This window comes from Sitophilus oryzae, unplaced genomic scaffold (genome assembly GCF_002938485.1).
Source record: "Sitophilus oryzae breed Bouriz unplaced genomic scaffold, Soryzae_2.0 scaffold_87_pilon_pilon, whole genome shotgun sequence".
Taxonomy (NCBI): domain Eukaryota; kingdom Metazoa; phylum Arthropoda; class Insecta; order Coleoptera; family Curculionidae; genus Sitophilus; species Sitophilus oryzae.
Window position 1 is genome coordinate 1,108,845 of NW_022147505.1, and position 144,179 is coordinate 1,253,023.

Here is a 144,179-nt window from a genome sequence, read left to right on the forward strand (position 1 = left end):
TGGGGATATTCCTTGTCGCATATATTTAGAACAGTAATATATCTTTATTTACAACCACATATGTAATTCTGACATTACTGACTTTCAAAAAATTTGAAAGTGTCAAATTATCTACATTTCTTCGCTCTTCCATTTCCCTCACCCATTTCCCTCGTCCATTTCCCTCACTCGGTTGTTCTTATTTTTCGCCTCATTTAATTAAGCAAAATATTCTTGTAATATCTTTATTAAATACTTATCTAACATCAACAAAAATAAACAAGAAGATTTCTAGACTTCTTTGGCTTAAAACTTAAATTCTGGCGTTTTAAAAAAGCGACGAGTTTGTGATATTTTGAGCTGTCAGTCTTTTCCCTTAATTCTAGCATTGTAGTCCGTATCATGCTGTACGTAGCCCAAAGAGTAGATGGCTTTTTCTGAGTTGCCATATCGCTAAAATATGCCAACAAGACTGTCTCCGAAGCAATATTCTTAGCATTTCTTTCGGCACACCATTTTTCGTATACTTTCAATGCTATTTCATATCGCCCCTTACTTTTCTCTGGAAATAAACTGACTTCTGCTCTTTTTGCAGGTTCTGTAAGTTCTAGTGGAGTACCAATATTAAACTACTCTTCATTATCAGAACTTTCCGACAACATCCTGGCTTTCTACGTTATATAAATTCGAAAAAGCGAACGAGAAGTTCAAAACTGTCAATTAGTTGTTTGTTTTGCTGGTTTTGCTGTTGAAGGTTTGCGCCATAACAACCACTGGGACCGGTAACTATAGATATGGAAATGCCAAAACGGAAAATGACAAATTTTCGCATATTTATTTTTTTTCAAAATAAAATACTCTCCCTATTTATTAATTAATGATGTGGTTGTAAATAAAATAGTACACAAACCTCGGAGGAAAGTTTTCATTATTGTCACGAGATTTAGTTAATCTCGACTACTTCCCTCCTCTGTATGTAACCCATATAACACAACACAATCCTATAGATATCTTGAGGATATCCACCAAGGATATAGTAAATATCTTAGGGATATCCAAAAACCAGAGGACGATATTTATGGGATATCCAGATGGGACAAAATCATAGCAGGCAAGCCTTTTACGATTATTTGGGATATTTATAGGATAATACAAGAATGATGGGAGCATTATAGAATATTTTTAGGACATTATATGAGGACTGTTATTTGGCAATACTTACTTCATCCTTAGTTTATAGTAAAAACGTTCGCGATTTTAGTTTTATTTGGCCACATTTTGACGTTATTCATTGGATATTTTTATTGACAGCTCTAAAATATACCTACATATTATGTTAATGAATTTTGCGTCAAAATTTAGAAGTTTATTTGTATGTGTTAAGAGCTTTCAATTTATACTGTACCATCGAAAAAAAACGGCGTTCAATTAGCTTGAAAATTACGATCGGTGACATTCCTAAAGAAGAATCAGCCTCTTCTGCTTTTCAACTTGTATAAATTGATTATACTAAATTTGTAGTTAAACAGTTTACATCAAAGAAAATATATATAATATATATAATATTATCCAGAAACTCAATTTAAACACAAAATAGATTTCTGCCTGAATGTCAGAAATGGGTTTAGGATGAAAAGCCAACAAATTGTCTATAATTTGTCACAATTTTCAGACCCCAAGTTGGTCGTTTAGCATTGTTGAGGTTGTAATTCCTTGCTAGAACACCTAGAAACAAGAAGAACCAGTTTGGCCTCCAAACAGAATTGATCAGGTGTCTTTTGCAAGCTAAATTTCACAGTTGCTCAAATATCCATGGAACATACCAATTAGATTTGCCTTGACGAATTAGGTTTACATGAATGATCTATTTTCCAAATATCTAGATTGACATTGTTAGATATTTATTATCAAACATGTCAGAATCTGAATACAATGACAGATCATAGATATTCTATTCCGGTATGAGATTTCAGAGAATGTCTATGATATCCCAGATTAATTTTTGAAGATGACCTATAATATCTCATATTCTAACATTCCCTGGGTGATATTGTGTGTGCTGTGTGAACATACCACACCTGCTTTTAATCATTCTGTCTAGATAATTACTTAAATCATACACTAAACACAAACTGAACTTACTAAAAAGCCACGAACAACGAAAATATTTAAACAATGTTCAATTGTATTACCAGTAATTTCTTACCTTTCCTGATATTGGAAAAACTGAGCACAGTATTAAAAAAGAGAAATAATATTTAGTTTCTTTAAATAAACACCAACAAAGAAATATATCTAAATATATTTAGCTATAAACTACCTAAAAATGTTACATATCCCTATATAGAATTTAAAGTCCAAGTTTTCAAATATTAGAAAATTCAAACATAGCTAAGATCAAAACACAGTGGTGCCAAAAAGATAAACAAGACATGCCTGATGGTCTCAAAACAGGAAGTTCCACTATGATTAGAAGAACGATGAGATTCTTTAAACTGTAAGCCTGTTCGACTGATAGCACTCAGTATGAAGAACCCAAGTAGTTTATTTTAAACCAATCAACTCCTTTGTACATTATTTATGATTTTATTTACTGATTAAACAAAGGTTTCATTATGTTTATACTTATCGTTTTGAAATACTACCTTAGAATAGTACCATGGTTCTGATTTTCCAAGTATCGTTTTTGACACATTGTCGAGCTTGACGACTGTTGATTGTGTTGCGTAGCTGGCTGTACATGAAAAACTCATTTATATCGAAACGGCAATAACTTTGTTTAATTTTTCCATCGGAACTGTATATTTTTATTTAGAATTTGATTTTATTTAATTGTCTAAATATTCATTTTTACCTGGCTTTTTGTTTCAGAAAACTACTTTCTGTAATTTGTAGTCCACATGGACCAAATATTTGATTATTTTAAAGATGTAAACAAATTTTAAAGAGTACATAATTAATATTATTGATATAATCGTTTATTCATTAAAATAAAAAAACTAAGAAGATTTGCTGTGAGGATCAACAATAAGATTCCAAAACGATAAGAACTGGACTGTTGTGTTAATATATGACTGTTCAGTGTAAAGAATTTTGTGTATTAGACAGTGTGATGCGCAACACCTTAAAAAATGAACGAACACACTGGCATGTAATTAATTAGTATATGGGCGGAAATAATGGTATTATATTTATTAATGGTATACTCTCTTTATAAAGATTTAAATAGTTTTCTTTTGCATGTTAATGGCTAGTAATATCATCGTTTTGCTAAAACGATAATATTACTAGTCTGTACATTTTGTACATTTGTTGCTTTAAAAACAATCTCAAATGTCAATATTCCATGGATATATTGATAAATGAGGTCTAAATTAAAAGAAAATGCATTTTCTACGATAACTTGAAGGGATAGGTAAAAAATGGTATAATACAATTTGATAGACAATTTAATTGGGCATCTGATTCTCCTAAAATATACAGGGCATTCCATTTAAATTAAAGAAGTTATTGCCGTTTGAAGCTAATAATTATTTTAAATAAATTTTTAGACACTCTGTATAAGGTAGTATTATTTTTATTATTGCAACACAATAACTGATCAATAAATAAACTTCATTAAATATTAGTATTAAAAAACATTGATACCCTTTGGAGAAATGAAGCTTTTAAAATTTTTACTGCAATTTCACAAAAATTGAAAATATTTCTTTAAAAACGGTAGGTTTACATAATAAACTTAATCAAATTTACCTTATTTTAATCGTAGAAACTAAAATGTAATAATATACAGGGTAAGTTCCATTTAAAAAAATACAACTTTGATATTTTTTATTTATTTGGGACACTCTGTATCTTGTAAAAATATTTTTAAATTGTAGCTCTAATAGTCCTTCAACGAACCCCAAACTTATAATTTGTAAAAATCTCATCGTTTAGCTACAATACTCCGTGTCGTATGTGGTGAACAACCCTGTATACCTTGCCCTTTTTATATAAGCATAATACATTTTTCTTGCTACACTATTTTTGACAATAAGTCGTAAACTTTCTTGTACCTATCTAAGAAAAATATTATTTTATGATGGATATTTAATCATTAGAATTTGTGAAACTAATCTATTTGCTATCTGTATATGTTAGTTCTTTAGAAACAAATCTTGTCTTCTTATTCAGTATTTAAAAAAAAAAACATAAATCTACTGCCCTGATACTGTATGATCGAAAAAAAAACGGCGTCAGCGATGGCTATGCAGGCTATGAAATGAAGATCGCCGTAATTTTATACGTAAGATTATACAGGGTGGCCCATCGAAAACGTTCCGCAAGATATAACGGCCAGGAAATTTTTTTTTTCAAAAAATCCAAAAACACGTCAATTTTGTTTGTGAGGGGGACAACTTTTGCCCCAAAAATGATTGCAAAATTTTCAACCCTCTAAGCGGGGGTGTCATCCCCCAACTTTTTCAAATGGGAAGGGGGGTCAAGTGACGCCGCAATGAAAAGAGCTTTCTATTCTCTATATTTCCCCACTTTGTTTTTGAAAATCGGTCGAGTCATTGAGAAAATATGAAGAATTGAAATATGAAAAGTTGATTTAAACATTTATCAGAGTAAATGATAAAGATAAATTCCTTCGACCAATTTGCTGTTTTTTCTTATTATTTCTAGATGTTTACGCATTTTTTCACTTGCCACAAGGTTGAACGATTAGTTGCGGTCTCAATATCGTTAAACTGACCTACAATCGAATTTCCAAAAATACCAGCCCGCGACGATCAAAATCGTCTTCGTTGAGTTCTTGTACCAACTGAATTTTGTACGGATGGAACTTGTGTTTTTTTAATATCGTTTGGACACTTGTACGATTCACGCCGGTCGCGGTCTCATTGGCTAATTTTCTTGTACTCAGGGTACTACCCAAGTAGAGGTAGATGGCCGATTCACCATCAGGAGCAGGAGCAGAGCGCACAGCGCATGCGCGTAAATCAGCTAGGAACATGTAAAATAGGCTAATAAACAAGAATAAACGGGTTTGAACCGCTTTTGAACAGCTTTGAACAGGTTTGAACAAAAACTGAACAGGTCTGTTGTTTTACGCTAAAAAGCCGTTCAAAGCTGTTCAAAAGCGGTTCAAAGCGGTTCAAACCCGTTTATTCTTGTTTATTAGCCTATTTTACATGTTCCTAGCTGATTTACGCGCATGCGCTGTGCGCTCTGCTCCTGCTCCTGATGGTGAATCGGCCATCTACCTCTACTTACCCATGGTAACTTGGCCCAATACGAATACCTCCATAGCTTCATTTCCATAGCACAAGTCACAGAACAGCTATCTAGCAACTACCGCACCTGATCGTTCAACCTGTATAGGGAATGTGATCGATTGTAATTTCCAAGCAGACTAGACGCCGGTTTTTTTTCGATCATATGGTATTACGAAAATATATTTTCTCAAACTTTTTAGCTTCATTTCCATACAGTTGTGTGTACCTTCTCTGGTACAAAATGCGTCCAAATGTCCTAAAATATTCTAAAGTAACCGCGACAAACGGGATTACTTTAGGACAACTTTAAAGTGCAATAACTAAAATACTGAAAAATATTTATATAAACTTTTTTTCATATTTTCACAATATTGAAGTTCCCGCGCAATAGGCTACCCTGTATATTTTAAAATACACACAACAAAACTTATATGGAATCACTCTTATATTCTGACTAAATTTCTGGCAAGGATAAAAATTGGTATACAACTTTTTGTATACCAATTTGTTTTAAATAAACATGATAATAAAGAATAAACGACTGCTGCGATTTATTTTCTTTTAAATTTTGTGTTTAGCAGTCACACAAATCACAATTGTCCGGTAATTTTCATTCGATCCAAAAAAATTAAAAAATGCCTTATGTTGGATTAACAGTTGTATAGAGGGAAAGAATTATTGCTCTCACCGAAGAAGGCATGCATGCTCCAAAGAGACGTAGCATAGATAGTAGGCGTTACCCAGCGTGTTGTATCGAAAACATATGCAAGGTACTTGGAATTAGGAACACCCAAAGATAGGCCCAGACAAAGTCGTCAAAGAGTCACAACAGAACAATATTGTGTGCCAAATTGCTAGAATAAATCGCAATGTTTCTCATCCAGAGCTGCAAAGACAACTTCTGGCAGCTACAAGTTTGAACGTTTCAGTTGAAACCATAAGCAAAAGGCTTCGTGCTCGAGGGTTTTACAGTAAAAGAGAGTTACGGATCCGACAGTTATCTCGGCAAAATAAAATTGACCGGTTAAATTGATGCCTTCAACATCAAAACTTGACAACTGAGAATTGGCAAAATGTTCATATTCCGGATGAAACCAGAATTAACCTTAGATCAGATAACTATCGAATTCGGGTTCTCAGAGCTCCAGGAAGACGAGCAAGACTTCAGGCTGCCAGATCTGTACCAAAATATAAAGGAGGAACTGTAATGTTCTGGGGAGGTATAATACTGGGAGCAAAAACTCCATTGTTACCACTTCAAAAAACTTTGACGGGTCGGAGACATGTTGATTTGGTGATGGCAGGAATTGTTAGTCTTGGAAGAGCTGTAATTGGAGATAATTTTAACTTCTTGTACGATAGTGCACCTCCCTATACCAGCAGAGTGACTAGAGAATGTCTTGAAACGGAAGATGTCATAGTTTTGGACTGGCCTGCATGTTCACCAGATCTAAACCCTATCGAACACTTGTGGGACTAGCTCAAAAGAAGGGTTAGAGCTCGTCGAAACAATCCAAGAAATCTTGCACAGCTTATTGATGCAGCATTGGCAGAATGGGAAAACATATACCCCAAGACAACGTTGATAATTTAATAAAAAGCATGCCAGTGCGGATAGAAGCTTGCATAAGGGCTAGAGGTGGCAACAAGGAATATTAAAATTATCAATTGTCTTTTTGTTTTACTTTTTGGTCATTAAAAATTTAAATCTTAATTTCGTTTCAGAAACCAAAAAAATACCATTTTGTTTATTTTCCGAACTGATTTTTTTGAAACGGAGTTTTATTCATAAACACAAAATTTTCGTATATGTATATATATATATATATTGCGGATTTTTACGACATTCGTCGTCTCCCGCTTCTCAACGTCCACAGATTTCTGTCTGTCCAGTCTTCTTCCTGGAGGCCTCTAGAATTCATAGCGTCAACTACGCCCTGCTTCCATCTTCGAGGTGGTCTTCCACGTTTCCGCCTTTCGCTTGGTGTCCATGAATGAATTCTTTTCGGCCATCGGTTATCATCCATTCGTTGGATGTGTCCGTACCAACTTAGTATTTTGCCGTCAATGGCGTCGAGAATAGTTTCTTTTTCTCCTATAATTTCTCGTATTCTTTGATTTGAGATGTGTTCCAATCTTGAAATGCGACAACTTCTTCGCCAAAAATCCATTTCAAGAGACAGCAACTTATTTTTCTCTAATTTGTTTAGCTCCCACGTTTCAGCGCCATAAGTGGTAATGCTCTCTACAATGGCTTTATAAAGTAGAATTTTTGTTTTTTGGGAAATTTTGTCACTCCACAACAACCGATAACTCTTTTTCCTTGACCAACTTTATTTGCAATATCTTGAGTGCTTTTTCCATTTGTTGTAAAAGTGACGCCCAAGTATTTAAATGTACAGACATTTTTGATTGTGCCGATTCCTACATCCAAATCCTCACGTTCGTCATCACCCACTACCATATACTCCGTCTTCTTTGTGTTTATTGTTAGGCCCCATTTCGAATATTCCTCATGCAGTTTTCTAAACGTATAACTGGAGTCGTCTCTGTCTCCCGCTATCAAGACCTGGTCGTCGCCAAAGAGTAAGGTATATAAAGTGTCTTTTCCTACTGGGATTCCCATTCCACGGCATTTCATCTTCCAACACTTCAGTATTTCCTCCAAATATACTTTAAATAAAGTTGGTGCTAATGAACACCCTTGTCTTAAGCCCTTATTCACAAGAAATTCTTGGGAAAATTGTTTCCAAGTTTAACTGTGCTACTGCAACCCTCGTATAATTTTCTTGTTGCTTGGACATACCAACTACTGATACCAAAATTTTGCATTGACACCCACAACTTACTCAGTGAGACTGTATCGTATGCCTTCTGTAGATCAATAAATGTCAAGTGGACCGTCCTTCCCCTTTCTAGCCTTTTTTCGATTAGATGCTTAAGAGTGAAAATGCCATCAGTACATGAGCGTCCGGGTCTAAAATCATTTTGCTCTTCCGATTCCGTTATTTGTGCTTCTATCTTATGTTTTAGTACTTTGCCATAGAGTCGAGCAACAGTACAAATGACACTAATTCTTCTATAATTTTCACAGTCGCGTCGGCTCCCTTTCTTAAATATGGACGTAATAATCGCTTTTTTCCATTCTTTGGGCGGGTCTTCTCCATTTAAACATCTACTAAAAATATCTGCCAGAATTTCCAAAACTGCTGAGGGGGCAGCCTTTAAAAGTTCTACTGAAACATTTCCCAAACCTGGGGCTTTGCCATTTTTCATTGTTTGTTCAACAAAATTTTCATACATCTGAAAAATTATGAAAAATAAATAGATGATTCCATATAAGTTTGGTTGTGTGTACACTAAAAAGTTTATGATTAAATACAATATTAGATTAATGTACTAGTCACAAGAAAACCATAAGCTATGGGGTGGAAGGTTTGCTGGTAAAACCGATCCACAGCTGGAAAAGCTGAATTGTTCTTTGGACCTGGACAAGAGAATGTACGCAGAAGATATAGAAGGAAGCAAAGCGTACGCACAAAGTTTGAAACATATCAATCTATTAACTGAGAGCGAAGCTAATAGCATTTGCGAAGGTCTGGATAAAATTAAAATTGAATGGGGCACAAATGAATTTGTTATTAAACCAGGTGAAGAAGATATACATACTACAAATGAAAGAAGATTGAAAGTAGGTACAAAATAAATTGCAATCAGTTTTTAGGGTTCCGTACCCAAAGGGTAAAAACGGGAAACCTATTACTAAGACTTCGTATGGACTTCGTTGCCCGTCCGTCCGTCTGTCACAAAGGTCTATCTTATGAACCGTTATAGCTAGACAGTTGAAATTTTTACAGATAATGTATCTATATTGCCGCTGTAAGAACAAATACTAAAAACAGAATTAAATAAATGTTTATAAATAAAAAAGTTGAATAAATGTTTTAAAATAGTAACAGAATAGTAAGTTTTTTAGTTTAAAAATTAGTTTTTTTATTTACTCCATTATCTTCCTTATTACACGATAAACAACATTTTATAGGATGACATGATTTAACATTGGTTTTAATTAACATTTTTCCATTTTACTCACTAAAGTAAGTAGCAGGCTATGGAAAAACACGGATTACCAGTAAATGTCAAATAGAGATGCTTGTTGTCAGTGTCAGTCGTTTTCGTCAGAATTAAATAAATTATTTTAATAGTAGTAAATAGTAACAGAATTAAATAAATGTTTATAAATAAATAATGTTTATAAATAAAAAAGTACTTTCACTAAACATTATCTTTTAAGTAAGAATTTTACATAGAATCTTTCAAGTCCTCGGTGGCCGCGTGGTTTAAAGCGTTAGGACTTTACGCTGCTATGACGTTGGAGCCGTAGTAAGGCAGGTTCGAATCCTAGTCAAGGCGACTTTTTTTAATCCTTTTTTTTATTTTTACATATTTTTACATATTTATTTTTACTTTTTACATATTTTTTATTGATTAATACAATTTTTAGTAATGTGTTTCTTCATTTTTTTTTAAATTACTTATACGTGCATTCAAAATTTCAGCTAAATCGGAAAAAAGTTTATAAAAATATAGTGTCTAACGTTGTATAGATAATGAATGGTACGGAACCCTTCGTGTGCGAGTCCGACTCGCACTTGACCAGTTTTTTAATTAATTATTTAATTTTATTAGGAAATTATTGGGGAACCAGCAACGAAGCTTCATGTCGGTAGGAGTCGAAATGATCAAGTTACAACTGACATGAAACTGTGGCTAAAGAGCAACTTAAAAAATCTACAGGAAAAGGTTTGTGAATTGATAGAGGTGATTGTTAAAAGATCACTAAAGGAGATTGATGTGATAATGCCTGGATACACGCATCTTCAACGTGCTCAGCCAGTTAGGTGGAGCCATTATTTGTTAAGGTAGGCAATAATAGTTACACACGCACACATACAGTTATACAGGGCGGCGCACCTCATTCGCCTCGGTTGATTATACGAAAACGGAAAGATGCACAATATGAGACAATATGCACAATTTAAAATTATCTTGAAATATACTGGGTGTTTCAGAACTAAGATCCATCCAAAGTTATATTTTTTCTTATGGAACACCCGGTATTTTATTTCATTTTTGGATTATTGGACATAAAATAAAGCATTTATTATAAGGGTCTATTAATATGCCTAAAATCTTTAGTTTTTGTGATATTTTAAGGTATTTAAATTTGCATGCTACTATAAATTAGATTATTAACAGCCTGTACATTAATTTTCAGAATTAATTCTTGTGCTGATTTTGAAGCCAGAGAAATAAACTTTACTGAAAAACGGTATTGCTTTCTTAAATGTATACAGGGCTACCAAAAGTTGCTGATCTATTTTAAGGATATATTTTATATAAAAACTTCATTATTTCAAATGCAACACCCTGTATTTTTCAAAATAAATCGGAACCAGATTCAAATGCTCTTTCAAACTGTATTAAGGTTTCCTATACCTATCTAGCTCAGATTTTGAATAAAAAGCGATTTTTAAATAAAATTGCATTCAAGATGGCTTGTGTCGCCATGGTAATTTTCTAGTGACAGTTAGTAACTATTTTCAAAGTCGACATTAGGTTATGGACATTATTATTTATAATTTATAACAATTTACTTAAATGTACCTACAATAGTTTAATAAGTAAGTATTCATTATTTTATCAAGAAAAATAAAGCAGTATCTGCTGGCGGAACGAATAGATATATTTACTAGTGATTTTATTTTGTGGGAAAAATTGCTTCTTGGCCTCAAGGGCTTATGCTCAAAGATATCCAAATAGGAATCTTCCTGATAAGCGTTCCTTTGAAAAACTACTAGTCCTATTTCGCAGAGCTGGTAGTGTGGTTTATAAAAAACCTATTAGGCAGAAACCTGTGAAGTGAAGAAAATGAATTTGCCGTAATTGGCTCTTTTACAGAAAATCCATTTCAAAATGCATATCACAAGTCATCGAAAAATAAATTAAAGAACCACTTTTTCGTTTTTCTTGATAGAATAATAAATATTATTTATTTAACTAATGTAGGTAAATTTAATAAAAGTAAACCGGTATAAAATAAGCCCATAAACTAATTTCGGTTTTGAAAATAGCTACTAACTGACGACACGCCCTGACGACACTAGCCCTCTTAGTTACCATTTTATTGAAAAATTGCTCTTTCTCAAAATTTGAGCTAGACAGGTATAGGAAACCCTAATATAGTTTGAAAGAGCATTTGAACCTGCTTCGATTTATATAAAAAAATACAGGGTGTTGTGTTTGAAGTAACAAAGTTTTTATGCAAAATAAATTCTTAAAATAGATCAGCAATTTCTGATACCCCTGTATAAATTTAAGGAAGCAATAACATTTTTCTGTAAAGTTTACTTCTCTACCTTTAAAATCAGCACAAGAATTAATTCTGAAAAGTAATGTACAGGGTGTTAATAATCTATTTTATAGTAGCATGCAAATTTAAATATCTTAAAATATCTCAAAAACCAAAGATTTTAAACATATTTAACCCTTATAATAAATGCCTTTTTTGGACCGAAGAATCCAAAAATGAAATAAAATACCGGGTGATCCATAAGAACAAATATAACTTTGGTATGGATCTTAGTTCTGAAACACCCTGTATGTTTCAAAATAATTTTAAATTATGCACATTGCCTCCTCGCATACACCCGTAAAATATTTTGGTTTTTACATCTTTCCGTTTTTGTATAATCAACCGAGGCGAATGAGATGCACCACCATGTACAGGGTACATGGTGGTGCATCTCATAACATGGTATGCCTCTCGTACGCCGCGAAAGCTCCAAGGAGAACGGTAGTTTATATCGAAATGAAATTTTGGCAGCATATGTAGGTTAACTGAAAGCATTTAATAAAAATATATAGAATTATACAGGGTGTCCCCAAAAAAAGTTACACATCAAAGTTTTGTTTTTTCTAATGGAACACCCTATATATTAATTGATTTTCGGATTCTGGAAAAAAATAAAGGTGAGTTTTATTAAAGAAGCATATACCTCAAATCTAAGGATTTTGATATATTTCACATTTTGTGAAAATCAAGAGTAAATTTTAAATTTCGATAACAGCTACCTAAATTTTAGTTGACCTTGTATAGCCTGATATTTAATTACAGTAACCATTGTATGTTAAAACAAATTGAAATTTAACCCGAAAAGTTATACAGGGTGAGACAAAATTAATATGGAACATTAGTACTTTACAAAGCAAGTTACTCCTTTATTTTAAATGGAACACCCAGTATATTTTTCCGGTGTTCAATGGGGAATTTATATATCTTCAAAAAACTATTAAGGTTGCCTACCCCTCAGACAAAGATTTTCCCAGATATTTTAATTTTTATGATTTTGCGTCAGCAAATCTTTATTATTTGAAAAAATCTAGGTGGCTGTGTGATATACCTTTTATTAATTTAACAAAAATTAAAGATTGTGGAGTAAAAAACTCAAGGGTAATAAAAAATACACGTTTAAAACATATTTTAATTATTACAGAATTAAAACTAGATATAAACCTATAATATTGTGCGACAAAAATTAGCTGGATGAAATCAAATGCTCAAAATGCTTCCTTTCCTGTTAACTGCATAAAATGATTGTATTTTCAAAAGGATCTTTTCATTTTAAAAGGCATTATGTGGAGTTCTACCTGATAAAGCAGCTACAATAATTTATCTCATGCTGTCGACACTAGTTGGTCGAGCTTTTTAAACACTGTCTTTAACATATCCCCATAAAAAAACTCAGACTAGATAAAATCAGGAGCATTTAATTATTCTATTAATTGGTAAATGCACACTGCATTCACCAACTAATAGAATTATCAATCAATTCTTTCTGATGGTTCTGAATCATATCAATTCTTTCGCCTGGTAAGTTTGCATTTTCGCAAATTCCTGAGAATATTTTTTTTGTTTTAACTGACAAAAAATTATAACTAGTTATTAAAGTTGAACTAATTAGACAGCTATGTTGAAGACGTCAGACATATCACAGCCACCTAGGTTTTATCAAATAATAAAGATCTACTCAGATCAAATCATGTAAATGAAAATATCTAGGAAAATCTTTGTTTGAGGGGTAGGCAACCTTAATAGTATTTTGAAGACACAGGAATTCTCCTTTAAATGTCGGAATAATATACTGGGTGTTCCATTTAAAATAAGAGAGTAACATGCTTTTAAAGGTGACCAATGTTCAATATTAATTTTGTCTCACCCTGTATAACTTTTTGGGTCAAGTTTTAATTTGATTTAAAGTAGAATAGTTAGTTTAACTACATATTAGGCTACACCAGGTAAATTCCATTTAGGTAGCTTTTATTGTAATTTAAAAATTGTTCTTTATTTCTAGAAAATGTTAAATATGTCAAAAACCTTACATTTTAGTCATATACTTCTCTTATAAAACTCACCTTTATTTTTCTCCTAGAATCCGAAAATCAATTAATATACAGGGTGTTCCATTACAAAAAACACAACTTTGATATGAAACTTTTTTGTTCATACACACCGTTGACACCCTGTAGAACTCTCTATATTTTTAAAAAGTGCCCTGAATTAACCTACATATGCTCACAAAATTTCATTTCAATACAAACTGTCGTTCTCCTTGGAGCCTCCGCGGCGTATGAGAGGCGCCACCCTGTATATTAAGTAAAACAGTGACACGTGTTTCGTTCATACGAGCATCATCAGACAAATACAATAAAACTCAATCCACACACACGTTCACATTTTACATATTAAAACAACAATTGTTGTTAGACAATTATTGTTATATGTTTTTGATCTAAAAATAAAAAAAAACAAATTTTCAAAAAAAATGTTTTTGCAGAAAAAACTCATAGGCGTGTTTCTGGGGTCGAAACATACCAGCCCTAAAAATATTTGCACTTATTTAATACTCACCCGTTGATATTATGACTTTATTCTGAATTTTTATAGGAAATTACTCTATTTTTCTACAAGTAAGTCAAAGAAAAAGTGGAAAAAATGATCATACAATTTTTAGATCGTAATGTATAAGTATCAAATTTTATATGATACTTTTGATTAAACATTGTTAAGTTTAAAATAGTTTTTTGGTATAGAACCTATGTGGTTGATCTAAGTAATCTAATAATATTTATAAACATATGATTAAAAAGACAGCATTTTTTTTCAATTCTAGTCATGCTTGGAGTTTGAAGAATGACTGCGAAAGATTAGAAAACAATTTTGGTCTCCTCGATGTGTTGCCTTTGGGTAGTGGAGCCCTAGCGGGTAATCCGTTAAATATTGACCGTAAAAAATTAGCAGAAAACCTTAATTTCGCCCAGATAACCGAAAATAGTATGCAGGCAGTCAGCGATCGTGATTTTATAGGTAAACATGGAAAGTTTCTTCAAAAAAACATAGATTTAAAGTCTGTCTAACGAGGGGATCCGTAAGAGTAACATTTGTTTCTGTCATTTTAATTGACGGGTAAATTATATTTTTTGTCAAGTTTTGAATGTCATCTGTCGAAATCTTACCTTGCTCGTTGGACAGACTTAAATTGGTTTGAAAGTATTGGTATACTACAATTTTTTAATTACAATAAAAGCTACCTAAATTGGAATTTACCCGGTAAGGCATAATATGTAGTTAAATTAACTATTGTACTTTAAATCAAAATAAAACTTGATGCAAAAAGTTATACAGGGTGAGACAAAGTTAATATTGAACATTGGTCACCTTTAAAAGCATGTTACTCGTTTATTTTAAATGAGACACCCAGTATATTATTCAAATATGCAATGGAGAATTCAAGTCTCTTCAAAATACTATTAAGGTTCCCTACCCCCCAAACAAAGATTTTCCTAGATATTTTAATTTACATGATTTGATCTGAGATGGATTTGAGTAATCTTAATTATCTGAAAAAATCTAGGTGGCTGTTATATGTTTGACGTTACTTCGACATAGCTGTCTAATTAGTCCAACTTTAACAACTAGTTAGCATTTTTTGTCAGTTAAAACAAAAAAAATTCTCAGAAATTTGCCGAAAATGCAAGCATTCTACATCAGAGAGAATTGATATGATTCTATTAATTGGTGAATGCACACTACAAAATACTTAAATGCTCCTTTTGGAGCAAAAGTTTTTAACTGACTGCAGTTAACAGTTTTAACAGTTTTGTAAACACTCTGTAAACACATATGGGGATATGTTAAAGACAGTGTTTACAAAACTCGACCAGCTATTGTCGACAACATGAGAGAAATTATTGCAGCTGCTTTTCGAGGTAGAACTCCACATAATGCCTTTTAAAATAAAGATCTACTGACGCAAAATCATAAAAATTAAAATATCTAGGAAAATATTTGTCTGAGGGGTAGGCAAGCTTAATAATATTTTGAAGATATATAAATTCCCCATTTAACACCGGAAAAATATACTGCGTGTTCCATTTAAAATAAAGAAGTAACTTGGTTTTTAAGGGGACTAATGTACCATATTAATTTTGTCAAATTTCTATTTGATTTAATATACAATGGTTACTGTAATTAAATATCAGGCTATACACGGTCAACTAAAATTTAGGTAGCTGTTATCGAAATTTAAAATTTACTCTTCATTTTCACAAAATGTGAAATATGTCAAAATCCTTAGACTTTAGGTATAGGTATGCTTCTTTAACAAAATTCACCTTTATTTTTTTCCTACAATCCGAAATTCAATTAATATATAGGGTGTTCCATTAGAAAAAACACAACTTTGATGTGTAACTTTTTTGGGGACACCCTGTATAATTCTAAATATTTTTATAAAATGCTTTCAGTTAACCTACATATGCTGCCAAAATTTCATTTCGATATAAACTACCGTTCTCCTTGGATCTTCCGCGGCGTATGAGAGGCTCCACCCTGTATGTACAGGGTGGGTCAAATTCGACGCTTTTAAATGGAAACACCCTTTTCTATAGGAGATAGACAAAAACTAATATCGGTGTCTGTAGCTCAATTTTTGTCAAAAACATGATAGTGAAAGTGTTTTTCAAAAATATGCATTTTTCACAAATCGCTGTAAATTTTTTGCTACGGAAAATTTTGTATTTTTATTAAAACATTTCCAAAGCACAAAGCACCTTTTTACGTAGAATTTAATGGTTTAAATATATTTTTTAAATTAATAATTTAAGAATTATCAACAGAAAATTTGATTTTTATATGGGACACCCTGTATATTTTTAATTCATTGAAAACAATTTAAAATTACCTTTCCAAAAATATAACACACTTGATATTTTGCTCTCGATTCCTCTTCGAGATATAGAGCATATAAAAATTCGCCCGCTTTAAATAAGTAGGCTTTGAACGGCACTGTGTAACGGTTGCTGAATTAAGATGAAAATAATATTTGCTATGAGAGATGCAAAATTTTATAACAATTTAAAATATATTTAACCAACATCAACACATTTAAACTATATCTAATAACAATAAAAATAAATAGCAAACCAACACATGAGATTTTGCTGCTGGTGTTCGGCATATCGACCGTCTTCTGTTATGGACAGACGGGGCAGTTTTTGAACATTTCTCGCGGAATTCATTAACTCAGTGGGGGTGAAAGACACCCTCTCATAACTGCTAAGTATTTCTAATTCTTGTCTAGATTATACGGAAGAATAAGGAACCTTTATTCTTCCGCAAATATATTCATATGATTAGATCCATGGGCACTAAGTCAGGCGGCCTCAACGGCCAACGGCTGGGATCTTGGTTAGCTATCCAATTATTCTTGAAATTGGCTGCAAAAATTTGCTGATAACTTCAGCGTTCAGAGGCGGTGCGTCGTCTTGTTGGAAAAATATGTTTTCGAGTTCCATTAAGGGCATATCATCAATAAGGGGTCCAAAGCCTACTAGTTAAAAGCAGAGAACTTTTAAAAATTCTGTATTTCGAAGGGGATTATAACAAAATATCAAATGTGCTATATTTTTGGAAAGGTAATTTTAAATTATTTTCAGTTAATTAGAAATATAGTACATATTTTTTCGAGAGAAAAATAAAAGATTATTAAATAATCTAAACAAATTTTGTTTTAGCCGATTTTCTATTTTGGGCATCAATGGTAGGAATTCACTTAAGCAGGCTGGCCGAAGATCTCATTATTTTTAGTTCTAAAGAGTTCGAATTTGTGACCATTGCTGAAAGCTACTCGACTGGAAGTAGTTTAATGCCCCAAAAACGAAATCCCGACAGTTTGGAACTGATTAGAGGTATAGGTGGAAGTCTATTCGGACAAGTAAGAACTAAGTAACTAGTATTAGTGAATAGGTAGATAAATCACTTGCTACTGTTTTAGTGTTGCAGTTTTATGATGGTTTTGAAGAGTTTACCGTCGACGTATAATAAGGATCTTCAAAGCGACAAGGAAGCCATGTTTACGACGTTTGACAAACTACAATCAATACTTGAGGTAACTCAAATAAATAGCTGCAGAATTTAACATATTTATATTTAACCAAGCCGGGAGTATTAATACATAGTTAAATTTGTTGAACATTATCTAATTTCCCTTAGATTGTCAGCTATATGAAAGATGATATGATATTATTGACGACAGTCTCAATCAAGCTTTTGGCATAGTATAAGGAAACTAGTAGCTTGACTCCTTGTCAAATCCTTTGTTCTTTTTCTGCCACTTTATATGACCTTGTTCTAACGTCCCGTGACCACTGACGTAGCTCTATAGTCGTGGTCTATAACAAGGCAAAGTATAGTCGTGGCACTCGCCATAGTTTCCCAGAGATGTATTTAGGAAAATATGAGTTCACAATAAAATAAAATTAAAAAAATTGATCATCGAGTAAAAATTTGCTTGAAAACAGAATATTTTCACATTTCGTGTAAGTAACAATTTTTCTGTATCTGAAAATCTTCTGATGGGAAGAAATGCGGAAAAAATATATAATGGCATATTTTTAAATTATTATCTATTTCAAAGATTTTCTACAACTTTTTTTTAATTTAAAACTAGTTTAATTTTAACATTAATGTGTTTGTTTTTTTAGTAATATGGGCTAGGTGATTTTCGTTGGATAGTTGATTGAACAACATATAGTACTAATAATAAAATAACATATTTAAACTTCAATAATTGCTAATAAACGTTACAGAAATTTCAAAAGAGAAAAGAAGCAAGAACAATGAGAAATCTTCACTACTTTCACATGTAATAAAAGCATAATTTTTTAGTTATCGTTACCGAGTCCCGAAGGTACCGAAAGAACCGGGAAATAATAATTTCGAGTTCTGAACCCTAGTTACCATATTATCAAGAAGTTATGTTTTTTAACTAAAAAAATTTCCAGATTTAAAAAAAAATTGCGCAGAAAAATCCTCATATTTCTGGGGCCAAAATATACTAACCCTAAAAATATTTGCACTTATTTAAGACTCACCCTGTATAGGGCGATTCACGGTTATGGTACGTTATAGGGTTTAGGAGCCGGGGCTGTATTTCGGAACCGGTAATTTCGGTACCATGCCTCTAAGGAACCGGGATTTCCAGTTTTTTTTTCGGTACTTGCGGTACAAGCAAATTTTTGTTCAATGATGGTGCAGTTCGTTAAACTGCTAGCAAGGGATGGTTGTCAAAAGTAAAATCGATGAAAATTGAGTTTTAAATGAAAATAATTTCAAATTATTAGGTAGTAGTCGGTCATGAAAAAATTAACCTGAAAACAAACATGATCACAAATGACTCTCAAAAAAGAACTCAAAGCACAATTTTTTGAATTATTAGTACAACCAGTAGCAGCACACAGTAAAGCACTCATTTTTTGTCAATCCGTCTCTGTGCTGCGACGCAACGCTCGAACGTCGCAGGTCGTCGAACGGAACTCAACTGAAACGCTGCAATCTACCGATATTCGACAGATTGTAAAAACTGGCAGAAAATATTTGGGAGAGTGCAACTACTCTTTTCCTTCTACTATGCTTTTGGTGTGATGCATCTTCTAATGAAGTTATGAATTATATACCTATAAGATCTTTTAAATGAAAATAATTTCAAATTATTAGGTAGTAATCGGTCATGAAAAAATTAACCTGAAAACAAACATGATCACAAATGACTCTCAAAAAAGAACTCAAAGCACAATTTTTTTAATTATTAGTACAACCAATAGCAGCACACAGTAAGGAACTCATTTTTTGTCAGTCCGTCTCTCTGCTGCGACGCAACGCTCGAACGTCGCAGGTCGTCGAACGGAACTCAACTGAAACGCTGCAATCTACCGATATTCGACAGATTGTAAAAACTGGCAGAAAATATTTGGGAGAGTGCAACTACTCTTTTCCTTCTACTATGCTTTTGGTGTGATGTATCTTCTAATGAAGTTATGAATTATATACCTATAAGATCTTTCTCTCTGACCACTTTTTCTATTTTGGTGGGATTGCTACTTTCATACATTTTAATAGACATAGCTGCATTTTTTAATACCGTATAGTACTATAGATTTATTATTGGATCAAATGGTTTACGGAAAGCAATGAACAGGAATAATACTGGTCTGTTCTTAATTTACTCGACTATGTTCTCGATTAGAGATGTGTAAATTGTCAATAATAAAAATAAGTAAAAAAAGTTCGTATAAATGTATGTCCTAAAATGCTTAATTTCGGAGATACAGGGTGTAGAAATTTCATTTATATTTCGATTTTTTCCAAATAATTTCTGAAGTAAAGTCAAAACTTGGATGAAAATTGGTGTCTGGAAGTTTTTTGACAGGAGAAATTTGATTTTGGTGTCAATATGACTCCTACTTGTAGAGGGCGCCACGTACATATTTTTTAACTGGTTTGAAGAGCAATAACTTTTCATCCGTACCTGTATAAAACTACTGGGAAAAAAATATACATTTAAGACGTTTTTTTACGTAAAAAAGGTCTCTTGGTAAAAATTTCAATAATAATAACTATCTATTCAAAAACTACCGTATGATCGAAAAAAAAACGGCTTTCAGTTGGCTGGGAAATGACGATCGATAATATTTTCCATATAAATTTACATATAAAATGACAGCTTTTTTGCGTAAAAAATCACGGAAATGTATGTTTTTTCACCCAGTAGTCTTATACAGGTACAGACGAAAAGTGATTCCTCTACACAACTGTTAAACCAAACCAAACACATGTAGGTGGTGCTCACACCTGTAGGAGTCACATGACCCCACACATGTAGGAGCCATATTGACATCAAAATCAAATTTCTCATGTCAAAAAACTCCCAGATACCAAAAACTAAGCATTTTAGGACATACATTTATACGACCTACGATACTTCGGACATACATACCGACCAGAATATGCTGCCGATATTTCGGGAATATAGTTCGGACCACCCTGTATATTTTTACTCAACAGTCTGATCCTTATTAGGATCAGACTAAATTGAGAAACGTTCTAACGTTAAATATTGTTATTAGGTTACAACTGGAACCGTGAGGACATTAAAAGTAAACGACGCAAAATGTAAATCAGCTCTTAGTTTTGAAATGTTAGCTACCGATATCGCCTACTACCTAGTACGAAAATCAGTACCGTTCAGAACAGCGCACCATATCGCTGGAAAAGTGGTAGCTGAAGCGGAAAAGAAGCTAGTGAACATATGTGATTTGACTCTAGAGGAACTAAAAGAAATAAGGTAAAACCTTAAGCCTTAGGGTAAAACCGCAGCCTAATCATTAGACAGCGACAGCCAATCCAATTACAATCATTTACATGGCTCACTGACTATACCTACCTAGATATTCGCTTATCTTTATATTATATCCTTGTCATATGCAGCAAGTCGGATTCTAAGCTCCAAAACTATTGAGACTAAACTATTCAGGTTTTGACTTGCTCTGGTAAAGCGGTATTAATTATACAAAAAAATTAATAATATTATTATATAATAATAATATTACCGGATGCATTATACTCAAAAATGGCTCACCCCTATAACTTTTTTTATTTTGTCAGATAAAAAAACGAGATTTGGTATGTTGGTATATGACATAAATTAGGATTGATTGACTTCATTGATTGATCAATTTTTGTTTTCGGTCACTTCCTGTTTCACCGGAAATTACTACAACTTTTGATTTTTAAATGGCACCCTCGGTATTTTTTTTTACTCTATTCGATTTTTTTCTATTCATTTCAATAGCTTTATTTTCTTCTGAGATATTCGCTTTTGAAGAGGACACTAACAAAAACAATAAACACTATTTTATTAAGGGTGTTGATGAGGACCCAAAAGCAATGCTAAAATTACTGTAAATCTTTACTGTCTTATTCAGAAGCTCATATCTCCTAAAAAAACTAAAGCTATTGAGATGAACTAAATTACAAACTATCGAAAGTGATTCGTAATACATTCCGATACACCTAGATGATAAAATGATTTTTAAATTCATTGCTTTCTTAACATATTCCACAGGATGTTTCAAACTTTCACTAAATACCTACATGTGATATTTTTTTTTGAAAACCCATAGATGACTCATATGTAAGCTAGTAAAAAGTAAAATAGGCATTAGGAAAAACAAAAAACTCGTTTTTTTAAACTACTGAGAATGCTCCCTAATATTATACTGTAATCATAAATATAAACATCTTTATTAAAATACTAGTTGAAGCCTGGCGCATTCGCCACGACGCAGGCGACATCAGGAAAAAAAAACTTTTTATTTTTTTTTAATTAAATGAAATACAAAAAATCCGGCGACAACAGTTTTTATAAGAACCAATTAGCTATCTTTTAGTAAAAAAAGCAACTTTCTAGAGCAAGGCGTTACTTCAGTAGAGACGACACAGATAAACATTAGCATTTTATATATGTAGATATGTAGATTTCACAAAAGCTTTTTAAAACATTCCATATAATTTTGAAATCGACATAGGCAACCAAATATACCATCCAGTTATAAAAAGTTTGCAATTTGGCGAATGCGCCAGGCATCTTAATATTTTCTCTTTCTTAAAACTTAATTTTTATTTCCAGTCCCCAATTTGAAATAGATATTGGAAGAGTTTGGAATTACGAAAACAGCATTGAACAGTATCAAGCTATTGGTGGAACTGCCCGGAGTAGTGTACTGGATCAAATTTACAAATTGGATTCTTGGCTGGAGCAGAAATATCACAGGAACTGCACCAAAGAAAGTTAATTTATTTGGAAATTTAAATAAATTTTTATCAGATGTTTTTAGTTTCTTTATTTCTAACTACCTATCCTTAAATACGTAAAATTTAAATTGAAATAACCGACGTTGTGCGATAAGGACAAAAACAAATCAAAATATATTCATTATTATTCATTCTTTTTCTTTATGAAGCATGGGAATCATGATAAATGAGTCACGATGACGTCATCACATATTTCGCTGACGTAAGCTCTAGGTCAACTTGTTAGCGGGCTTACGTCATCTTGAAGGGTTGCTCGACATCTTTATAAACCCACTTTGTTTATGTAACACACATTTTTCGGCGTATATACCATAACAAAATAATTTAATTTTTTCCTTATTTGCCTGCCTGATTACTAAAAAACTGTTATTAAAATAAAATTAATACGCTTTTAAAACTAATAAGGGAAGCTGTTCTTTATTAAATGATTCGATTTGTTTGTTCAACTTGATTCAACAGATTTTGAAATGTAACATAGGCATATATCATGGGCATAAAACAGTAGCGTATTTTAGGATATAAACCAAATATTACAAATTAAAATAAGATTATAAATTATAAAATAAATGTAAAGAAATGGTTTTAAAATAAATAATAATTTAACCCTGAATGTAATACGCTTCGGTCTACGTCGCATATTTTCGACGAATACTCGGCATATCCAACGCCACTGCTGCTAGCCAAACATAGGCGGCTGCGGGTCTTGCGACGTAAGGAGAGTGGTCGGAATCGCGCTTCCGACCGCCATGATTGTGACGCGCACTCGTGTTTAGTGTTCGTTCAGTGACGACCGCCCAGAAATTTTGACGTGGCTACTACGTATACCCAGTTCACCCACTCCGATTGCAGCAAACTTGTGACGAGGAATACGTAAGTGGTAAGTGCCCAGCTGAAGAATAATAACATTCTGACATAGCCCAGGCAACCCTTCTCGTTCATCCATACGATATGTTTCGAGTTTTAGTGCTTCGATCGACATGTCGTCAAATAGTATTTCGGCTTTACTCGAAAAGGTGATGAATAATGGTGGCATATCGTTAACTCGGTTTTAATTTTAGAGCGAGTAAGGAAATCTCGGTTTCCATCCGTGTAGGACGTTTTGCCGCGACACATGACAAGGAACAGTTTTCGTCACATCGGTTAAATGTGTTGGTTTACTACTGTTCGCCGATTAGGATTGGATATGATTAAACGGTCGTACCGTTGCGGTTAGTGTTGCGAAAAATTATCTCATTCTATTTTAACTATTCGGTTTTTTGTGCGTATTTTACGTGGCGATAATATCATTGTAAACATTTACGTCATCCCGGGTTACTTTTATATATTATTTGTTGATTTTAATTGTCTATAAATCAGAAACATTGCGTTCTTTAAATCATCAACTTTATATCAGAAAATAAAGTGCTACACTACACACAAATATTGTTTTTCTTTTACTAACATGACCTTGTTCTAAAAGCACTATATGTAGTTTGTTATTGTAATTGTACTTTGATATATTTATTGGCTAAACGGGAAGGAGTGTCCATAGATAGCAATAATTATATTTCTATTTTTACAATAAAATAGAGCTTTTCTTCTACCATATTCAGAATTACCTAAAAGGATAATTTAAATATTATTAAAGACAAAAGCATATTTGTATTAATAGAATATGAATGACTTGCACTATTTAAACGATAACATTATGTTTGGATATGTTTATGAAGGAAAAATATTTTAGGTGTGGAGGACCCTAAAGGATGGATGTGATTGAGGAAAATGGTGATCCATTGTCTACGGAACCAGAGAGCCCTATAGCATCTTCGGTAAAGACCACTAATTTGAAATCTTCCCTGGTGACGGCTACTAACATTATTCAGCTTACCATCCCTCAGGGGCAAACGCAGGTAGGGGTCCGATACCCCAACTGCGAGCAATAACTTTTTATCATTATCTAGTTTTTTTTAAATATGTTTGCCCTTGAATTGCTAAGTTGCAAATATGTTTTTTTTCATTTGTTTATATCGCATTTTCTGAAATGTTTGAAGTAAGGAATGACTAAGCATGCATAAATAGTCACTGATAATTTTTCAGCACAATTATCCAAGGTAGATTCCTTAATGCTTAATTATTTTAGCTATGGTAGTGAATTTCTAGTTATGTTTCAAGCATTAAGCTGAAGTTTTGTCAAGCTTTCTGCACTGGCTAATATGTTCAAATGGTTCTTATTAAAATTAAATAAGTAGTAAGTTAAAGCTAGGTCTTTTCCTGAGCCATGCAAATCATTCTCAAATTACTGTTAATTACTAAACACAAAGGATAAAGGATCTTTAGTCAGTGATTTAGATTTTAACAATGATAAGGATACCGTAATTGATATGGATCTGATTTGTTTCATCAATGATGTTTTGCTGGATTACACTTTTCATAGAGAATATAATTTAGGATATTTTTGATAGATCCATGTAGAGGAAAATCATAATAGACTTGTCAGATTGTAACATAGTTTGTAATTGTTATGTTCGTTTAAACCAGGACCGTATTATTTTAAGTTTTCGATTAGTTTATGTATTTGTGTATCTCTAATAACTCAACAAATTTATGTAGACCATTTAAGTGCTTGAACAATTTGCTTTTTTTAAGGAGTACTTTAAAAAGTTTCAAATATAATGGGCAACTTTTATTCTTCATTTTCAAAATTTACATGGTATGTCCTATGTTCAGCGATGGATACTTTAATAGTACCAATTTTACCACACTTAAATAATTCATGACTTTATCATATAAATTATAATATTTTCTAGTTGAGATATTCCTGGATCTAATAGAGAAGATATTAGCATTAAAAATAATTTAAAACAGCCCAAGCAATCATTTTGAATATTATTGCAGCAACATTTAAATTAGACTAATCAATTAATATTAGTCAATCTGCAACAGTTCTAATATTTCATGTAATATTCCCACGCTAACAACAATTCACCAATTCTATTGGTTTGCAAGCTCAATTCAATTTTTATTACCTGCTCATTTATAACCATGCTTACACACTTTAAGAACTGGCAACAGTGCATTTATTTGTCCCATTATTTATTCCTCTGTCCGTCGTTGTAGTTGTAATATAAGTAAAGGATATTTTAATCTTCATTTTCCTCATTGAAATATGTCATATGATTTCCCCATATAATTTTACATATAAAATGACAACAATCTTCATTTCATAGCCATCGCTGACGCCGTTTTTTTTTAAGATTTAGAACAAACCCTGGAAGTTTAAGGACACAGTGCTTTAAATGAAAATATATGATAAATAATTATCAAAAATCTACAGGGTGTTTTCTAAACAGTCTAAAAAATTTCTACCTACGACTAATCAACTACGATACATATATGTATCTATTTAGTTTTTTTAATTGATTCTTAAAAAGTTTAATTTCTATATTTTTCTATACCTAATTGACATTTACAGGCCGGCCCGAAAGAATTTGAATTTATCATCGTTATCGTTACCGTTTTTCAGAAAAACGGAAAATTATTTCAACATTGAATTTTTCTTTATTTCGGCCCTATAAAGTAATAATTTCACTATATTTTCCTTATATTATAGTTTATCTAAAAGCCACACTTGATTGGGGATAGAAAAATGTCCAAAATTTTACTGAAAAACACTTTTCTTAACAAAATAACAAAGAAAATTGAGACCAGATGGAAGTTTGACATTTGATATATCCTTCTTTCTCTCTCCTATGTAATGAGAGAGACAAATATATTCTAGACCTAATCTAGAAATTTGAAAATTTACAACGTTGCCATTCCTTCTATTTTTTCGGGTGATTAGGGATTTTAAATAAATGTAAAGCATTACATGTCAGGACAAAAAACATTTTTAGATTAAGAATCTAGTGATAATAACGATAATAATAATCATCTAGATAATAACGTATTGCAGTAGAGTAATATCAAATAAAATAATATTAGGAACATCCTAAAAAGCAACAGCGGCCGACTAGATTTTTTCCTAAAAAATACAAGAGATAAAAAAGTTTCTAAACAAACTAAACTATCAAATTAATTTTTTTGCATGTGTTTGATAAGAGATTTTTCTTTAAATTTCGTTAACAAGAATGATAGGGGTAGTTTATTTCAACCCCTTCCACTCATTTTAAAAAATTGAAATCGTTACCAGTTAGTGTTTTTCAGAAACACGGAAAATTATTTCAACATTGAATTTTCTATCTATTTCGGCCCTATAGAAAAAATAAAAACATTATTTTCCGCCCTTATATTATAGTTTATCTCCCCTAGCCACACTTGATTGGGGATAGAAAAAATGTCCAAAATTTTACAAAAAACACTTTTTTTAACAAAATAACAAAGAAAATTGAGACCAGATGGAAGTTTGACATTTGAAGCATCCTGTATTTCTCATTCCTATGTAATTTAATTTTTTGACATAGATAGCTAGATGTCTAATTTAGAAATTTGAAAAGTTACAACGTTGCCATTCCTTCTATTTTTTCGGGTGATTACATATTTTGACAATAAATGTTTTTCTCCAAAAATTATAAATATTTTTTTTTCTCAAAACGGTTAACGTTAGGTATAGAGTGTTTAATATAAAAATTCATAAAATTTTACAGAGAATTTAAGTATGTAATAAAAATGGGGCCGCCCATTTAAAATAGAAAGTTGCATGTGAAACTATAAATTCTAGTTTTCTAGAAACTTGTAACGCAGGCTCAGCCTGGGACACCCTGTATAAATACTTGAATTTTGTCAAACATTATACATACGTCATTCAATTTTTACAAAATGTGCATTAGGAGTATATCATTATCTAAACAGACCGGGGGGCCACATTTAGCTTCGCCGCCCCAGGCCCCCGACAGGCTTAGGGCTCAACACACTGACGACCAGGTCGCACCGGCCAGGCCGCAGCTACCTCTAAAACCATTAAATCAAATGATATAGCGCACACTAACGTCCTTTATCGACCGTTGAAGACCAGTTGCGACCAGAGACTGCACGGAAATATTATTATTTTCTGCCGCTTGTTGAGTTTTCTTCCAAATTAATAATTTTCAGATGAAATCCTTCAAATTCAACGCACAATATTTTATTTTTTCTATGAGTTTGATAAGATTTTTCTTTAAATTTCGTTAACAAGTGCATGAAAGGGGTAGTTTATTTCAACCCCTTCCACTCATTTTAAAAAAGTGAAAAAATTACCAGAAAGTGTGTTTTCATAACAGTAATGCTTCCATCTAATCCCTTTTTTTTTATCAAGGGTCGATTCTAGTAAAAACTATAAAACATTTTTTATATGACATACCTACTCTATTTATGGTTATGATACCTGTTATTTGACTTTGAGTTTCGATGTTTAAAAAAAAAAAAAATAATATTTGAAAAGTTTTCTACAACCACTTGTTTTTTTTTATTAAATTAGTTTTTAGTTGTATATGTAGTCATTACGGACAACTGTATTTTTAAATAGATATTTACATTTAACGTTTTTCAAACAGGGTTCATTAGACTATATTTCTAAATTTGTACGTTTAGGCTATATAAAAATTTTGACAGGCAGTTTTTTTTCTCCAAAAATATAAATAATTTTGTTCTAGAAACGGTTAACGTTATATTGTAAACATGTGAAATAACTGGAAGCTAAACTTTTACCTGCTTATATTTAGAGCCAGTGTTTGACGATCTGTTTTTACGATGGCCCTAATATGTTTACTTCTAAAGTCGATAAGGGCGCCATATCAGTAGAAAAAAGAAACAGAATATCTACCTTTTTAATCGATAGATCTTATTGTGAAATTATAAATTATAGTTTTCTAAAAACTTGTAACGCAGGTTCAGCCTGGGACACCCTGTATAAATACTTGAATTTTGTCAACCATTATACATACGTCATTCAATTTTTACAAAATGTGCATTAGGAGTATATCATTATCTAAACAGACCGGGGCCACATTTAGTCCGCCACTGTTTGTACCTACACTGAAAAAACTGTCTGGAGTTTTATTGAAAATCCCTCAAAACGGGCGTTAAATATTTTACACCGATTAAACCAATGTAATCCAAAATCGGTTCACGCAGATATAGACAAACACAATATACAGAGCGACATAGCACGTAGCAACGAGCGTAGCGACGCGACGGTACTTGTATTGTGGGGGGGAGCTGACCAGTTTAATTTACCAACTCTGGGCATTACCTATTGTACAGGGGAGGATTTTTGTGTCTCTTCCACATGAGCAGAAACAACTTTGAAGTGCTTTTTCATTTTCCATTTAGGACTGTAATCCCAACTCTATCCATTGAAAGACCATTGGGTGGGGCGTTTACACCCAAACCCCTCTATACAGGGTGGCGCACCTCATTCACCTCGGTTGATTATACGAAAACGGAAAGATGTAGAAACAAAATATTTTATGGGTATATGTGGAGAGACAATGTGCACAATTTAAAATTATTTTGAAATATACAGGGTGTTTCAGAACTAAGATCCATACCAAAGTTATATTTTTTCTTATGGAACACCCGGTATTTTATTTAATTTTTGGATTCTTGGGCCCAAAAAAAGGCATATATTATAAGAGTTTAATATGTTTAAAACCTTTGGTTTTTGAGATATTTAAAGATATTTAAATATGTATACTACAATAGAATAGATTACTATCACCCTGTACATTACTTTTCAGAATTAGTTCTTGTGCTGAGTTCAAAGATGGGAAAATAAACTTTAGTGAAAAATGTTATTGCTTCTTTAAATGTAGTATACAGGGGTACCAAAAATGGCAAAAATTGCTGATCTATTTGAAGGATTTATTTTATATAAAAACTTCGTTATTTCAAATACAACACCCTGTATTTTTTTAAATAAATCGAAGCAGATTTAAATTCTCTTTCAAACTATACTAGGGTTTCCTATACCTATCTAGCTCAGATTTTGAATAAAAAGCGATTTTTCAATAAAATCGCAATCAAGATGGCTAGTGTCACCATGGCAATTTTCTAGTGACAGTTAGTAACTATTTACAAAATCGACATTAGTTTATGTGACTTTATGGACATTATTATTTAGATTTATAACAGTTTACTTAAATTTACCGACAATAGTGTAATAAGCAAGTATTTATTATTCTATCAAGAAAAATAAAGCAATATCTGCTAGCGGAACGAATGTTACTAGTGATTTTATTTTGTGAGAAAAATTGCTTCTTGGCCTCAAGGGCTTAAGCTCAAAGATATCCATATAGGAATCTTCGTGATAAGCGTTCCTTTGAAAAAATACTTGTCCTATTTCGCAGAACTGGTAGTGCGGTTTATAAAAAACCTAATAGAAACATATAATCGTGTTTCTTGGGTCGAAATATACAACCCCTAAAAATATTTGCACTTAATTAAGACTCACCCTGACTCCTGCAACTCCCAGTGGACGATATGCCAAGAACGTACAACTTTGACAAACATGTCAATGTAGTATTGAGCAATAAGAAGGATTGGAAGAGTGAAACGCTTGCCCAGCAGTTAAAAGACCATACCATAACTTGGTATACTGATGCTTCCAAAACCAATACGGGAACAGGGATCAGGTGTTTGGGCCGAGAGCTAATTACTCCGAACCAATGGGCACTTACCCTAGTATCCTACAGGCGAAATCTACGCTATCGAGAGATGCGTACAACTTATCTTAGATAGGAACTATCGGAAACAAGAAATAACCATCTTATCTGATAGTCAAGCAGCGTTAAAGGCGATCAACTCAGTATCAATCAATTCGAAATTGGTCAAAAGAATGCATAGAGAAGCTGAATAAATTAGGCAAAAGAAAACAAAGTCCTCCTACACTGGGTGCCTGCTCACCAAAGGGATAGAAGGCAATGAAAAAAGCAAATAATCTAGCTAGGAAAGGAGCGAACACTCCACTAACTGGACCAGAACCGTTCTGCTTTCCAAGTGGTAACCAACTCAGGGCGGAACTCAAGAACTTGGAAGATTCCATCCGCAACCTGGAATGGAAATCTTGCAATGGTCTAAGACACTCGAAGAAGTTTCTGAGGGCTTATGATCAGGAAAAATCACAGATCTTCCTGGGGTCTGAGTAAGAACAATCTTCGGATTGTCACGGGGTTTTTAACAGGACACTGTCTCCTCAATGAACACCTCAGTAGATTGAAACTAAGAAGAAACGGCGAATGCAGATTCTGTGGGGAAGATGGTGAAACACCAGTACACCTCATCAGTGAGTGCGCCGAGACGACAACCATTCGTGCCATGAATTTTGGTACGACTGATATTGGAGATGGAGAACTACCCTCTATAAAACCGTCCCAGATACTGGCTTTTGTCAAAGCCCTGGGACTGTATGATGAGTTATGATTCAAGAAAGGGGGACACAATGGATCTGTAAGGTCGAAGTGATTAACCCCCCTCCCACTCATTCTAAATTCTAAAAATTCTAAAATTCTAAGACTCACCCTGTATATAATAGGGAAAAATTGACCAAAACGTAAGGCGAAAAAATACGCAAAAAATCCACATGGGCCCCTCCTTACATTGCCACCCGGACCCCTTTGGCCTAGTGCGACCCTGGATCGACGTACCGTACTAAAGAAACATACGAGTAAATCCGTGTGTTTGCTTTATTAGCGTGATCGTAACGGAAATTACGGAGATAGCAGAATTTCGGTGGCTATTTCAGATCACTGGCAGTTAGCAGATATTATTGAGTTAAAACAGCAAATTTTCTTTAATAGGAAAAAATGTATTTGCTTTCCCTACTTATAGAGTTTTTTTTTTCTTTCTAATGGTATAAAAAACTTATTAACGTAAAAAATGGAGTTAGCAGGTTATCACGTTTCGATATTCTAAGATACCAAATCTCCTGATTTTTGCCTGAAAAGTGAAAAAGGTATAGGGGTGAGCTTCTATTGATAAACACCCGGTATATGAAAGAACGTCATCTGGACATTTTCGAGCGTGGTTATTTTTTGTTTTATTTTGAAGGAAATCATTCAAGAATCACGAAAATAGCATAATCTGCCGATTTCCACAAGACGAAGTAGCTGGAATCATCAATAAAGTGTAGGTAGTGCTGAAAACTATGTATTTCTAAAAAGCTGTCATGAGTTTTGGTCGCGTCCAAATCGACAGTCTTTTTGAATAGGAGCTTTTTTACTGTTCAATTAACATCCCTTTGACGCGCTCAATTTAATCAACATCCCTTTTGGCGCGAATAACTTTTTTCTTTTCTGATTTTCTACCCGTTCGTATGGCCACCCCCACCATGCAGACCAGATTAATATCCCTCCGTTTTCAGAAACACGTGGGGCGCATGCACTATTAATATCTGAAACGCCCAATTATATTTCTTTGTGACTTTTTTTATTTATTACCTTATGAAAACCTGTATACGCTTCCTCCCCAGTAAAAGGCTCATATAGGCCAGATGCATTTCAGTCGAATTTTAAAAGTTCGACAGCAGTGCTCGGTGCGGCGGAAATCAGAACTTTACGGCTCTGTATTTCACGCAGATTTTAATGGTGGAGTTATTGAAACTATAAAATTCTCGAAGTTTCGGTACGAAGTTTATGTGATGTAACGCTGTTTGGGGTAAAAATTAAGTGAAAAAGAACCCAAAATTGGACGACGCGTTATGTTGTGACAATTTCAAATGATAATAATTACCGCAAATATACCAACACGAAAAGGATAGCATAACTGCGTGATTGTTGGTGCTATAACACTGAATAGAACTCTCCCGGAACAACATTTTACAACTTCTCAGCTTTATCAAAAGCAAAAATGGATTCAGACAGTTCGAAACGAGTGAGTAAACAAAGTGCCCATTACATATTCAAAAATTTGGCGCCGGGAGGCACGTATAGCCGCCCATGCTAAAATATGTTAATAAAAAGTTGGTAGGCAGTTCTTTTAATTTCAAAGTAAAGGAATTTTTCCAATTTTTTTTATCTCAAAAACTGCGACTTTGACTGATTTTGATGTTATTACAAATGTTGTTGCAAATATTATTCCTAATCTTAAATTGAAAAACGCGTTTCGCTAGCTACTGTAATTTTGGAGTTACGATTTTTTTAAATTTTTAACCCCCTCCCATATCCCCTTACCAACCCCCCAACCCCACCCATCGTTACAATATTAATAAGCTTTCAAACTTAACGTGACGTGGGGTAAAATATTAGTATTGAAATGCAGTAAAATAATGAAAAATGAAATAATATAAATATAATATAAACAATCAAATCGTTTACCCGGAAGATGGATTGGAAATGGTAGAGCAGTATAATGGCCAGTGAGGTTCTTGGGCCTGTCGCCAAGGGGCGGGGGGCATTACTTGACGTCATTTATAAAAAGTGAAATCAATACATTTCAATATTTACAATAAGAATACAAAATGCATGGAAGTTTAAGAAGATATGTTCAAAGAGTTATAGATTGAACGAAAAAAAAAATTGTGCATTAGGGAGGGTGGTAACGCTTTCGAAATTGTAGAGCATTAGAAACTAGTTTGTAGAAGTTGATTTATTTATAATAACTTCGATTAATATTATGCATATTATTAGATCGTACACTGAGATTTGAAATTCACAATAAAAAAAGTCAAAAATAATATCTATAAGTCGCTGGTCTGGATATTATTTATTTGAATCTTCCAATTGGCTCGATTTTTCTTATTCATTGTTAATTAGCGCTGATCAATATTGTTGCGATGAATATAATCAGATTAAATAGTTTAAAAAACCAGACTAGAAATTATTTTAAATAATAAATAAATAGTTTTGTTATTGTTAAGGTACTCAAAATAAAAAAAAGTATCAAGTGTGGCATATCGTTGTACTCAGGAGACCGAGTTCTTTCAAAACTTGAAATAAAAAATGCGGGTCCGTATTTAAAAAAGCCTCTGTGTCTCACAAACAATCAGCTAATTTGAAAATCTAAAAATACTATCAGATAGTCCTAATAAAGTGGCTATGAGAATATGTAGTTAGTTTTTTGATTTTCCAAAAAGTAACGACAGGAAAAAATAAAACTGATTTTCAAAAAAAATTCGTTTTTTCCAAAAAAACTCAGCAATCCTTGAAATGTTTAATACTTTTTGATGGCATCTTGGTGAACATCCCAAAGAACAATTTTGCCCCAATTTAACCATCTTCGTATCTGTTACGGTTTCCTAGATACCAATGCTCGTACCCCGAATTTGTAGCATCCTGTATAAATAGACAAATATTAATCCTAATAAATAAAGTAACGATTATGGAAAAATCAATTTTAAATTTTAAAAAAAGCAAACGATATTCGGCAAATACTGTATGAACGAAAAAAACGACATCCAATTCTATCTAGGTATTAAGTTTTAGGAACTTGGAACCCTAAAGTAAATTGTTATCCATAGTTGGCACTTTATAAATTAAAAATTATTTTTTTACAAATTTTGGATAGAAAATTAATTCAGATAATTATTTTTCAAAATTGTAAGTATCTTCTTTCAAAAATGTGCTAAAATTGGAGACTGCTTAAACTGCTACTAAAACAATAAAAATCTCTGCACAAATCTCTACACCTCAGGGTGCCTCCACATTATCCTAGAAAAAGCGGATCGGCGTAACGAGCTTGAAACGATTTCCAGTAATTCTATTGGCTGAAATTTTTGACAGATGAATTTTTCAGCCAATAGAATTACTGGAAATCGTTTCAAGGTCGTTGCGCCGATGCGATACGCCGATCCGCTTTTTCTAGGATAATGTGGATGCATCTTCAGTGCAATTATTGCACAAATGCATTAATTGCATTCATAAAAGTTAACCTTATTACATTTTATTTAATTTTTTAGAGGTACAAAATAAGGTATTACGTCACTAACACATATTATGTCATTGTGTTTAGTGAAAATACATTTTATGAAAACAAAGTATTCACTGACAATTCGAAGACTGTAACTGTTTACCAATTGTTTTATGTCTTGTTATTCTATTCTATTAATGTTAACACGAGTAATATAATATACGGGGTTGTTCACCACATACGACACGGAGTATTGTAGCTAAACGATTAGATTTTTGCAAATTGTAAGTTTTGGGTTCGTTAAAGAACTATTAGAGCTACAATTTAAAAATATTTTTGATTAAAAGATACAGAGTGGGACACAATAAATAAAAAATATCAAAGTTAAATGGAACACCCTGTATATTATTACATTTTTAGTTTCTACGATGAAAATAAAGGTAGATTTGATTAAGGTTTACCGCATTTTAATCTTACCGTTTTTGAAATATTAAGGTTTTTGTGAAAAAAACAGTAATAATTTTAAAGCTTCATTTCTCTAGGCTTGTTTAAGTTTCTAAAACCAAATATTGTACTGAAGTATTTCTATTTACTAAATTTTGCGTTGCATAATAAAAATTATACTACCTTATACAGAGTGTTTAAAAATTTATTTTAAATAATTACTGGCTTTAAATGGCAATAACTTGTTTAATTTAAATGAAACACCCTGTATATATATGATAATCAGATGCACAATTTAATTGTCTATCTAATTGTATTATACCATTTTTCACCTATCTCTTCAAGTTTTTGTAGAAAATGCATTTTCTTATAATTTAGACCTCATTTATCAATATACCCATGGAATATTGACATTTTAGATTATTTTTAAAAATGTAACAATTTTTTAAAGAAGTGTAACAATTTTTTTAATGGTGGTATATTTAATTCATGGTATACTCTTTTATAAAGATTTAAATAGTTTTCATTTTGTGTAAAAATTGGCTAGTAATATTATAGTTTTTAGCACCTATACACTTTGTACATTTGTTGCTTTAAAAACAATCTAAAATGTCAATATTCCATGGGTATATTGATAAATGAGATTTTATACGAAAACTTGAAACGGCAGGTAAAAATGCATAGTAAAAATGTTATTATACATTTTTATAGACAATTAAATTGCGCATCTAATTCTCCTAAAATATACAGGGTGTTTTATTTAAGGCTATCCATTTAAATTAAACAAGCTATTGCCGTTTAAAGCTAGAAATTTTTTAAAATAAATTAGTAGTATTATTTTTATTATTAGTAATTAGTAGTATATTTTTATTATTGCAACACAATAACTGATCAATAAATAAAAAAAACCAAACCAAACTTCAGTAAATATTTAGTATTAAAAACTTTGATACCCTTGGAGAAACAAAGCCTTAAAATTTTTACTGCAATTTCACAAAATTGCAAATATTTCAAAAACGGCAAGGTTTAAGTGTGATAAACCTTAATCAAATTAACCTTTATTTTAATCGTAGAAACTAAAAATGTAATAATATACCCGGTGTTCCATTTAAAAAAATACAACTTTGATATTTTTTATTTATTTAGGACACTCTGTATCTTGCAAAAATATTTTTAAATTGTAGCTCTAATAGTCCTTCAACGAACCAAAAACTTATAATTTGTAAAAAAATAATCGTTTAGCTGCAATACTCCGTGTCGTATGTTGTGAACAACCCTGTATATTATGTAATACAGCCATGACATTAGTGATATAATATTACATTCTTATGGATTTTAGTAGTGCTTGTAAGTTGTAGTTGACGTATGTATTTCTTAGAGAATGGTTTGGAGATCTTCCGAAACTTTTTATTGCTATTTTATATTGCTTTTCAATATATTTTTTATATTTTTTGCACTTATCATCATATAGAAAGTATGCTTGATCATTGGACTCTTTGGTTATACTGTAATTTAGACTTTACACTTATGAAAAAAAATAAAACGTGTTTATTTTTAGTACTTTTTTTAATCCTCCTAAAGGCGTTTAATTTTTTAACAAGTTTAGTTATGAATTTCCACCATTTTAAGTATAAATAATAATTGTATTGTTTTTAACTATACTAAACGTAAAATAATTTCCAATGTACGTCATGGGTTTTGACCTGACGTCAGCTGTCGACAATATTCTTTTGCACGTTATCGTTGTTTACATTGTTTGAAAATACTTTGCACAATTGTACAAAAGGTGTTTCTATAATCATGTGGTACAAATAACTACAGAATATAGTAGTAAAGTATAGGAGACCGTTGAGACAACTTCAAATCATTGACAGCAGAGCCGCCAACCTTAAAAGGAATAAAATTAAATCTAAATCGATTGTTGATTGTTAATTTAATAATGAATGCAATGAGTTTATGATCCATCAATGACCACATCGAGTTTAATATTTTGTTGCATAGTTAAATTTAGTTTTTTCATGTTTTTGTAGCAACTGTCAGTTATCAGTATGTCAGTTAAGTGACTGACATAATACAGTGACTGACATATACTGATTAATCACGATCCTGCTCAAACCACTCAACGTAAGATTGGTTTTATTTTTTGTACATCTATACTAATATATAAAATCCTTAAGTGACTGACATACTGATTAATCACGATCCTGCTCAAACCAGAGAAGCTCAATTTTGGCATACAGGTTGATTCTAGGGTATAGAGGTTCGATAAGAAGGGATTTTTCAAAATTCCAGTTCCAAGAGGGTGAAACCACCCCTCAAATATTGCAATATTTTTTATTTAAAAAACGGTCAAGTTTCCGAAAAAAACGCTTAAACACGTATATTTTATTTTGTTTTTTTACATATTTTAAGATTTTTAAAAATGTATACAGGGTGTTAAAGTGGTGTAAAAATGTATACAAATCTGGTCATTGATCACGATCCTGCTTAAAGCGCTTGACGTAAAAAGCTAATTTTTGGAAAACAGATTGACTTTAGGGTGTAGAGGTTCGATAAGAAGGGATTTTTCGAAACTCGAATTCTAAGGGGGTGAAACTATCCCTCAAAATATTAAAATATTTTTTATTTAAAATCCGGTGAGTTTTTCGGAAAAACTCTTAAATACTTATATTTTTTGTTGTTTTACATATTTTAAGATTTTTTATAAATTTATACAGGGTGTTTCATAAAATATGACCATTGAGTAATCACGATTCTGCTTAAACTGCTTGACGTTTAAAGCTGATTTTTGGCAAACGGATTGACTGTAGGGTGTAGAGGTTCTATAAGGAGGGGTTTCTCGAATCTCAAATTCCAAGAGGGTGAAAACGCCCCTCAAATACATATTACAATATTTGTTATTTAAAAAACGCCTTTAGCCTTTCGGGAAAACGCTTGGACAAGCATAATTTATTTGGTTTTTTTACATACTTTCAATTTTTTTAAAAAATCATACAGGGTGTTCCAAAAAGTTGGGTAATTTCTTAACCACGATTCTGCTTAAACTGCTTGAGGTAAAAAGCTTATTTTTGGCAAACGGATTTTTCGAAAGTCAAATTCCAACGAGATGAAACTACCCCTCAAATATTACCAAGTTATATAATAATATCGCCATATTGTTTTTGCTCATGCTGACATAGATGTGAGAAAATTTTATCCAGTTTGTATGTTAATGGAAATTCTTGCTTTGCTTTATCATCACCATTACAAATGATTAATTCGACGCGAACGAAGTCGTTGGTACACGCTAGACAGCTATGTAATGCTACATACATCGAAAATTGTTTCGCCCTTACTTTACCTACTTCATATACGTCACAGTATGGGTCCTTTACTGTATAATTCAAATAATTTGCAATAACCTAACCTAAATTATAGAAATTATTCACACCGGTTAATAATAAATCGACGTTTTTGTCGCAATTAAAAATTTAAATCTTATTTAAAAGATTATAATTTATCAATAATTTTATTGATTGATGAAATTTTTAAATAACATAAATTTTAATAATTTATGCGTAGATATAAAAAAATAATTATATTTGATCATAAAAATACAGAGTGACAATTTAAAGAGAGGCAATCGGTACTATCTCGGTGGCGGCTCGTTAGGGTAGGCAAGGTAGGCGGCGCATACCCTAAAATTTTGGCAGAATTTAAGCGGTTTATTACATTACATTATTTACTATTAATGTTGCCAATACATAAAAATACTGTTAATAACAGGAAAGAGGCATGGCATGAAATTTTTTCAAAAGGACATAATTTTGAAAGAAAAATTATGGCATACATGCATGCCGGTTGGTGGAATATCATATTTATTTATTTTAAAAGCTGTATACAAAAGGGCAAACAAAATCGTGGCTCAGTCAGCGGTAGATAGTTATCAAAAGTGCGATATTGCTCTCTGCAGGGTGAGTCATAGTCAAGTGCAAATATTTTCAGAGCTGGTAGATCTCGATAAAAGAAACATATTTTCTCTTTACCGTCTTCCAAATAAGTCCAAAATAGCCGACTTATTCAAGTTTGAAAATTAAAAAAGAAATTGATTTATTTTTAAATAATTTTGTGAGCCACCTGTTTTTTTCTGTATTTGCATCCATTTTTTTAGTGTCGTAACCATAGAGTATAGTGTCGTAACCATGGTAGGTTAAGAAATAATTGCCCAAATTTACCCACGGCATAACATTGGTAAATTTGCGGTGAACAGGCAGCTCTATAAAGTTTTCAAAAATATACAGAAAAAAATTTAAAAAATGCACGATTTTCGACATCTTTTTTGCGAAAAAACCTCATAGACGTGTTCCTGGAGTCGAAATATAGTATCATCCCTAAAAGTATTTGCACTTATTTAAGACTCACCCTGTATAAGCGTTTTCAGGAAACGCTCGTCGGTTGTCAATTAATTGAAACATCATATGTACATGTAAGTCTACAAAAACTTTACGGTGCAGATATCGACTCAGAGGAAGACTCATTTGAGAGAGAGAGGATTTGTAGTACGATGAGTTAGATACAAATAGTGAGGCAGAATAGTAAATGTATGATAATATCTGTTTTGATAAAAAACAATATTTATAATATAATCGTATACATTATTTATCTATACTTAAATAGATGAGGCGGCGAGCGTTCCCTGAAAGCCCTAGAGTAATATCGCGCTTTTGATAACTGTGTGTCGCTGATTTAGCCACGATCTTTTTGTCTGCCCTTTTGTATACGGCTTTTAAAATAAATAAATATGATATTCTACCAATCGGCATGCATGTATGCCATTTATTTTTTAAATTATGGGCTCCGGAAAAAAATCAGGCCTCTTTCGTGTTGTCTGCCGGCATTTTAGCCACGAGAAAAATGTCTGCAAACAATTTTTCACGTTTCTTAATAATAAACAAAATCTATTTGGCGAGGGGTGTCTCACTCGGGTAAAAAATGTACACGCACTGCCAAAATAATCTTTCACTGTCAAGCGACTGCCAATGACTACGAAGAAGACTGCCTATGACTGCCATGTAATTATTATAGGCGACTGCCATAAGACTGCCAATGACTGCCAGCGACTGTCAAGAAAATGTACATGTAATTCCAATAGTGAGACACCCCTCGCTATTTGGTAATTATAAAGCTTGATTTTCATGCATCCGTTATACGTTGATACGTTCGTCCGACGGTGCTCTGATTGGTCATATCGTTTTCGCGCCACTTTTCATCCGTAAATATTTTACTTCGGCCCGTCAACGGACCCGTTCATACGATAACTGACGTTTTGACAATTTTTTGATAAACTTAATTTAACCCTATGATTTAACCCTTTGAATCAGAAGACTAAAGAAGGAGCATGATGCTATCCATGTATTCATGCATGGTGGGCGGAAAAAGCACTCTAGGGTGGGGATCCTTGACAGTTCTGTTTGACGATTCATTTGACACATTTGAATTTGATTTGAAATTTTATGGATTTGTCAGTCTTTACGGAGCTTATTTTGTGTTATTTATTATTTATTCTACTACTGATAGTTGTATAAAGGTAGTAAATCTAGATGGAAATTGTGTCAGAACTTAAATTAACAGTGACACTATTGCGATTTATCGAAAAAGACTGTAAAATAGTTATTTGTGTAGCATGCGATAGATCTCGGCGAAAATCGAGTGAAATAATGGAACATTTCGCTAGTAAGTGACTATATAATATACATACGTGTAGTAAACCGATCATTTATGAAATTCACTTAAATTAACTTATTATATATTTTTTCTTGCATTTTTGCTTTTATTTACTACTTGTCAAAGATTAGATGTCAAAGAATTTAGATACGTCAATTTGATTTACCAGCTTCAGTAGCGTATCGGATTTTTGTGTTAATAAATAATTATTATAACTTATCTATTTTTATTAGAATTATATATTTTTGTAACAATTTTAATAACTACCAACATTTATTCACAACGTAAAATAAAACAACATATTATTGAGTCTACCCCACGTCTACCCTACATCATAGTTTTACATTTTTTAAATAAAATTAGAACGGCACTGATAAACCGGAATTTAAGTCGGCCATATTTGAGGCCCATCGCGGTGGACCTAAGATTTTTGATATGCTCCTTCCTTAGTCTTCTTATTCAAAATCGTTATGGAAACGAAAATAGAAAATAACACCAACGTATATCCGATAAACGGAGGCATGAAAATGCAATAAATTTAAAAACTGCGTTATTTTCTAACCAATGAAAGTCTTTAAATTCTACCAATAAAATTAATATCGTATCAACGTATCGTCGGACAACGGATGCATGAAAATCAAGCTTAACTCGTGTACCTTATAATATTTTTAGTGTCACAATTTCACCCTTTCGATTGATCGCCCCCGCTTTAAGCCTGGCGAAGATTCGCGCTGGCAGACATCTATTTCATAATGGCAACACAAAAGGATACTTCATAAGAAAAATTAACCGTGTAACGATGATAAGGTTTTTTATGGCTACATAAGGCTCTTAGTGTGCGAACACAGTGCAAGCAGGTTTGCCGCTTACTGGTAGTCAGCGCCAATCTGGGCACCTATTCTTGACATCGTTCGCAACTTTGCGTATACGCATCACGTGTATTGTTATAAACAGGGTATCCCAGAAATAAGTGCAAGTATTTTTGAAGGGTGGTAGATCTCGATAAAAGAAACATATTTTCTCTTTATCGTTTTTCAAATAAGTCCAAAATAACGGAGTTATTTTACTTTGAAAATTTCCAAAAAAAATGATTTTTTGCTCAAATTTTGAGAACCTTCTTCATGTGCCTTCTCCTCATCGGAGGTTGGCGACCATCAATTGGAATTCCTCCCTGTCTTGAGCCAAACGGATAATTGCACTTGCCTCTCCTATATTAAACCATGGCACTGGCGCAAATTCCGCATGCAGGAAAACCGTTTACGCCCGATGCCTCGTCGTCCTTCAATCTTTCCCTCAACGATCAGCTGTAGGAAACTATATTTGTTATTTCGAAAAATATGACCAAAATATGCTGCTTTTCGTCGTTTTATTGTAGTCAATAGTTCTTGGTCCTTACATATTCTTTCCAATACTTCGAGATTTGTTTGAGAACCACTGGATCTTTTCTGGATTTTCTTTCTTATAAATTTAATCTACTACCTATGTTGCCATATTATCAAGAAATTATTTTTTTAAATAAAAACTAAAAAAAATTGCAAAAAAATTCCAAAAATATTTTCAAAAAATTCCGAATTTTCAAAAAAAAATATTTAGAAAAAAACCTCATAGGCGTGTTTCTGGGGTTGAACTATACTACCAGTTAAAATACTTGCACTTATTTCTGGGACACCCTGTATATGGTTACATAGTAGCGCCGCGCCGCGCCGCCTCGCGCTTATAACCTTGAAAAATTAAAGCGTGTTATCAAATCGGCTAGTTCACAGTGAAAGCAGGCAGGCACCGTCAACCAGCGTTCATCGGCGTTCTCGCTTTTACCGGAACGAAAATTTATTTATTTCTGCTTTTGCACGCGCCGACGGCGCACAGGGGGTATTAAGAACTAAAAGTTGGCCAAAATTATGTTTTATGATTTTTTTGCTTTTTTGCTAGTAATATTAATTATTAATTAGAGGAGAGGTTGCTAATATGGAACCCCATTTTGTTTTTCCTACACAATATTTTTTCCTCTACTCTGAAACCCTTTCCACCGATCAAATAGGGCCATTCTGTGCAAAACCAAGCAATTGGATGAGGATGCTAGAACAAGAAAGTAATTTGTATATTATAGACGATATTTGAGCGAGGATGGGTGTTAATAGGGTAAAGACTATTTCCTTTAAGAATCTATTTAAATCAATGTTTTTTTTGGCAGTGGCAAATATTGGCAAGATTTTTGTGCATATTCCAATGCTGGAGACTTTAAGCATTGAACGGATACTAATTTCCATGCGGAATATTGCCGAATAGTCTTACACCTTATAAAAATGCCACTGATTTTTTAAATATAAAACATTATAAAAAAATAGAATAGAAGGAAACGTTTCAAAATAAAAATATGGCATAAAACAGAACAGAGCCAACAAACAAAGCTGGCTCTGTATCCATCATGACAGTTATTATGAACAATTTGCAAAAAAAGCACTACAAACAATTCCACTATTTTTATAATCTTAGAAATATTCAGAATACACTCAAGATAATTCATACTTTTAACTGAAATATATTATTTATTTGATAGTCAACTTACGACTTAAAAAAGCTAATAACTAATAAACGTGCTTACATTTAGTATTTATAGATTTGTGTTCAGTTAAGATAAAAAATGAAAATAAAAAAAATAACACTTTTGGCCAGGTTTATAGACCAAAATACATCTATGTGCGGCCCCGGCAGTGGCCGGGCGCAGCGTTTGAATATGGTTTGGTTAGGTTAGGTAGTTAATCAGGTAAATTTCCTTTTAATTATCTACTTCCGAATCCTTCTCGCATCTCCGAAATAGCCATATACAATACACGTGATGCATATACGCAAAGTTACGCATCTGTGTATTGTTATACGGCTTTTTAGGAGATGCGAGATGCGAGCGATATTTGAAGATGCGAGTTGTCAAGAATAGGCCCCCGGAGACGGCGCTGGTTGCCGGAAAGCAGAAACCTGCCTCCACTATGTTCGTACCCATAGACTATAAAAACAGTCTATTATTACAAAATAAAAGTACGAGTCGTTTTACAAATCTTTTATTCGCCCAGTATAAAGTTTTTTCTTCTTTTTTTTAATCCAAGAATGTTTCACCGAGGCGCTTATTAGCACCGAATTAAATACTCCACACCTAAAATTCAGCACCGCGTAATTATCGGTTAAATATTTGAACGGCTGTTTATCTCAATAAACAAACACCTGTAATTTATTATTGATAAAACGAGAAAGATTGATGATAATACAGTTCGGCCAATAGGCGCATGCCAGAACTAACACGTTTCGTTCTTATCATTCATTCCAAGATATTTTATTTGGTTAGTGCCCGGTTCTGGAGGTGTTCTGTGATGATTTTGGCAGTATGAATGGGATCAATTACAATCACAATTTTGTACGTATACGCACCGTATGTATGATGAGTAAAAAGGGGGAGTTTCCTAAATATGACGTCTGATATAACAACCTGAAATTAATATTTTTGTTTTTTTTTTTAAGTAAAAAGAAAACATAACAGTCATATCGTTATATTTTAAGACTGGATAGCCGTGCAAATTTACGTATATCTATTTTTATATGCTGGCAATGATCAAGGTCGTGACACGTTTTTTCTTTATTTTTCCCGCCATTATTTAAAATCTGTGACGTACACAACTGCCATAAAAGCACTACTTTATTACGAACAATTTGCATCAATATTTATTCTATATGCGTCTAAATAATATTCGCAGACGTAAAATTCTATTTTTAGTTATCACTTTCTTTGGTATTACATGAAGATATATACATAAATTTAATCGTAATAAAATTATTTATCTGATTATTTCTATTTGTATATTATTTAATTTTAATTTTACTTTTGTAGGTTCAGAGTGTTATTCAACCCAATCAGCAGTCGGTCATACAGACGGCGGCCAATATCCAGCCTATGCTCAGCAAAGGGAACGTCATCCTAGTCACTAGCAAACCAAATTCTGTCATACAGACGACGCAAGGAAGCCTACAAACTCTAAGGGTAAGGTAATATGATGGTAATATGATCCTGCAATCAATGAATTCCGTAAAGAATACACGTGTAGGTATACAGGGTGGTCCCAATTGAATTCGGGAAACTTCGGTAGCATATTGTGCAGGTAAAAATAAGTGAAAAAGTTCGTGTACATTTATGTCCTTAAATGCTTGGTTTCGGAGATACAGGGCGTAGAAATTTCATTTATTTTTCCAAATATTTGAACTAACGTCGATATTTGGATGGAAATTTGTATCTGGGTGGTTTTTGACATGGGTTATTCTATTTCTATGCCAGTATGACTCCTACTTGTAGGGAGCGCCACCTACATGGTATTCAACTGATTTGAAGAGTAGTAACTTTTCGCCCGTACCTGTATTACACTACTGAGTGAAAAAAAAACTTTTCCGTCATGTTTTACGTAAAAAAAGCCTCTTGGTAAAAATCGCTACTATAGTCTATAAAATGAATAACTTTGAATTTTGACCGTTATTTTTTACCAACATTGCAAATATAAAATCCCCCTGTCAAAAAAGTTACTGATATTCTTTAAATTGAGTGCCTGAACGAATCAGATAGGTAACTCTTTTTACTTTTGTGAAATAGAAAAGGAAAATAATAAAACAAGTGACAGTTCTTCATTTTCTTGCAAAAATCAACACAAAATGTAATAATTGTCAAAAGTAAAACGTCATCAGCTTTCGACATTTCTAAATATCAGACGTATGTCGTCTCTAACAGAACAGCCTCGGAGCGAGATTTATGACGTCACGCTAGTTAGATACTACGGATTAATAAATATGTTGTAGAATACATGGAAAATATAATTATTCTTCGTATTTTTGGTTTGTATTTTAAAAATGATATAGTTTATATGAAATATACATAATATACAGTTAATAAATACAATATATATATACGATCTAATTTAACAAAAAACATTCAATATCTACTAATAGTGATGTATTATTATTTGCATTCACAAAATTTATATGTATATTTTGCAAGTATTAATGTTCGAAAAATTATATTTTCAAATAATACAATATCATAAAAAAAAGCGTCAGCGATGGCTATGAAATAAAGATCGCTGTCATTTTATACGTAAAATTATTCCAAAATTTTTGATTTTTTTGGGATTTATGTTAGGGAAAAACGCTAATTAAGTTTTCATTATTTTTTTGGTTTAAAAAAAACGTTTCGGCTAACATTATAGCCTTCATCAGTGTTAGAATCCAAAAATCATATGAAATATTCACAACCTTGTGTCGACATAATGTTTACTGAATTAATAAATTAATATAAACTTGTCAAAAGATGACCACATATTTTTTAAAATTATTATTCTTAACACTAAAACTATCTACATTGACTATGGAGTACGATTTCAGCCATAATCAATGTAATCAAAAATACAAGGAAGAATTATATTTTCCATGTATTCTCAACATATTTATTAATCCGTAGTATCTAACTAGCGTGACGTCATAAATCTCGCTCCGAGGCTGTTCTATTAGAGACGGCATTGCGTCAGCATGGCCGCAAGTTGCTAACCTAACAAAATTAACACTAGAAAAGTCCGCGGGAACTGTCAAATTCAAAGTTATTCGTTTCACAGACTATAGTAATGGTTCTCCAGATATTTGGAATCCAAATAGTCAATGCATGACATCATTGACAAATACAAAAGACAAAGGAAAAAGATTCAGTCTCTTTCAGAGACTTTGAGTCTTTTTGTTTTGTGTTTTGTATTTATAAACCAGGTGTCTTTGAGATTGATGGACGCCTTTTTAGGGTTCCGTACCCAAAGGGTAAAAACGGGAACCCTATGTCCGTCCGTCTGTCACAAATGTCTATCTTATGAACCGTTATAGCTAGACAGTTGAAATTTTTACAGATAATGTATCTATGTTGCCGCTATAAGAACAAATACTAAAAACAGAATTAAATAAATGTTTATAAATAAAAAAAAGTACTTTCACTAAACATTATCTTTTAAGTAAGAATTTTACATAGAACCTTTCAAGTCCTCGGTGGCCGCGTGGTTTAAAGCGTTAGGACTTTACGCTGCTATGACGTTGGAGCCGTAGTAAGGCAGGTTCGAATCCTAGTCAAGGCGACTTTTTTTAATCGTTTTTTTTAAATTTTTACATATTTTTACATATTTATTTTTACTTTTTACATATTTATTATTGATTAATACAATTTTTAGTAATGTGTTTCTTTATTTGTTTTTAAATTACTTATACGCGCATTCAAAATTTCAGCTAAATCGGAAAAAAAGTTGTCTTTCGACAAAATGAATATAATAGTACGGAACCCTTCGTGACCAATTTTTTACTTATTTTTACCTGTAGAATATGCTGCCGAACTTTCCCATAAGACCATTCGAACCACCCTGTATAATAATTTCGACGAAAAATAAAACAAAAGTTAGGATGACTAGCAGGATTACAAGGCCGAAAAAAAGACTTTTTTTATAAAAATATCCAGCGCGAATTGATGCATTCATTCGTACGTAAATTTATTTGAACACAAACCACATACTTACTCTGACGTCAGGCTTTTTTTTAAATACTTATTAAGCGATTATAAAACTTATATATGTATTTTTTATGTTATTAAAGCGACAGTTGTAAATTATTAGTTAGCCAAATAGGTGACGTCGTTACTGGGGGATTCGCCATTTTTTTTCTCGATGTAATTAAGTCAATGTTAATTATTTTGCCGGCTTGGGACTAACTACTAGTGTTAGCGCCTAAAACAGATAACATTTTTGAATTTAATTGATTGTGGTGATTTATCAGTGATTGTGTAAATTTCTGAACGATGCTTTATTTGATGGTTTATTGTTGTTGAGTTAAGAAAGTGATGTGTTTTGCAGTGGGAAAATTTGATTTTAAGAAGTTTTTTAGTGATTATTTTTAGTTACGATAGAAAAAAGGTAAGCGTTTATTACTGTACCTCTTTTAAATTACTGTAGCCAGTCAGAACTAACGGGCAAATTTTAAAATTTTGATAACCTTCGATTAAGCGCCAACTTTTTTTATGTAATAAATTTGAAATTTTGGCTATATATCTCAATTCTTGATTCCAAAAAAACCAAATTATTAGTATATAAATAACGATCTCAATAAAGTTTTCTTATGAAATACTTCTAATGAAATTTTCTTATTTAATGTTTGGCTTTATTGTTATTGGATTTTAAAATTAATTCAGTATTATACAGGGTTGTTCACTACATACCACACACACATTGTAGCTAAACGATTAGATTTTTACTAATTGTAAGTTTTGGGTTCGTTGAAGGACTATTAGAGCTACAATTTAAAAATATTTTTACAAGATACAGAGTGTCCCAAATAAGTAAAAAATATAGTTGTATTTTTTTAAATGGGACACCCTGTATATTGTATTTTTGGATTCTACGATTGAAATAAAGGTAAATTTGATTAAGGTTTATCATACTTAAACCTTACTGTTTTTGAAATATTTTCAATTTTATGAAATTGCAGTAAAATTTTTAAGGCTTCATTTTTCCAAGGGTATCAAAGTTTTTAATACTGAAGATTATTTATTGATCAGATATCGTGTTGCAATAATAAAAATTTTACTACCTTATATAGAGTGTCCAAAAATTCATATTAAATAATTACTACCTCTAAACGGCAATAACTTGTTTAATTTAAATGGAACACCCTATATATTTTACGTGAATCAGATGCACAATGTAATTGTCTATCAAATTGTATTATACCATTTTTTACCCATCTCTTCAAGTTTTCGTAGAAAATGCATTTTCTTATAATTTATACCTCATTTATCACTATACCCATGGAATATTGACATTTTAGATTATTTTTAAAGATGTAACAAATTTTCAAAGAGTACAGATATTAATATTGTCGATATAGTTCGCTTATTTCATTAAAAAATAAAAAAAACTGTTTAAATATTTTTTGTTAAAGAGGACCAATTAATATGATCCCAGTATTCAAACTACATTAATTGACTGTTTAAGTTGATTAATAATAATTGCCCCAAATAGTAAAAAATTGAATTTTGTGTGTATTAGACACTGTGCTAAAGAGTAACACTTTATAAATTTTATTTCATTTTTTGACGAATGCTTATTTATAAAAACAGAGACGTTCGTTTTCATATCTTATTATTATATTGATTTCTGAGCCAAATCTACATATATTTAGAACACTTTATTAATTAAAACTATTTAAAAGTATGTAATTAACTAACTTTTGGTCGGAAATAATGGTGGTATATTTTTTAATTGGTATACTCTTTTACAAAGATTTAAATAGTTTTTTTTTGTATACCAATGGGCTTGCAATATTTACCACCTGTACATTTTGTATGTTGCTTTAAAAAAAATCTGAAATGTCAATATTCCATGGGTATAGTAATAAATGAGGTCTAAATTATCCAGAAAATGCATTTTTTCGAAGATTTGAAGAGATGGGTAAAAATGGTATAATACAATTTGATGAACAATTACATTGTGCATATGTTCACGTAAAATACAGGTGTTCCATTTAAATTAAACATATTATTGCCGATTTAAAGCTAGCAATTATTTAATATAGAACTAGGACACTCTGTGGCTAAGGTAGTAATTTTTTTTTAATATTGCAACACAATGTCTGATCAATAAATAATCATTAATAAATATTTAGTATTAAAACTTTTGATACCACATGGAACAATGAGCAAAACACCCCCACTGCAATTTCATAAAATTGAAAAGAAGCTATTTCAAAAACGGCTGAGTTTAAGATGTGATAAACCGCAATCAGAACAGTGGCTATTTCAATCGTAGAATTGAAAAATATAATAATATACAGGGGGTTCCATTTTAAAAAATAAAACTAATGTGCGGGTTATTTGGGACACTCTGTATCTTGTAAATTACAGTTAGGTGCGCTCTATCAAGAAGCAAAACCTTAACAAAATCTGATCGTTAGCTAATACTCGTATGTGGTGAACAATCCTGTATTATGAAAAAAATACTAATTCTAATAAATTTAATTATCGTTAAGTGTCTTAAACTTTATAAACATAGAAAATATGAATTATTACAGGAAGTTATAATAAACAAATACAATCTATCCGGTGAAAGAATATACAGGGTCGCCGATTAGTGGGAGAAAGTCCAATATCGTCGTTGTTGTGGAAAATATGAAAAAAATTGTTGCAACCAATTGTTATTTTTCTGTGCAGAATTGGATTCAACATAAAATTCTACATATAGTACACTATTTTCATTTGAAGCACTATGGGTTGTTGCCATTTTATTTTATTAAAATTTTGTATAGAAACCCTATACCGGGTGCGTCTCAAAAGTGGCTCAACCCCTATAACTTTTATTTTTTCACATAAAAAACGAGATTTGGTATGTTAGTATATGACATAAATTAGGATTGATTGACGTATTCAATTGTTTTCGGTCACTTACATAAGTAGTGCAGTAGTGCGGCAGGCAGAAACATTAGAAGATCAAATCTTGATTATAAATTAGTGTTTTTACCACTCTAGATTGAAATTTAAAATACATTTTTTTAAAGCGAGAATGTCAAAAGTTGACATATGATATGTATTTCTATTCAAAGTGTCATTTTCTATCGAATAAAATAAAAAAATACGGAGGGTGCCATTTAAAAATCAAAAGCTGTAGCCATTTCTGGTGAAAGAGGAAGTGAACGATAACAATTGAATATGTCAATCAATCCTAATTTATGTCATATACTAACATACCAAATATCGTTTTTTTAAAAGCACTTAAGGTTTGTTATATGTGTAGTTAGAATATGAAACACCAAACCAAACCAAAAATTATGTTTGATCTTACTGGTTTCCCTCACATTTGAAAGGAAAGTCATTTCATAAATAAGCAGAAGGACATCGTATAGTACACACTATATTAATAATTCTTTTTTATCCTATACTTTGTTATATGTTAGTTGACGCATCACTAGGTATAAAATTTAGTACTGATTCCAAACCTATAGTTGTGGTTGTGACATATTCTGATGTGTTTCTGGCAATTTAAAATAAGATAATATTTAAACAAACATTTCTGGCTTTCCTGACAGGAGTGTGAACACAAATTTAATACAGGTATAATGTGGAGAATGTTCTGATTATTACAGTTTGCATGGATGATTTTTAATAAAGTATATTTAATGAGTTTTTGAGTATTTCTTTTTCCCTCAGAGGATTGTGTTCTAATCTTTATATATAAATTTTCATAAATTATATCTGCAAAATTTATTACCTTATAACTTTTTGCTAAAGACTTTGTAGTTGATACAGTTTAACAGTATATAAAAGAACTATTTAAATAAGATGTTTGAAAATATTATAGCTGTTTTTGCACACATCAATCCAATTTGTGATTAACTGTACTGAAATAAAACACAAACTTAAGAGAAATGGGGTGATCTATCAAATATAACATGAAACGCATCATCCTATTTCCAACTCTTCTATTAATTTCGCTTATAATACAACTATAATATTCAATAAATCTTGATAATTCTGAGTGAGACTCTCAGATATCCTCAAAACATAAAAACAAAATTCACTTCCTGTAGTTCTTACGTCCCTTTATCTGAAATATAAGAAATCATGGGGAGTTAATATTGTGGATTCTGTGAGAAAGTTTTAAATACCTTTAAGTAAAAATCTCTTCGGTAGTCTGCGGTTTAAAAATACCTCTTTATTCTCCCATTTAATATAATTTCATTAATCTTGTTTTTTTTATGAATTTATGACCCACCTAATAACCTAACTTTAATTCGTCAACTTGACAATCCTCAGCAATCCTGAAAATGTTATTCTTTACAATAGAAGTAAATTCATATTTCTGCCAGATTCGCTAACGCCATTATCTTATTTTCTCATTTTATAAAAAAGATTACCATATTCGTAACTATGTCGGCCATATTGAGGAACTTTTAAAAGAATGTGTGACTATAGTGTACGGTTAAATTTTTACGTTATGTTATTCATTTTAATTGTTATAGTTTTATATTTTTTTATTTTAGCTAAGAGGTGTCTCATCGTGATTTTTCTATTTCTCATTTAAATAGTACGGGAAATTTTTTTTCTTTTCCTTCCCCAATAAACCGAAGGGACCTGCTGACGCGGAGGCCATCTTACAGGAAGATACTCAACGATCTTGGCGGGGGTGAGATAGCTGGTATGTTATTTTATGCATGATTTGGGCGCTCTCCTTCTTTTCTCACGATCCTTAATCATAGTAGTTTGTTCTATAGTGGTAATATTATTTGATGGAAAACAAGTTGTTGCATATCGATGCGCATTGTTCGGTTTTTTAGAGGATATTTATATGAAAATGTACTTTTATAAAGTTATTTAAGGGAATTTTTTAGAGCTAAATGAGAGATAAGTTGTTTAATTTTTATAACAATTTTATGATTGATATGTCTGAGCCTTTCGCACGTAACAAAAAATATTTTTTTAATTATTATTACCGAGTCCCGAAAAAACCGGGAATTTCGAGTCCTCGATGCCTCAAAAGAACCGGGAATTCCCGGTACTTTCGTTACCGGGATTTCCCGGTTCTAAACCCCAACTGCAGCACTTGGTTTGGTATACTCTCGTCAGCCATTCGTTGTACATGGCCGTACCACTACAGTTGTTTTTCTTGTATTTCTTGTAGAATATTACCCTCTATCTTCATTTTTTCATGTATTCTCTCGTTCCTAGTTCTGTCTAAACAGGAGATTCGAGCTGATCTTCGCCAGAAGTCCATTTAGGCCGACAACTTCTTTTTATGACCGCATTTTCAAGCTTCAGAAGAGAGTTGTTCGATATTTACTGGGACTAAACAGCAGAACTCATTCCCAGGACTTTTTTAAAAAATTAAAAATATTAACTCTTCCTTCCATATTTATATTTGAATCCGTTTGTCTAATACATAAGATGATAATCAGCTTCTCAAGATAGGCCATCACACTTATCCACTCAGGAATCTGCGGAGCAAATTTTTATTCTACCTACCCTCCCACGCTCAGAGTAGTTTAAAAGAATTTAATAGTTATACAACTTCGAAAAAAATTGCGACAATACCGCCATTTGAAATCAAGATCCAGGTAACATATATTTTGTCTTCAAAATCTCGGCATATAGCTGAATTGCCGCAAATGCTTATGTTATCTGAGCAAGGTCTTTTTCTACGCTGTTATGATTGACTTATATTTTTGATAATCGAATTTGTAACACAATCTTGTAAACACTGGTCTAATATTTGCTATTACTACAGGGTGAGTTTATCCTTACGTGACTGCTTGCTCTGTGGTATTCGGGTAAACTACTGGAGGTATGTGAGTCGGTTAACGTGGGAGCCCACCGTAATTTTCGGTTTGTGTAATGTGGTCAGAAATATGCGCCAATATTGACATTTTAGATTGTTTTTTAATAGCAACAATTGTATTAAAATGTACAGGCTTAGTAATATTTTGTTTTAATATTTTTGTTCAAATAACACCATGTATGGTAATGTCAGTATGAAAAAATACTATGTAAATCTTTATAAAAGAAGTATACATTAATTAAATCATACCACCATTATTTCCGGCCCAAAATTACTAATTAATTAAAGTACTTCTTTGTGGTTTGTAATAAATTATTCTAAAAGAATGTGATTTGTATCAGAAATCAACATAATAATTAAAGTTATTTATAAGTTATAACAATGAACCCGTCCTCTGTTGTTGATAATCCGCATTTGTCAAAAATGAAATATCATTTTAAGGTGTATTTAACCACGACTGTCTTCATTTACACATACAAAATTTCAGTTTTTTTAGTATTTGGGGCAATTATCCTTATTGATCAACGCAGTCAATTAATGTAGTTTGAATACTGGAATTCATATTAATTGCATCCCCTTCCGCAACCATATTCAATAACAGTTTTTTAATAATTATGACATTACCCGATCTATATCGACAATATTCCCCGTATCTAAGTCACTCTTTAAAAATTTGGAATACATCTTTAAATAACTTCTAAATGTATAGTATTACACGTGCTCTCTTGATAATGAGGTTCTTAAATTACAAGAAAAGTGCATTTTCTACTAGAAAACTTTAAGAGATAGCTTTAATAAATGATATAATACAATTTGAAAGAAAATTAAAAAAAAAAAAAAAAAAAAAAAAAAAAAAAAAAAATACAGGATGTTCCATTTAAATTAAACTCCCAAATTATGCCAGGTAATAGTGGGTAGTAATTATTAACTGAGGAATTTTTTTGGACACTCTAAATAAGGTAGTATAATTCTTATAATTTTCAAACAATAAAAAAAAAAAAAAAAAAAAAAAAAAAAAAAAAAAAAATTAGTTAAAATTTTTATTACCCTCGAAGAAATGAAGCCTTTAAAATTTCTTACTCCAAATTTTTACAAAATTGAAAATATTCGAAAACGGCAAGTTTAAGTGTAAAAACTTAAGCAAAATTTACCTTTATTCCTTTCCTAGACACTAAAATGTATAATACTACAGGATGTTCCATTAAAAAAAATACAACTTGATATTTATTTATTTGGGACACCCTGTATCTTATAAAAATATTTTTAAATTGTAGCTGTAATAGTCCTTCAACGACCCCAAAACTTACAGTTTGTAAAAATCTAATCGTTTAGCTACAATACTCCGTGTCGTATGTGTTGAACAACCCTGTATAACCAGTATGCAAAATATTCAGATTTTGACTAATGTTTGTTTTTAATGTAACAAATAATTATTATATCTTTTCAATTCAAAACTCTTTGTAGATTTATTAATTACTTCAATTGAGGCTTTACTTTAATTTTAAAGTTTAACAGATTTATAAATTCTATAAGTGACTCTTACTAGACATTTTTATGTAAATATACCTTTATATTCGCTTAGTACTACCACTTATAGATACAATGTGCTATTTAGAACAGTTTTTTTAGTTCAAAAAAAAGTGATGTTCGTTCATCATCCGGCAGTTAAAAAATCGTTTCATCTTTATATTGCTGCAAGGTTGGTTTGATTATAAGTATTATTTTTGCATGATTTTTTTTATTACTAAAACTGAGATTGACTTCGTTGTGAAAAAGGGCTTACGATGTGATAATTTGCTTAGAACAAACACTTTTGTTAATAGTATGTGACATCGCCGAACTTTTTCACGAACCAATCGTGCTTGCATTAACATTTTGGAGTATATTTAGTGCATGATTTCTCTTCTAAGGTTATAATAATATATACTCAAATATAATTTTTTTTATTAAGTATATGAATTACAGAAGTTGATACACAGGAAAAGTATACCTTTTTAAATTAAAAGTACTCACCCAGTTTAGCTTTTAGAAGTTTTTTTAAAGGCTAAGGATTTCTTGAGTTTTTCTATGTATAGGGTGGTCGAAATTGGTCTGTTTTAACAAAGAAACCCTATTTCCTGACTAGATACAGCAAAACCGACACAGATGTCATGGGCTCGATTTCTGAGACACGTTTTAATGGCGTAAACCGCCTGTTGCTATTTTCACTGCCGACAGAGATATGGGGTCTTTTAAAAATGTTTTACCATTTTGAAAATTACCTATAACGTTTTTATTTCACGGAATAATAAAATTCTGTAAAAACGTTCTTAAGGCACTTTTTTAAGAATAATCCAGTGGCGGTCAGTTTTATCTATGCTTGCTCTTTTTGTCAGAAATAATAAAAAATATAATTTTTAAAATGGAAATCATAGTTGGCTATGAACTTAAAAAAGTGCTGGAGTTTAACCCTTTCCAACGATATAAAGTTATGGGTATCTGTGTCTAAGAATGAGAGAAATATTGGCGGGCCTTGATCTATTTGCCTAATAATTTTTTATCACAATTTAATATTCTATATTATTATTTATCAGCATAGCTAAAAACTTTTGAACCGGTAAATTAACATTCTATATTAGTATTAGTAATTACAATTGAAATCGATACAATAAACAAAGAACAAAACTAAAAGTATTTTTAACTGACGAATTTAGTTTTCTAAAAAAATCATCAAAGATGTTCAAACTGGGCACCTCTTTGTTGAATACACAATAAACATCTTTTGCGCAGAGTTATAACGATTTATTAGGTGAGCTGGTGTAATAAGTCCAAAAGCAATTTTTCTCTCATCCCAATGGTTTTTCCCTTATATATAAGGTCTTTTTTTAATTTCCCCCATAAAAAAGTCGAAATGAGTTAAATCACAGAACCTAGCAGGCTAAAGATATGGGTCCCCATGTTCCAATCCAAATCTCTTTAAATTCTCAATTAATAATAGTTCTGTTGTAACCCTGGCGTTTTAATTGTAATTAGTAATACTAATATAGAATGTTGATTTGCCTCTTCAAAAGTCTTTGCTTATGCAAAGAAATAATAATACAGAATATTAAATTGTAATAAAAGATAATTAGGCAACTCGGTCAACACAAAATCAAGGCCTGTTTCGATACAAATATAAAAAAAACTAATATTTGTCTCATTCTTAGAAATAAATACACATACCTTTATATCGTTGGAAAGGATTAAACGCCAGCATTTTTTTTAAGTTCATAGCCAGCTATGATTTCCATTTAAAAAATTATATTTTTTATTATTTCTGACAAAAAGAGCAAGTACCGAAAAAAACTGACTACGCCACTGGATTGTGCTTAAAAAAGTGCCTTAAGAACGATTTTACGGAATTTTATTATTCCGCGAAATACAAAAGTTATGGGAAATTTTCCAAAAAATGGTAAAATATTGAAAAGACCCTGTATCTCAGTTGGCAGTGAAGAATCAGATATCAACAGGCGGTTTACGCCATTAAAACGACATCTATGTCGGTTTTGCTCTATCTAGTCAGGAAATAGGTTTTCTCTGTTAAAACAGACCAACTTCGACCACCTTGTACATATTTCATGTATAGGGTGTCCCATTTTTGTTGAAATCATCCGGTATCTCCGTTATTAGTGAAGATAGGAGAGTGCAGTTTGCACAAACCTGTCCCACTGTTGTGTCAAACGGAAGATGCTGTAAACAAAATTTTCATAGCCCTCTTCGTTTCTGAGCTACAGGGTCTTTTTGAGAATTTTGCAATTTGTGACACTTCCCGTATCTCGGTTATTGTGAAAGGTTTCGAAAAGGTGAAAACTGCCTATTGTAGGACTTTTTACGTAGAATACAGTGGCGGTAGTCTGTTATTCTACGAAAAGAGTATTTTTGAAGATACGAACTAAAGTTATGTTTTCTTAAATACAACACCCTGTATATTTATAAATTATATGATCTGACTTGCCATAAGCTTTTCAAAAACATATATCACTCTATATTTATTTTCACTATTTACTGTTATCAGGAACTGATCCCGGGATCGGGTATTTACGTATTTGGGATCAGTTCCAAATTGATCCGTAAAAAATTATCATGTATCAAGTGGAGAATTTCTGGGGAATCTGAACTTTTTTCTCCTCAAATTGGGGATTTTATTTAGATTTTTAGGTAATTTAGGAAATTGACATTGGTCAACTCTTCATTAAATATTTTATACCGTTTCAGAAGTTTTCATTCAAAAACTAACGGAACTTCGTCAGTTGTCACTTGCTTAGACAATGACAATTTGTCGGTTTGTAATGGTTTGTATTTAATTAGATTAAGAGGGGGCGTCTTTGGTTCAATGCCAAAAAACAGCCCCGCAGGAACAAAAATTTCGTGTTGGGTATGTCTTGATTTCCATACCCCACGTACCGATATCGGTACGTGTGTCACTAAGAGACAAACACCCTTTTTGGAAACCGTTTGTACCTTTTATGAAAGGAATTGGTGAAAGTAAAGATATATCGGTGAGGTATTAACTGTGGCGCCATCTATTGCTTTATAGCAAACCCATCCCGTTATACAAAAAGCAGAAATATTTTTATTTAGAGATTCAATGGTAACGTGGTAACATGTATGACTGCTTTAGTAAATACCATTTTAATTTTCTTGTTAGATTATTTTTTTTATTAATTAAAATAAATTTTTATTTTTTATTAGTAGGCCGTGATATTTATCACGGCCTACTAATAAAAAAAGCGTTTCTATGGTAATATTATTCCGATTTCATTCTTTGATAAATTGTTATTGATAGATTTTAATTAACGCCATATTTTTTGGTATTTTAAAATGATAAGGAAGCACAAAATTTATTTAGTTTAATTCTACAGAAAGGGTGAAATAGTTATCGAAAAATGTGATACTTTAACAACAGCAAAAAATATGACGTTAATCAAAATTAATAATAATCATCTGTCAAAATATGAAATTATATTACTATTGAAACGCCTTTTTAATTTTAAGACTTTGAAAACTTGGAAAATTCAACAATATGTATTTTTATGTTTTTTCTAATCTTCTCTTAAAACGGTATGAAAATTAATTATAACGATCTATCAAGGAATGAAATCGAAATTATATTACCATAGAAACGCCTTCTAATTTTTGAAAAATTCAACTACATTTTAAAAGTTTGTTTTACAGCAAATTGGCCCTTATGAAAGTTGTTCATAATAAATAGACAAGCAACTTTTCCTCATGATTTTTTAAAGCTTCATTATTTTTGGAGATAGCGTCCAGTTCATGAACAAATTGGGGAAGTTTCATAATTTTTTGTATTGTTTAGTTTTACAAATTTACCAACTTAAAAAGGTGTTCATATTAAAAGACACATGCAAACTTCCCTATGATATGTATTTATTTCCCCAAAACGGAACATGGAATTCATCAAGTGAATGAATATCCAGGATTTTCTATTTGTGATGGACCTAACGTTAGCTCCTCAGATTGCCCCCCAAATGTTTTTTTTAGAAGAACAGACTACATCCTTTTCTCTGAACGTCCACAATTTCAGCAACATTCAATAATTTCTTGTAAATAACACACGAATCCATTTTCCCAATAGCACTTTGTGAATTTCCTGAAAAAAGAAAGACATTTAAAGCTACCACCATTTTGTGTAGCTCAGAATCTGGGCGCTATTATCAAAAAATTGTCAAGTTACAAAAAAGTTCATAAGGCAAAGGTATATGTACTCTTATTTTGAACGAGTTTCCTAGGGTGAATTTGCTGAAAAAAATCAAACATTGAGAACTACCCTAATTTGTTCATGAACTGGACGCTATCTCCAAAAATAATCAAGCTACAAAAAAATCATGAGGAAAAGTTGCTTTTCATTTATTATCAACAACTTTCATAGAGGTCAATTTGCTGTAAAACAAACTTTTAGAAAACCACCCCAAGGGGAACTCATGAAAGTTCGCCCGGAAATAATAAACTTATAAAAAAAAATTCATTAGGCGAACTTATAGAGAATGTTCTTATGTTTTCAAAAAGTTTGTTTTACAGCAAATTGGCCCGTAGTACAGTTTTCATAATAAATAGACAAAAACTAAAATTTCCTCATGATTTTTTTGTAGCTTCATTTTTTTCAGAAATAGCGTCAGTTCATTAACAAATTGGGGTAGTCCGTATAATTTTTTTTTGTTTAGTTCTACAAATTTACCATTAAATGTTCATATTAAAATTACATGCAAATTTCCCTATGATATGTATTTATTTTCCCCAAAACGAAACATGGGATTCATCAAAAATGAACATTATGATTTTGAACATGTTGTTTACAGCGTCTTCCGTTTGGCAAAAAAGTGGAACAGGTTTGTACAAACCGCATCCTCCTATCTTCACTAATAACGGAGATACCGTATGATTTCAACCAAAATGGAACACCCTGTACTTATATTTTGTAATCAGAAATATCATACGATCGAAAAAAAGACATTTAAAGTTACCACCATTTGTTCGTGATCTGGGCGCTATTTCCAAAGATAGTCAACTTGACAAAAAAGTTCATAAGGCAAAGGTTTATGTACTCTAATTTTGATTTTCTTAAAGGTGCATTTTGAGTATACATTATTGTATAAACCCATTGTTTTTAATTTTCAATATTGTAATCTTATATTGCATGATTGAGAATATTTTAAAATAGAAGAGTGTTATTTCCAAAACATAATTTATTATGAACATATATGATTTCAATAAGTGAAAAAAATAATGCCTTTGAAATAACACTCAAGGGCTCATGAAAAGTCCGGCAAAATAAACTTACTAAAAAAGACCCAATTTCAAAAAACCACTCATTAGATTTTGATGATTTTTCTTTTAAATTGTAAATTATTCCTAAAACGGATGCTACGTCAGAAATTTTTATTCCGACAAAATTTTCCATAGCAAAAAGTTACACAACAATAAGACAGAAGTTTTTGCACACTTTGTAACACCCTGTAACTGCAGCACAGTAGTAGCTATTGCTAAATGATGTGCGGTTTGTAGCCATCATCTTTTTGATGAGCATTTTGCTTTTTTAATCACCACATTATCTCTTTTTCGTATTGGATCTGCTGTTTTAAAACGAACGTCTCGGAAAAATTCACCCTGTAATTCATCTCGGAAAAGGTAGAACAGTTTTATGTGTAAATAATCAAGGCAAAAAATTTCGGATTTATGAGTATTTACAATATGAAGAAAAACGGTTGTCAAACTTTAAAAAATCATCTGTAACAAAATGATTTTCGTGCTCTTTACGAGGCGTTTGTTTTTTACAGGATATCTGAACACAAACAGAGATAATGTCGTGATTAAAACTTACATTTTGTAATCAGAAATATCATACGATCGAAAAAAGGGTGTTAAAGTTGGCTTGGAAATGAAGGTCTGTTATATTTCCAAGCCAACTTGACGCTGTTTTTTTTTCATTCATACTTTGCTTTATTAAAGTAATACATTCTTAAAGGGTAATTTTGAGTATACATTATTGTATAAACCCATTATATGCTAATTTTCAATATTGGAATAAAATATTGCATGACGTAGAATATTTTAAAAAGTAGATTAATTATTTTAAAAAATAATTTATTATCTAACATATATACCTTCAATCCAAGTTTGAAAAAATAATGCCGTTTTTTTAACCTCAAACTATTATTTTCTTTCTTTTTTTAATTTTAATCTACAATTTCTGTGGTATGGGATCACAACTAGTTTAATTTAGATGAAAATAAACGAGAGTATGACTTAAATAAGTAAAAATGAATTTAATATAAAGCAGTGACAGCGTTAGCAAAACAATGGGCCCGACCTAAATTAGTGTTTATAATCAGAAAATAATGTAACTTGTGGAAATTTTCTAAATTAAAGGTTTTGTTACGATGTTCGCAGAGCCCAAGGTCGAGCAGACTTCATCGGAAGCAGACAGTGAGTTGTCCTCACACGCTATCCCATACCACACAGGTTAGTTTATTTTTCTTTAGAAGCTTAGTTGATTTGACAGGAGATTTTGACAATTCGACGGTTTACACGGTCTAAACCAAGAAATCAGTTGCATGAAACTGTTCATGAGTGTTTATACAGGGTGTCCCAGGCTGGGCGTGCACTAGAAGTTCCTAGAGAACCACAATATCTAGATCGGAGATTTTTTGCACATTACTGTGTGTTATTGTACTGTTTATATCTTTTGATATCTAATAGTTGATATTATTAATAATATACCGTATGGTCGAAAAAAAGAACAGCGCAAAGTTGGCTTGGAAATGATGATCGATAACATACTGCTTTTTGAACAAAGTTTCGCAATATCATAGTATAAGGAAACTAGTAGATTTACTCCTAGTCAAATCCTTTGTTCTTTTTCTGCCACTTTATATGACCTTGTTCTCGCCTCCCGTGACCACTGACGTAGCTGTATAGTTGTGGTCTATTAACTAGGCAAAGTATAGTCGTGGCACTCGCCGTAGTTTCACAGATATGTATTTAGAAAAATATGAGTTCCCAATAAAATAAAATAAAATAAATTGATCATCGAGTAAAAACTTGCTTGAAAACAGAATGTTTTCACATTTCGTGTAGGTAACAATTCTTCTGTATCTGAAAATCTTCTGATGGGAAGAAATGCGGAAAATATATATAATGACATATTTTTATATTATTATCTATTTCAGAGATTTTCTACAAATTTTTTTGATTTAAAACAAGTTTAAAAAAAATTTTCTGTAGATAACTGGATTCTATTTAAAGCACACTGCGGTTTACTAAAAAACTTTGGTTAAAAACATTATATATGAAAAGTGGCAAAAAACTAGAGTGAATATAACTTTATTAATACTTAGCTATGTTTTCTTAAACATGACAAGGACACCAGAATAAATTCGTGTAGAAAAATTTACTTTATCGTATACAGGGTATTTTTTATGGCGGCACCAAAATCGTAATATTTAAAATGTTGTATCTCATTTTTTTTAAATGCAACACCTAGTATATTATTTTTCTTTCAGATGTAGAATTAAAAAGTGAATATTTTTTGTATTTAAAGTGTTCTTAAATTTTTAGGCGTTTTGCAAATATTTTCTGTATTTCATTCTGAATTCATTACATTAGGATTTTCAACGATAAAATATTAGACAAAGATCATATTAGGTGGCTTTGATAAAAATTTACTGTTGAAAGAGCTATATGTAATATAATACTGCGAATATCTGCGAAATCGTTAAAAATTTAGAGAAACACTTTAAATAAAAAAATGTTCACTTTTTAATTCTGCATCTGACCGAAAAATAATATACAGAATGTTGCATTTAAAAAAATTTGAGATATACCATTTTAAATATTCCGATTTTGGTGGCGCCATCGCCATAAAAAATACCCTATATAGAATAATGTATATAGAATGATGTAAAATAATTTAAAAAAAATAAAATTAACTTTACCATAACTTTTTTGTGACACCCTGTATATAACAAAATATTTTAGGATAAATCCTTTATAAACCTTGAAACATACGAATAAAACTTTTTTCACATCTTCGACAAGAACTACGATATTGGACTTCCTCGCAATAATGGGCCACCCTGTATATTTACGGTTGTTTAAAGCTAGGTGTGGCACTTTCCTTCCCTCAAATATAAACTCAATATTTTGTCTATAATATTTTGAATATTGTTATATTACGACCACTTATAATAAAAAATAAATAAAATAAAAAAAAACATAAAAAAATACAGTCCACTAAATTTATAATAGATTATGCTATTATAAAATTCTTTCATTTAAAAAATATGAATAATTTGCGGAGACTTTAGATGTACAAAATATTTATACTCTAAAATTGTTTCAAAAACCAATCTATATAAATTATCTCGTAAATTATTATTGGAATGAAAATTTTATGGCAAATCCCCTGACCAAAGAATATTTTCATGCGCACATTTGAGACAACCTGTATATCTAAAAAACTATTTCTAAAATTTGCCCACATGCTAAAAAAAATAATAACATTTAATAATTACATAATATCTCAGCTTCTAAAATAAACAAATATAATTAAACGTTTATTGATAATTACTATCAGCTTGCCGATTTACATCCGATGGAAATCTAAAAAAACTCAAAGAACAATTTTTTGAATTATTACTACAATTAATAGCAGCACACAGTCAGGCACTCATTTTTTGTCAATCCGTCTCTGTGCTGGGACGCAACGCTCGAACCTCGCAGCTCGACGGACGGAATTCAACTGAAACGCTTTGCAAGCTGCCGATATTCGACAGCTTGCAAAAACTGGCAGAAAATATTTGCGAGAGTGCAACTACTCTTTTCCTTAAACTATGGCAATATGACATGGCCAGATCTATTATTTCGCATCACTTGACGTTTAAAGTCATAGGCTACTGGTTAAAATCAAGAAAAATATACGCTTTAAAACTAAATCTCAAATAACGTAAATACAATTTATTTTAGGTATAGGAACATGTATAGTTAAAAAGTTACGAATTGAAAAGCCTTTTCACTAGTAAAATAAAAAAGTGGGTTTCCATTTGAAAAAAATGATTTATGATAGTTTTTTAATCGCTCAATTCCATGACAGCTACGGTCATTATTATATGACATTCGAACAATTTAATTTTTGAAATAGATAGCCACATGTTTCCTCTTTATGGCACAGTGGCTGTGGTAATCACTAAATTTGACGTTTAGGCTATACACATAATATTTTTGACGAGGCAGTTTTTTTTGTCCAAAAATTTTAAATATTTTTTTTTCTCAAAAACGGTTAATGTTAGGTATAGAGCTCGGTATAGAGTGTTTAAGAGATGTTGTAGTTCTCTAGAAACTTTAAATGCGCGCTCAGCCTGTAACACACTGTAGATCTTCCCAATCTTGTGATTATGATAAAAATCTTATATCTTTCAGTAAATTGGGATGGTTAAAATACACAATTAAAGACAGAAATAATCTTAATATAAAATATATTTCTTGAAAAAATCATTCAGTAATCAACATATTATTGGTGGGATATCATAACTGAGTATATTGTTTCATACAACTGATATTATGGTTTAAACTGTGTAAATGGATGAGCTGCCTAACAAGAGGGTAGGTAGAACTGCTTAATTCAAAAATTTGTCCTGCTATGGATTTTTTGAGTAATCTAGAAATTGCTTCAAATATTGTTTTTAAAAAAACAAAAATATCAATTATGCAACATAAAATTTAGCTTTTTACTCTAAATCACGTATGTGCCTATAAAGCTGGACCTAAAATTAACGCATTTTAACCATTTATTTGACATAGAAGTATGTACTTTTGTCTCTAAAATAATGTTGGTTGAATCAGGAAAGATTTTATTAGGTTTGTCATTAGCAATATAATACATTTCTGTAAAACTGTAACCCTGTAATAATAATATTAATACGTGCTTCTTTTAAATATCTACCTTAATGTCTACTGCAATTTTACTTTTTTATACAGGGTGTCCCAGAAATAAGTGCAAGTATTTTAACTGGTAGTATAGTTCAACCCCAGAAATACGCCCATGAGTTTTTTTTGCGAAAAAAAAATTTGGAAAAATCGGAATTTTTTGAAAAATTTTTTGGAATTTTTTTTAGTTTTTATTTAAAATAAATAATTTCTTGATAATATGGCAACATATTTAGGTAGTAAATTAAATTTACAAGCTGATCCAGTGGTTCTCAAAATTTTAGCAAAAAATATTTTTTTTAGGAAATTTTCAAAGTAAAATAACTCCGTTATTTTGGACTTATTTGAAAAACGGTAAAGAGAAAATATGTTTCTTTCATCGAGATCTACCACCCCTTAAAATATTTGCACTTATTTCTAGGACACCCTGTATAGCCAAAAAAGCTAGCTTTTAAGCTTATGCTGTGTTATTACTAATTACAATAGTATATTATTTTATTAAGACTAAAAATTATACTTGCTGGCGAGGCTGCGACATACAGGCGAGGTACAAAATGTCATTTTTACTCCGAATAGAATAATATGCTATTTTTTCAGGCGCCTCAAATAATTTTTAAACGATTTCAGACTTTCTAAATAATATTAAAATATGTAAAAGTCATACCTTGTGTACAAAAGTGGCTCACCCCTATACCTTTTTTTTATTTCTTCAGATAAAAAAAAACGATATTTGGTATGTTAATATATGACATAAATTAGGACTGATTGACGTATTTACTTGTTTTTGGTCACTTCCTATTTCACCGGAAATAACTACTTTTGATTTTTAAATGACACCCTCGGTATTTGTTTTACATTGTTCTGACAGAAAATGATACTGAATAGAATGACATATGTCAACTTTTGACATTTTCGCATATGGTTTATTTGAAATTGTAACATGCGCTTTATAACGACAATTTGATTCGAAATACCAAGTGTGGGATACCAAATTATTCTTAAAAAAATGCTTTTTCAGAGTATGCTAATAAGACACTTTTGTTCCATTTGAAAAAATTGAGATATGTTTAAAAAAACGATTTGGGCATCTTTTAATCGACCAGGATAAGACACGAAAAACATTAGATGATCAAATCTATTTTTCCAAGGCTCCTTGATTAAAAATTAATGTTTTTAACATAGCCATGGCACTCTACTATTTTTTGTAAGCGAAAATGTCAAAAATTAACATATGATACGCCATTCTATTCAGAGAGTGTCATTTTCTGTCGAATAAAAAAAATAAATAAAGTAAAAATGTACCTGCCATTTAAAATCAAAAGTTGTAGTCATTTCCGGTGAAACAGAAAGCGACCAAAAACAATTGTAAACGTCAATCAATCCTAATTTATGTATATATACTAACGTACCAATTTTTTTTTTATTTGGAAAAATAAAAAGTTATAGGGGTGAGCCAAGAACGGTAAACTAATAGGATTGCTCATCCTCATAAGACGTACGTTCGCCTCTTCCCGCGCTTCAGCTGACAGTAGTGACGTCATTGTAGTCCTTGTCATGATAGTGTGTATTATTAGTTGCCTATGGTAAACTTATAAAAATAACAACTGAGAAATTTTGAATTAATTATTTTGTCAATTTTAAATGTGGAAAGGGTGTTTTTAAAGTTTTTAGAGCTATAGAGTGTATAAATACGTTCATTTTGTGTTGTGGATTGTGACAAAGTGCTTACTAAGTGCCTACGATATTGTTTATTAATTATTTTAAAGCAAAATATGGAAGTACTCTAAAAAGAATGCCTGCAAAAGGTAAAGCTGGGAACTGCTGTTCTTAAAAATGCATTATCCGAGTATTTAATACGATTTATACAGTTAATTTTGTATACTGCATACATATAAGGTGTTTAAATAAATAAATTAAATAATGAACGTTTTGCATCCGGCAACCAATAATGCACGTGTGTGTATTATTGGTTGCCGGATAAGGATTAATAACCATGACAAGGACTACAATGACGTCACAAAGCGAGTAGTTTTCGCATGCACCTGGCAGACACTTGGCTGAATGAGCAGTCCTATTAGGTTAACTGTTCTTGGTGGTGAGCCACTTTTGAGGCGCATCGAGAAACTATGGTTACGCCCGTTGAATTTGACACATAATGTCAGTTTAATCAAAACAACACATTCAATTTGGTACAAATGGTACAATTTGACACAAATGTCAGCAAAATCCAACGAAAAATAAGCAAAAATTATAAATGAAACTTTAGAAAATAATTTGGGATTTTTTATGCATATTTAGTACCTATTCTCGTAATGGTTAATTTTTATATTGAAATTTTTCTGTAAGCGTCAAATGAATATGTTGATTAGGCAACTTTGTGTTTGCATTAAAGCTACTGAATATACGGGGTGTTTCTTAAAAAAATTAGGGTGTAATTCCTCATATGTTTTAAAAAAATATATACCGATAAATATGCGGTGTAAATGTACTTCCTTGATGAAACTAGAAGGTTTAGGTATAGGAACATGATATATCGTTGAAAAACAATTTTATTTGGGTTTCGATTTGTTAAATAATATTCATAGGCTTGGATTTAAAATAACAATAATTTTAACGATTTTATAACAATCGGAAATAATTATTTTTTCTGACCTCAATGTTTGATATCCAATCAGTTAATTTAGACAGATCGAATGTGTCGACTTTCCTTAACCTATAAACCAAATTTTAGCTTTAAATATGCCGAATTTATCATTTAACTAATGCTTATTCAAGATCAATTTTACGCATGTTTTATTTTTTATCTCGAAAATTATAAGAGATAGGTTAGTTGGTTATGGTTGATAAGAACTGTCTAAAATGACAGCTCGATTGGCTCTGCTTACATTACGGCACAATTTGCCAGTACATTAGGTGTGACCGCAGACCGCAGTCGCTGAATGCTGCGACCACTGGATAGTTTTTTTTAATTTTACAAAACACAAAAAAGTCATTATTCACTCACCGGCAAAAACACCGGCCACTAAAAACTAGTCCCAATTTCAAAGTTGGATTTCTCGCAAACTCTACAGGGCACAACAATAAGACGAAGTTTTTTGCCCGTATTTGCATTGTAGCCTCATCTTTTGTGAGCATTTTGTTTATTTAATCACCACATTATCTCTTTTTGTATTGGAGATATGCTGCTTTAAAACGAACGTCGCGGAAAAATGCTTCGCAGGCAAAACCGCGATTCATCCGGAAAAAGGACTTGAGTCCATTGCTCCATATCCAAATTCACTCGACGATGTCTTAGAAGTAGCTGGTATCCTGTGGCAGGCCTCCTTGCAGACAAGCTGTTTTCTTTTAGTCTTCGTCGGATTGTTCTCTCACTGACTTGAGTTCTACGCACGGCTTGTAGCAGATGTTGATTCTGAAACGCTGTAATTCTCCGATTTCGTAAAGTATTCAGGCCAATAAAGCGGTTGTCAATTGCATTTGTCTTCCGTTTTCTTCTGGAACCCACTCGACTGATGAAATTTCTCGTTTCCATATACCGATTCCAGGCATCCTGGACTGTTGTTCGAGGTATATCCAGGGTATCGCACACATAACGTTGACTTCGGCCATCCCCAATTAAAGCCACAATACGAGCAACATCCGTCACAGATAATGGCATTTTTTAATTTGACAACCCTTGATTATTTTTTTTTTATTTTTGCCTTGATTATTTACACATAAAACTTTCTGCCTGAGAAGCATTTTTCCGAGACGTTCGTTTTAAACCAGCGTATCTCCAATACAAACAGAGATAATGTCGTGATTAAAAAAACAAAATGCTCACAAAAGATGAAGCTACAATGTGATGTGCTTTAGCAATAGCTACTACAGCTGCTGCACCCTACAGGGTGTTACAAAGTTCGGGCAAAAAACTTCGTTTTATTGTTGTGCCCTGTATAGGCTCAAAATAAATTCGGAATAAACATTTCTGACGTAGCATCCGTTAAGAAGGAATTAATTTACAATTTAAAAAAAACTCATCAAAATCTAATGAGTGGTTTGCGAGAAATCCAACTTCGAAATAGGGACTAGTTTTTAGTGGCCGGTTTTTTTGCCGGTGAGTTTATGATCAAATAGAAAGCCTCTCCCACGCTGGCAGCATCCGGCTGCATAGGGCCTGGTTACCCCCGTGACAACGTGAAAAAAGAGTTGTCCTTTAAATATATTTTCTCACGGCACTTCAAAGTAAGCCAACTTTAAAAATTGTTCACAAAAATATGTGACACGAATTTATTTTAAACACTTGCACCAAAAAAATATTAGACTTTTACAAAACGATTACAAGAATATTAACGGAAAAAAGGAAACAAATACCGACCCCGAACAATCAGCCGTCAGACAGTATTCGATGTTGCCACGACTACTGACGAAGCGAAGTCCTGGTATAGGTTAGTATAATAGAAAAATTTTGAAACGTGGAAGTAGTTTCGGAAAGTATAAGAATATCCTGGTGTTCCATTTAAAATAACAAAGATGATACACTTTTAGTATGAAGTCGCAACACTGTAATGCTGAAAATAATTTAGACAGATGGAGCAAGTGCCCTTATGCAAAAATCCTACCACGGGTTCTCCATAGACGTGTAACTTGCCATGCATGACCGTGAATCACCCTATAGTGCCTACACTTGACAAAAAAAGTTATCTCTACTAATATATAAAATCCTTAAGTGACTGACATACTGATTAATCACGATCCTGTTCAAACCACTCAACGTAAGAAGCTCAATTTTGGCATACAGGTTGATTTTAGGGTGTAGAGGTTCGATAAGAACGGATTTTTCGAAATTCAAGTTCCAAGAGAGTGAAACCACCCCTCAAATATTACAATATTTTTTATTTAAAAAACGATCAAGTTTCCGAAAAAACGCTTAAACACGTATATTTTTTTTTTGGTTTTTTACATATTTTAAGATTCTTTAAAAATGTATACAGGGTGTTTCGAAAAATCTGGTCATTGATTAATCACGGTCCTGCTTAAAGCGCTTGACGTAAAAAGCTGATTTTTGGAAAACAAATTGACTTTAGGGTGTAAAGGTTCGATAAGAAGGGATTTTTCGAAACTCGAATTCTAAGGGGGTGAAACTATCCCTCAAATATTAAAATATTTTTTATTTAAAAACCGGTGAGTTTTTCGGAAAAACACGTATATTTTATTTAGTTGTTTTACATATTTTAAAATTTTTTATAAATTTATACAGGGTGTTTCATAAAATATGACCATGGAGTAATCACGATTCTGCTTAAACTGCTTGACGTTTAAAGCTGATTTTTGGCAAACGGATTGACTGTGGGGTGTAGAGGTTCGATAAGGAGGAATTTCTCGAATCTCAAATTCCAAGGGGGTGAAAACGCCCCCTAAATATTACAATATTTGTTATTTAAAAAACGGTTAGTCTTTCGGGAAAACGTTTGGACAAGCATTATTTATTTGTTTTTTTTACATATTTAGAAATTTTTTAAAAAATCATACAGGGTGTTCCAAAAAGATGGGTAATTTCTTAACCACGATTCTGCTTAAACTGCTTGACGTAAAAAACTTATTTTTGGCAAACGGATTTTTCGAAAGTCAAATTCCAAAGAGATGAAACTACCCCTCAAATATTACCAAGTTATATAATAATATCGCCATATTGTTTTTTCTCATGCTGACATAAATGGGAGAAAAATTTATCCAGTTTGTATGTTAATGGAAATTCTTGCTGTGCTTTATCATCACCATTACAAATGATTAATTTGACGCGAACGAAGTCGCTGTTATACATAAAATGCAATCTGACTGCACACTTCCACATCTGTCCACACCACGTATATTAAGGTATCTGAATGTCGTTTTTGGTTTCAGTGTTACCAGCCACAGCTATACAAATATCGAGCGGGGAAGGTGGACAGGGCATCCATACCCTTACGATGACAAATGCCACAGCGGGTGGCGCAATTGTACAGTACTCTCCAGGACAGGAATTCTTTGTGCCTGGTATGTTAATTAAATATTATAAGATAACCGTCACTAAACGAAAATGCTTAATGTATGTTTTATGTGAAAAGCCACTGGGTTCAGAATACACATTCGCAAATTTCTCACTGGCTCTTTACTTAAACACAAACTTGCCTAACCAACATAACGATTACGTCACATTTAACTTATCAAAAAATAAACTCACCGGCAAAAAAACCGGCTACTAAAAACTAGTCCTAATTTCAAAGTTGGATTTTTTTCTTTAAATTGTAAATTAATTCCTTCTTAGCGGATGCTACGTCAGAAATTTTTATTCCGAATTTATTTTGAGCATACAGGGTACAACAATAAAACAAAGTTTTTTGCCCGAACTTTGTAACACGCTGTAGGGTGCAGCAGTTGTAGTAGCTATTGCTAAATCCAATCACATTGTGCCCTCATCTTTGTGAGCATTTTTGTTTTTAATCACGACATTATCTCTGTTTGTATTGGAGATACGCTGCTTTAAAACGAACGTCTCGGAAAAATGCTTCGCAGGCAGAAAGTTTTATGTGTAAGTAATCAAGGCAACGGTTGTCAAATTAAAAAATGCCATTATCTGTGACGAATGTTGCTCGTATTGTGGCTTTAATTGAGGATGGCCGAAGTCAACGTTATGTGTCCGATACCCTGGGTATACCTCGAACAACAGTCCAGGATGCCTGGAATCGGTATACGGAAACGGGAAATTTCACCAGTCGAGTGGGTTCCAGAAGAAAACGGAAGACAAATGCAATTGACGACCGCTTTATTGTCCTGAATACTTTACGAAATCGTAAAATTACAGCGTTTCAGAACCAACATCTGCTACAAGCCGTGCGAAGAACTGAAGTCAGCTTGTCTGCAAGGAGACCTGCCACAGGACCGAGATATAGTCGAGCACGTCTTCAGTTTGCGCGTTTAAGTGTGAATTGGGATATTGAGCAATGGACTAAAGTCCTTTTCACGGATGAATCGCGGTTTTGCCTGCGAAGCATTTTTCCGAGACGTTCGTTTTAAAGCAGCGTATCTCCAATACAAACAGAGATAATGTCGTGATTAAAAAAACAAAATGCTCACAAAAGATGAGGCTACAATGTTATTTAATTTAGCAATAGCTACTACAGCTGCTGCACCCTACAGGGTGTTACAAAGTTCGGACAAAAAACTTCGTCTTATTGTTGTGCCCTGTATATGCTCAAAATAAATTCGGAATAAAAATTGCTGACGTAGCATCCGTTAAGAAGAAATTAATTTACAATTTAAAAAAAAATCTTCAAAATCTAATGAGCGGTTCGCGAGAAATCCAACTTTGATATTGGGTCTAGTTTTTAGGGGCCGGTTTTTTTTGCCGGTGAGTGTATATTGGGGTGGGCATTTCTGGCATTGGGTGCCGATTTTCGTGTGTACGAAGGGTACGGTCAACACGCTTAGTAAAATAAGATGTACTGAATAAAGACAGAAGAGCAAGTATTTCCTAAGCGCATGAATTCTTCGCATTTTTGCTCTCTCCGACTTCCTAGATTGTCATAGCGATTCACTCCTATACATGTAAACGCCGACTAGTGGCGTAGCTAGGTAACCAAGGGCCCTGGGCAAATTAAAAAATGGGGCCCCACTGGTATGTAAACTGATTAGGTTTTATCAAATAAAAATATGAAATATACAAATACTTTAAAAATGCTAAGCTACTTAAGCTCTTTTTTGTGCACTGCAGGGCAGGTAATAAAAATATTAACAACATAAATTACAATTAATACTTGGTGTAGGTTTGGCTAATAAAACGAAATATAGAGAAGATTCAAGGGCTTATTATTATATAAAGGTCGGGCCTACCAACTGACTAAATAACAATTATATTTACAATTTTTTCCTAGCTTTAGTTTTCACAAAAGTATCAATGACTTCGTTTAAATCCAGGCTTGATGCGGTTTTGTTTTCAATTGCTATTAGCGATAAATAATTTCGGAGTCGAGTTTGGCCCATATTATTTCTTAAATAATTTTTTATTATTTTTAATTTGCTAAATGACCTTTCAGCTGCTGCAGAAGTGACAGGAATTGTAAAGAATAATAACATTGCTGTAAATACTTCAGTTAGGTCGCATTCTAGCACTCCATATTTGCTCATTATTTCCTTACATAATTGGTGAACAGTCCATGCTTCAGTTAGTTGAGGTAAAACTAGGTGGTAAAAATTAGTAAATTGAAGTGAAAAACTAGGGCCTATTATATCTGAATATTTTCTTTGGAATTCGTCATACTTTTGTAATAAAGTTGCTTCATCAAGATGTAATAAAAATGTTGGTGTTAGAAAAGCGAATATATGACAGACTGGCACTTATGCCAATAAAACGTGTATCTAATTGAGATATTACTGTGTCTAGTACATTATTGAAAATCTCAATTTTAAATATTTTTTCTCAGTTTGGAAACCAGTGATCAGCAGCTAATTCATCAAATGTTTTTAAATTTATCTTTGCCTTTTTTCTTGCAAATGGGTATCAATACCATATTTTTTTGCAGTTTCACTGGCTTTGCAACCGTTCTCGAAAAAAAATCTTAACTCGAATTCACGATAAAACGCATATCGATGAATAATAAAACGCACATATTACTATCCGTCAAATTGACAACACTGCCAACCTACAGAAAGAATTTAGGGGAATTCCCTAGGCATAACTTTTGAATTTCTCTCAACTGAGTTGTCATGATTAAAGTGGGATTGCAACCTCATATTTATTTTGAAAATTGGAGAAATTTCCAAAAGTTCAGTTCGATCGGGATATTTGGTAAGGATTCGAGGGCCCCCTGAGCTTGAGGGCCCCGGGGCACTGCCCCGCCTAGCCCCTAGGTAGCTACGCCACTGACGCCGACCCAAAGTTTCGCTTGCCAGGATGGTATTTCCTCACGGTACACATAACCAGTTTGTTCTAGAGTAAACTATGTGTGAAGTCACGTGCATTAAGCTTGATTTTCATGCATCCGTTGTCCGACGATACGTTGATACGATATTAATTTTATTGGTAGAATTTAAAGACTTTGATTGGTTAGAAAATAACACAGTTTTTAAATTTATTGCATTTCCATGCCTCCGTTTATCGGATATACGTTGGTGTTATTTTATATTTTTGTTTCCATAACGATTTTGCTATTTTACTTATATTTTTATTAATATTGTCAAAAAAGTGTCAAAATGTCCGTTATCGTATGAACGGGTCCGTTGACGGGCTGAAGTACAATATTTACGGATGAAAAGTGGCGCGAAAACGCTATGACCAATCAGAGCACCGTCGGACCATCGTATCAACGTATAACGGATGCATGAAAATCAAGCTTTACACTGCATATGAACTGCAACCAATTTGGCATTGTGAATTTACGCATACATATATTCAGCATAGTATTATCGCCATAGACAAGGGTATTATCAATGTTTGCAGAATTAAAGTATTCTGTAAACTTTTGTACTATGGTGATATAGTTTTCAATGTAATAGATAAGTTTAACCCTTAACGAAGTTTTTTTGTACCAACTCCTAGTTTATGACGAATCGTTTTTGGACGTTCTTGGATAAAATAAAAATTAGATTTTTATTCTCGAGACATTAAATTTTGGGATTGGCGTGCACACACGACTGATTAAGAAATCGCCACTGGTAGGCTGGTATGGTATTTCCAAATCCAAAGACAATTGAAAATACTGGGACTCTTAATTCGTTTGTGTAGACGATGCCGACAGAGTATTCAGGTAATTCTGACAGAGTATTCAGTATTCCAATTGAATTCGGAAAAACTATACGTAGCATACTAATTTTATGTGTATCGTGCATCTCATATCCGTATATCGTATTTTAACAGATCAGTCGATACAATTCTCTGTTAATAAAATTATTGAAAACAACGTAAATTTTTTGCCGCATATCTTTACTAATCAAACACTCATTTAGTTGTAGCCCAAGGAGGCAACCTCAGTTCGGGCGGCAACGAAGACCAAGCGAGGAAGCGCGAAATGCGACTGCTCAAGAACAGAGAGGCGGCCAGGGAGTGCCGGCGAAAGAAGAAAGAGTACATCAAGTGTCTGGAGAACAGGGTGGCGGTGTTGGAGAACCAAAACAAGGCGCTCATCGACGAATTGAAAACGTTGAAAGAGCTGTACTGTCAGCAGAAAACGGAATGAGGGTGTCGATTCTTCGTTCATTTTTTTAAATCGGTGACGGACGTCTTAAACGTCGGCGGGATGTTTACCAGGTTGTATGGATTAACAGTAATGTAGATCTAAAAAAAAACGAAAGATATCGGTGCAATTTTTTATCGAAGATAGATAGGCGAGATCTTGACGTCTTCAATTTTTATAGAAAATTATGACACATTAAATTGAGCCCAAGCATGGAACAGAACATCTAAAAACCCTTTAAACTGTTTAAAATTATTATAAAAAAAAATGTTGATTCGTGTATTTTTACTAAAACTTTATCCTTGGAGACGATTGAATGTTCTGTTGCGTATTTGGGCATATCTTTAGTCACGTAAGGAGATTGGATACTAATGGTTTCATTGACTTCTCAGTTGTTGAAACTTTAAAACTTTTTATAAAACTTGTCTTGAGAAACTAACTTTTGGATTTTATAAATACGAAGAAAAATGTTGAACCTACAAAGAAAGTAGGATTTTTTTGGCTTTGTATTCAATGTAATCAGAAAGTTTTATGATCAAGCGTGCTTTTTAGGATGACAGATAAAAATCTTATGTGAGATTTTATTAAAAACGCCTTGAACATATAACTTTTTGATTGCACGGTATTTAGTACTATACATAGTACTGATAGATTTAATTTCACTTAAGTGATCTAAATCAGTCTATTTTGCATTCAGATGGGTTATAGGTGCTTTCAGAGTAGCAATTCTTAAAATTTTAAGAATAAATGCAAAAAAATATGAACTTTCATAGAAAAAAAAATTAAATAGTTTGATAAACTTGGAATTAATTCGTTTTTTGATATGTTTTCGATGAAGTTCCAACTGAAATATGCTTTACCGCCAATTAATGACAGTTGACGGTACTTCTTGGTTTAAAAACGAAACATTTTTTCCATTTGAAAATGTACTGTTATTTGTTTTATTTGATAAACTAACAGTTAATTTATTTATTTTTCCATAGCAACTGTTAAAATTGCCTTATATCTATCAAAAATAGTAGATAAAATAGTACTTTAACCGCAAGGGTAGGTTAAATGATACTTTAACAGTGAGGATAAGTTAAAAACTTTATTTCTTCTCGCACGTTTTTTAATTGCTGCCATTTCTGAAAAATTTTGAATTCCTTTTCATAAGTTATTCGGGATTTAAATGGAAGTAGTTTGGATATGGCGATTGTCGCCTCAGCCTGAATATCTGTTGGGAATTTACTTATTTCGTTTTGAGCCATTTCTGGCTCCAATTCAATCAGAAATCGACACGAAAGAGAATTAAAAAATATTGACTCAAAACTGACAACAAAAGAGACAGCTTTATTTATTTGTCAAATTACATAGAAACGAACGCCAACACAGCACAATATTTTTTCTACTCGTAATAAATTCTTTGAAATAATAATTTCTGGATATTTTTTAAAACGTAACTGCGAAAAAAAATATTGTTTTATACATGACGATAAAATTGCATTATCGTCTTCCGAAATTAATTGTATTAATCTTTTCGGTCAACGATAAAATACCATTTTATCGTCTTGTATAAAAAATAACTATTTCTGAAGTGTTAAAGTAAACAGTAATATTGTGTTGAAAAGGAATATAATACTATAGTTTGTTCAACAGGAAGATCCCTGACAGTGACACGCACTTGTGTGTCTGTCAATTTAATTCCCAGGCAAATTGTCATTTTTTTGTCTGTCGAAATCTTTCTTGGCTCGTCAGACAAACTTTAATGAAAACTAGTGCAGAATAAAAAAAATAATTTAACATTAAACTAATTATTAAATAATTATTTAATTAAAAAAAAATGAATTTGATGTACAGGGTGGTCGAAATTGGTCTGTTTTAACAGAGAAGACCTATTTCCTGACTAGATAGAGCGAAACCGACATAGATGTCATGGGCTCGATTTCTGAGAAACGTTTAATGGCCTAAACCGCCTGTTCATATTTTCACTGCCAACCGAGAACCGACGGAGTCTTTTTGAATTTTTTACCATTTGGAAAATTGCCCATAACTTTTGTATTTCCCGGAATAATAAAATTCTGTAAAAACGTTCTTAAGGCACTTTTTTAAGCACAATCCAGTGGCGTAGTCAGTTTTTTTCTGTACTTGCTTTTTTAGTCAGAAATAATAAAAAATATAATTTTTTAAAGGGAAATCATAGTTGACTATGAACTTAAAAAAATGCTGGCGTTTAACCCTTTCCAACGATATAAAGTTATGTGTATTTATTTCTAAAAATGAGAGAATATTACGTTTTTTATCTTTGTATCCAAGCGGGCCTTGATTTTGTGTTGACCTATAGTTGCCTAATTATTTTTTATCGCAATTTAATATTCTATATCATTATTTATCTGCATAATTAAAGACTTTTGAAAAGGTAAATCAACATCCTATATTAGTATTACTATTTACAATTAAAAAGCCAGGGTTACAACTGCACTATTAAATGGAGAATTTATAGAGAATTGGATTGGAACAAGGGATCCCATATCTTGGCCTGCTAGGTCCTGTGAAGTAACTCCTTTTGAATTTTTTAATGGGGGAAATTAAAATACCTTATACAGGGTTGTTCACCACATACGACTCGGAGTATTGTAGCTAAATGATTAGATTTTTACAAATTGTAAGTTTTGGGTTCACAATTTGTAAAAAATTAATCGTTTAGCTACAATACTCCGTGTCGTATGTAGTGAACAACCCTGTATATAAGGGAAGAACCATTGGGACGAGAGAAGAAGTACAGAAGGCTACTAGGCAAGCTTTTGGACTTATTACACCAGTTCGCATAATAAATTGTTGTAACTCTGTGCGTAAAAGATGTTTATTGTGTATTCAACAAGGGGGTGCTCAGTTTGAACATCTTTGATGATTTTTTTTAGAAAACTATATTCGTCACTCAAAAAATACTTTTTTTAGTTCTATTTTTTGTTTATTACATCGATTTCAATTGTAATTACTAATACTAATATAGAATGTTAATTTACCTTTTCAAAAATCCTTAATTATGCAGATAAATAATAATATAGAATACTGAATTGTGATAAAAAATAATTAGGCAAATAGGTCAACACAAAATCAAGGCCCGCTTCGATATAAAGATCAAAAACCTAGTATTTCTCTCATTCTTAGAAATAGATGTCCATAACTTTAGATCATTGGAAAGGGTAAAACGCCAGCATTTTTTAAGTTCATAGCCAACTATGATTACCATTTAAAATTTATATTTTTTATTATTTCTGACAAAAAGAGCAAGCATAGAAAAAAAACTGACTACGCCACTGGATGGACCCTAAAAAAGTGCCTTAATAACGTTTTTACAGAATTTTATTATTCCGCAACATAAAAAAGTTATGGGCAATTTTCCAAATGGTAAAAAAATCAAAAAGACCCCGTATCTCGGTTGGCAGTGAAAATATCAATAGGCGGTTTACGCCATTAAACGTTTCTCAGAAATCGAGCTCATGACATCTATGTCGGTTTTGCTCTATCTAGTCAGGAAATAGGTTTTCCCTGTTAAAACAGACCAATTTCGACCACCCTGTATAGATGTCAACCTAACCTAACACTTCTCAATTCATACTTTTTGTATTAAGCTCCAAAAGCACTTTCCAACGCAGTCAAATTTATATTAGTTTTGTCATTTGATTCCTACTACACAATATCTTGGCGTTATTTCATTTTTAATTGACTTTTTTCCGAAACACTTTAGTTTTAGTTGGTGTTTATTACCGAAATCCTATTTTTATTTTTTTATTTTTAAATAATGAAAAACAATTTTTTGTATATAGTGTGGTTTAATTTCTAGACTTACTTTTTACTATTAAAAAAATATTCCTTTTTATATTAATGAGTAACGCCAATTAACAGAGTAATACTTATATCTGAATGTTTAAAAGACTGCATCTTGTTTAAAAAATTAACTATAAAAATATTTTATCGCCTTGATTGTTTTTTTCTTAATTTAGTATACCAAATAAAAGGCTTGTGACAATGTAAATAGTTTTAAATTTTGTTAAGGAAGATCTGCCTAGTTCGTAAACTAGACGGTTTTGATTAAAGCAGTTTTTGTATTTGATAACGAAAATTTTACTTTTGGAAAAAAACTGGGCAAGATTTTTGTTAGTCAGGACCTGTTAATGAGTGCCTTGTTTTTAGATACGAGTATAAATTGACTTCCTAGCGCTACATAAATTTTAAGTCTTTTGTTAAAATTGGTTTTCTTGTGCCATATACAAGGTGTACCAAAAACTTAGCAGCGAAGGGATATTTAGTTGTTGAGGTTTTAAAAATGGTTATGCTGATTTTTTTCAGCATAATAGTAAAAAATACGACACCTGCAAAGCCGGCAAATATCACAAAATCAAAAGGAAAAGTTGTTCAGAATTTGATTTTATCATTGTTACAGAACACTAAAAAAATACTGTATTAGAAATTATTCTTGTTGGTGGTTGTTCGCTTTCTTTTGTTCGTGTTTTCCCTGTATACAGGGTGTCATTGAAATGGTATAAAAAAATCGGGGGGTGATAGTACTCCTAAAAATAGTAAAAAAAGTTCTTATAAGTATAGGATGGAAAATGCATATTAAGGGAGTTATAGTCTGTCCAACGAGAAGATCCTTGACAGTGATAGATGTGTCTGTCATTTTAATTTCAAAGTAGTTTATTTTATTTTACAAAGAAATAAGTTGGTACAACTGGAACGCATAGCCGGAAATATTTAAAATTTGATTGACAAGATGACATGTGATTACTTCAAAATATAACTGTAATAACTATAAAAAAAACTGTATAAAACTGAAAAAATGTTATCGAGTTATTTTATTTAATAAAAACGGTATGTGTTAATACAAAACAAACAAGAACAAGACACTACATACCAAAAAAATATAAAAAAGAACTATTATTTACTTTCAAGCTTTATGAAACTACCCGTATTTATGATTATATTTATCAATATAACTTATGTACAAATACAAATTTGTAATATTCCACAGGAATAAATAAAACAACATAGGTAAATAAAACAAACTATTTTATTAATAATAACACCTACCAAATTTTATACCTTAAAGGTTGATTAATTAACTTTAATCTTAATTTTTTAAACCAGTACCTTTTGACATTATTTTTCTGCAGTACTAAAATCCATTATTTACCTATCGTGTGATGTCGATATTTTACAGCTACTCCAGTTTTTAGTATGTGTTTAGTTTGATCCTTCTACCATATACGAGATGGGCACTTATCTACGACGAAATGGTATACAAACTTTATCGATGGCAACTTCATTGGTGTATAAGACTTTCTGCCTGGGCAGCGAATATTAACCATAAACTGTGCTCTGGGTCTACAGTTAATTTTCACTCGATTTTTCCTCCACTTGACTTCAAAAGACACAAAACACACGTAATAACACGAATCAAAATGCATCATCTTCCAAAACGCAGGGTATTTAACAAAAGTTGACACAAAATTATAACCTATAATTTGGCAAGACTTTGACAAGCGTCAAAAATGACAAAAATCTAAAGGCGAGTTCATACGCATCGGCGTCCGTTTGTCGTTCATCGTTCCGTCAAACCAATAAAATTGAAATACGATCAGTCTTTTTTTTAATAAACCAATAAAACTGGTTAAAAACAACAAGACACGACGCATGACGGATTTATATTTAAACCCATCCATAGATAACTTAAAAATTATTAGAAACTTTTTTTAGTAAAATAAATAGATTGGTATGGGACGTCATCTGCTTTTCTTCTGCCATCGTCTGTCGAAATCTTACCTGAGAAAAAAAACAGAGTATAGCCATATATTACCTTAATATGCCCTATACTTATAGGAACTTTTTTTACTATTTTTAGGAGTACTATCACCCCCCGATTTTTAATACCATTTCAATGACAACCTGTATTAATGAAACTTGGCATGTCGAAATAAAATCAAATTCTGTCACCTAACCCCATTTTTCGCATGTTTAAAAAGGGATTTTGTAATTTGCCGCCATATCAGAAGTCGCATGATGTGTCATATTGATGTTAATTTTTATTGAAAATGCTGAGGAAATTCAACTTTATTCTCCATTTTACCGACGGATTATAATTAAACAGAATATGAGTTAAGTTATACCTGTCTCAGTACCAATATTGATTAACATTCAACCGAGGCTAAAATAATTAACGCAATCATAAGGAATTTTCTTATGTAACTTTTTGAGACACCCTGTATCAGAAATTTATGTAGCGTTTCGAGAAAACTTCAAGCAGAAAACTGTTGGTCTATAGATAGGCTTAAAGAAATGTAAATATTGTATTTTAATGTATAGTTATGTATTTTTACATATCAAAAGAAAGTATATACATATATAATGAAAACTAACTACTTGTGCACAGCCAAAATTGATTAAAAAAATTCTTCAATATTGGTTTTTGCGTTCTTTATGATCTTTCTGGGTGTTTTTTCAAGTTTTGTCATTAATCTTTGAATTTAATAGATGTACTAAATGTCAAAAAAAAAGGTCGTAAAGGGCAGACTCGGTTTTTTCGCCATATTTTGTATATTAATGCTATTTTTGGTAGTGATTTGTAGTTAGCGAATTTGTAAATAAGATTTATAATTTAATAGATGTTACAAGTATTAGTTGAATTATTAAAATAAATTGAATATTTTAATATGTTCTTTTTTGTTTTTATTTTTGTATACCGTTGATTGGGTTTTTCAAATAAAACAATACCTGAGATCCATATTTTTATTTACGATACACCATTTATAATTAGCTTCTAGCGCTGACTAAACCGTTAAAGTGCTATAAATATAAAAATTAAGTACACTTTCTATATTAACAATTTTTTAACATTATACAGGGTGCTTCAAGAAACATGTGCCATCTGTCGTTGACAGATTCCTCGCGTAAAAATAAGATTAATTTTTATGGTGCGTTTAGATTGAGCACGCACGCTAGGGAATGCAATCATGCGGGATCCCTCTGAGATTCCGCGGGATTTACCGTGCGGGATCCGCGGGATCGACCCATTACTACTGGGTAACCGAATCGATCTCGATCAGGGTAAAACGGTTTGTTCCGGGGGATTCCCCTAAGGGGGCCCGGGGGATTCCCCTTACGGCTTGGCCATTAAAAATAAGTGAAACAATCAGGTTACTTGTTAGATTTCTTTCTGGCGTATGTGCGTAAGTGAAGAAAAGCGTTTAACTAGTACTTGTGGACAATTTCGTCAAATAAACTGCCGGACATATGTAATTATCGGGATAAGTAAAATTTTAGGGTAAATTTAAAGTTGAAAGTTGAGGAAAGGATCTTTTGAACTAAAAAAGATTTTGGAATGCGGTTTGGACCAGGTTTTAGATGCATCTATTGTGATTAAGATAGGGGGGAGAAAATTTCTATTGCAGTAGGTGTAAAACAGGGCTATATACTTTCGCCGCTACTCTTTAACATCGTTCTGGATATAGCACTAAATAGAGCATTTAAAGAACCGCTAGGGATACAATGGGGACTCTTAAGCAGGCTAGAAGACCTGGATTACGCAGACGATCTATGCATCTTTTCACATTCACATTCGGATATGTCTCAAAAACTTCTTAGACTCCAAGAGGAAGCTAATAATGTCGGTCTTCAAATTAACGTGGCGAAAACCAAAGAAATGAGGTCAAATACTCCCAACAACCAAGATCCATTACAACAACCTCTCCAACCTAGCCATCGAAAGAGTTGATGAATTTCAGTACCTGGGAAGTATGATTCACAGCGATGGGGGCACAGAGAAAGATATAGAGGAAAGGATTTTGAAAGCACAAAGAGCTTTTGGCATGCTTACACCTGTGTGGAACTCCTCTATATATAGCAAAAAAACTAAAGCCCAGCTCTTCAATAGCAATGTCAAATCTATTTTGCTTTATGGTTTTCGAAAATATATTTAGCGAATTCTCGTATACAGGGTGTTTTATAAGAGTGTGAAAATTTGGTCAAGAATCTTTTACGGCAAATTTACAATTTTTAAAAAATCGAAATTTTTACCGAGTACGACTAATCTGTATTGAAATTAGAAAAAACAATTTGATAGGTTTTTTAATTTTTTTTGTTTTAAGGAAAATACGACGTTTTTTCAAAAATATGCATTTTTAGTCATACGTATGGTCCTAAATGGTACAAAAAGCTTTGTACATTCTGCATATGCTAAAAATTATTGATATAGAGTGTATCTAAAAGAAGGTAACTAATACAAGTTAAAAGAAACTTCAACGTCAGAATAATATTTGTATTTATAAAATAAGTAGATAAATTATAATAAAATTTAAGTTTATTTAATATTAAATATATTTTTGAACAGCCTGTATACATCAGTCCAAATTTCTGTACAGCTAGTTTAAGATACACGCTATATCAATATATTGTGAGCCTATGCAAAATGTACAATGCCTTTTGTACCATTTAGGACCAAATGTATGACTATTGTTTACAGTCCCGCATTTTTGCGGATCCGCGGGATTGGCTGCTTTAATCCCGCGGGTGTGCGGGATTGCATTCCCTAACGCACGCACTGATCCTTCGCGAATGCTCAAGTGTAAACGGCTATGCGCGCACGCTTACTCTGAATCTGTCTGTGCGCGAGCAGCCGCGAACGTGAGCCGTCTGGTGTCGGTTTTTGGTCCGTGCTCAAAGGGATTTTATGTGTGCGCGAACGCTCAGTTTGCACCGGCAATTTGTTTTGTCTGCGTTCGTGCGTGCGTGTGATTTTTTTTCATTCTCTTTATTAAAATTATGGAGTGGATCAATGAATCTTCTTTATTATTAATTGAAGAATATGGAAAGTTGCCGATATTATGGGATTAAACATTCTGTATATTATTAAAAAACAAAAAAAATGATGCACGGCGCATGGCAAGACCTTGTAAATAAAATTAATATTGAACATGTCGATATTAATGAAATTGCTATTCTAAAATTTGTATCTTTTGTTCGTAATTTTGATGTTATTAAATTTTGTAGATATTCAAAGTCGGGCCTGGTCATTCTTGTAAAGTTTTGAACTGATCATAGCCCTCCTCAGACACTAAATGGTTGCAGTAAATTATATCGATTTCTAAAAATTTGGGTTTGCCATCAGCGACGATGTTTTGGATTTTTCTTTTTAATAATTAAGCTTTGCATAACAATGACTGCAGCCTCGACTATTTGTTGGTCGTCCATTATTTTCGCCAACACAACTCTGCTGTGCACGCACAAGTGGATCACTTCATTCGTCGAAAAATAAGTTTTTAATTTGAGCGGGAGCCGAGAGCGCGAACGAATGCCGCGCGCACGCTCAGCTCGTGCGTGCTCAAGTCTAAACGCACCTTTTACCAACATAGATCCGATTCTGCTTTTTTTCGTAGCTATAGGTGGTTATAGTCTTAATTTTTTTTCGATTTATTATAATTTTCTTCTAAGTGCTTTAAGTGTAAAAATTACTATAAGTACCTACTACAGATTTTAATACTAAAAAGTGTCGACAGATTCACCAGGGACATGCATATGAATTTTCACTGGAATATTTTTCTAAAAAAATATGTGCGCCACTGACTTTTCTCTTAGTAAAATTGTATAAGGCCATTTAATTCCCATTAAAAATTGTCTCTTCATATTTTGTCGATTTCGGACTCCTTGATATAACCGCAATTTTATTAATCACAATAAAAAAAATAATAAATTATTTATTTAACCTAATTTATTATTAAATTTTATTAAAATTTGTAACATTGATGATGTAAACAATAATAATAATAATAATCTACCTACAGGCAACATTAAAAATAAATAAATGGTATTTAAGATAATTAGAAAACCTATTATTTAAAAGTTTTAACATCCTGTAACGTTAAAACTATATGCATTTCCGCGTCCATGTTTATAGGAACATTCTTTTTTTATGAGGAATGAATGAGTTCTTTTTTAACCCTGGTCAGTTAATAACATTAAAAATCTTAAAGGTTGCTATTTGACTTGGATTAAGCAAATTAATAAAATTGCGTTTATTTCAGAAACAAAGCAGAGTTGGACCAATGTTGAAATCAGAAATAAATCTTATTTTTACGTGAGGAATCTGCTCACGAGAGATGGCCAAAATTGATTAAAAAATGTTTCATGTTTCTTGAATCACTCTGTATTTCAGTGATTAGAAATCAGAAGATGAACAAGTATTGCATTTAAATATTACACAAAAATAACAGGAATACAATACTATTTTTAATAGCGCTAAAGAAAAGATATACCGGGTGCGTCTCAAAAATGGCTCACCCCTATAACTCTTATATTTTTCAGATAAAAAAAAAACGATGTTTGGTATTTTAGTATATGACATAGATTAGGATTGATTGACGTATTCATTTGTTTTTGATTACACACTGTTTCACCAGAAATGACTACAACTTTTGATTTTTAAATGGCATCCTCCGTATATTTTCACTTTATTCGATAGAACAAAACACTCAACTAGTAGAATGACATAATATATATGTCAACTTTTGAGATTTTCGCTTTAAAAAAATTGAATTTTAAATTTCAATCTAGAGTGCCATCGCTGTGTTAAAACACTAATTTTTAATCAAGGACCCTTGATTAAAAATAGATTTGATCGTCTAATGTTTTTCGTGTCTTGTTCTAGCCGGATAAAAGATGCCCCAAATTATATTTTTAATCATATATTTCAATTTTTTGCCGACCGTACCAATAGGTATGGTGTTCTATTAAGATCATAAAGAGTGAAATTAAAAAAGTTTTTTTTAATTTCACTCAAAATGAGTTATTTGGGTCATAAATGACCTAAATACAAAATATTTTCATAGTGTCTGTAACACGATAAAACTCAAAAACCGCTAAACCGATTTTAACCAAATTTGGCACAAAAATACGGTGGCACCCGAGAATGGCCATTAGTTTTTGGTGGGGGTGGGGGGTTGGTAAGGGGGTATGGGAGGGGGTTAAAAATTTAAGAAAATCCAAAATTACAGTAGTTAGCGAAACGCGGTTTTCAATTTAAGATTAGGAATAATATTTGCAACAAAATTTGTAATAACATCAAAATCAGTCAAAGTCGCAGTTTTTGAGATAAAAAAAATTGAAAAAAATTACTTTGAAACTAAAAGAACTGCCTACCAACTTTTTATTAACATATTTTAGTAGGGGCGGCTATACGTGCCTCCCGGCGCCAATTTTTTCAAATGGAACAAGGGTGGCTCATTAGCATATCGTCGGTGAAATGTGATAAACTGCTAACTAAATTATTCCTCATTTTAGAGGAGAGAAAAGAAACGGTACAAAAAATATGTACACATGTAGCAAGTATATATTCTTGGTTAATGTGATAAAGAGATAACAATAATATTTGTTTGGAAACAATAAAATTCAATATTTCGTTACAAATTTTACGTAAAAATGATGTGTTAAACGTATTATTTACTTAAAATCAAAAATGGAGTCAAATCAATCACATTTCACTGACGGTATTTGGAAAAAGTATTTTTTTACGAATAATTTGGTTCCACACACTTGCTATTTTGAGTCAAATTGTCGTTATGAACCGATTGTTACAATTTCAAATAAACCATATCCGAAAATGTCAAAAGTTGACATATATGTCATTCTATTCGGAGTGTCATTTTCTATCGAATAAAATAAACAAATTTCGAGAGTGTCATTTAAGAATTAAAAGTTGTAGTCATTTCTGATGAGACAGGAAGTGACCAAAAACAATTGAATACGTTAATCAATCCTAATTTATGTCATATACTAACATACCAAGTCTCGTTTTTTTTATCTGAAAAAATAACAAAGTTATAGGGGTGAACCACATTTGAGACACACCTGGTATAGTAAAATTAATTTTAAATTAGTATTTGGAAACTGTTTTATACTAAACCCTTGTTTATATATTCTTGTATACAAGATAAACATATTAATCGTATTAAAGAAAATACCCTACATATTTTCTTTAATACGATTAATATGTTTATCTTGTGATATATAGATATAAGAGGGATATTTTAAAAATCTAATTTATTTATAAATGTAACAATAATTGTGTACTCCGTATTTATTGATGTTGAATGGCACTCGTTTATAATTGTGATTTATAATATTTTTATATTAATATATAATTTTTATAAAATTGAAGTATTTCTTACAATAACTAAGCTAATACACAATGAACACCTTTATAATTATTCAAGTAGTCAACATATTATATTATGTTATGTTTCTTTAATACATCTTGGTGAGTTTATAAAAAACATTTTATTTTTTTTTTAATTTCTAAATGTTTATTGAAATATTTCACATTTCACATGTTCTATCTCTTTTCTTTCTAAAGTGTATATTAATGACTAAACAATAGAGATTGCAAGCATATATTGAAATTATAATGAACGAAATGTTATTAATTATAAAGGATTTTGCAATACAATAAAAAGCACTTTAAGGATCACAATATACTTTTAATACTGTATTTGTATATATTTGACAATTGTTAATGTTTGTTGTCTCAGCCTTATAAGCATATACTGATACTTTTATAGTCTGTTATAATTTTGCTAATAGCTTTTCATCAACACTTGATGAAAAACTAAACTGCCCGTCAAATGAAATATCACAGCGATTTTTTTACTCATTTTCAACGAGTTGTAACTTGTAAAAAAAAATGGACCGATTTTGTTGATTTTTTTAGCATATTAAAGACTGATTTTTCTAAATTTTGTATGAGATTTAGTTTTCTATGATATACAGGGTGTGAAAAAAAGGAATGCAATTTTTGTGTTGCTGCCATTTTGCAAAAAAAAGGTTAACTAGAATTATAAGTTCTGGGTATAGCTAAGAGTAATCTAAACTCTACTAATCTCGGGACGTATTTGGAATTTTTACGATAACTCATCTGGAATAAAAGATAATCAATTTTTACTCTAACTTGTATTTTTTCTAACTTTCTTAAGAGATATGATAACAAAATTGAAATTAACTTTAAAATTGTAGGATATTCGTTACTTTTACAATGTGAAATTAAAAAAAAACGATTTAACTAACGCAGTTTAATACAAGATCTCTTAAAAATACGACCAACGAAAAAGTAAAATTATTTTTTAACCTTATGGGCTGTTAAGTTCAGAATATTAAAAAAAAATAATTTTACTTTTTCGCTGGTCGTATTTTTAAGAGATCTTGTATTAAACTGCGTTAGTTAAATCATTTTTTTTTTAATTTCACATTGTAAAAGTAACGAATATCCTACAATTTTAAAGTTAATTTCAGTTTTGTTAGCATATCTCTTAAGAAAGGTAGAAAAAATAGAAGTTAGAGTAAAAATTGATTATCTTTTATTCCAGATGAGTTATCGTAAAAATTCCAAATACGTTCCGAGATAGCTATAGCCTAGCCATACCCATAGCGAGCCTTAGCTATACCCAGAACTTATAATTCTAGTTAATTTTTTTTTGGCAAAATGGCAGCAACACAAAAATTACATTCCTTTTTTTCACACCCTGTATATTATAGAAAACTAAATCTCATACAAAATTTAGAAAAATCAGATCAATCTACGAAATACGATCTTTAATATGCTAAAAAATCAACAAAATCGGTCCATTTTTTTCAAAGTTAGAACTCGTTGAAAATGAGTAAGAAAATCGCTGTGGTATTTAATTTGACGGGCAATTTATATGTATTTTTTTGTGCAATTATATTTAAAATTCACACAAAACAATATATCTGTGATGATCAACTTGAACATGTGACGTTCAAGTTATTTTACGAATTGCATTGTGCATACACATATAGTTCAAAGCACAATTTATTCAGATATACTTTTACACAAAAAAAGCTGTATCAGAAAATTCAACCAAATCAAAATTGGGGATTACCAGAGTTTTTCAAACTGATGATAATCTACTGATAAAATTTATAGGGTAAAACCTGGAAACTTAGCATTTTCTGGTTCTTGCAGATCCAAAAGCAGGTACATAGGTCCCGAAATTCCTTCAAATAAGGACATGGGCCGATCTGGGGTACACTGTTCCCGATTTTTAGTATGATCTAAACAATATTCTGCAAACTTAATTGCACGGTAGAGATGCTTCTCATCCTAAAAAATATTAAATAAGGATCACAAATTTAACGATGATATTCAGTACCTTCGTTGTTTGGAATAGTTCAATAAAACAATAAGCATTGCCAGCAACCCCATGACACAAACTATAGCCTTTCTTGAGCAAACCTCTCCACCATATTATATCAGCACATTTCAGAGCCGAATATAAATAATGCTGCTCTCCAAAAACCTATAAGTTATATCAATTGCTAGTTAATTCACATTTCCACATTTAAATTCTAGATATATTTACCCTATAAGCTGCACAATACATGTAAAGAAATCCTGGAGCACCATGACACCACTGCACATATTTATCAGCTTTTCCAGGTCCTAAAGACGAAGGAAAGTTTCCAGTTGGAAATCTATAAGTCAATCAAATTTATATTTAATCAAGTATACATATAATAGAGATGGTACACTTTTATTACCTTAATGTTGTTAAAAACTGAATAGTTGGTTTTATTAAATTATTTAATTCGTCCTCTAAAAGATAGTCTCTTGCCTGTAACAACAGATATATTATTCCTGATATACCGTGAGCTGCTCCCAAATATTTTGTGTTGTGCCATTCAAACATCAAAGGGCAGTCTTTTTCAATTTTTAAATGTTTTGCTAGTGTTTCGCCACATGTGAAAATAGCACTGATCACCTAAATAAATACTCTGTAATAACATATTTAACACATAATACTCAACATACACTTCTTATAACACTTTCATTAAAAGGTGATGGTGAAACATGTTTATTGACATATAATAAGGCATATAAATAGCCAGCTCTCCCATATAGGTATTCATTAGCTAGATCAGAACTAGTATTCTTTACAACTTTTGAGAAAGCTGCTAATCTAAAACATTAAATAACTCTATCCTTTAGTTGATAATAGCTTAAAAAAACTTACCTCTTAATACAGAAGTCAAATATTTTATTATCTTCTAATTTATGTGATATTACAGCAGCAAGTGCTAATGGTCCTGCATCACCACATAAGAAAGACACACTACGGTTCTTTAAATGATCCAGTTGCAAATAGTTTTTTCTAATGTTCTAAAATAAAAATATTATTTCAATGATATCGAAAATGAACTATAGTTTCATTTACCCTTAAATTTTTTTTATCATTTGGTGCCTTTCGTAATAACAACATACCCACACCAGCAGTGCCAGTATATACTGAATAATCAGTTGAATTCCAATCTTCTAGCTCTTTTAATGTTGATTCCCATTTAAAATTCAATCTGGACTTAATGAGGCTGCCGGTACTTACTGTTTTGTTTTCAATATGAGGTTTTGCATTCTGTTCAGTGTAATCATCGTAGACGTTTTTAAAATGGTAATTATGTGTCTTTGGAGAATTAGGGCTATCCATATCCACGTATCAAAATGTAAAGCACTGCTTCTAGGCACGAATTAGTAAATTCAGTAAAAATTACTTAGGATTTTCGCTGTTATATTTTAGTTAGTTGATTTTTTTCCACAATTTCTTGTTTACATTGGTTTAAAAGTCTGTTTTTGACAATGTTGACCTTCAAAAAGTCCTTGCCGGTATCATATCATATATCACATCGAGCATGTATGGCATGTATGTATAATATGATAAGGTCCTTGCTTTATTAATGATGTATGGAAAAAATTATTAAATTCGGATAAATAGGATAATTTTTTGTTCATTTTGTTTTATTCTTTTGAATTAGCGGTTAATTTTTTATCAAAATCGGTCTTTTTTGTCTTTCTATTTTATTTATTTAATTTATTAACGATTTGTGATATCTGAGTCATATATATTTTAATGCATATGATGGATAAAAAAAAACATATATGATCATTATACGACTTAACAAATATCATATCTTCGGAGATTTAAAACCTGACACCTGACTGATATCAGCTGATTAATTCTATGTTTGACAGTTGTGTTGTCAAAAATTTTTGTAATTTGTGGTTAACTTGCCATTGTTTGGAAAATTGATAAATGATTTCTTTTTTAACGAAAACATTGTTTAAAACATTTAAATTTGTCAGTTATGGATGAATCAGAGGGTCCCATTTTGTATGTTTTAGTTATTGGTTTTCATCACAAAAAAGGATGCCAAGTAAGCACTAATGTCATTGATTGTAAATTATATTATGTTACTAATAATTGATAATTCATTATCAATTATTATTTTTCTCTCTACGATAATGAACTTGTAATTTTTTTAATTATAATTTTAGGTAGAATTTTCTTTTCCGCCATTAGTTCCTGGATCTCCTAATGAATGTCCACCCGGTTGGAAGTATTTACCAACATTAGCTTTACCTGACGGTTCTCACAATTTTGATGAAGATACAGTATTTTTTCATTTGCCCAGTTTAAAAAATCCAAAGCAGACAGTTTATGGTATTTCGTGCTTTCGACAAATACCAGTTGAAGTAAATTTTAAATTTATTTTCAAGTCATGTTTTCCTATATGTGTATTCAATTTTTTTAGAAGCTTAAAAATGTTACCTCTGATGTTACTAGAGGCACAGTGCAAAAGTCAGTTTGTGTGTTAAGTCAGATTCCTCTTTATGGACAAATTCAAGTTAAAATGGCACTTATAACCCATGCATATTTCGATGAAGGAGACTTTAGTAAAGTGTCTATTTTAGAAGATACATTCCATCATCTAAACTCTGTCTTAAAACAAAATGATATTGGCCAGCAACTTTTTGTAGGTAGGTATTATACTTTAGAATTATTAATAATTGTATATTTAATATTTTGTAACTTTGTAGGATTATCAGCTAGAGATTTTATTTTGCAGTGGAAACATAAAGCAGTACTTTTATTTAAATTGCTGTTATTAGAAAAAAGGGTAATATTTTTTAAGTCTCCAGTGCTTCCACTATGTTCCACAATTTTAACCTTGGTTTCCTTATTTCCTGAACTAATTGAAAATGGTCTGAATCAATCAGCTTGTATAAGGTAGATTTACAAAGCGTATTATTAATAATACCGTATGATCGAAAAAAAACGGCGTCCAGTTGGCTGGGAAATGAACATCGATGACATTTCCCATATAAATTTATATATAAAATGACAGCAATCTTCATTCTATAGCCATCGCTGACGCCGTTTTTTCTCGATCATAGGGTACTATTGATGCTGTGTAAATTGTTAACATATTGTTTATTTCATACTTTTTAGATTATCAAGACCTATGTCACCAATGCCGGAATTTTCAGATGATGATTCACCTATACATTCACCAGTGAATCATTTTAGTCGAAATATAAATAATGTTAATTTAAATCAAAATTGTAATCTAGAAGTGAATACTACTCACTTTCGCTCAGAAAATACCAGTCAAAATGAAAACAATAAAAACGAACTAATTGAAAGTGCAGTTGAACTCACTGAATCAACGTTAGTTTCAAAGGAAGAAAGTAATGGAATTAATAACATAGGGGAGAAAAGCAATAGCTTACGCCGAGACATGAGTTTGGATACTATAGCGGATTCGGCACGGAACAATATGAGTTATCTTGCCCAACTTAGTATAGAATCGTGTGGATTTCCTTTAGCTATATTTACCAAGGGTTGCTTGTGCTTGCCTTACTTGTCGTTGCCATATTTAGATTTACTTGTTGACATTAATGTTAGAAGCTATGTAGTTGGAGCTACAAATATTTTATTCAAACAGAAGAGACAACTTTATGATATTCTCGTTGACATCGATGGAAATAGGTACTTTGCTTAAATATAGGAGACTAAAGATGAGCCAAACTGGGATTCTGCAATCGCAATTGAAACTTCGAATGCAAGTTTTAAATTGCAGCGACTGTTATTTAAATATTTTCCGATGCACGTGATCAATTTTGAGTTTCAAGCGATGGCGTCAGCGCTGCCAGATTGTGATGGATTTATGAGTTGAATCTTAATTTAAAAGTGGCTTTGTTTTATAGCTTATTTTACTTATTACAAATTGGCAAAAGCTAGTGCATTATGAAGATTATTCTAAGCGTTATTATGGGTTATTTATTTATTTATTGATGTACATCTTACAACGCCATGAGTAGTAATAACAAGTAAGAGAGTGCTATTAATGCACAAACTAACAATCACGGAATTTAATAAAAACTAACGTAGAAATAGCTTTGAAAGTGGTGTAATGTGCTTATCAATCAAACTTACTTCTCTGACTGCAGTCAAGGGTAATAAAGGACCTTCATTGTCACGTTCTCGTTCAAAATAGTTTATCAGGGAAGCTAAAAGCTCTTTGCTTCGACTGTTTCAATGCTTTGGCATATTTTCAACAGAAAATTTCAAGAAATGCAATACAAAAACTTGAAAATTTAGTTCTTAAAATAACTGTTTGTGCTTAAAAGTACAATTTTTAAAAAAAGACTATGAAAATATGCAAAAAAACGAGAATTACTCACAAAGATTCAACAACAACACAATATTATACAAAATAATGACTGACATTAGGATAATTGATAATTGTCAAATAATAAAGGACAACCTTGCTGAAAACGACGCAATGTGACCAACGTAGCGATAATAAAATTCGGTTTAAACTAATTTTTGCAGCTTTAATCTAAGATAAATCTAGATAATAAAATATCTGTTACAATCATTTGTTCCATAAAGTAAAATGAATAGCTGCTGGGTATCTTAAATTGTAAAACAAATTTAAACATTTTTGCCAAAATTTCATTTAGTCAAGTTTATAAACTTTACTGTCAATGTCGATATGATTGATGACGTGCATCGGAAAATGTTTTGCGATTACAATAGGTATTTAATTGTCTGTGTATGTATCTATAGCTTAACAGCTCAAAAGAGTTAATATTAATCGATAGTTTAGTTTTTAAGTTTTTATTTAAAATCTACAACACATTATAGCTATTAAAACTTTATATAATACTACCTTATGATCGAAAATAAATGGCGTCCAGTTGGCTGGGAAATGACGATCGATGACATGTTCCATATAAATTTACATATAAAATGACAGCGGTATTCATTTCATAGCCATCGCTGACGCCGTTTTTTCTCGATCATACGGTAGTTGAAGACTGGCGCATCCGCCACGACATCGACATTAGGAAAAAAAATACTTTTTATTTTTCTAAAAAAATAAATGAAAAACTAAAAATCCGGCGACGACAGTTTTTAGAAGAGCCAATTAGCTATCTTTTAGTAAAAAAAGCAACTTTCTATAAAGCAAGTCTTTACTTCAGTAGAGACGACACAGATAAACATTAGCATTATATATATGTAGAAGATAGTTGAAGCCTGGCGCATCCGCCACAACATGAGGGGAAAAAATACTTTTTATTTTTTTTTCTTAATTAAATGAAAAACAAAAAATTCGGAGATGACAGTTTTTAGAAGAGCCAATTAGCTATCTTTTAGTAAAAAAAGCAACTTTCTAGAGCAAGTCTTTACTTCAGTAGAGACGACACAGATAAACATTAGCATTTTATATATGCAGATGTTGCAACTGCTGCAATTACATATACCTACTCTTCTCTAAGGTTCTCAATTATCTAATTCTTTATTTAATTCTTAAAAATCTAAAAGATTTATTTTTTAAGATTGCTCACCTCCAGGACGGTTGGGAAAACTACATGTTACTTATAAAAACTACATTACATGTAGTTAATGTAGTTTATGTAGAGGGTGTAGTTTATGTAACATATGTATGTAACTTTCAAATATCAAAGGTTTGAGGTGAGGTTATAATAAGTTGAAGCTTTAGAAAACACATCATGTATTTAAGAAAACAGAAGAAATATGGCTTCAAATATAACCATTCACATCATTTTATTTAGATTCCTCATACAAAGCAAAATTATTCATAATATCAATAGATAGTTTATTAACGTAGAGTTTAAGTTTAGTTTATTAAAGACGTAGTTTTTGAAGACTAACCCTGCCCCCAGGGTTCGGAAGTAGTTAATTAAATCGTAATTTACCTGATTAACTACGTGTAGTTTTTCTTCAAAAACTACGTCCTTTCTCGTTCATTAACTACATGAAAACTACGTTAATAAACGTATTGATATTATGAATAATTTTCCTTTGTATGAGGGGTCTAAATAATATAATGTGAATATTATATAACTACACCCTCTACATAAACTACATTAACTACATGTAATGTAGTTTATGTAGTTTTTAAAAGTAACTTGTAGTTTTTCGAAACCTGCTCACCCTTTTTCCCTTTTTTCTAATATGCCAAGGAGCCACCCCCTGTTCCGAAAAAATTGAGATATGATTAAAAATACGATTTGGGCATCTTTTTTCTAATCTATCCGAATTTTTAATCAAATCTATTTTTCCAAGGCATCTTGATTAAAAATTAGTGTTTTTAACACCGTGATGATAAAGTAGAAGTATACCGAGGGTGCCATTTAAAAATCAAAAGTTGGAGTCATTTCCTGTGAAACAGGAAGTGACCATAAACAATGGAATACCTAATTTATGTCATATACTAACATACTAATTCTTTCAATTTTTATCAGAAAATAAAAAAGTGAACCACTCTTAAGAAACACCCGGTATATTATTGATTGTGGCCCTAGAAAATAATACCTTCTCTATAAATAAATAATATCAGTGAGAAAATTTAGTCGCAGTTTACTATAAAATGCTTCAATAGACCACAAATTCAAACACGTAGATGTAAGGTTATCACGGTTCTAGTTTACAAAATCACAATCACAGCAAAATCGCAAATCGTAACTACTACGTAATATTGGTTGCTTAAATTGAAACTCGCAAATAGAAAAAATCGCTATCGCAGTTTCCTATGAGAGCCGATCGCAGGTTTGGTTTGGTTATCACAGTTTCAATTTGAATCACAGTTTGCGGTTTTTTGCTCATCTCTATAGGAGAAGGAGACCCATTACAGTAATTAATGATCTTTGATTGTTGTAGAATAGAATGTCAGGATGTTACATTAAGAAAACATCTTCATTTAACTACAGAGGATCTTAGATTTGCTGATTATATTGTTAAGCATGTATCTGAGGAAAAACATGATGTTTTCTTAGACGGGGTTGGATGGGAAGGAGGCGATGAGTGGATAAGAGCTCAGTTTCGAGTTTATTTGTTGTGCTTATTAAGGACTTCTTTGTTACAAGGTTTGTATAGCGGATTGTTCAAATAATAAGTTAAAGTTAAGCAGGTTGTTTTTAATTATGTTTGCTATACAGGGTGGTCCGAACTGTATTCCGGAAACTTCGGCAGCATATTCTGCAGATAAAAATAAGTAAAAAAGTTCGTATAAATGTATGTCCTAAAATGCTTAGTTACAGGGTGTAGAAGTTTCATTTTTATTACAATTTTTTTCCAGATAATGTCTGAAGTAACCTCAATATTTGGATGAAAATTGGTGTCTGGGAGTTTTTTGACATGAGAAATTTGGATTTTGATGTCAATATGGCTCCCATTGGTAGGGGGCCCCACCTACATGTGTTTTAATTGTTTTAAAGAGTAATAACTTTTCGTTTGTACCTGTATAAAACTACTGAATGAAAGAATATACATTTCCGTGACTTTTTACGTAAAAAATGTGTCTTGGTAAAAATGTCAAAATATTCAGAATGGAAATATGCGTGTCATTATTGTCATTATTGACAAAAATATGCGTGTCATTATTGTCATTATTTACAAAAAATAAACACCTTGGGTAGATGGTTATTTGACTGAAATAATAAATTTGGTAAATTTTTTCTGCGAAAAAATTGTGATAAAACAGTTTCGGTTGAACTTTTGGCACAAAAACATTTAAAATTTATGATTTCAGTCTAATAGCTACCGTATGATCGAGAAAAAGCGGCGTCAGCGATGGCTATGAAATGAAGATCACTGTCAATTTATATGTAAATTTATATGGGAAATGTCATCGATCGTCATTTCCAACTGGACGCCGTTTTTTTTTTTCGATCATACGGTATTTAGTCAACATGTTTAATTTATAGGTTTGTTCCAACCAGCATTTCGGGATCGTTTCGAAATCGTACTCGAATCGGTTTTCTTGCACTTTGTTAGCATGCGCGGACTTCGAATAGTGCAAAAAGTATCAACGTTGGAACGCTTTTGCTGTCCTCCTTTCACGCAGTTGAGCAGCTCTGAATTGTTCAAGAACGCGATACTCTCACTCCATTCAGTTGAGTCATAAAGTTCCAGAACTGTTCCGCGCCATATGGAGGCACCAGGCTATCACGCACCGCTCCTTTCAGAACCGTTCTCGAGTAGCCCCAGGGCGTAAAGCCCGGAACTCGAACTTCGCAAATGAAGGACAGCATTTGTGGATTGTTTTCGGGACTGTCAAAAGTGTTAAGCGTGCGTGTATCGATCGATTTTTTGTTTTTTTTTAGAATTTCATAACATAACCCTATTATTTTTGTTTGCAATTTGCAATAATAATAATTATTGTTCTTGAAATGGAGAATACAGTAATTGTTGGTAAGTGTTGTTTCAACTGTATACTCACTAACTCACTTACCTATCCTCTCTTTTATGATCCTGTTATGCGTAGTTTCCTGTTATTTCATTGCAGTGGTAGAATCTTTGAACATTATTTTATCAATAAAAAAATAATTAAAATTTCCGAACGATTTACTCCACACGTAATTCGTAAAACAACTATTCGTAAATAACAATTCGTAAAAAATAACCAAGACAGAAGCATCAGCCGGACGCCGGACCAGAATCACCTGTTAAAAATCGATAATTCGTGCCAATATGCTTTAATGCGCAAGGCAACCCAAACAGTTCTCAATTTGGACCATGTACCGAAATTACCGTTCTGAAATCGTAACTAAACGATCCCAAGGTAGGTTGGTACGCAAATAGGATCGTCCGATAACCGTCAAATCTCGGTTGGAACGTATTTGAATTACTGCGCAGGAGCGTGATCATTCGGTGACGGTTCTGCGGCAGGTTGGAACAAACCTTATTTCAATGATGACAGGTATTTATAATTTCGATTCCAAATATCTCGAGAACCATTACTCGTAGCGGTTTTTACCAAGAGAGCTTTTTTTAGGTCAAAAACATAGTTTTATACAGATACCGACGAAAAGTTATTCTTAAAACCATTTAAAAAAAATGTAGGTGGCGCTCTCTACAAGTAGGAGTCATATTGACAGTAAAATCAAATTCCTCATGTCAAAAAACTCCCTGACACCAATTTTAATCCAAATATTGACGTTACTTCATAAATTATTTGGAAAAAATCGAAATAAAAACGAAACTTCTAACTTCGACACCCTGTATCTCCGAAACTAAGCATTTTAGGACATACATTTGTACGAACTGTTTTACTTATTTTTATCTGCAGAATATGCTGCCGAAGTTTCTGGAATACAGTTCGGACCACCCTGTATAATGAATTGAATAACGGCACTATATTATAATTAAAAACTATATATTATTTTACTTGTTATCATTAAAGACAGGAAATAGCGAAAGAAATGAAAGGAAAACAATACTTAGCTGAAGCACAGTCTTAATACGCAGATCAATTCTTTTTTTAGGCTGGTTCGACATTCGATTCTTACTTTTAGGCTGGTTCGACATCACCGTTCCGAACACGGTTTACGAACGATTACAATTTTTATTTGAACGCAAAAGTTATCGTTCGCTAGACGATTTTACTGTTGAGGAAACGCATTTTTCCTACTGCGCATAAGCGTAACCCACCAAGAACGGTTCTCTATGTTGGAACAAACCTATTACTATCATCATCTTATTTCTACTTATCACATATCTGAAAAAAATAGAATTTTTAACAAATTACAGTTTAATTATCACATATTTTAAGTTACTTATATCATATTTGCTTGGCAGATGGCGCTAGAGAAATAGACCATTTTAATGCAAGTTATATCACGGCTTTGCGGGACACTCACAACTATAAAATATGGTTAAGTGGCGTCAATCCAGGAATATTAGACGTACACCCGGGTCATCCTTTTGCTGGACAATTGTCTGTTGCTGATATGAAACTTAGACTGACGCAGTAAGTTAATTATTTTATCTCTTTGTATGTATAATTAAGTAAATTTAACTTTAAGCACAATGCAAAGTACGGAAAGTGGTCGGAAACTTAACCAAGCAATGAGCTCTACAGGTAGAGCAGTAGTGACAACAAGCAAAGCTGTAGGTAAGAAAAAATAAGTTTAAATTAGTTTTTAAGGCAAAGTTAGTTCGTAATTTTTTGACTAAAAGTTGAATTTCAAACAAAATAAAATCATATAATACTAATTTATGTTTTAAAAATGTTTTAAATATTACTTGGATAGACAGTTATGATGATTTTGAAACATAAAAGTAAAATAACTTTAATTAACCTCACTTTTCCTTTACTGTTTGTTGTGTGGTATAGTCTGTCCAACGACAAGATCCTTGACAGTGATAGGTGTGTCTGTCATTTTAATTTCTAAGTAGTTCATTTTATTTTACAAAGAAATAAGTTGGTACAATTGCAGGTGGTGCATAGCAGGAAATTAATATTTTACAGCTACTCCAGTTTTTAATATATGTTTAGTACTTGGATAGACAGTTATGATGATTTTGAAACATAAAAGTAAAATAACTTTAATTAACCTCACTTTTCCTTTACTGTTTGTTGTGTGGTATAGTCTGTCCAACGACAAGATTCTTGACAGTGATAGGTGTGTCTGTCATTTTAATTTCTAAGAAGTTCATTTTATTTTACAAAGAAATAAGTTGGTACAATTGCAGGTGATGCATAGCAAGAAATTAATATTTTACAGCTACTCCAGTTTTTAATATATGTTTAGTACGATCCTTGTACCATATACGAGATGCACTTATCTATGACGAGATGGTATACAAACTTTAATGATGGTAACTTTATTGGTGTGAAGACTTTCTGCTTGGGCACCGAGTATTAACTATAAACTGTGCTCTGGGTCTACAGTTAATTTTCCCTCGATTTTTCCTCAACTTGACTTCAAAAGACACAAAATACACGTAAAAACAGGAATTAAAATGTATCATCTCTCAAAACGCAGGGTATTTGACATAAGTTGACACAAAATTATAACCTATAATTTGGCAAGACTGTCGCAAGCCTCAAAAATCTAAAGGCGAGTTCATACGCATCGGCGTCCGTTTTTCGTTCATCGTTCCGTCAAACCAATAAAATTGAAATACGATCTGTCATTTTTGAAATAAACCAATAAAACTGGTTTAAAACAATAAGAGACGACGCAGGACGGATTTATATTTAAACCCATCCATAGATAACTTAAAAAATATTACAAATTTTTTTTAGTAAAATAAATAGATTGGTATGGACGTCATCTGCTTTTCTTCTGTCATCGTCTGTCGAAATCTTACCTGAGAAAAAAAAACAGAGTATATAGGTATCTAAAGGCCGTTTTACAGTTTGCAATAGTTTGTGCAAATTGCAATTTTCTTGATGGAAGGCATGCACAGTCAGAATTGTAGTTGTAATTTATTGTAGCTACAGATGAGAATAAAAGGACTTAAAACGATTGATTTTTCAGAATAGCTACTATACTAATATAAATAATAATACCGTATGATCGAAAAAAAACGTCCAGTTGGCTGGGAAATGACGATCGATGACATTTCCCATATAAAATGACAGCGATCTTCATTTCATAGCTATGGCTAGTGATGTGCAGGTCGGAACGTGCCTTAGGGAACGTGCCCATGTTCCGGGAACGTTCTTCTAAGGTCGGGAAAGTGACTGAAATTCGGGAAAGTTGTATTTTGATGCGAGTTGGAATATTCCTCGGAACATTCTTAAATTTAGGGAAAGTAATCAAAACATTAGAAAAGTTGTGAACAGGCCTTGACAACAGCAACTTGATTTATTATTAGATTTATGAGAATAATAAAAATTAAATATATTTTGAAAGTTATATTTTCTTAACTTTATCACTTTTCTGCCCTTTGGGGAATATTTCCGGGAACCTTTCCGGAAAGTTTCCAATTTTTCATAACATTAAAACTTTTTTCAATTCCTATCACTATCCCGATTTTCCCGAACGTTCCCAGGAACATTTCTTCAAAATAAGATTCCCGGAATGTCCCCATCTCTAGCCATGGTTGACGCCGTTTTTTTTTTCGATCATACGATATAAACAACTACAATAAACAATGAAAAAATAGACGCATCAAAATCATAAAAACACAACTTACAATCCTACATAATTTTTAGGAGGAGCAATTTCTCAAGCCAAAGGAGCGTTCTCAAGCTGGTGGAGTAATCTATTAGTAAGCCCAGAACCTGTTTTGAGTAAAGAAACAGAACCCAACGGCTTGCCTGATGAAAAACCAAACGCTACGTTGGATGAAACGCCGGAAAATGACAAGGAGACAATTCTGAATGAAAATGTAGGCAATATGACAGAAAAAGACCACACAAATATTTTCAACGAAATAAAACACTTGACGAAAGACATGGATACTTTCTTAGTCAGTGATAAAGTAAACGGTACCGAATGTACTGAATCTCACGTTAAAAGTCTGTCAAATATACATGAAACAAGTCAAATTGCTGTAGATAATGGAAAAAGTTAATTTACTGTAGAATTATAAGATTTTCCAGTTACATACTTGAATTTTAAAATTAATATTATTTTTATACTTGTTTTGTTTCCTTACTTTGTTATTTTTATATCTTTTTATTTGTAATATTATAGGGTATATTAAAAAAAATATTTTTGTTACTATTTATATTAAATGTTGTATTTTTTTGCTAATTTAATTGGGTTTTTGAAACTTTTTATGTGATCTCTCCTATTTGTTTTAAATTTTTGTTATGAATTGATCAGTGCACATATCCAAACCTGGGTAGCTTAAATCAGTAGTAATAGGAATTCAAACGTGTTAGAAAGAGACAAAAGTAGACTGATATATTTTTCTACACTACATTGCCGGATTTTCCATAAAAAATAAACTCATTAAGAAAGCGCTTTGAATAGTATTTTTATATTCAGCGTGGTATTGAGATCTTGTCAATCATATAACTTGAAGTTCAAATATAAAATTATAGTTTTAAAAGTTCTTTGTCTCTCTTTATCACGTTAGAATTTCCATTAATGTATCTCCATTATTAGTGATCTGACAGCTTGGCTGCTTTAAGAAGCATCACCATGCAGTGATATCGAAAACTGTGATGGACTGCTGAGAAGCACTGTCTTGGCCACTCTGTGCTGGGTGCCAGGCCACAGCAACGTGGTAGCCATCCAAGAAGCAGACAGGCTCGCTAAAGAGGGGACCAGGGGAGTGGCCGTAGCAGATGACCCACCATTTTAATAATCAACACACACTGAAGGAAGCTATAGGAACTACCATCAAGGCCAAGCAGCAAGAGACGTGGCAACACCGTAAGGACTGCGCTACAGCTGGAAGTCTGTGGCCAGTGGTAGATAGCAAGAAGACAAAACAACTACTAGAGCATAACCTAGTAATGCGGAGAGGAAATCATAGCACCTGCTGTCGGGCACTGGAATACCGACGCTTTAAAAGTTTAGGGCAAGGTTATTCTGAGTGCCTAGAGGAAGCAGCAGAAGCGAACATCAGTGACAACGGGAACTTTGCAAATAGCTGGAAGTGTTTTAACGCAAAGAAAGAATGAGAGGAAGGTTTGGTACAAAGATATAGGGGTATCGCAATGGGCCCAAGGCCTCCGAGTGAAGTATCAAACATGATCTCAAACCCCAGCAACCTAATCTAACCTAACCTAACCTATCTCCTCCTTACACGTTAAAATCCAGATCACGGATTTAGGATGACCAGGTCTGTATATTACCTTTTAATATTCTATATACTATTTTATTATTTACCTGTAAGGTAATAAAATAGCAAAATGTGTACTCAAAAAAATAAAATTTGTTAATGAATTTAAAATTAGAATAATGCTTTCTCTGATTTTTATAGTTAAATTATAGAAGAATACCGAGTAAATTACTCGCGTATAGTCTGTTCAGCTAAAGAATACTTGACAGTGATAGTTGTCTGTCAATTTCATTAAAAAAAATCTAATTTTTTAGTTGACTTCTGTCGAAATCATATATTCTCCTGCTGGACAGACTATATTTGTAGTTTAAGACGGGCAAACAAAAAAAAACGTTGTCTTGCATTGCGTTGAAAGGCTGTTTTAGTAACTGAAAATTCAAATAATCTGCAACAATAATAAATAAGCATAATATACGATGTCATCATCAAAAAACTGAAAGAAAAAAACTTCTAATTCAAACTGTCAACTGTCAATGTCTTAATCTTTTGTATTTTTCTTTTCTTATTTATTAAAAATGATTAAAAAAACTAGTTCTAGTAAAATAACTATATATATATATATATATTTAAATAAACTTAAATTTGCCATAAGTATTCAAATTATCATGATCATTCACATTTTTAAGGATTTTTAAGTCCTAACATTATAAACCATTCCACGAAATATAATATATTCCTCGAGCTTCTGACTGTTAAGATAATAAAATTATTAGAATTATAAAAATATAATAGTTCATAATATTATACAGGGTGTCCCAGAAATAAGTGCAAGTATTTTAAGGGGTGGTAGATCTCGATAAAAGAAACATATTTTCTCTTTATCGTTTTTCAAATAAGTCCCAAATAACGGAGTTATTTTACTTTGAAAATTTCAAAAAAAAAAAATTTTGCCAAAATTTTGAGAACCACTGGATCTTTTCTGGATTTTCTTTCATGTAAATTTAATCTAATACCTATGTTGCTATATTATCAAGAAATTATGTTTTTTTAACTAAAAAAATTTCGAATTTTAAAATTTTTTTTTTTCGCAAAAAACCTCATAGGCGTGTTTCTGGGGTTGAACTATACTACCAGTTAAAATACTTGCACTTATTTCTGGGACACCCTGTATATTTTGATCAAAAAAGTCCAATGGGTATTTCGCCACTTGTCCTGTAAAAAAATCAGGTTGTTAGCAGTGATTTACTAATAAGAAAATTTGCCTAACGGACAAAAAATGCTTAACGTTTCGGGAAGTATATCTCTTCCCGTCGTCGGAAACAAAAAGAAACACAAAGAACAAAGAAAAAAATGTATTTAAAATATCTAAGTGTTTTTGTAAGTTTGTAGTTTTTTTAAGTGTTCTATGTTAGCGTTTCTGTTTTATGTGTTTATTGTTTATTGTTTAACATTACATAAGAAAAATTAAAAAATAATCATACAGAAAGTTTGAGGCTTTTTGGTTTTACTTCATTAAGTAAATTGTTATCTGTTAAAAAAAAGTAAAGTATTCTTGAGTAGTTTAGATATTTTAAATAGTTTTTTTCTTTGTTCTTTGTGCTTTTTTGCTTCCGACGACGCTACGGTATGATCGAGAAAAAAAAACGGCGTCCAGTTGGCTTGGAAATCACGATCGTTGACATTTTACATATAAAATCACGGCGATCGTTATTTCATAGCCATCGCTGACGCCGTTTTTTCTTCGATCATATACGGTACCTACTTCCCGAACCCGAATTTTAAATTTGTTTCTTTTGCATTACTGATATAGGTATGCATTATAATCTCTATATAGAAAAATAGAACCTATAAATGTACAGGGTTATCATTTTAGTTCGACCCACTTTTAAAAGCTTATAACTTTTTTGTTTGTTGGGTTAAAGCAGTCATTTAAAAAACATGTTGTAGCAGTTTCAGCCAAGTCACAAGTTTTCGTCACATGTCAGATTTTTAAAACTAAAAAAAAAACTTTTTAAATGGGACACCCTGTATATTAGTAGCGCATTAGATAGTCCCCTTTTTTCCGAATTCAAAAATGTATCACACATGTGCATTGTTCTTAATTTCTACAATATATTTTTTGAATGAATGCTTTAACCCAACAAACCAAAAAGTTATAAAACTTTTAAAAATGGGTCAAACTAAAATGATAGCCCTATACCTTATTATTGAGAAAAAAACGTCGTATTAGCTTAGAAATGACGATCGATGACGTTATACCATATAATTTTACATAAAAATGACACCGATTTTCATTTCCGACCCTGTTTTTTTTTCGATTGTCTAGTATTGTAGTTATACAGTATGATCGAAAAAAAAACGGCGTCAGCGATGGCTATGAAATGAAGGTCGCTTTCATTTTATATGTAAATTTATATGGGAAATGTCATCTATCGTCATTTCCCAGCTAACTGGACGCCGTTTTTTTTTATCATACGGTATTTTTTCAGTCAACAGTTTTGAAATGTGTTCATATATAAGAAATTAAAAACAGTCAGTTTTTTATAAAAATATAATATAACACCCATTTTATTTTTGTATGTATTTTCCTAAAAATAAAAGCATATAGTTCAATTGGTATATTAAGCATAGGCACTGTTAGGAACTATTTGTATATTAGTGGATATTTATTTTAAATATTGTATGTACTTAAAATACCCTATGATCGCATAAAAACGGCGTCAGCAATGGCCATGAAATGACGATCGATGACATTTCCCATATAAATTTACATATAAAATGTCGCCGATCTTCATTTCATAGCCATCGCTGACGCCGTTTTTATTCGATCATACGGTATTTATTCAAATTAGTTTAGACAAAATTTAGATTTAATAATAATTGTTTTGATAATTAAAAATATAGTTGAATTGATTACTCGAAAATAAATATTATATAGAGAGTGTTTTATTATTATCCCTTTATAATGTAAAGTACCATATGATCGAAAAAAAAACTGCGTCAGCGATGGCTATGAAATGAAGATCGTCATTTTAAATGGGGAATGACATCGATATTCATTTTCAAGCCAACTGTATGTCGTTTTTTTTTAGTCATATGGTACCATACGAGCCAAAAAAAAAATCGGCGTCAGAGTTGACATGGAAATGAAGATAGCTGTCATTTATTATAGGTACCGTATGATCGAAAAAACGGTATCCAGTTGGCTTGGAATTGACGATCAATGAATGACATTAGCCATATATATACAAAATGACAGCGATTTTCATTTCCAAACCACGTCTGACGCCGTTTTTTTTTTCGATTGTATTTTCAAGCCAACTTGAATACGTTTTACCCTTGTCTAAGGGTTTTACGAATATACGGTAATATACCTTAACGATTATACAGTAATATACGTATGATCGAAAAAAACGCTGTCCAGATGGTTTGGAAATGACATTCCCCATGTCATTTACATATAAAATGACAGCGATCTTCATTTTATAGCCATCGCTGACGCCTTTTTTTTCGATCATATTTACTGTGATATTTTATGTATCTCCATATTATGAATGAAATTTCAGTAGCGCCTTTGAGTGTAAATAGAGTTGCCTACACAATAACATCAAAAACAAAAGTAATGATATTGCCACATATTGCTCTCATTTTTTTATTAATTGTTATGGATGATTAATCAGTTTATATCTAACGCAATAAAAAAATGACATAAATTGTGAAATCTTCATAAAAACATAAATAGAATACGAAAAAAAACTTTAGACTAGGGAGTTTTTGGGCGTGTTTTTATTGAGGCTAAATAGAGGGCGGTTTCGTGCGCCTATGAGCCGGTATAATAGTTTGTTTATTTTCCCACTGAACGAAGCGATTTCCCGACAGCTTGTCACTTAAAAACCGTACTTGCTTACTATACCTTTCATGCAAAAGGCAAAACATTACAAAGTATATTAATCTTGTAGTTGTCGTATTAGGTTATTTGGCGTTTTTTGATAAACCATTGAAAAAAATCGGACTTTTTGTGTCGGCAGATCGAACGGGAATAGTGTGTCGAGGTGTTTGGTGTGTTTAGTTTCGTGATATGTTAAATAATAACCGTGTAAAATGACCGTGAAAGAGAATAAGTAATCGGTACAGTCGGTCGCCATCTTTCTGACTGCTATTTTTTAAGAGACTTTCTCAGATTTATTTTCGGATAGAAAAAAACACGGACTGTTTGTATTTTCGGGTTAAATTAGTGTGTTGAAGTATCGATATCAAGATTTTGTTTAAACCAAAGGAATATGTTAAAGGTATGTCATTATTTTCAGGCACGTAAAGAATCTTGTCTATTTATTCATTTCATACATACGACATTTCTATTACTAATTTTTCTAGTTGTGTGGAGCCATTGTTGTATTACATAGCACTAGAGCATTTTAGTACACTTAATTTGATAATATCATATGTTGTTAATATGTTTTTAAGTGTAGATTATTAATATTTTTTAATGTAATGTCAGGACGTGTAATGTGCCATATATGGTTTGTTTTTGATCGTATTTTTAAGGTTTAAAACAGGACATTTAAGTAATATTTTTATCTGTTAAACTTCGATCAGCTTATTAAAGTATTGTTAAATATTTACACATATTTTCATAGAATTTCTGTAACTGTAAACATTAATTTTTATCTGAAAAACTTGCAAGTTTGATTAGGCATAATATTAATTTCTAAATTACTTCATTGTTTCAAAGGAAAATAATGTACGAATTACAGTTCAACATTATACGGATCTAAAGTGTAACGTTTTTAAAAATCAATGTGAATTGCTAAAAATAGCTGCTTTCAAATTAACTGCATGCCAGACTTGTATACAGAAATATGGAGTAATGGTGTATTAAGAATTAAACAAATAGATTAAATAAGAATAATTCTGTATCAATTAACAGAATCTAGATACTGTATTGTGTTGGTAAGAGATAGGCAATTTATATCAGTAGATTCGAACAAATAAAATTATTTGTAATACCTATGACTTACTTATCTAGATACCTAGGTTTACCTTGAAAAAATAAATAACTAAAAAGTGTGCTAAACATTTATTTTTGTCCATTTTAAATTAATGACATTGAAATAATTTGTTTATTGATAAAACTAGGAGTGTTCTATTACTTATTTATGGGATATTTAATCCCATGAGATGATACATAACCTCTAAAATTATGAAACTTTGGTCTTAAATTTTAATTTTATGGACAGACAGCAATTTGGAGTTTTGCTGGCACTATTTAGGTACCTGCCATAGATATTCAGGGTTTCTCAAGTCATTAATCTGTTGTATTATGGCAGTTATTAATTTATTTTTTAATTACTTAATATGCTCCAAATGTGAGTAATAAAATATATTTTAAATGGAATTCGTTTATGTTCAGAAAGTATAATTTTAGGCATGTATACATTTATGCTTATTATTAATTTGCTATGATAAATAACGCGATATAAAGCATTTAATTCCGTTTTTGGTCATGTCATGTGACTTGGCTACATAAAAAAATTGACTTTCGTTTCAGGGTCAAATGGGATCACAAAGAACATATCGACGAAATGGTAGATAACCGGTGCTACTCTGGAGGCGGTAAGTAGAAATTTCATCTTATTGATTATTTGCAAATGCTCGGGGACTTGCTGTTTCTTTTGCGTCATTACATGCTTCCCCCCAGGCGTCTGTCGTCTCCTAGTCTTCCCCTACACATCCTTTCTTTATCCCCCCGACGAAGTTTATAGAACTACCCACACTAATATAAACCCCCGTTTTCAATTTTGTCTTAAGTGATTAATTTCCATTTTGATTCGCAATGCGTTTCGTGTTATTTTCATCATCGGGGTGTGTTACAACGATCGTGTTCGGATCAATATCGAAAAAGAAGCTGTAAATATTTGAATATTTAGAAAACAAAATGTTTCACCTTGAATCTCTTTATAGTATGTCCAATGAGAGAAGGGACAAATTCGACAGAGGACGTTCAGAAATTGACTTTTTCTGTTCTCTTATTGGACAGACTATAGATTATTCTGGGCATATGACAACATGTAGAGTATAGAGTACAACAAGAGAAGAGATTAAATATCGAGTCAAAAAAGTACAATTTACATTTGAATTAACAATGACGTATAATAACTGTCACTGTCATATCTTCTTTCGTTGTACCGACTATACATAATGAATATAATAACATATTCTTTAGTAATAAAACCGTATTTCTTAGACAAGTTCTTTTAACCTGATAATTTTTACATAATTTTTGTGGTTCCACTGCAACTTTTTTAGAGTTATTGTGGTTGTAGTTCTTCTGATCTGTGGATTACATTCTTCACTCCTATCCTTTTCAGAAAGTCTAGTAACTTGGAGATTGAACCTCTATACAGGGTGGTCCGAACTGTATTCCGGAAACTTCGGCAACATATATTCTGCAGATAAAAATAAGTAAAAAAGTTCGTCTAAACTAAATGTCCTAAAATGCCTAGTTTTGGAGATACAGGGTGTAGAAATTTCGTTTTTATTTCAATTTTTTCCAAATAATTTCTGAAATAACGTCAATATTTGGATGAAAATTGGTGTCTGGAAGTTTTTTGACAATTTTTGACAAACAAATTTATGATTTCAGTCTAATAACTATTATTTAGTCAACATGTTTAATTAATGTCAATGATGCTAGGTATTGATAATTTCGATTCTAAATATCTCGGGAACCATTACTCGTAGCGATTTTTACCAAAAATCAGCTAAAGAACATGTAGGTGGCGTCCTCTACAAGTAGGAGTCATATTGATATCAAAATCAAATATTTTTCTATGTCAAAAAACTCCCAGACACCAACTTTCATCCAAATATTGACGTTACTTCATAAATTATTTGGAAAAAATCGAAATAAAAATAACTAACCTAACTTCTACACCCTGTATCTCCGAAACTGAGCATTTTACGACATACATTTATACGAGCTTTTTTACTTATTTTTATCTGCAGAATATGCTGCCGAAGTTTCCGGAATACAATTTGGACCACACTGTATATGTAGCTTGTTGTCAGTGGCCTACTGCTTAACACAAAGAAAGGCGCATTTGCCAGGCAGGACATAAAATATGATTTTTTTAAATTTTTGGTATGAACCTGTTTTTGCCCTTGTGAAGTTTTCCACCAGCAGTGGTGCCAACTGGTGGAAAGTTTCCCGATTCGTTGGAAATTTCGAGATCTAGAGGAAAAAGGGAAATTTTAACCCAAAACATCATATTCGTCTGAAATTCTAAATTAATGTATTATTCGTAAAAAATAGATTATCGTATACGCATTTCTCAGCAAACTGAGATTCATTTTCGGTTGGCATCAGACTTTGTACTCCCTCACCTAGAATACATGGTGAATTATAAATAAGTGCAAATACCATACGATCGAAAAAAACGGCGTCAGCGATGGCTTGGAGATGAAGGCCGTTGTCATTTTATATGTAAAATCAGATGGGGAATGTCAACGATCGTCATTTCAAAGCCAACTGGACGCCGTTTTTTTTTTCGATCAAAAGGTATTTTTAAGGATTGTATATTTCGATTCCAGGAACACGCCTATTAGTTTTTTTTTGCGCGAATAAAAATATATGTCGAAATTCGTTTGAAATTTTTTTAATTTTTTATTTAAAAAACATAATATCTACCGGGTGTTACATCGTCGAGCGGGACATAGGAAATCCCATGTAAATTTTAATGGGGTCAATTTATTGACTTCCCTAATTAATTTAGAGAATAATTCTATTTAGGTTTATTGAAGAGCACTAAAACCCACATTCAAAAGAATAGTTTTAGATATTTTTGATTAGCCCGTTTACGAGTTATCGCCGATTTCTTATTAAATATTTCTCCTTTCTTATGGCCCTGTATTTACTTATGAGCACCAGTCAAGGTAAAAGATAACTGTCAAATGAAGTCGAAGTCATTTCAGAAATTTACTTATTTAGTGCTTAGTACATCGAAAATATTAGCCATGAATTACACTACCGAAGAAAAAGTATTGATGATTAAATGGTATTATCAAGGAAATAGTTATCAAAAGGTGTCGGACATGTTTGCTGCTCTGTATCCGAATAGACCGATACCTGGAAAATATACAATCGCAAGGAATATCCAGAGATTTGAGACCAAAGGTACCCTAATAAATAACTGCAGATGTGAAGCAAGGCAGGAACAAAGAGAAGATGCAAGAAATGATACCGACTTCCGACTTGATATTATCGGGCCATTATTTCTTACGCGAAATTTAAATGCAGAATATTATTTGGTACTACTCGAAAATCATATTTTACCTGTTTTACATGATGCCGCTAGGGAAAATCAGGAAGTTTGGTACCAAATGGATGGCTGCCCGGCACATAGTACTCTGGCTGTTCGGGAATATTTAGACAATAGTTTTAACGGAAACGTTATTGGCCTAAATCATACAGTAAATTGGCCAGCAAGATCTCCTGATATTTCGCCAAATGATTTCTTTCTCTGGGGCCATTTAAAAAACAGGATATACAAGGATAAAAAATACCCAAATCTAGACGATTTAAAAAATGCTATTTCTGCCGAATGCAATAGAATTTCAGTTTACCAACTAGCGAATGTAAGAAGAGAATTTTATGATCGCCTGGGTTATTGTCTAGCAGTCGATGGAGGAATATTTGAACATCTTAAATCCTAAAGTTCTAACAATTTAATAGTACCTAAATTAATAAGTTATTGAATATTATAATAATACTACCGTATGATCGAAAAAAAACCCGGCGTCCAGTTGGCTGGGAAATGACGATCGATGACATTTTCCCATATAAATTTACATATAAAATGACAGCAATCTTCATTTCATAGCCATCGCTGACGCCGTTTTTATTCGATCATACGGTATAATTAACCTTGTAATTGATTACTTTATTTTACTTTAATTCATATTAATTTGTTTTACTTTAATTCATATTAATTTATAAATACATCTTTAAGATTTCCGATGTAGGAATGGATAATAATAAAGCACTAAATAAGTAAATTTCTGAAATGACTTCGACTTCATTTGACAGTTATCTTTTACCTTGACTGGTGCTCATAAGTAAATACAGGGCCATAAGAAAGGAGAAATATTTAAAAAGAAATCGGCGATAATCGTAAACGGGCTAATCAAAAATATCTAAAACTATTCTTTTGAATGTGGGTTTTAGTGCTCTTCAATAAACCTAAATAGAATTATTCTCTAAAATAATTAGGGAAGCCAATAATTGACCCCATTAAAATTTACATGGGATTTCCTATGTCCCGTCCGACGGTGCAACACCCGGTATATTGTGTTGACGCTATATTGGATTTGAGAACTCGTGGGAATTTAAAAAAAAACGGGAAATTTTGACCGTTTTCGTGGGAAAAACTATTTCAGATAGTTGGCAACACTGCCCACAAGTCTAGTGATTTGTTGGCTACCTACTAGGTATTTTGTGGTTTGTGGCCATTCTCGTTTTTGCCAACTGCTTTTGCAGCACTGCAGAAGGGTTCTGGATCTATGAACGGCATTGATGAGCCTTGTTTGACCATTTCATTCCTTTTCGTTCCCAACATTTTTTATTTAGGTGCTAAGAAATGATATTTGTCCTGTTTTGTATAGTGACTACTATTATACTGCAGCATGGTTCGAATTGTATTTGGGAAAGTTCAGAACCATATTCTACACATAAAACTAAGTAAGAAAATCCGTATAAATGTATGTCCTAAAATGCTTAGTTTCGGAGATACAGGGGTATAGAAGTTTCATTTTTATTTCGATTTTTTCCAAATAATTTCTGAACCAATCGTCGAAATATCTTTCAAAAACCAAAGCTTTTAAACATATTAAACCCTTAATAAATGCACTATTTTTTGTTCTAGAATCCAAAAATGAAATTAAATACCGGGTGTTCCATAATAAAAAATATAACTTTGGTATGGATTTTAGTACTGACACACCCTGTACATATCAAAATAACTTTAAATGATGCACATTGTCTTCCCACATATACCCATAAAATATTTTGTTTTTACATTTATTTCCGTTTTTTGGTTTTTAAAAGGACAGTGGCCTTATTTGGGTTCCGAGGCGAATGAGTTGTGCCACCCTGTATAAATATATACCCTGTATAGTAATACCGTTGCAATCGTTAAACATTAGGTCAGGGACATTTGTTTCGAATTTATTATTTAGAAAGAAAAAGTTGAAAGGTAAATTACCGAACATGTATAATTGAACTAAATAATAAATACCAATGATATAATTTAGAACGCAAAAAGACTAAAATATTACTATTGTTTTAGTTTATGAGACTAAAAATAAGTCGTACTATTTTTAAATTGAATATTATAAAACATGTAGGTGTGTGTGTTTTTGCGAATAGAAAATAGAAGCCAAAATAATTACCTCTAGTAAATTAGTTAACCATTAATAGAGAACTATTGTATGTTTTAGGTTAAAAACATAGCTCAAGAATATTTAGGACAAAACTAAAGCAAAAATAACAGCATTCAACGTAATGACATAATGTACAAGTATATGTTTTTTTTTATCTATTACTATGTAGTCACTATGGAGTACATCATAGAATTTTATTTTATTTTTGTTTATTTACTCTACAACTAAAAAATTGGTAGTATTGAGAGAAATAATAATTATGTTTTATATATTAAATTGATGAATCGGTCTCTTAATAAAGAAAAGTTATTTATTATTACATCAGTAAAATCATCAGATTGTTGAAGAGCTGTGAAAAGATTTTTTTAGATTGAAAGTAAGGCAAGTGGCTATAAACGTTTATTTTTCATGGAATCTCTACTATAAATTTAATGAATTTCAAACATGAAAAATGTCTCTCAACCCAAGTACTTGTAAATGGTGTAGTAACAAACAAAACAAACAACTTGAAAGCCTCTGGAAATATATTTCCAGGATTATTCTCCTTAAATTATTTTATAATTCAAATTATCATATCTATTATTAATACCTGCAATTTATTCATTCATTTACGTTGGTCAATAACATTTTTTGTTTGTTAAATCACTATTAAATATGTTGGAAATGTATCAATATAACAAGTTTGTTAAATCAGATGTTAAATGCGTTGGAAATTTTTTATAGGATTCTTTAAATTTCGGATCCGCGAGAGATAAATAAAAATAATTGAGACATACGAGTATCTATCTGCAAACCTATTCTTTCTAAATGTATAACAATGTTTTAACTTTTATTAACATATCGAATTGAAATAGCACACTTGAGAGACTTTTCTGTAATATCTGTTGTATCGTCTTCTTGCACCGAATAAAATAACGCGCTTTTTTATTTCGGATTCTTTTATTTCTGTGGCGTGTTCTGAAATACAACCGGTTATATCATTTTGAATAATCTCGGACAAGCCCGAAAAAATGTTTCCAATTTGCTTTAACGTTTTTTTTTTTAATTTTCATATAAAAGTTTTAAATGCTACGTATAATGAATCATATGAAATATCCCCTTAACGAAATGAGATATATCCCCGTAACATCTAAGCCTACCGAGCCTCCACGACTACATGCCAGTGATGGGCAAAACTGTTATTTTTAGATAACAGTTGAAACTGTTATAGTTATTTATAAAAACAGCTTAAAATAACAGCTTAAAAATAACAGGTTTCTTTATTTTACTGCTAAATATCTGAAAGAGTATGAGACGGTCACCGCCAGGCGTATTAACGCAGTTGCAAGTTGCAACAATGACGTGCTCGGTGGTAGTATTTCCAGGGTGTCAAACATTTCTAAATATCGATTGTTATCTAAAATACCTCTCTAAAACGGTGGTTGTTTACTAACTTAAATAAGCGCTGTTTACAATTGCGATATATAAAAGCCAAAATTCCGCCACTCGTCTATACCTGCACATTGCGATCTACCTACGCCCTGCCCCTCGATCCGCGTAGATCCTGAATTGCGTAGCAGTGTACAGGGTGCATCTCACTCGACGGGCGAGAAGCTCTTAGTTATGATTTTACCATTTGCGGTCAAAAAATAGCAATATATGAAAATGTGTAGTATATTCTTCATAAGTAAAACCAACTACACACTAGAGTTCAAATTAATTTTACACTTAAACTAGCGTGTACCCGCGACTTCGTTCAAGCGTCGAATTAATAATTTCTAATGGTGATGGTAAAGCAAAACAAGAATTTCCATTAACATACAAACTGGATAAAATTTTCTCACATTTGCCAAAAATAAGCTTTCTAACGTCGAGCAGTTTAAGCAGAATCGTGTTAATCAATTACTCAACTTTTGGAACACCCTGTAAGATTTTTTAAAAATTTCAAAATATGTAAAAAAACAAAATAAATTATGTGTGTCCAGGCGTTTTCCCGAAAGACTAACCGTTTTTTAAATAACAAATATTGTAATATTTGAGGGGCGTTTTCACCCCCTGTTGGAATTTGAGATTCGAGAAACCCCTCCTTATCGAACCTCAACCCCACAGTCAATCCGTTTGCAAAAATCAGCTTTAAACGTCCAGCAGTTTAAGCAGAATAGTGATTACTCAATGGTCATATTTTATGAAACACCCTGTATATATTTTTAAAAATCTTAAAATATGTAAAACAACATAATAAAATATATACGTGTTTTAAGAGTTTTTCCGAAAACTCACCGGTTTTAAATAAAAATATTCTAATATTTCAGAGTAGTTTCACCCCCTTAGAATTCGAGTTTCGAAAAATCCCTTCTTATCGAACCTCTACACACTAAAGTCAATCCGTTTTCCAAAAATCAGCTTTTTACGTCAAGGGCTTTAAGCAGGATCGTGATTAATCAATGACCAGATTTTCTACATAAAACACCCTGTATACATTTTTAAAAAATCTTAAAATATTATTCTGAAAATTTTTCAGAATAAATAAATACCTAAATATTGAAACTTAAAAGTAAGTAAGTACTGAAACATACAGCGCCATAATATCTCGACCTCCGTCCGTTATGCTCGTAACAGGTTGAAACAGAATGTATCTAAAACAACTGATGCATTATTCCCCAACCTGTTTCGAACCTCCATCGACAATCGACCGATGCAGCAGCGTTCCTTTCCCACACCGATTATCTCGACCGCCGCCCTGTTATGCTCGTAACAGGTTGAAAAACAACATATCTAAAATGACTGCTTCTCCAACCCGTTGCGAGCCTCCATCGACAATCGACCGAAGCAGCAGCGTTCCTTTCCCACTCCTGTTATCTCCACCGCCAGGCGTTATGCCCGCAACTGTTTCAAAAAACCTGCTTCTTTTATATCCTATTATTTTTAAGCTGTTGTAAATACGACCATCGACGGTATCAACCGAAGCAGCTACTTTCGCCGTAGTGCTTTCCCCACTCCGTTGTCCGTTGTCTCGCTGCCTGTATCGATGGTTGACGAAATAACATGTTTTCCATCCATACTAGTTGTTTTTTGGAATTGCTTCGAGCAGCATAGAATTTCGTGGTGATGCAGAGCGCCGACTTTGTTTTTCGTTTCACGAGCGGCCGATCTCTACGTGTCGTTATTTTATATCTGTTATTTTTTGGAAGTAGTAACGGTTGCGTTATGTTATTTATAAATAATTGTTATAAAATAACAGATAGTTAAATAACAACCCATCACTACTTCATGCGAAGGCGACCGGAGATTTCGCCTAAGCCCCGCCTTAATACGATACAACTCCGACTTACCTCGCGTCGCTACTGCACGATAAGTTAGACAGAGACAGAAGACTGCCGTACGTCGTGCATCGACTCTGATAGTAGGCGATGTAGAAATCGCCGAACTATGGCGTTTGTTCCAACGGTCAAAATTATTTTATTAGTTTTCTAACGCAGCGGACGCCAGCGGTAGTGAATATTTTAATATACAAGACCATACATATTAAAATAATATTGATTATTATAACACACTTCCGTGTATTAACAGTATTTTTATGTATTGGCAACATTAATAGTAAATAATGTAATGTAATACTTGCCTACCCTGAGGAGCCGCCACTGGGGGCTAACCATGATCTTCGGCCATATAATAATGGCCCACCAAATACGTTTAAAATACCTATACCGCGGCCTCCCCATAAGAGCAATGAGAGAATTTATGTCCCAGCATTGAAGGAGGACAGAAAATCGAGTCGAATGGTTTGAAGACATAGGTTCATCCTTGTTTAGTCAAACCTCCTACCACACAAGGATAGACTTATGTAGGAAATGCATTGAAATTCTATAGCCATCCTTTAACATCGGGACAGGAATTTAAGCGGTACCCTCCGTATATGTAATTTAAACGTATTTGTGGTCCACCGACTTAACATTCGCCCTTCCTATTCGCCACTTCGTTAACCGCTCGGGAACCGGTATTTCAAGATATTTGGACTGTTGTCTCATAAAAAAGATAAAAATACCATATACGTAAATTAAATAATACACTTAACAGGAAGCCTAGGAATTAAAAATGCTATAAATAAAACCCTATATAAATTTAAGAAGACATATTATATCAAGCTCGAAAAAATTAAATCTCTCTACGCCGCTGATTCCATTCGTCAAGAAAAATAAAATTTCACACGAGCCGTCTTCGATAAAAGCCAGAATACAGAACGAGCGGATGTACCGGTGTGTCTGCAGAAAATTTCGACGATTCGTTTACCTACCTGACACCAGATCACGCCACTTACCCGTCTTGCCAACGAAATTAAATGGAAGATGTTCGATTGGAACGTCGAAACTCGTCGGGCAATCTCGACAGACGCGGTTTCGGAAGTAATGATTCGATCTCTGCTATTTTCTATGCGTCGCGCATTAAATACGACAAATAATATAGATATGTAGATAAGCCCTGTTTTACAGGGTGGGTTAAATTGGACACTTTTAAAGGGAAACACCCTTTTATATCGGCTCCTTCTCCTATAACTATATTACAAAACATCCCCCTTTAGAACTTCGTCTGTCATGTTAAGAAATGAAAGTAAATAATAAAGCGCCTCTCGTGTTTGTTCGCACTCAAAAAATTTCATTTAATGCCTGTATATATTTTTAATATATTTTTTAAATTTACATTTTTTTAATTGTAAAGTAATATATTACATTTAAATAGAATATATTACATAACAATTATGTCAATTACAGGATTACAAGCTTATTTTCTAACATTTTTTAAATAAAACGAATTATAAAATTTCAATATATGTATATTTGTCGTAGGTATGAAAAAAGTGAAATATAAAATGGACAAACGCTTACTTTACATTGCAATAAAACTTCCAATTTCTTTGCAATCCAAACGCAATATTTCTATTTCAAAAATAAAAATATCCGACAACACTAAAATCACTGAAACTTCGGCGGCTGACAACGAAAACTGAAAAATAAATCGGTAGTTTTTGTTTTCGACCTGCATATCAACATTACGCGGTACCATTATGTTTTTGTTTTTGAAATAATATAAAATATCTAATTATAACATGTAAATTTTAATATTTTAACACGATTTTAACGATTTTAACTGTTTCTGACAATAACTAACTTTTTGTTATCAAGATGACATTTTAAACGGCAACTGACATATATGTCATAATATTTGAATTTTAAATATGTATGTAATATAATTTAAATTATTATATTGCAACTTTATGCTAATAAAACATTTATACATTCACAAAATACAACAAAGTCTAATAATATAGTTTGAAAACAATGAATATTGAATTAAAATTAAAAAATTTAAGTGCGACCCCTTGTGTCAAAATTCGATGATTAAATTTTCGCAATTTTTACACCATTTGATGACCGGTGGCGCCTCTAGTGTATGTTCGGGCGGTTGGTCTTTTACTCCCGCTTATGGCCATTAAAGAAAACGTTCTAAAGGGGGATGTTTTGTGAACTATATTTTTTCAGATAAAAAAACGAGATTTTGTAGTTTGTAGATGCATGGCATAAATTAAGATTGATTGACGTATTCACTTGTTTTTGGTCACTTCCTGTTTCACCGGAAATGACTACAACTTTTGATTTTTAAATGGCACCCTCGGTATATTTTTACTTTATTCGATAGAAAATGACACTCTGATTAGAATGGCATATCATACGTCAACTTTTGACATCAATAGGGTGAGTTTTAAATAAATGCAAATATTTTTAGGGTTGGTATATTTCGACCCCAGAAAAAACGTCGCGTTTAAATTTTTTTAAAATGTGGTTTCTTTCGCGAAATTTTTTTTTTGAAAATTTGAAATTTTTTCATTCATCATTCATTTTCTGTTCATAATATGACAACATAGGTAGTAGATTAAATTTACAAGAAAGAAAATCCAGAAATGATCCGGGGGTTCTCAAAATCCAAGCGAAAAATAATTTTTTTCAGATATTTTCCAAGTAAAATAGCTCGGTTATTTTCGACTTAATTGAATAAACGATAAAGAGAAAATATGTTTCTTTTATCGAGATCTACCAACCCTGAAAATATTTGCACTTATTTAAGACTCACCCTGTATACAGGGTGCTACAAATTCGAGGTACGAACATTGGTATCTCGGTAACCGTAATAGATACAAACATGGTTAAATTGGGGAAAGTTGCGTTTTGGGATGTTCACCAAGACGCTATCAAAAACGTTTTAAAAATTTCAAGGATTGTTGATTTTTTTGGAAAAAACGGGTTTTTTGAAAATTAATTCTATTTTTTCCTGTCGTTACTTTTAAGAAAATAAAAAAAAAACTAATTGCACATTCTCAGAGCCACTTTATTAGGGCTATCTGATAGTATTTTTAGATTTTCAAATTAGCTGATATTTTGTGAGATACGAGGCCAACTTAATTTTTTTAAATACGGACCTGCATTTTTTATTTCAGGTTTTGAAAAAACTCGGTCTCCTGAGTACAATGATAATGATATGCCACACTTGATACTTTTTTTTTTGTTAATAATATGCGTAATATTAGTCGTAGTTGTTATAAATAAATCAACTTCTACTAGTTTCTATAATACTCTACATGTTCGAAAGAGTTAGCACCCTCCCTATTGCACAAATTTATTTTTCGTTCAATTTTATTTATAGCTCTTTGAACTTTTTTCTTATACTTCCAAAAGCATTTTGTACTCTTTATTGTAAATGTTGAGATGTATTGATTTCACTTTTTAAATATTAAAAAAATAGAGCCGGATTTGAAATTAGTTTAAAAAGTGTTCAAATGTCCGAAACAAAAAAAAGTTAAGTGTGGCATATCATTGTTTGTGTCATTGTACTCAGGAGACCGAGTTCTTTCAAAATCTGATATAAAAAATGCATGTCCGTATTTAAAAAAAATAAGTTGGCCTCTTCTTCTTCTTCTTCCTTCTTCATACTAGGCGAATCGCCTGTTTGGTTTCGTCGTCTCCACCGGTTAGACTAACAAGTTGTCGCTCCATCGTTTTCGTGGACGTCCTAAGCTTCTGCGACCTAGCGGTGATTTGTCGCGTGGAACTCTCACTATCCTTCTGTTGTCCATTCTGCTGATATGCTCGTTCCATTCTTCCTTTCTGCTGAGTACCCACTCATTTACATTTTCCACCTTGCACGCTCTTCTTATGCTTTCATTTCTCTCCCTGTCCAAAAGCGTCTTTCCAGCTATTCTGCGTAGTACTCTCATTTCGGTTGTTTCTAGTAGTTGTTTAGTTTTCGCTGTATCAGGTCGAGTTTCTGCAGTGTATGTCATTATTGGTCGTACCGTTGCCTTGTAAATTCTCGCTTTAGTCTCCACCTCAATGTTTTTATTTCGCCATATTGTATCATTCAGGCATCCTGCTATTCTGGTTGCCTTCGTTGTCCGTTCTCGCACCTCCGCTTCTACATCACCATATCCTGAGATTTCTGTGCCTAGATACTTAAACTTCATCTCTTGCTGAATAACATTGCCCTCGACTTTCAGTTTGCATCTTAGTAGTACTTTTGATGTCGTCATGCATTTAGTTTTCTGGGTCGATATTATCATATTAAGTGATTTGGCAGTGCAATTAAATCGATGTAATAAGCGCTGTAGATCGTTCTCATTTTCAGCTACCAATACGGCGATACCAAGTTGGCCTCTGTATCTCATAAATTAATTCGCTAATTTGAAAATCTAAAAATACTCAATCAGATAGCCCTTATAAAGTGGCTATGAGAATGTGTGCAATTAGTTTTTTGATTTTCTTAAAAGTAATGACAGGAAAAAATAAAATAAATTTTCAAAAAAATCCGTTTTTCCAAAAATTTCAGCAATCCTTGAAATTTTTAAATATTTTTGATGGCAATCTTTTTTGATCTTCACAAAAAACCCTCTTTTCAAGATATCAATGTGTAGGTACACAACTAAGGCCTGTTCAACGAGTCAGGGAAAATTTCAACAAACTACGTTTAAAAAATGACAGAAAATACAATTGAGCTGTGAATTAAAGTGACAGACAGAAACTGTCACTGTTATGTATCCTCTGGTTGGACAGACTTTTCAAAATATTTAGAAAAGTTAAACAAATTTGAAACAAACACACATGCAGAATAAAGCATTAAATCTTTATAGTTACTTTCTTATTAACGAAGTTTAGTAATTTTTTATACAATACGATAAAATGGTATTTTATCGTCGACCGAAAAGATTAATTCACGAGCGATGAAATCGGGAGTGAATTAATTACGGGAGACGATAATGCAATTTTATCGTCGTGTATAAAACAATATTCTTTTCCCCTAGCGAGTTACGTTTTAAAAAATTGGCGTCGGGAGGCACGTATAGCCGCCCATACTAAAATATGTTAATATTTTGAAAACTGCGACTTTGATTTGATGTTATTACAAATTTTGTTGCAAATATTATTCCTAATCTTAATTTGAAAACCGCGTTTCGCTAGGTACTGTAATTTTGGAGTAACGATTTTTTTAAATTTTTAACCCCCTCCTATAACCCCTTACCAACCCCCCACCCCCACCAAAAACTAATGGCCAGATTCTCTGGCGCCAGAGTATTTTTGAGCCAAATTTGGTTGAAATCTGTTCAGCGGTTTTTGAGTTATCGTGTTAAGGTGGGTATTCATTTGCAACAAAACACTCCGAACGAACCAAACGCGCCGCGCGCGCTGTAGCAAGTTTGTGTAGTCAGTACGTTGCGCCGAACCGAACCGAACGCGCCAAACATTTTCCGAAGCTTGTCGGTAAACGGGATTTGCTCAAAAGAATTTGTTCGTTGTGCTTGGGGTGTTTTTGAACTGTACCTCACTATGGAGTGGAACAGAGAAAAGTGTTTAGAGTTAATTGATGAGTTTGAAAGGCGGCCTATTTTATTAAATTAATAATTAATTATTAAATTAATTAAATTCTTATGCATATAATCTAGGTCACTAAGTAAGGCCATATTATATTGACGGCGCAAAAAGAGGCTTCTTGCCCACATTTTTCGTCCTTTCCTTTTTTTCTCTTTTTAGTTACCCGCTAATGCCTCTATAATTAAAAAAGCACCAGCGGCTATGGTAATATCAGATGCATCCTTATCGACAAACACACTAACACTGATTCACACACTGATTACTGGTGAAAACGCAGCGAACACCGCAAACAGGCGGAACGCTCCGCGCAAAATGTTTTGTTGCGGGTCGTTCAGAGCGCTCCCGGAAAATGTTTTGTTGCAGATTGTTTGGAGTGCGCGGCGCGTTTGGTTTGTTCGGAGTGTTTTGTTGCAAGTGAATACGCACCTTTACAGACGGCAGACAGACAGACAGACAGACACCACGAAAATATTTTGTATTTAGGTCATTTATCACCCAAATAACTCATTTTGAGTGAAATTAAAAAAACTTTTTTTTGCCGATCAGAAATTATTATTTCAAGGAATTTATTGCGAGTAGAAAAAATATTGTGCTGGGTTGGCGTTGGTTTCTATGTAATTTGACAAACAAATAAAGCTGTCTCTTTAGTTGTCAGTTTTGAGTCAATATTTTTAATTCTTTTTCGTGTCGATTGCTGACTGAATTGGAGCCAGAAATTGCTCAAAACGAAATGAGTAAATTACCAACAGATATTCAGGCTGAGGCGACAAACGCCATATTCAAACTACTTCCATTTAAATCCCGAATAACTTACGAAAAGGAATACACAAATTTTCAAAAATGGAAGCAATTAAAAAACGTGCGAGAAGAAATAAAGTTTTTAACCTATCCTCGCTGCTAAAGTATCATTTAATCTACCCATGCGGTTAAAGTACTATTTTTGATAGATATAAGGCACTTTTAACAGTTGCTATGAAAAAAAATAATATTATTAAATTAAAAACGGCCAAATTCCTCATAATTAACGTTTAGACGAGGTGCATAAGAAAATCCTACAATATCCGACGAAACAGTCGACGCGGCAACGTCGCCGAACTGCATCTTCGCCACTTGTTGCTTCGTCGTCCCCCCGGAGCCCTCCCGACCCCTCTCTCGTCATCCACCCTTTCGAAACCGAATGGCGGGCGGTCGCGCAGGCCTTTCGACCTAAGCCCGGTCTCGCGTATCGCGATTTCCACGTCGTTCCGGCAGCGATGCGCCCTTGTTATTTGCCGCTTCCAGCCTACTTTGCGGATTTGGTAGTTGTTGTGAGCGAGAAGTGTCGGGATAGAGATTCGACCATCGACACTCTAAATTATAGATAGAGAGAAAAAAGTGGCACTTGAATTGTTATGATTAATTGCGCAAACAAGGCTATAGTTTCTTATAGGGTAGATGATATTTATTGGCATGTTAGCTTATTATCTTTGGTTTACAGACTTTGACAGTGGTGATATGATTTCTTTTAAATACGAGCGACATTTCGCTCGAGCGATCGCTCGTTTATTGAAATTTATCGGTTTTTCCCATTACTAGTATTAATCCACGTCTTGGAACACTTTGAAACATGCTTCTTAGAACAAGTATCCTTGGCAGCTAAAACAGGTTGTACCTGTTATTAATTAATCGCTGCTCCATCCATGACAGTATACAGGGTTGTTCACCACATACGACACGGAGTATTGTAGCTAAACGATTAGACTTTTACAAATTCGGGGTTTACTTTAAATTTTAAGTTTTGGGTTCGTTGAAGGACTATTAGAGCTACAATTTAAAAATATTTTTTCAAGATACAGAGTGTCCCAAATTAGCAAAAAATATCAAAGTTGTATTTTTTTTAAATGAAACACCCTGTATATTATTACATTTTTAGTTTCTATGATTAAAATAAAGGTAAATTTGTTTAAGGTTTATCTCACTTAAACCTTACCGTTTTTGAAATATTATCAATTTTGTGAATTTGCAGTAAAAATTTTAAAGCTTCATTTCTCCAAGAGTATCAAAGTTTTTAATAGTTATTGTGTTGCAAGTTATTGTGTTGCAATAATAAAAATAATACTATCTCATACAGGGTGTCTAAAAATTTATTTTAAATAATTTCTAGCTTTAAACGGCAGTAACTTGTTCAATTGAAGTGGAATACCCTGTATATTTTATGAGAATCAGATGCACAATTTAATTGTCTATCAAATTGTATTATACCACTTTTTACTTATCCCTTCAAGTTTTCGTAGAAAATGCATTTTCTTGTAATTTAGAACTCATTTATCAATATACCCATGGCATATTGACATTTTAGATTGTTTTTAAAGCAACAAATGTACAAAATATGCAGGTGCCAAAAATGATAATATAACTAGCCCATTTATGTACAAAAAAAAACTATTTAAATCTTTATAAAAGAGTATACCAGTAATTAAATATTCCACCATCATTTTCGCCCAAATATTAATTAATTACATACTTAATTGAGTTAGTTAATAAATTATTCTAAATAAATGTGAATATGAATCAGAAATCAATATAATAATAAGTTATGATAATGAACGTCTCTGTTATAAATAAGCATTCGTCAAAAAATGAAATAACATTTTTAAGGTGTTACTTTTTACCACACTGTCTAATATACATAGAAAATTCAGTTTTTTAGTATTTGGAGCAATTATTATTAATCAACACAAACAGTCAATTAATGTAGTTTGAATACTGGAATCATATTAATTGGTGCTCTTTAACAAATATTAAACAGTTTTTTAATTTTTTAACGAAATAAACGAACTATATTAACAATATTAGTATTTGTATTCTCTAAAAATTTGTTACATCTTTAAAAATAATCTAAAACGTCAATATTCCATGGGTATATTGATAAATGAGGTCTAAATTACAAGAAAATGCATTTTCTACGAAAACTTCAAGATATAGATAAAAAGTGGTTTAATACAATTTGATAGACCATTAAATTGTGCATCTGATTCTCATAAAATATACAGGGTGTTCCATTTAAATTAAACAAGTTATTGCCGTTTAAAACGAGTAATTATTTAAAATAATTTTTTGACACTCTGTATAAGGTAGTATAATTTTTACTATTGCAACACAAAATTTAGTAAATAGAAATACTTCAGTACAATATCTGGTTTTAAAAACTTAAATACTTCTAGAGAAATGAAGTATTAAAATTATTACTGTATTTTGACAAAAATCTAAATATTTCAAAAACGGTAAGATTAAAATGCGGTAAACCTTAATCAAATTCACCTTTGTTATAATCGTAAAAACTAAAAATGTAATATACAGGGTATAAAAATACAACTTTGATATTTTTTATTTATTTTGGACACTCTGTATCGTGTAAAAATATTTTTAAATTGTAGCTTTAATAGTCCTTCAACGAACCCAAAACTTACAATTTGTAAAATTCTAATTGTTTAGCTACAATACTCCGTGTCGTATGTGGTTGAACAACCCTGTAGAGGGATAAAAATGTGGTTTATTGTAGGGTATTGAATGTGTCTCATTTGTAAAAAAGGCAATATTTCAACTTCAAATACTGTTTCGTTTCTATTTTAAAAGTTTTTTTTTAATTTCTTTTTTCAATTTCTTTGGAATTTTGAAAAAGTTATGCTGGAAGGGAAATGTTGTGCTCGGCCGTCTACAAGTTAGGACGTCGATTGTGGAGACGAACGGAGTCAAATTTACCAGACCGGAGCGTATAATTTCGTAATGCGAAACACGAGAGGGCGCTAATTTCTCTCTGGGTCGGTCGTCTTCGGTTCCCTGCAGTCGTTTTTGCCCTATGTTTTTGCCCGATTTCGAGCAGAACGTTGGCGTTTAATAATTTCGCAGGGAGATAGAGGGTCTCGGCTCTGGATGCTTGCTGCCCGTATTATTTCTCTTCTAATATTTTGACCCTGGCGGCAAGACTTTTGTGTTTCCGCTGGGGTTTTTAGGTTAGTGCCTAAGTGCATGTTGGCGTTCGCAACAGCACACGCTAGAATTTAGCGATTGTTGATTGCGTTCTCGCTTGTTTCGCAGCAGATTACGTTTATGCTATTTTGAGTGTGTAGTTGGCACATATGATTTTTAACTGTATACAGGGTGGTCCGAACTGTATTCTGGAAACATATTCTCCAGATAAAAATAAGTAAAAAAGTTCTTATAAATGTATGTCTTAAAATGCTTAGTTTCGGAGGTACAGGGTGTAGAAGTTTCATTTTTGTTCCGATTTTTTCCAAATAATTTCCGAAGTAACGTCAATATTTGGATGAAAATTGGTGTCTGGGAGTTTTTTGACATGAGAATTTTTTTTTATTTTTTTACAACATGACAATAGTTATGACATAACCACAAAGTTGCACGAAAGAGTTTTGATTGCATTGGTTTTAACAACTTCTCTGCGGGAGGGGGTTAATCTTTCTTTTAAATATTAAATTTTATATTTAAAAGATATATAACAAAAAAAAAATAATCCCCTCCGCAAAGAAGTTGAAACCAATGCAATCAAAACTATCAAAGTAAAACCTCTGAAGGCGGGTAAGGGGACAAATAACTGACAATCTTTAGATAAATTGACAGAACTATTTTTTCTGTCAATTTATCTAATTATAGTGGATTATAATACGGCCCCTCTCACCTTATGATTTTAGTCTAGTTGTTTTTCAAATTGTGCTTACCATATTGTTATCTATGATTGAACAATTATTGTGATAGAAATAACCTTTTAACCTTTAAAAAAAATTTAACTTTTTAATTTGTTTTGTGATCGTATTTTATAATTTTGACCTCTGTTTGACTATTGGAATTTTCTATTATTCTGATTGTAATTGTTTCAGCTTTCTGGACCTGATGATGGGAATTGTTTAAGTCCCGAAACATGTCGCCCCTGCTTTTTTTGAAGCATTTAAATTTAAATAAACATACTAAAGATTGTGAGTTATTCCTCTTAGTCCCCTTACCCGCCTTCAGAGGTTTTACTTTGATAATATGTACTCATACTGGGTTAGAGAACGTTTAGAGCAATCAAAACTCTTTCGTGCAAGTTTGTGGTTATAAATAGTTAGATCTCGTTGGTAAAATAGCAGTTATGGGTAGGAGCAACGGAACCGTTCCTCTGGCGATTGCCTTTCGTAATCCCAGAGGGAGCAAAAAACGTCCTAAATTTAGGTTTAGTATTGGCAACGTTACTCTAAATGTCAGAAACACATAACCCAACATTTTTAGATTGTTTACAAATTTATTTTAGCAAATTTTCCTCTATTATGCATAGAATTAAATAAGTAACAGAAAATAGCAAAAACCTGATTGTTTATTGAATACCTAACAAAATATGTGCTAAAAAACCTTTAAAAAATTAGAAATTAAGAAAAATTCAATGTTGAAATAATTTTTCGTTTTTCTGAAAAATAGGTAAGAGATCGCCAGAAAAAAGTTCAGATTCGTAATCTACGACCTCAAAATAGGGTGTATACCAATTTTTGTGCAAATCGGACGATTTCCAGTTTTTTCAATAATTACGTTTATTTTTATTGATGGATTTTATTTTTCCATTTCCACTGAACACACTTCTTAAGAAAAAACACACAAAAATGAGACACTCTGTGTTGAAAAATATAGATTTTTCTATTTTCCAACACAAACATTCTTAAAAACGCTCCAGTTTTGTTTACCGCGTACGTATTTCCGAACCCATTAAACAACATGAACAATCTGAGAGATAACGGTCTAAACTAATTCTCCACTGGTGACCAAATAAAAAGTTTTTCAATGTTGAATTCATTGGCCGGGCGCGATGTGGGCACCAGATTAATGATTCATGCCTTCGAGTGTGACGGTTATCATAATTTATTAGAGTAGAAACAACAGGATATTACTTCCAACAAATAACTTGATAACACTAGTTTAATAAATTGATATTGTGGTCAAGCTAATAACAGAAAAGATAGAGTTGCTTTCAGATGGGAAAGACACTTATCTGTTGACTGTAATAAATAATTGATTAATATCCAGGTTTAGAGAGAAAACAAAAATAAAAATATGCAATGGTTCTTTAACAGAAAATTCTTGGAATATAATCAAAAAAATATTTCAGCATGTCCAGCAAGTTTCATCTACTGACATAATGGTTCTCTTAAGACTTCTGTATTATTATTTAAGACATATTGATTTGACATATCATTTGAAATATATAAAGCCCGGGTGTTTAGGGATATAAATAATATATCAATGTTTCTAATGTTTCAATGTTATGTCCATCCACAGCCAATGGTTGAAAATCTGATGTGATACATTGAAAGCAGTCAAAATTTAAAAAGAGAGAAAAAAAGTTGAAACCAAAAGCAACCAAAACTCATTAATGCAACTTCGTGTTGACTGGATAGCAGCTAGATGCGCTCTCCATTATAGTGGACAGCAAACTGCAGGAGAGAGGATTGGGCATTAGATACAGATATGATGGCGGTCTGTTCAACATAAAAAGACTCAGGGCAAAAACACGTACAAAATTCATCACAGAACTTTAATACGCTGACGATTGCGCTCTAGTTGCAAAAACTGTACAGCAATTACAAGAAATGTTGAACACATATACCTGGGCATACGAGGCTTTGGGCCTTAAGCTAAACATCGACAAAACTAAAATCATGTGCACTCCCCGGAAGATCACAACAATGCTATAAAAATTGGAGGACTACTGGAATATGTAGCGGAATTCAATTATCTCGGCAGTTTGATTTCGGAAAAGGCCAATATCGACTCTGAAATTCAGCACAGGATTAGCAGAATTGCAGCGCTTCAAGAGCATTCTGGAAATTAAAAGACAGGATTTTCTACAACCATGACCTGAGCACAAAAACGAAACTTGCAGTGTACCGAGCAATAATAATCCCCACCATGATATATGGAAGCGAAACCTGGGTGCCGTACCGCCGACACATGAACGCATTAAACAAGTTGCAACAGAGACACCTTAGACAACTCTTAAGAATCAAATGGTTCCATCACGTCTCAAACGTATCGGTTCTTGAAAAAGCTAACTGCGAGAGTATTGAAGTCATGGTTACAAAATCCCGACTAAAGGTGCGTATTCATTATCCGCACGAACGAACGAACGAACGAACGAACGAATGAAAGTGCGGTATATTTAGACGGGGACCGAACGCATGCGGCCGTTCGTTCGGTCGTGCGCTCGACCATCCGCTTCGAGTCCGTACATCAAAGGCGTTCGCCTGCGTGCGCTTTCAGATTTAAGGTGCGTATTCATTATCCGAACGAACGAACGAACGAATGAAAGTGCGGTATATTTAGACGGGGACCGAACGCATGCGGCCGTTCGTTCGTTCGTGCGCTCGACCATCCGCTTCGAGTCGGTACATCAAAGGCGTTTAGACGTCATGGTACAAAGAATACAAGGTATGCTCGATAGCGGCTCCAATTTCGTTCAGTTCGCGCATACCACCTGTGACGTCACTAGGAAAATAATGAATAAATAAAAAATAAAGAAAGTTGACAGGAGATCTGCATTTTTGAGGTTATGGTTAAGAATTGTTTATTTTTAAGACTTTTTAGTTCGTTTAATTTAATAACTACTAAAACCAGCAGTTCCAAAAATATATTTAAAAATAATAATTATCTATTAACATGGATTTGGACGATAATAGGTAAAAATACTAAATTTATTTCTATATTCGGTATAAAATTGTTTATTAGGTTTTTATTTTGCGATGTTATGGTAAATAATTTTCATTTTCATTGCCTCTGAATTCACATGAGGACAGAGTTGAGGATATCTATGGAAAAGTAACCACAAGAGGAATTGTTACATCATTTAAAAAATATTGGGAAGTTTATTGTTTCCCATCGAAAAGTAGAAAATGCCAATGCAGATGAACGTATTGTAATTGTGATAGAAGTAATTCTAAGGGTGAAGTTTATTATAATTAGTGGAAGTAATACCAAGGGTGAAGTTTATTATAATTAGTGACCTCTGCTTCTTTTTATATGTAGAAGTTTCTGGTTTTGAGAATAAATCGGTTGAACGACACCCAAAATTTAAAGGAAGTATTTGCATACCCAGAATATGCCCATCAAGGATTATATAGCTCAAATTTCCTTTAATGGTAGGCAATTATTCAATGCAAATTAACTTTTTAAGTGACTAAAATATTAAATAGTTTACAATATGGTATATCACTAAAAATATATTACTTTTAGGTACAATTAGGGCCCGATACATTTCAAAAAGTAGAATATTATTTTATATTAAATGAGGTATTGTACTAACAATCAATTTATTTAATAACGGAGATTAAAAATAACAGAATAAATAGTTCTTTTTCTTATACTACAAAAATAAACTATAGAATACAACAGTATTTAAAAAAATAAAAAGTGATGTTCCGGCCGAGATTCGAACTCCGGTCTCTCGCTTCCTAGCCCGACTCCTTATGCACTGCTCCATAGTAACTTGCTAAGCGATAATTCAATGACGGTATATAAACAAAAAAAAAACAGGTTTATAACAATATCTTGACGATTAGAACTGGCGCGCGAATGAAGAAATGCGTGCGGTCTTCTCGTGCGGTTCTATCGTGCGGTCCCCGTCCATACCACTAGCGAACATTCGTTCGTTCGTTCGTTCGTTCGTGCGGATAATGAATACGCACCTTAAGATGGGCTGGTCACGTATGCAGAATGCAAGAAAACCGCATACCAAAATCACTGCTTTACGGTGAGCTTGTAGACGGTCAGAGGAGGCCAGGCGGACAACTCAAAAGGTACAAGGACATTTTTCACGAAAACTTAAAGGGGATTAATGTGCAGAATGAGTGGGAAGTAGCAGCTCACAATAGAACTCAATGGAGAAGAATTGTAAACTCAGTTAACAGCGAGAACCAAAAAGTTAAGAGGCAACAAAGCAATGAGATTTTTGAATGTTCGGAGTGCGGTAGACAAATAACATCACGTATTGCGTGTCAAATACTCGTCAGCGAGTAATGGCAGTATATATATGTATAGATGCTTGACTTTTAATAATCATTTTTGTCATTATTTGGTCATTAATGAAACTTCGGGATATTTATTTTGCAGCCTGTTTTACTTTCTTTATAGGCTAAACGTTAACTTAAGTTCAAAATTTGATGAGAAGTTCAAGATTGGTCAGTGTGTAGTTGAAATTAAGTTAATTTGTATACACATACAGGGTGGCCCGAACTGTATTCGGGAAACTTCGGCAGCATATTCTGCAGATAAAAATGAGTAAAAAAGTTCGCGTAATGCGAATTAGTTTCGGAGGTACAGGGTGTAGAAGTTTCATTTTTATTTCGATTGTTTCCAAATAATTTCTGAAGTAACGTCAATGGTTCGATGAAAATTGTTGTCTGGGAGTATTTTGACATGAGATGATTTTGATGTCAATATGACTCATATTTTTGGGGGGCGCTACGCCACCTACATGTGTTTTAACTGTTTTGAAGAGTAATAACTTTCGCGTATAAAACTACCTAGTGAAGAATATACATTTCTTTCTTTTTTTTTATGTAAAGAATGTGTCTTGGTAAAAATCGCTACGAGCCATCGTTCTCAAGATATTTAAAATGGAAATAGTCAATACATGTTATTATTGACAAAAAATAAGCATGTTGGGTAGATAGTTATTTGACTAAAATTACAAATTTGGGAGCTTTTTATTTTTTCAAATGTGTTATTTGAAATTTTTTTGCAAAAAAAATATGATTAATTAAAAAAAAATAGAAATTTCCCAAATTTATTATTTCAGTGAAATAACTAATGTACATACTCAATGTGTATATTTTTCGTAATAATGACATGTATTGACTGTTTCCATTCTAAATATCTTGAGAACGGTTGCTCGTAGCGATTTTCACAAACAGATATTTTTTTACGTAAAAAATCACAGAGATGTAAATTTTTCCCTCGGTAGTTTTACACAGGTACGGACAAAAAGTTATTACGCTTCAAAACAGTTAAAACACATGCAGGTGGCGCCCTCTACCAGTAGGAGTTATATTGACATCAAATTCAAATTTTTCATGTCAAAAAACTCCTAGCACAGAATATCTAGCTACGCAACAGAAAAATACTCGAAATGAAAGAGCTAAAATTGCACAAATAGAATACTAGATGGCGCGACAATATCATAATCAGAATATAATTGGAAATTTTCAACTTTCGGTTTTGGATCGACGTAGATCGACGGCACGTCGACGGCCTTGAAGCTCGGCTAAAATGCACAGTTGCAGATTCAAACAGACTTTAACTGGCATCCCATTCTTTTTCTGGTGTATAATAATTCCTTTCTATTCTTCGTTTCTTGTCAGATACACTTATATTAATTATTCGTTTGGCTTTTAAAATAGTTTTAATTTTAAGTATATTATTAGAAAACATATGCTCTCAAAATACATTTTTAATATATCTACACTACTTTATTATGTTAACTAAGAAAATAACTTTAACTACCTTTAAAATTAATAATATACAGGGCGATTGATAGTGATATTTATTAATGCTGAAACGTTAGTAATGAAATATACGTTTAATAATAATGGAAACGATTTATTAAAATGCAGTACAAAAAATGTTAATTGACTAAAAAATACTATAATAACAATTTTTTTCTGTTTGCCACGTTATTTATATAGACCTAGGTAGATTTTAAAAAGTGACACAGGTACAATTAATAATATATTACTTAAGCATAAAAGTTGCTGTCACCGACATCGTACAATAAATTAAAATTCATAAAATAAATTAAAATTATTAATTAAACAAATCTTTATAAAGAAACACAAGTATATTAAATTTGGGCCCAATCGAACGCCAGGAAATGGTATCGTAATATGGTACTACATTATGGTACCCCTTGATATGCTTCATGGTACCATAATATTGCAATGTCATCACAAATACGCAAGTATAATCAAATATAAGCCAAATCGAACGTCAGAAAGTGGTATCGTAATGTGGTACTATATTAAGGTACCACTTTATATATGCATCATAGTAGATGCATCATAGTACCATCATATTAGAATGTTACCGAAGATACTTACTATACCAAGTTAAGCCCAATCGAACGCCAGGAAATGGTATCGTATATGGTACTATTATGGTACCTCTTGATATGCTTCATGGTACCATAATATTGCAATGTCATCAAAAATATGTAAGTATATATCAAATATGAGCCCAAATGAACGTCAGGAAGTGGTATCATAATATGGTACTATAGAAGGTACCAATTTATATGCTCCATGGTGCCATCATATTACGATGTTACCGAAAATACGTAGTATACAAAGTTTAAGCTCAATCGAACGCCAGGAAATGGTATCGTAATATGGTACTACATTATGGTACCCTTGATATGCTTCATGGTACCATAATATTGTAATGTCATCAAAAAATACGCAAGTATAATCAAATATGAGCCCAATCGAACGTCAGGAAGTGGTATCGTAATATGGTACTATATTAAGGTACCACTTTATATGCATCATACTACCATCATATTACAATGTCACCGAAGATACTTACTATACCAAGTATAAATCAATCGCATGCCAGGAAATGGTATCGTATATGGTACCTTTATCGTATATGGTACTCTATGTACGCATTATGGTACCTATTGATATGCTTCATGGTACCATGCTAATATTACAATGTCACTGAAGATACGTAATATACCAAGTTTAAGCCCAATCGAACGCCATGTATCGTAATATGGTACTATATTACGGTATCACTTATTATGCTTCATGGTACCATAATATTGCAATGTCATGAAAAAATACACAAGTATATATCAAATACCGTATGATACCGAAAAAAACGGCGTCCAGTTGGCTGGGAAAAGACGATCGATGACATTTCCCATATAAATTTACACATAAAATGACAGCGATTTTCATTTCATAGCCATCGCTAACGCCGTTTTTTCCTGATCATACGGTATGAACACAATCGAACGTCAGGAAGTGGTGTCATAATAGTAGAACAATACTTATTATATTGTCGCCGAATTACAATCAAAATTCAGGATTCAGTTAGAATCAAAACGTCAGGAAGTGATTTTAATTCAGCTCGTAAGATTTAACTCCAACTAACATGGCAAGTTAAATACTTAAACGTTTGAAAAAAGAGCTCTTAATATGTTTAAATGATGTAGCAAATTTGAAGCTAGGCTTTATCAGGAAACTATTACAATATAAATTACACAATGGCAACACTGCATAAAATTCTTTTAAATTTCTGTTTGTAGAAAACTGTTTTCTTTTAAATTTATCTCCCTCTGTTATGTAGTAATTGAAACTACATCAAAATATCTGATTTGGAGACAGGCTTTTAAAGCCTGTCTCCTTTTGAGACCTACGATTTTATACATGTAACGAGGCTTCTGTTGCGTAGCTAGATATTCTGTGCTCCTAGGCACCAATTTTTCATCTAACAAGAAAAAAAATATTGATAATATTAAAGACGTGACAACATAGGCTGGATGAGGAAGGCTCGGTCGACTGTACCCAGAAGTAAACATGCGTACAAAAAAGGTTGTTTGTCCGCGTTGAGATGTAAATAGTGTAGTCTATATTTTATTTTAAGTCTATGGTATACCCTGTTTGTGTATTTTCTGTAAACCGTATAAATGAGGTGGTTTACTGTAATGGGGTGTTAATAATGTTCGTTGTAAGTCTGTTATCCGCCAAGAGAAATTATGGTTAGAAATCAAAAGTTTATTGTTTTATAAGGTAAATATTAGACATTCTCTATGGATTCAACTGACTACCGCAAGCTGTTGCTAGGATATTCCATTATTTTTAATTGTGTTTTTTAGACATTGTGAATGATCGTAAACTAAAAAGTATAAAGTGTAATTGAAACTAAAATTGACCATAAAAGAATCATAACAGCAATAGATGTATGAAAAAATAAATCTCGTGCGCAGTAATTACGGTACGTGTTTTATTTACCCATAAAACGAATCAGTGCGGAGATCGGTTGAGTTTTACTTTTTTTACAAATGGCGTCGTCGTCGTCGCTCTAGCCCGAAATACGGCACCTGACACGTCCGTCGCCGCACTCACTCATATACACACGCATATCAAACAAAATGCGCGCATCGCAGCTGACCTAATCGGAGCACACAAGACTCCTGATCGATTCCCAGGTGCATGCATACACAGTGCCAACGGAGGCGGTTTGGGGCGGCTGTAGCTCACGGCCCCCCCGAAGGGTGGTGGGTGGGGGACCACCCGACCCCTCGCTCTTTTAGCCCAACCCGCCCCTGCATCCGCAGCCTTGTCGGAGACTCTTATTGACCCGATCCTGCTGGTTTGGTGCTACTGCTGCTGCTGCTGCCGGATGTTAATGGAATCCTGCCGGTTTGGGGGTTGCTGCCGTTGCTGTGCGGTACGAAACTACGAACGGGATTCATTCTAAGCGGGTTACACACTTTGAGATATGTTACGAGACGGGTATAGACTCTTTTCATGATGCAAGATGCATTGTGAAAGGGATCATGGACTTTGTAATACCGTATGATCGAATAAAAACGGCGGCAGCGATGGCTATGAAATGAAGATTGCTGTCATTTTATATGTAAAATTATATGGGAAATGTCATCGATCGTCATCTCATCGCCATCGCTGACGCCGTTTTTATTCGATCATACGGTATAAACACGGTTAAGGCTTGATTAAGGTTTGCAAAGCTTCATCATTTGCCATAAAATAGTGAGCAGTTTGTTACAGAACCATATAAATTATACAGGGTGTTTCAAAAAACATGTGGCATCTCTCGTGGGGAGATTCCTCGCGTAAGATTTAGATTTATTTTTCATATTAACATAGGCCCGATTTTGCTCTGTTTCGTAGCTACAGGGCGTTAAAGTTTTAAAAATGTTTCGATTTATTATAATTTTCTTCAAAGTGCTTTTAGTGATCCGAATGAAATTTTGGGGGTAAAAGTTACTATAAGTGCTACACATTTTAATGCTAAAAAAGTGTCGGTAAATTCATCAGGGGCGTGCATATGGGTTATCACTGAAATATTTTTCAGAAAAAAAAACATGTGCGCCACTGACTTTTTTCCTTTTGATATCAAAATTGTGTAGGCCGTTTAATGCCGATTAAAAGTTGTCTCTTGATATTTTGTCGAATTCGGCCTCCTTGATAAGATAAACTCAATTTTATTAATCAAAATTAATAAAATTAAATTAATAAGTTATATATTTTACCTAATTTATTATTAAATATTATTATTAATAGTTATTATTACTATTAGTCCAACATATAGCAATTTTAAATAAAAAAATAATGGTATTTAAGATAATTACAAAATACCTAATTTTAAAACGTTTTAACATCCTCTAACTCTAAAACTATGTATTTTCATACCCATGTTTATAGGAACCTTTTTTTCATAATTTTTGATGAGGAATCAATGAGTACTTATTTAAAACTTTCTCAAGTTGATATATTATTTTTTTTTTAATTGCAATTAGACTTGGACCAAGGCAAATTACTACAATTGCGTTTATCTCATCAAGGAGGCCGAAATCGACAAAATATCAAGAGACAACTTTTAATCGGCATTAAATTTCTTACACAATTTCGCTAACAATAGGAAAAAAAGTCAGAGGCGTACATGCTTTTTTTAGAAAAATATTCCACTGATAACCCATATGCACGTCCCTGGTGAACATTTTAGAAATTTTTTTAGCTTTAAAATATGTCACATTTATAGTAACTTTTGCCCCCAAAATTTCATTGGAATGGCTAAAAGCATTTGGAAGAAAATTAGAATAAATGGAAAATCACAACCTATATTGATATGAAAAATAAATCTTATTTTTACGTGAGGAATCTCCTCACGAGAGATGGCACATGCTTTTTGAAACACCCTGTATATCACTGTAATCACAAAACTTTTTTTAATTATGTCTTTATTTTCGAGAAAATTTAGTCCAAACATAAGGAATATTTTGTTGAGGTTTGACCATCAAAATCTGAAAAATAAAGAAGTTATCTAAAAATGTGCCACAATACGGATATAGTATAATCCTTTATCTTTAATTTTCTTCTTCATTTGTGTAAAAATACCTAGCCAGTTTTACATAAAACGTTAAATGCTAGTGATGGGTTGTTATTTAACTATCTGTTATTTTATAACAATTATATATAAATAACATAACGCAACCGTTACTACTTCTAAAAAATAACAGATATAAAATAACGACACGTAGAGATCGGCCGCTCGTGAAACGAAAAACGAAGTCAGCGCTCTGCACCGCCACGAAATTCTATGCTGCTCGAAACAATTCCAAAAAACAACTAGTATGGATGGAAAACCTGTTATTTCGTCAACCATCGATACAGGCGGCGAGACAACGGACAACGGAGTGGGGAATGCGCTACGGCGAACGTAGCTGCTTCGGTCGATCCCGTCGACGGTCGTATTGCGCTTATAACAGCTTAAAAATAATAGGATATAAAAGAAGCAGGTTTTTTGAAACAGTTGCGGGCATAACGCCTGGCGGTCGAGATAACAGGAGTGGGAAAGGAAGGCTGCTGCATCGGTCGATTGTCGATGGAAGTTCGAAACAGGTTGGAGAATAACGCATCAGTTGTTTTAGATATATTGTTTTTCAACCTGTTACGAGCATAACGGGCGGAGGTCGAGATATTATGGCGCTGTATGTTTCAGTACGTTATTAAGTTTCAATATTTAGGTATTTATTTATTCTGAAAAATTTTCAGAATAATATTTTAAGATTTTTTAAAAATGTATACAGGGTGTTTTGAAAAATCTGGTCATTGATTAATCACGATCCTGCTTAAAGCCCTTGACGTAAAAAGCTGATTTTTGGAAAACGGATTGACTTTAGGGTGTAGAGGTTCGATAAGAAGGGATTTTTCGAAACTCGAATTCAAAGGGGGTGAAACCACCCTCAAATATTAGAATATTTTTTATTTAAAAACCGGTGAGTTTTCCGGAAAAACTCTTAAACACGTATATTTTATTTCGTTGTTTTACATATTTTAAGATTTTTTAAAAATATATACAGGGTGTTTCATAAAATGTGACCATTGAGTAATCACGATTCTGCTTAAACTGCTTGACGTTTAAAGCTGATTTTTGGCAAACGGATTGACTGTGGGGTTGAGGTTCGATAAGGAGGGGTTTCTCGAATCTTAAATTCCAAGAGGGTGAAAACGCCCCTCAAATATTACAATATTTGTTATTTAAAAAACGGTTAGTCTTTCGGGAAAACGCTTGGACACGCATAATTTATTTTGTTTTTTTACATATTTTGAAATTTTTTAAAAAATAATACAGGGTGTTCCAAAAAGTTGAGTAATTGATTAACCACGATTCTGCTTAAACTGCTCGACGTTTAAAGCTTATTTTTGGCAAATGTGAGAAAATTTTATCCAGTTTGTATGTCAATAGAAATTCTTGCTTTGCTTTATCATCACCATTACAAATTATTAATTCGACGCGAACGAAGTCGCGGGTACACGCTAGTTTAAGTGTAAAATTAATTCGAACTCTAGTGTATAGTTGGTTTACTTATGAAGAATATACTACACATTTTCTTATATTGCTATTTTTTGACCACAAATGGTAAAATTATAACTAAGAGCTTCTTGCCCGTCGAGTGAGATGCACCCTGTACACTGCTACGCAATTCAGGATCTACGCCGATCGAGGGGCAAGGCGTAGGTAGATCGGAATGTTAGGTATAGACGAGTGGCGGAATTTTGGCTTTTTTATATCGCAATTTGTAAACAGCGCTTATTTGTAAACAACCACCGTTTTTAGAGAGGTATTTTAGATAACAATCGATATTTAGAAATGTTTTGACACCCTTGAAATACTACCACCGAGCACGTCATTGTTGCAACTTGCAACTGCGTTAATACGCCTGGCGGTCACCGCCTCATAAGGTGGGTTCATACAGCCAAATAAAATAAAATGAGAAATAAGGAATTCTTATTTGTGTGCGTTCATACAGGCAAATAAAATAAAATAAGAAATATATATTTGCTCATGCGCAGTACGATGAGGCTGGATAAAAGTTAACTTTTACGATTGTTTATAGGAATTTTACTATTTATAGTATATTTATTTATTCGTTGCCTACTATATTATACATTTTACCTATGTGAAATTAAAAAATAAATTAAATCCAAACTGAAAATATTTGTAGGTTAGAATTAAGCGTGCTCAAAGCCGTTTTCACATAAAATAAAACAAGAAGTTAAAAGATGAAGACTTTTTATTTTATTTGTTATTTTATTTGGCTGTATGAACGCATGTACGGTATCCCATATAACCAACTTTCTTATTTTTTTTTATTTGGCTGTATGAACCCACCAATAATCTTTCAGATATTTAGCAGTAAAATAAAGAAACCTGTTATTTTTAAGCTGTTATTTTAAGCTGTTTTTTATAAATAACTATAACAGTTTCAACTGTTATCTAAAAATAACAGTTTTGCCCATCACTATTAAATGCCGAACGCTTATTTTGCTAGTTTTTTGGACTAGTGAAATAGACTCTTAAAGTCTTTAGATATAAACCTGAGTTACCCTGTATACATGATCCGAAATAGCGAAGCTATTTCTGTTAAGCGCTTTTCTCTAGACGGTAATATCACCCGAGCATCTCTGTCGGCAATCTTCGGCCGTGTCGACAATTTAAATCTGTAACTTACCCCGTTCACATCCTCTCTCCCTGCACACAAAAGACGCCGCCGCCCAGCAACTGATGTCGCACTAAATTTTATACGATATTGATTTTCCGAGGCCAGTTTTAAGGAAGCAAACGTACGTTTTCTTTTTGCTTTTGTATGGAGACCGTAGGGTGGGTCTCCGTAATGTTAATAGTTAAACGTGAAAACATAGGGTGAATCCATTCTGTAATTTTTAGTCTTAAAAAAAAGACGGGAAAAGATGCGAGCACTTGGAGTAGCAAGGTACAGCTTGCCATATTAGAGCCGTTCGGTATACAAGGAAGATAATGTGGCTAGCACTACGCTTCAACCGACTATTATTACCTCAAGATTGTGAGAATCCCAAGAATTCATTTAAGGTTGAGTCGACCTAGGTACCCAAACTATTTTTATTTTAATAAAAATAGTCGGCTGATGAAATGCCGGGTGTGGGAATCGAACCCACTACCTTCAGATTGGTAGACGAGAGCCTGTACCTCTACGCCACCTGGCACCTTGTTTTAAAATTACTTCTTAAAATAATTCAACACAGAATATTCAAAAAATGTGAAATTGATTTAGATGATGGCCAATTTGGCTTTCGTGAAGGAATGGGGACCAGGGAAGCAATATTTGGTCTGTCTGTTCTCTTACAGAAATGTAGAGACCAACAAAAAGACGTATACATTTGTTTCACCGACTACGAAAAGGCCTTTGATAAAGTAGAACACACAGTGCTGTTTAACATCTTGTAAGAAAAAGGTTTAGACAAGAACGATATCTAATTCTTAAAAACACTATATTGGAAACAGACAGCATACATAAGGTTAGGGCAAGACGAAACAGACGAAATACAACGTGGAGTTCGTCAGGAATGTGTACTGTCTCCCTTACTGTTTAATATATACTCGGGATATATATTCGATAAGGCCCTACAAGATAAAGGCATTGGCATAAAAATAAATGGCGTCCCTATTAACAACCTTAGGTATGCAGACGACACCGCGATTATCGCTGACAACCCTGAGGCTCTTCTAGACGACATAGTTCGGGAAGGAGATCCATTGGGCTTAAAATAAACACGGCAAAAACCAAGATAATGGTCGTTAGTAGTAGAAATATTCCACCACCCAACATACGAGTATACGGACAATGCGTAGACACGGTAAATAAGTTCAAATACCTGGGATCCTGGCTAACATCGGACCTTGACCCCGACTTAGAAGTGACATCGAGTATAGAACAGGCTAGATCAATGTTTAACAAAATGAGCCTACTATGTAACCGATCACGCAACATCCACATACGTCTGCGTTTTGTCCATTGTTATGTATACTCAATCCTCTTATACGGCTATGAGACATGGACGATTAAAGTGAACACCATGAGACGGTTGGAAGTTTTTGAAATGTGGATCTACAGAAGACTCTTGAAAATGCCCTGGGCAGATCATATACGCAATGAAGAGGTTCTTGGGAGGCTTAACAAGGAAAGGGAATTACTTGCAAATATAAAAAAACGAAAGACAGCATACCTGGGCCATGTCATGTGCAATAGCAGAGCAAAGCTTCTAAAGTTGATGATTATAGAAGGAAAGGTAGAAGGCAGAAGAGGACTCGGGAGACGCAAGCACTTTTGGTTGAAAAACTTACGGGACTGGACTGGACTGAACTCACACGAACTTTTTCGAGCTGCACAGGATAGACAGTGTTTCGCCGCGATTGTTGCCAACCTTCATTGGAAGATGGTACTATAAGAAGAAGATAATTTAGTAGTGTTTTGTTAAGCTGGTACCGGGGTACGATGGTCACAGAGGTTTTAAAAGGGTAGATAAAATGAGGAGCATACTTACTATCTCTTTCTCAGCCTGGTTCCATTCAGTGTTGGATATAGGCCTCTTCTAGGTTTTTCCATGTTTCGCGATCTCTAGCCAGTCTTATCCATTGTCTTCCCGCCACTGCCCTGACGCCATCTCTTTTTTGGTCGGCCCACACTTCTTGTTGCTCCCCTAGGTCTCCATAGGATTACTTTTTGGGGCCATCGGTCTGGATCCTGTCTTGCCACATGTCCTATCCATTGCCACTTCAGACTTGCCACTCTTTTAACGACATCTATTAATTTTGTTTTTTGACGTATGTGGGTATTCCGTATTTTTTCCCTAATGGTGACTCCCAACATGATTCTTTCCATGGCTCTTTGTGCTACTCGTAGTTGTTCTGCTGTTTTTCGGGTAATTGCCATAGTCTCTAAGCCATACGTAAGCACAGGTAGAATGCAGCTGTCGTAAGCCTTTTTCTTTAGGTTCATGGGCACCTTTTTATCCTTGAAAATATTGCTCATATTTCCAAATGCTACCCATGCCAAATGGATCCTGCGTTTGATCTCCGTATTTTGGTTTTCCTTGCCCAGCTTGATTTTATGACCTAAATATATATAATGGTCTACGTTTTCAATAATAACGTTGTCAACGGTAATGTTATGGATATTGTTGCTCATTATCTTGGTCTTCTTCAAGTTCATTTTAAGGCCAATTTTCTGGGATTGGTCATTTAGCTCATTTAGCATGGTGTTTAGTTCTTGAATGTCGGTGCTCAGCAAGACAATATCGTCTGCGAACCTCAGATGGCTAAGGTGTACCCCATCGATGTTTAGACCTCTATTTTCCCATTCTAATTTCTTGAAGACATTTTCCAGTGCCAGTGTAAATAACTTGGGAGAGATGGTATCTCCTTGTCTCACGCCCTTGCCGAGTAGTATTTTTTCTGTTTTGAGGTCATCATCTAATTTAACTTGGAAGGTTGCACTATCATAGATATTTTTAATAATGGAATAATATCTGGAATCAATTCTCGCGTCCTCCATTGCAGCTAGAAATGACCAGGTTTCGATGCTGTCAAAGGCTTTTTGGTAGTCTACAAAGGCCAAATGTAGAGGTATATTGTATTCTGTTGTTTTTTCAATGACTGTTTTAATTGTTTGTAGATGATCGATGGTACTAAAACCTTTTCGAAAGCCTGCCTGTTCTATTGGCTGATAGGAATCTAGTTTCGTAGACAGTCGGTTGTTGATAATCCTAGTGAAGAGCTTGTATAGATGCGAGAGAAGGCTTATTGGTCTATAATTCTCTATATTTGTAAAATCTCCTTTTTTGTATAATAGCACAACTTCTGCGTTTTTCCATGCGTCCGGGATTCTACCCTCCATCAGACATTTATTTAACAATACTTCCACGGCATCCACTAATGGTTTTCCGCCCATCTTCAGCATTTCAGGTGTAATACGATCTTCTCCTGGGCTTTTGCCATTTTTTATTTGTTGAAGTGCGTATTTAATTTCTGTGGTTGATATTTCTGGCATATCTTCTGATCCTACGTTTGTGATGTGTTTTTGTACTCTATATTTGTTTGGTATAACAGACTGATAAAGTTGTTGTAAAATTTGTGTATTTCATTTCTAATTTCATGTTTGTCTGTTGTTATAATGCCATGTGTGTTTCTTATCTTTATTATTTTTTGTTTTCCGCGCATTTGTTTGCGTCTTAACACTTAAGTCTTAAGTCTTACAAGTTAAGACTTACTATATGCATTTTTTGTCAATTTTTTAAGATTTTCAGCCGAAGGTAGCATTGCAACCTACATACTACAATCAAATGATGAAACAAGTACTATCAATACAATACCATTCATAGGTACAGAATTCTTCAGCGGTGTTGTAAGAGCAGTTACAAAATTGTCTTGATACATTTTTTCGTAACTCTTTATCGTTCACTCACCTTGTATACTAAACTGTTCCGTTTCTCACGATATTGTAAATTATACGAGCTTAGCATGTTTTTCTCTCTATTTAAATAATTTTAATATTATTAGAAATGTTGTATCATAAGCTTGAACATTATGATAACTCACAGATACAAAAATGATTACAATACAGAATGTTGTGGTCAATAGATCGCTAAAATGGTGGAAACGTTATAAGGAAAAAAGGGGAAATATTTTATAGCAGAATTTACGGTAAACTGTTAAGTACAGGAAATCTGTTACAAATGTGTATTTACTAACAGCCCATTGCAAGCTCGATAGGCATTTAAAGGCTGATCCGATTGACAGACAATGTGCATGTACTGAGCAGATAGCAAGACATATTCCATGTCAGTATGATGGCCTGGCAAATATGTCTTACACATTTTTCAATGAATTAATCTACAATGAAGCTATTGTCTTGGTACATTTTTTCGTAATTCTCCTCTATTCGTTCGCTTACTTTTTATATCAAGTAAATGTACAATCTCGCATTGTACAGGGTGTCCCAGAAATAAGTGCAAGTATAGCAGATCTTTTCTTTCAAGTCACATAATTTAAATATTATTAGAAATGGACTATCATAATCTTAAATATTATGATAATTCATTGAAAATTTTATAATATATTATTTTCTAAACAAGTAACGTTAATTTAATAACACTAATAACTTATTTAATTTTGATGGGATTGGCAAACAAACCATGTGCAGATGGCAAGACGGCACTTTCTGTCAGTGCGAAAATCTGGTAAATGTGCGATTCTTTGTACTAGTCAGTAATTGACCATTGGCAAAGAGCTATATGGATGGTTCAGTCTCGGGTTATTAGCCTTTTTGTAATCTAGTGATAAAAAGAGGACCACTGTAACAGGGGAATAGACCACTGCCACCTCAAAAAATCTACAACGCTGTACGATTTG

The 144,179-nt window shown here is 32.5% G+C and overlaps 5 protein-coding genes and 1 non-coding gene across 6 annotated transcripts; 3 read left to right on the forward strand and 3 right to left on the reverse strand.

Moving 5' to 3' along the window:
* Positions 1-7,081: 7,081 nt before the first annotated feature.
* On the reverse strand, positions 7,082-7,884 carry LOC115890516. The gene is made up of 2 exons (XM_030910761.1): positions 7,551-7,884; positions 7,082-7,488 (listed from the first exon to the last, which is right to left on the reverse strand). Exons 1-2 carry the CDS (start codon positions 7,882-7,884, stop codon positions 7,082-7,084), a joined length of 741 nt encoding a protein of 246 aa, XP_030766621.1.
* A 477-nt stretch (positions 7,885-8,361) lies between these two features.
* Positions 8,362-22,533, forward strand: LOC115890517 (argininosuccinate lyase). Its single transcript, XM_030910762.1, has 8 exons — positions 8,362-8,367; positions 8,647-8,934; positions 9,933-10,165; positions 14,477-14,670; positions 17,379-17,578; positions 17,639-17,752; positions 20,769-20,986; positions 22,331-22,533. Exons 1-8 carry the CDS (start codon positions 8,362-8,364, stop codon positions 22,494-22,496), a joined length of 1,419 nt encoding a protein of 472 aa, XP_030766622.1. The 3' UTR covers positions 22,497-22,533.
* A 593-nt stretch (positions 22,534-23,126) lies between these two features.
* LOC115890500 (cyclic AMP-responsive element-binding protein 1) lies at positions 23,127-75,264 on the forward strand. Its single transcript, XM_030910747.1, has 7 exons — positions 23,127-23,392; positions 24,239-24,323; positions 44,336-44,490; positions 51,586-51,695; positions 60,759-60,830; positions 70,176-70,307; positions 74,256-75,264. Exons 2-7 carry the CDS (start codon positions 24,258-24,260, stop codon positions 74,483-74,485), a joined length of 765 nt encoding a protein of 254 aa, XP_030766607.1. The 5' UTR covers positions 23,127-23,392; positions 24,239-24,257; the 3' UTR covers positions 74,486-75,264.
* On the reverse strand, positions 57,166-57,296 carry LOC115890527. The gene has a single exon (XR_004051660.1). It is a non-coding gene; the product is annotated as a U11 spliceosomal RNA (small nuclear RNA).
* A 13,060-nt stretch (positions 75,265-88,324) lies between the features above and the next one.
* On the reverse strand, positions 88,325-90,157 carry LOC115890509 (glutathione S-transferase LANCL1-like). Its single transcript, XM_030910756.1, has 7 exons — positions 89,740-90,157; positions 89,539-89,684; positions 89,337-89,484; positions 89,066-89,286; positions 88,888-88,999; positions 88,678-88,824; positions 88,325-88,628 (listed from the first exon to the last, which is right to left on the reverse strand). The coding sequence occupies exons 1-7, from the start codon at positions 90,004-90,006 to the stop codon at positions 88,446-88,448; spliced, it is 1,224 nt and encodes a 407-aa protein (XP_030766616.1). The 5' UTR covers positions 90,007-90,157; the 3' UTR covers positions 88,325-88,445.
* A 393-nt stretch (positions 90,158-90,550) lies between these two features.
* LOC115890508 (late secretory pathway protein AVL9 homolog) lies at positions 90,551-101,312 on the forward strand. The gene is made up of 9 exons (XM_030910754.1): positions 90,551-90,730; positions 90,852-91,049; positions 91,109-91,334; positions 91,395-91,584; positions 91,807-92,346; positions 95,548-95,753; positions 98,467-98,638; positions 98,694-98,782; positions 100,835-101,312. The coding sequence occupies exons 1-9, from the start codon at positions 90,662-90,664 to the stop codon at positions 101,194-101,196; spliced, it is 2,052 nt and encodes a 683-aa protein (XP_030766614.1). The 5' UTR covers positions 90,551-90,661; the 3' UTR covers positions 101,197-101,312.
* Positions 101,313-144,179: the final 42,867 nt, after the last annotated feature.

Coding starts and splice junctions, on each gene's coding strand:
- LOC115890516 (XM_030910761.1), bottom strand. CDS start 7,884: ATGAAATGCCGTGGAATGGGAATCCCAGTAGGAAAAGACACTTTATAT. Junction 7,489..7,550: donor TCAAGGAAAAAGAGTTATCG/GTTGTTGTGGAG, acceptor AAGCCATTGTAG/AGAGCATTACCACTTATGGC.
- LOC115890509 (XM_030910756.1), bottom strand. CDS start 90,006: ATGGATAGCCCTAATTCTCCAAAGACACATAATTACCATTTTAAAAAC. Junction 89,685..89,739: donor ATGATAAAAAAAATTTAAGG/GTAAATGAAACT, acceptor TTTTTATTTTAG/AACATTAGAAAAAACTATTT. Junction 89,485..89,538: donor TTTGACTTCTGTATTAAGAG/GTAAGTTTTTTT, acceptor TTAATGTTTTAG/ATTAGCAGCTTTCTCAAAAG.
- LOC115890517 (XM_030910762.1), top strand. Junction 14,671..17,378: donor CAGCGATCGTGATTTTATAG/GTAAACATGGAA, acceptor ATTTTGTTTTAG/CCGATTTTCTATTTTGGGCA. Junction 17,579..17,638: donor GTGGAAGTCTATTCGGACAA/GTAAGAACTAAG, acceptor CTACTGTTTTAG/TGTTGCAGTTTTATGATGGT.
- LOC115890508 (XM_030910754.1), top strand. CDS start 90,662: ATGGATGAATCAGAGGGTCCCATTTTGTATGTTTTAGTTATTGGTTTT. Junction 90,731..90,851: donor ATCACAAAAAAGGATGCCAA/GTAAGCACTAAT, acceptor TTATAATTTTAG/GTAGAATTTTCTTTTCCGCC. Junction 92,347..95,547: donor GTTGACATCGATGGAAATAG/GTACTTTGCTTA, acceptor TGATTGTTGTAG/AATAGAATGTCAGGATGTTA.
- LOC115890500 (XM_030910747.1), top strand. CDS start 24,258: ATGGATGTGATTGAGGAAAATGGTGATCCATTGTCTACGGAACCAGAG. Junction 24,324..44,335: donor AGAGCCCTATAGCATCTTCG/GTAAAGACCACT, acceptor TTACTTTTGTAG/GTTCAGAGTGTTATTCAACC. Junction 51,696..60,758: donor TGGCGGGGGTGAGATAGCTG/GTATGTTATTTT, acceptor CGATGTTCGCAG/AGCCCAAGGTCGAGCAGACT.